General features: G+C 51.9%; 3 protein-coding genes and 1 long non-coding RNA gene across 6 annotated transcripts; 1 reads left to right on the top strand and 3 right to left on the bottom strand.

Annotated features, from left to right (window-relative positions):
- The first annotated feature begins 38841 nt into the window (after nt 1-38841).
- LOC113933292 (60S ribosomal protein L38-like) lies at nt 38842-83400 on the top strand. 2 transcript variants are annotated; one of them, XM_027613246.1, is made up of 5 exons: nt 38842-38970; nt 60960-61044; nt 71899-72136; nt 82631-82853; nt 83143-83400. In XM_027613246.1, exons 4-5 carry the CDS (start codon nt 82814-82816, stop codon nt 83355-83357), a joined length of 255 nt encoding a protein of 84 aa, XP_027469047.1. In that variant the 5' UTR covers nt 38842-38970; nt 60960-61044; nt 71899-72136; nt 82631-82813; the 3' UTR covers nt 83358-83400. The 2 variants fall into 2 exon arrangements, with proteins under 2 accessions (XP_027469047.1, XP_027469049.1); XM_027613248.1 differs by lacking the exon at nt 71899-72136.
- LOC113933293 lies at nt 47336-52336 on the bottom strand. The gene is made up of 5 exons (XR_003523315.1): nt 52209-52336; nt 50785-51099; nt 49856-49971; nt 49034-49687; nt 47336-48160 (listed from the first exon to the last, which is right to left on the bottom strand). It is a non-coding gene; the product is annotated as an uncharacterized LOC113933293 (long non-coding RNA).
- On the bottom strand, nt 61846-69635 carry OPTC (opticin). The gene is made up of 7 exons (XM_027613245.2): nt 69373-69635; nt 67958-68240; nt 67170-67305; nt 65444-65602; nt 64409-64611; nt 63076-63171; nt 61846-62581 (listed from the first exon to the last, which is right to left on the bottom strand). The coding sequence occupies exons 2-7, from the start codon at nt 68174-68176 to the stop codon at nt 62411-62413; spliced, it is 984 nt and encodes a 327-aa protein (XP_027469046.1). The 5' UTR covers nt 68177-68240; nt 69373-69635; the 3' UTR covers nt 61846-62410.
- LOC113933290 (proline and arginine rich end leucine rich repeat protein) lies at nt 72212-86246 on the bottom strand. 2 transcript variants are annotated; one of them, XM_027613244.2, is made up of 3 exons: nt 86097-86246; nt 77159-78132; nt 72212-74901 (listed from the first exon to the last, which is right to left on the bottom strand). In XM_027613244.2, exons 2-3 carry the CDS (start codon nt 78114-78116, stop codon nt 74726-74728), a joined length of 1134 nt encoding a protein of 377 aa, XP_027469045.1. In that variant the 5' UTR covers nt 78117-78132; nt 86097-86246; the 3' UTR covers nt 72212-74725. The 2 variants fall into 2 exon arrangements, with proteins under 2 accessions (XP_027469045.1, XP_027469044.1); XM_027613243.2 differs by having other exon boundaries at nt 86087-86240.
- Between the last annotated feature and the right edge of the window lie 53953 nt (nt 86247-140199).

Consider the following 140199-nt stretch of genomic DNA (forward strand, 5'->3'; position numbering starts at 1 on the left):
CACCCAACGTGGGGCTCAAACTTATAAGCCCTGAGATCAAAAGTCCCATGCTCGACCAACTGAGCCAGCCCGGCGCTCCCAGGGGGAAGCTTAAGTTACCACAAACAGGTGTTTTCCTTCAACCCCACAAAGGCTTTAGAGATGGCTGGGCTGCCGTGTGGAAAACCTCCTCTCTCAGAGACTCGGTGACCGTTGAGGAGTGACCACGGTTCCCTCACCCCCCTGCCCAGGTCATGCTGTGAAGTGCTTTAAAACTCTCGGATAGAAGTCCAAGGATCCTCGGGGCAGGAAGAGTTCCCCGTGGTCCTCTAGGTCATCCCTCTGCCGCAGGCCCCCTGGGTTTCTCCTAACTGGCAGGCTGGGAGGGAGATGGGTGCCCACCAGGGTTGTTCAGTCTTCCTGCTTATCTTGCCAGGAATTCCCCCTCTGGCTCCCACATCTCCCCTTTCCAGTCAGGTGGGGATCTGAGTGAGGCTAAAAGTCCATTCTACTGGGCGGAGCTAGCGTGCTCCTGGACTTCTGGTGGCCGCGGGTTCTTCTTTATTCAGAGGGAAAGCCTGGAGTCTGGGTTACTCTAGGTTTTGGCGTGGAGCAGCCTTTGGGGCTGGGGGCCAGCACCGTGGGCAGAGGTCAGAGTCTGGGCAGGGGCTTTCCTCTTCACTGATGGCAGGCTGGACTTTCCCCAACAGATCCAGAATGAGCCTTCTTAATAGACGGAAAGGAAACACCATCACTCTCCTGCATGGTCTTCTGGAATTGCTGCCTGAGAAGGAAAATCAATGTTGACTGACTTCTCCTTACATGGCACCCATTTCATCCCCAAATTCAGGGAACGAATTCTGGGTCCTGGAATTACCCTGTTTGTTAATAGACCCCTTCCCCCATAGTTTCCCAGGTCACGAAGCTAATCCAGCTCAGAAAAACTACAGGTTGGAAAGTTTTCCCCAGGAGCTGGGGGCACTGCATGCTTCCTTCATATTAGCCATCTGGTCTCTGGAGCAGCGCCCCCATGGGGGCCACAAGTTGGGCACTGATCTCTGCCCGTTTGGGATCTTTGCTTGGGTTGCAGAAGGACAATCATGTCACTTTCATCAGCTTTGGCTCATTGTTACCTGTTACTCTGTTCCTCCCGGGGATTCCCTCTCTTTCCTCCTCCTTGCACCCCTCTTCTGGGTGATTAGCAGAACCTGGAAGGGTATCCTGCCAAGAGACGGCCAAAAGACAGAGCAGGCTGCCACGGCAGTGGCACCGCCAGCAAAAGGACGGGCGATTAAAACAAAATGATTCATCTTGGGAATGAGTGCAAATCGCTTTCCATTTACAGGAATCGGGGCTGGGCTCCAAACAGCCTCTGTGGGCTCATGGGGGAGATGGGATTCAGGGCCATTGACCGTTAAGTAATGAGCTTTACTGAGTGCTCCCTGCTGACTCTGCGGAGAGGCGATCTGGCTGGCAATGTGGGCGGGCGAGCCAGGGAATGGGCAGGAGAGGCTTGAGGCTGTTCAGCTCAATTAGGACACAGGGGAGAGGGGGCAGGGCTCCTGCAGGCAGCGACCCTGAAAATCCAGAGCGGTCCCAGGTACCCTTATTTTTGGAGGCCTCCAGGAACATCGGGCTGGGGCCACCTACCTTGTTGGTGGGCCACAGAGATTCGGGCGTCCACAAGGCTACTTCAAGAGCATTTGCTGAATGTGCCAGGCATCGGAGAGTTGGAGATGAATAAGGCATGGAGCTTGTTCTCGAAGGGACTTGTAGTCCAGGGCCAGGCCATTGGCAGGTCAACAGAGAAGACCAAAGACTAAAAGCGCCATGAGAGAGACGAAGAGAGGGCATCATAGGGGCCCAGAGTGGGCAGAAGTCTGTCTTACCTGGAGGGGGTGAGGGTGTCCCAGAAAGGCACCCGGGTAACTCTTGAGCCGCACCGAAGATAAGTAAGTGTTCTCCAGGTGGACTGATGGTGGGTAGCCAGGTGGAGGGGGGCAGTTAATGTGGCGAAAGAGAGGAGTCTGAGGAAAGGGCCTATGAAATGCCTGTTTGGAAAGTGCTAGAATTGGAACACCCTACCATGGCTGAATTGGGGAGGAGAATGCAAGCTGAGCCGGGGGGCGGGGGGGTGCTGGGGTCCACGGGCTTGGGAAGGCCACGTGATGGAGCTTGGGCTGATCCTAGATGCAGTGGGGAGCCACTGGCAGCATGAAGGCACGGACGTGATGATGTCAGGCTTGCGTTTTTTGGCAACTTCCAGGCACCCTGGGTTTTTCAAACATATCCCATTCAAACAAACCTACTCTATTCTACAGAAAGAATCAGAAATATGTATGTCAAACGCTTAGCATTTATTTTAAAAAGGCAGTGGGTACATGGGTGTATGTTATTTTATTCTCTGTGCTTTTCTTTGAGTTTTTCAGTTTCAAAATTAATAATGAATTTTCGTATATTTATGCGACAATACTGTGCAGTGGTAAAGAATGCAGGTAAAATATGTACTCTGTCATAACTAAATGCCTACAATCTCTTTTAAAGTTGCAAAACAGGACGTATATAGGATGATTCTATTTTCGTGACAACAACAAATAAATAATAAAATGGATCCGAAAGGAAACCACCGACTAGTAACCATGGCACAGTTCCCAGTGAGGGTGGGATTTGGATGCAGACAGAGATAAGGCAGAATTTTCATTTTCTATTTTATGCCTTTTAGAATTGTTTCTTTACAATGTGCCTGTATTCTTTTGAAACAAAACACTTTTATTTGTTTGTTTTTGCTAACTTTTTGTTTCGATGCAATTTCAAACCCATAGACAAGTTGCAAGCAGAGTAAAGGAACTGGCCTATTAATCTTTCCCCAGGCTCACTCACCACTGTCTGACTTCTTGCCCCGCACCCTGACCCCACCCCCATTTAGAAAAAAAATCATCGGGGCACCTGGGTGGCTCAGTCTTTAAGCGTCTGCCTTCGGCTCAGGTCATGATCTCAGGGTCCTGGGATTGAGCCCCGCATCGGGCTCCCTGCCCCGCGGGAAGCCTGTTTCTCCCTCTCCCCCTCCCCCTGCTTGTGTTCCCTCCCTTGCTATGTCTCTCTGTGTCAAATAAAAAAAAAAAAAGTATTTTTTTAAAGATTTTATTTATTTATTTCACAGAGAGATAGACAGAAGAGCACAAGCAGAGGGAATGGCAGAGGGAGAGGGAGAAGCAGGCTCTGCACTGAGCAGGGAGCCCGACGCGGGACTCGATCCCAGGACCCTGGGATCATGACCCGAGCCGAAGGCAGACACTTATCCATCTGAGCCACCCAGGCGTCCCCCCCCCCAAAGTCTTTAAGAAACCGCATCGTCCATGACCTCCAGTTTGCAAATGCCAATGGCGGCTTTTCCGTCTTTACCTTCTGGACTCTCCTGCTTTGACCCCACTGTCCTCTCCTTCCTTCCCAGAAAGTCCTGTCCCCAGGCCTAGGGCCCTAACTCTCCGCTGGCGCTCCTTAAACACTGGCGTTTCCCCGGAGCTCCAGCCCAGGCCCACCGCTTGGCCGAGTGTGATCTTTCCTTGCCAGATCTCGTCCACTCCCACTGATTTCGGCTGTCCTCTCTGCTGATGAGGCCCCAGTTAGGTCTCCGGCCACCATCTCTTCCTTCAGTTTCGGATGCCCACGTTCAAATGCCTGTTGGATACGCACGCCCTTCGGTGATCTACAGATATGCTAATTCCCCTGGTCTCAAGCACGTGGTCATGACCCTGCCCTCCCTCTGGCCATTCTCGCCCTTCCGTGTCCGCCGCCTCAGGTAACGGCTCCAGCTTCCTTCAGCTGGACAACTGCCACCAACGCCTAACGGGTCTCCTGGACTACTGTCTTCCTCCACATGAATCCCTCTCTCACACTACAGTCAAGTCGACAACCTTAGAATGTGGATCTTACTGTGTCATGCCCCGAGAACACCTGCTCGGTGTCACCTGCAGGTCCCCCGCTCCTCAGCCGGGGACACGCGGCCCCTCCCTGTCTCTCCAGCTCATCCCGTGCCCCAGCCTGTCACAGAGGCCCACGTCCCCGTGTGTTTGCTCAAGTTGCTTCCCTGGCAGGAAGCCACTTTCTCCTTTCTTTCCTTGGCAAACTCATCCTTCAACTGGCGTCTCCAGTGGGCGTCCCCTCTGCCCCAGGCTAGGAGCCGGGCCCCATTAATGTGTCCTTGTATTCTTTTTCTTACAAGTATCTATACACCGACCAAACAATTTTGATAAAATCTCGGTTTGGTGTTTGTCTCCTTCACTTTCTGTGAACCTTGGACGGTAAGGGGTTTGCCCATTTTTATACACAGTTCTATACCTTTCTAGCCCTAGTGCCTGGCACAGAGTAGGTGCTGATCGGTGCTTGCTTGACTGAGGGAGGCATTGGCTGCTGACTTAGCCGCCTCTCTCTGCCTCCTTCTGCGGGCTGCCGCAAGCTCTACCACGGACCTCCTCTTTCTCGGCCAGTGCGCATGTTCCAGCCCTTGGCTGCAGCCCCTGCTGCCCCTCCCCCTCTCTGTCCCTGTCCCCGGCTTTGCTCCTTCCTCTTCTGCTTTCCGCTTTCATCTTCTCTTCTACTTCTTCCTTCTATTTTAAGCAGTTCTTGCTCCCTTTCCAGATGCTTCTCTCCCACTCTTCTCCCCCGTGGGGGCCATTCAGGGCAGTTTCAGCCCACTCCTGGCCCAGGTGTCTGCAACAGGACTTTACATAATTACCTTCACAATGGGGCCTAATGACTATAAAGCATTTTCATGTCAACCCACACGATTCCAGATTTACAGCAACTAAGACCTGGTGACAGTTGAATGCATTTCCCACCAGGCCCCTTTTGCAGTGTCTTTCGGAGGACAACTTCACAGCCTCCTGGGGAAGAAAGTCACTTGCTGACAGGCTTTTTTCTCTAATACCTGTGAGCATGAGTACCTAGCTTTGCTCCTGAGAGCTCCTCGGCACCCCGTCTCCATAGTAAGGACCCCCTTTTTTCATCACACTCAGCCAGGCATCTGAGGTGTTGTAAGCTGAACTTGTACCATGTGAGGAGTCTCAGGGATATACATATTCATTCAGTCATTCACTCATAAACTTGCTGAGCTCCCACGGATGCCACCCACCGGAGTGGGGACAGACAAGAGGTCACGGATGAGAGCACCCTGCTAGAAGATCCCAAGGAACTCACAGTCTGGAGAGGAAGACATGCCTGAAAACAAATTTTAATAAAATAAAATAAAATAAAATAAAATAAAATAAAATAAAATAAAATAAAATAAGAAGGTACCAGGTGCTATGGGAACAACAAAGGAGCACCTGAGCTTGCCTAGGCAGGAGGGAGGCTTTACGGAAGTGACATTTGAGGAATGAATGGGAATTGATGAGGAGACAAGAGGGCAGTGAAGTGGACATTTGTCATGTGTGTGATTGCCAGGTATCTGAACATCCTTCCTCTTTCAGAGGGATGCCCCATCACGTGAGTCTCAGGGGAGGTGGGACTCCATCCTTTTTTTTTTTTTAAGATTTTATTTATTTATTTATTTTAGAAAGTAAGCAGGGGGAGGGGGAGAGAGAATCTCAAGAAAGTAAGCAGGGGGAGGGGGAGAGAGAATCTCAAGAAAGTAAGCAGGGGGAGGGGGAGAGAGAATCTCGAGCAGACTCCATGCTGCGCAATGCACCCGACACAGGGTTCGATCCCATGACCCTAAGATCATGACCTGAGCCTCAACCAAGAGTCAGACGCTTAACCGACTGAGCCACCTAGGAGACCTGGGACTCCATCTTCTACCCCACACGCTGAGGAGGCAGATTTTTTGTCTCCTGGCACTTCTTGCAGCACAGGCATGGGCAGAGGGAGGGAGGAGGGATGTGGAAGGAGGGTGGAGGGAGGGTGGGCCCCTGGAACCTGAGTTCAACCAATCTGATGCCCCCCTTGGGGTCTCGAGAGAGGGACAAGAAGGGCCGGGACAGTTGGCAGCCATTCACAAAAAGGGTCTGTCATATCTTGGCCTGCAAACTTAGCAGCAAATATGTAGTCTGGGGGCAGAGGGATGTAGGCAGGGAAGGGGCAGAACCAGCAGCAGTGTCCCAACCAGATACCTCCTATCACTGACCTTCTCTGCCGTGCAGCCTCCCTTGGTTCCTGTCTGTGGAGGGAAGTGCTGCTCCAGCTTGCCCATCAACTCTTCAGCCACCAGAATTTTGCTTTTCTGAATATTCCTTATTTGCTTCAGCTAGTGCGAGCTGGTTTCTGTTGTTTGCCACCAGCTTCCCTGCCTCATCTATGCTGGGAACAGCGTTGAGGAAGCTGGGAATGGTAGAGTGCAGAGTCTGGGGAAAGGCAGGTGGGGTGATAGAGCTGGAGTGCAACCGGACGTAAAGAAAACAGGGTAACCAAACCTGAAGGACTGGTCTTGTTTGTGGTCTTGTCAGCCAGGCTAAGAAATTTGCCTTTCCCCCCCTGCCCAGAACAGCCATTGAAAAGTTTAAGTAGGGAGGGTCATGGTGAGACTTGTCCTGATCACAGGAGATCAATGTGGGACCGAGGTAGAGCGGGGCCACTACTACCCCTGGGAGAGATTTAGCAAAATGACCCCTCCTCCAGGCAGCCTCTATTCTGCAGGATGTACTGCTGGGCTGGCAGAGTGTGACTGGGTTTCAGCCCCATTTTGCTTGCTCTGTGGGGTACCCTTGTACAAAGCACAGGCACTACAACCATTCTCAGGAGCCTGGATTGTGGGACACAGCAGTATCCCTGATCCTAGGGGGCTTACAATAGTGCCTTGGCTTTGCTTTCTTCTCCTGACATTGACCCTCTGCTCTCCTGGCCAGAAATACTGCCTCTCTCAGTCCCTGATCTTGGAGAAAACAAAACCACTCTTCTTAGCTTGTTCTCAAGAGACACAATCCTTCATTTCAAGCAGAAATTGGCTTTCTAGACAGGGCCTCTACCCTAAGCTGGTTGTGTTATAGCCTCTCTGATTTCTCTCCCTGCTCTTATAACCACTGGGGTTTTCCTTAGGTGTCCACTCAAGCCCTCCAGGAAGAACAGGGCCAGGCCATGCGGCTGATCAGTGTGAAGGTTGGCTGCACCCGTGAATGCCGGAGTGTGGAAGGAAGGGTCAGCCCCTCTGCCCTCAGCCCCTAGGCCGTCGCGCACGAAGAAGACTAAACCGTGGACTTGGGAATCTGCTTGCCAGCAGAACCTCAGAGGTCATTTGGCCTAAGCTCTCACTCGGAGCAGGAGTCTCCTTTACTGCAGGCCTGTCAGTGAGCCCCCAGCCTCTGCCTGAATACCTCCAGCGATGGGGAACTCACCACTCAGGGTAGCAACTGGTGCCTTGGCTAGACAGCTCAAATCACTGGCAAGTTCCTTCATTTATGGTGAGCTTCGCCTTAGTTCTGGGATTTGAGAGGGAGAGAAAGTGACAGCATTGGTCAACTGTACAACCCGCTGCCCTTTACTGTGCTTTATTAGCTGGCCTCTCCCCCCTCAGGATCCCGGTCATGTTTAGAACATCTGGAGAGGCTGGTGCCTGGGTCCCCTGTCACAGAACGTGATGTTGAGCCAGTATTTGAATGACCTTCTCAAGGTCACACACTCCTCTGACACTGCTGTGGAGCTTCTGGGCCATTCCTGCACATCTTTTTGTCTGCTTGGTGCCTCTTCCTGCGCCCTAGGACTCACGCCCTTGGATAGCCTGACATCGGCCAAGCCCCAGGAAACAAGGTGCTGTTGGAGTGGGTGGGCTGCCGGGGGCACCCAAACCTCACCAGTGACACAGCGACCATTGGAGGCACGTGTGATTCTAGTGGGGGGCAGGCAGGGTGAATCCCCCCCTGTTCGTGTTTGCTCTTCTCTCCTCCTGCTAGGTTCTGCTGGCCCAGTGGTTGGAGCTGGGGTGTGTGTGGGCAGTCGGAGCCTGTGAGTGTGTGTGTGTGTGAGTGTGTGTGTGTGAGTGTGTGTGTGTGCGTGCGCGCGCGTGCATGTGTGCGTGCACAGCTGTGTGGGAGGGCATCCCTGCAGGAGGCTTCAAGGCGGAGCGGCCTCTCGTTGCCCACCAACTCAGGGCCTGGCGGAACTCCCACTGAGTTGGCCTTCCGAAGTTTCCTGGGTTGGACAGGAACAAAACCGAAGCTGCGGATAGGCTGTGTGGTTTCCTTGGCAACCTGGAAACATGGGTCGGGGAGGGAAGGGTGGGAACCGGAGAGAAGGCAGTGATCTGGCTCCCCCACCAGCTTCAGCCCCCCCTTCTCCCCTCAAAATAGCTCAGGAGAAAATGTTGAGCTGGTCCCAGCATCCTCTTGGGAAAGAGGGAGGGAGCACAGGCAGCGGGAGGGAACAGAGGGGTCCCTCAGATAAGGGAACCAGGAGCCGGACTCCAAAACCTGCCTTCTGGAGGAGTCCGGCACCCCCTGCATCCCCTTTCCTACAAAGGTGACTTACCTCTGCTACCATCCATTCCCCTCCTCTTCTTTTCCTGGCAGCTCTAAGGACCCCCAGCCTCACCCTCTCTCAAACTAATTGGAACCCCGGACTCCTAGGTTCTCCCCCTGACTGGCAGGGAAGCCAGGAGTGGGTGTCTCCCTGGCCCCCCACCCACTGAGCCTCGGGACTGCTCCATTCCTAGAAAGCAGGAGTCTGAACCAAGTCGGAGGCGGTAAGTTGAGTCGGTTCATGAAGAGCAAAAGACGTTTATTAGTAATTAGTAAAACTGTCTCCCCTCCTGCAACGTCCCCTCCCAAGTACGTGTGCTCCCAGAGCCTGCCCTCCTCCAGCCAGCTCCCCAGGGCTCCGGAAGACCACGCCCAGCCGTTCCCTGACAGCACTCTGGCTTTTCCTAAAGGGTAGGCCTCTGGACTTAATTAACCCAGTCCCTGATCCCTGGTCCCCGGCCTTGGGTGCTAGACTTCCTTTCCTTGAGAACTGTGGGAATTCTGAAGACATTTTTGCATGCATTTCCAAACCAAACCACCCTGATGTGGCCCTAGCCCTTCCATTAAACTTCAGTGGAGGCCGCCCAGCCTGCCCTTGGCACAGCCCAGACACCAGCGAAGGGGGATCCCCCTGCCCTCTGGGAGCAGCCCTTCCTTGTTGAGATGTTGGATGTGTGTGCAGGGCAGGTGGAAGGCAGGAGGAGAGCCGAGGGGCTGTGGGGCCCCATGCGCTCACCGTCTCTCCAGTGAGCCAGTCTGGGGTTTGCATGGAGGAAGGTCCTGTGCTGGGAGTGACGAGGGCAGGGATCTAGTCTGGCACAGACTCCGAGCAGCTGCGGGGGGGAGGAAGACAGCCACGTGTCTGGTGGCCACGGTCCTGAACCAAGCATGGGGACACACGGTCTGATGAACGCTTAGAGGTGGGCAGGGACGATGGAGCTGATTTGCAACGAAACAGATGGTTGCCACGACCTTGATCCCTTCGCTGAGTCTGGTCTTTCCCGTTTCCCTCCACGCCTGCCCGGCCCACACCGCCCAGGATGTGTTTGTCAAGATGTGCTTGGCCTTCTGCCTCCAGGACATCAAAGGTCCCAGGGGCACTGTCCCTCTGCCCTCCGCCCCGGCTGCCCCTTCACTCGCAGCTCCACCAAGGCCCAGACCCCCGAGCTCCCCGAGCCGGCCCAGGCCTGGGGGAAGGAGGAGTCCTGCCCGCCTCCTCCTTCTGGCCACCCCTGCAGGCAACAGAGCCGGAAGGCCACCCGGGAGAATAGGGAAGACTGAGTCGTGGGAGTTGCCAAGCCCCCACAGCTCTGAGGAGGGGCAAAGCCGCTCTGGGACTGTGATAAAACGTGAGATGTTCCAGAGCTGCTTTTGAAGAGGGCAAAGTGTCCAACAGGAAGGAACAGAGTTCGGGAGAGGGAGAGAGGGAGAGAGAATGATTCGGGGGACCCCTCATTCCTAGGTGGTAGTGTAATCGTGTGGGTTGCTATTAGGCCCTTTGTCTACTCGGGAATGTTCTTCCCAAACATTGCACGTGCACAGACGTCCCATTTAAAGGAAGACATCTTTCCCAGGAATCTATGGGAGGAACTGGGGATAATGGATAAAATGGTGCCTTCTCCACACGCCTGCCATGTTTTGGGGCTTCTCTGAGGTCCCTACTTTGAGTGCTGGGATCTTAGTTTCTACTGGTGTTGACCTCCCTTAACCTTCTACCTATGGGTTTCCTGCTTCCCCCAGGCCAGAGAGATCACTGGGTATTTTCTGTGACTGGCAGCCCTGACTGAGAATGACAGGTGGGCTCTGGAGGTCCAACAGGCGAGGGGTCTATGGTGGGCCGTCACCTCTCACACTGAGCCTCTGAGGGAGGGAGGGAGGGAGTCTGGGGAGGACCAAGCACACCGAGGCCAGAAGATATGAGCAGACGTGGCGGCGCAGAAGGGAGGCAGGCGATCTTCAGGCTTGGCCCGAGACCCACACTGAGTGGGTGCAGAGGACAGTTCAGGTTGGGGTTCGTATGTTCCTGGGGTGGCTGTGAGGGAGCAGGAATGGGGGGCTACATAATAGAAGCTCTTTTTTTTTTAAGATTTTATGTATTTATTTGACACACAGAGAGAGAGAGAGAGAGTACAAGCAGGGGGAGGGGCAGGCAGAGGGAGAAGCAGTCTCCCTGCTGAGCAAAGAGCCCGATGTGGGACTCGATCCCAGGACCATGGGATCCCAGGATCATGACTTGAGCTGAAGGCAGACGCTTAAACAACTGAGCCACCCCGGCATCCCTAAGAGCTCTTACTTCTGAAGATGCTCTACTGAGAGGCCCTACGGACACTAAAGTTGGGAACACTAAGCCAGGTGGTGCTCCGGGGCACTTTAGGGCACTTTGGGGCACGTCTCTGAACTCTTCTGCCCAACTCCCTTGTATTAGTTTCCTGGAGCTGAAGAAACAATTCACCACAAACTTGGAGCTTAAAACAGAAATTCATTCTCTCACAGTTCTGGAGGACAGAGTCAGAGATCGAGGTGTCGGCAGAGTTGGTTCCTTCTGGAGGCTCTGAGGGAGACTCTGTTCCATGCCTCTCTCCCAGCTTATGGTGGTTGCCGGCATTCTCTGGCATCCCTTAGTTTATACGTGTATCCTTCCAATCTCTGCTTCTGTCTTCCTATGGTTTTCTCCTCTGTGTGTCCTCTCCTTTTCTCAGATGGACGCCAGCCATTGGATATAGGGCCCACCCTAAATCCAGGAAGATTTCACCTTGAGATCTTTAACTAATTACATCTGCAAAGACCTTATTTCCAAATAAAGTCACCCATCCGGGGATCTGGGTGAACCCACGACTTCCCTTACTTCCACGCTTACCCCGGAGCTTGGGAAAGGGTGAGCAGACCTCCACTCGTTTGCTCACCACCCCGTTTGTTGAGCTGTCAGTCACAAGTCAGGGTGATCAGAGGATACATCAGACCCTAACCCCCACCCACCCAACCTCCCCCACCTCTTTGTTATCCTGAACTTCCTTGAAATTGGCAAAGCAAAACCTCCATCTTGGACAGGGATGTGTCGCCTTCCTCGAAAAGAGGGGCAGATGTCCAGATGTTTCCTTGGAAAATCACGTATACCCTGCCTTGCTTCCTGGTAGCTGGACAAGTATTTTTTTTTTTTAAGCCTCTCCTTGACTACCTCACAGCTTCTCAGCCATATTTCCTCTTGCTCTGTCCTTGAGGGTGATGCAGAACCAGCCGGGCCTGATCTCCCTCCCGCTCTGCTAAGGCTCAGACCACATTTAGTATCATGTCTTTCCCTGTTTTGTTGGGGGACATTTTTGCCCGGAGAGAATATGCCAGAGGCATTCAGATGAAACAACCCACCCAAATGCACAGAGTTTGAATTTTCTCTCTCAGCTAACTATTCTTTTGCGCCCCTCTCTGCCCTTGCACCCCATGGTTGGTAACAAGCTGAGCTGTGACTCTCATCTCAAAGCCCTTAGCCACCCCCACCTGCCACCACTCTGAGCGATTGCTCTCTCGTGAAAGAGAAAGCCTTAAAGACAAGCTCTAGGTGGCCCGGCCATCAGTCACCGTGATGCTCTAGAATCAGCAATCATTACTGTGACAAATGGCTTTGGAGTTCCCATCACAAATAGTGCCGCAGAAGGATGTCAGATTTGGACTCCAGCCCCCAGGGCGTTTGTCTCCCTTTGGCATTTTAAGGAGAAAAGGGGCCAGCATTGCAGTGCTGTGCTTTCTTCTTCAGCAAATGAGGGCGGCAGGCGGTCAAGGGGAGGGGGGAATCCTGCAACCTCAGGGTTGGGCATCTCTCGGCATGGTCTGACTTTATAGGATCCCCGAGGTTATAGTGCTTGGGGTCTGGATGTAAGAGCAGAGCCCAAGAGTGGATGAAAACAGAGGAGAGGGGAGCAGGGCCCCAGGGAGGGGGAGAAGTGAAGGGGGGGCCAGGTCTCTGTCACAGATCAGTGTCTAAACTAGAATGACGGTTCAGACCCCAGCTGCTCTGTGTCCCTGCCAGAGCCATGAATCTCACCAACAAACTACTACTGTGTGGTGCTTCATGCATTAACTAATTGAAGCCTTACAACACCACCGTGAGTATCATCGCACACACTTTATTGCTTGGAGAAAGGAAGCTCAGAGAGGTTAAGTAATTTGCCCAAGGTCACACAATTAGTTGCTGGAGTCTGGATTTGAACTCAAGTTTGTCTCATCTCAGAGTCAGCAGGTGCTCACAGGCACCGTGCTGTCATCCAGCCTCCTTTCCTCCTAGTTCACAGGCCCAGCCTCGGAAGTCTGGGACTGTGACTCTACAGGTGGGGAGCAGGGGCCACTGGGTCAGGGCGGTGGGCAGCGTCGCTGATGAAGAAGAAGAAGAGGCTTCCAGTGACTCGTCCCGGGCGCCCATGCAGCAGGGGAGGGGGTCTGGCTGAGTCCCCGGCCTCAGAAACTGGCAGACATTGGAAACGTGGGGTTGGCAAGCAAACATTGGGTGGTGATTGACTGATCCTGGGTCCATCTCCCACACGGAGCTCAACCTTCTCCCCAGACAGAAGGACCCCTGCTTCTCTCACACAACACGGAACTAATCGTATTCCTTAAGCCATTGGTCTGTGAGAGGCCCATGCTTCCTTCTATTTTATTATTTTCTCTTATTCCTACTAGCCTCATGCTGGAGACGCTCACCCCAGTGCATCAGATATTTATCTTTCCATCTGCCTTTCATAGGCTGATTGAAGTCTCTCTGTATTTTTGAAGAAAGATTCGTGATGGGAGTGCGAGCGTGTTAATGGACATCGTTGGGTTGGGTCCCCTTAGTGGCAGTTATTTGAGTTGTCGTGCGTGCGTCTGACAGCACGCGATCACACCATATGCACACATGCCACGTAGACTGACCACGTCTAGGATGCTCCCAGCTCCCGGGCGCCAGAAGCAGGGCCACAAAGAGTCCCTGGGAAAAACCTCCTTATCCACCTGTGGGCTGTTCCCCGGCAACGGGGAGGCCGGGCCACGGGCTATGTGGACACATCCCTGCCTTGGCTTCTCAGCCTCTCCCGGCTCTCACTCCCCACTGCTCGCTACGCTCCGGTTTTTCACTGCTACTTTATCTTCACATGCACCTGTCCTTTCTCTCTTGCTGGACCATAAGCTCTTGAGGTCAGAGACCACATTTCACTCATTTTCACATTCTTCACAGGTCTTAATATACGTCTTACACATAGTCGGTGCTTAATAAGACATTTTTTAATACACTGAATTAACATCCTCTCCCACCAGAACGTTAGTTTTTTGAGAGTAAGCTTAGCTGTGTTCTCTTCCTCTCAACCGAGGTCAGAGTCTGACCCTCTGTAAACTCTTTATCCCAAATACCCCATAGGCCTTCCTGCCATATGAGGCGTGACTCTGTCAGACATGGGAAGATGTCATAGTTATGAGTAAACCAGACTGGGCGTTAGGAGATCTAAGTGTCAGGTGACCAGTTTTCTGACCTTGGACAGGGTAACGGTCTCCTCTGAGCCCATTCCAGAAGACTGCTGGAGCAGAAGGTGGGCTAAGAGGAAGACAGGGTCTGGCCCACGGCTGGGGGGCCGTTGTTCTCACCCTCTCGGCTTTATCTTGTGCCGGTTGGCTTGACCCATTTCGACAATATTCACCGCTGAAGACATAGGGTCCCACAGAGGGATCAGGGCTCTGTCGGGAAAAGCCAGAATGTGGATCACCGGAGAGAGAGAAGCAAATGGCTGACAGAAGATGAAAGGCTTGCAGTAGTAATTGGGGAAGAACTGGAATTCACACCTGTGCAACCTGGTTAGGAGACTGAAGAGCTGGGGCCAACCTGCCGCTCATCGTCGCCTCTGTAATAGGCACCAGGACTGATCCAGGGGATCCTGCCACAGTCTGTCTGGAGATACCTGTTCAAGGAGGGGTTAAGGTGGTAGGGGATGAAAACAATGTGGATTCAGGCTACCCTGAGAAAATTCAAATGGGACACCTGTGGCAAGTGCAGGACTGGATGGGTTCCCAATCGGGATGCAAGAGAACTGCCCCCAGGAGGTGTTTTGGAAGTAAAACCTACCTTGGCAGAAAAGGTCAGAAGCTCTGGGAAGCCGGGGGGCAGGGGGATGGGAGGAGGACACCAATGCTGGAGTCTATGGTAACCTACTGGGACTCCACGGAGAGATGCTGGGATCTCAGTGGTGACAAGCTACAGGTGATCAGCGTTGAAGATAGACCTGCTCTGGGCTCCAGGAGACCAAGGAGGCAGTCCCCATTCTCCTTAAAGGTTGGGCCTGGAACAGACATAACCTCACTTCTGTTGTGTTCCACTGGCCAGTGTAGTCACAGACCAGCCCAGACGCAAGGGGAGTAGCAATAGCCCCCACTTCTTCATGGATAGAGTGTTCAAGAACTTCTGGTCATCTTTATTCTCCTGTATATGTTACAATAAAATTCTCCACTCAGCCCTTTCCCTTCCACTCCACGATTCCCTGTTCCTAACTTGCCACCATTTACCTGAAGCCCAACCCCCTCCTCTGATCTCCGTGTCTAAGCTCCCAGCAAGGTCATTACCACCCTCCAATGTACCCCCCTTCCCTGCCCCCCACCTCAGTCCCTACACTAGTCCCTTTCACAGGGCCATTTGGACGCCCTTCTATTGTTAACTTCATCTGGGATAATCCCCCCCTCCCCTCTCCCCAAATGAAATTTAACTTTTCCTCCAACAGAATCAGATCTTTCTTGGCACTTTCTGAGGCTGCTTCTCTCATGAAGAGGGCTCAGCTTCCTCCTTGCTTCCTATTACAACGTCCAGACTCTGCTCAAGACAATACATAATTGAAATGAAATTATTTCATTAAAGTCTCTCAAAGCAAGTGGAGGCTGAGGATAGAGATACAATTAATCAGTCAATAAACATTTATTGACTGGAATACCCAGTCCAGTGGGGAGCCAAGTACATAAGAGATAATCAGTATACAGTGTGCAACCAGCAAGTATGAACAAAGTAGCAGTTCGCACCACACAGCAAGTTCCTTGAGGTCAGGGACCGAGCCTCATTCATTTGTGTCCGTGGAGCCCAGAGCAATGCCCCACAAATGTTAAGTGTGTGAGTGAATGAGTGAATGAATGAATGGTTGCATACTTACCATGGATATAAAATTACTTCTAGAAAGCCAACTTCTCTTGGATTAACTAGAGTTTGCATGAGTCACGGAGAAGTCTCTGGAGGGTACTGGGGATCAAGAATTAAGATTCTTCTTTAAAAATCTTTGCCATCTGGCCATCTGCTTATCCTGGCTTTTCCCCATCCTGGCTGATGGTGCTCATAACTCCGGGACTTTCTAAATGACCTCAGCATCTGACTCACATCATGCATACCCTGCCCTCAATCTCAGTAATTCAATATCTATGTATAGCTGTTTCTTTTCTAGCCCCCTGATCTAATGATTCTTGAGCTTGGCCCACTTTTTTTTATGTGCTGTTGCCAGCTCAGCTTTCAGCCTTACCTCTCCAGATTACCTTTTCCCACACCCTGTATTCTCAAACTAGGTGGTCCCCTTCCCCAACACAATTATTCACAGCGAATGAGCACCATCCCCATGAGAAACCTTCCACCCATACCTCACAGTTCATCTCAGTTGCTACCCTCTTCATAAGACTTGTGCTGATTCATCCAACAAGATGTGATCTCTTCTTTCCTGAAAATTGTAGAGAATGTCAATTGTCCTTCTCTTAAACGGTATTCGCTATGACAATCTGTTAGGACATCTGCCATCGCCGTCCATTGGGTTGCTATAACAAGAATTCCATAGCCTAGGTGGCTTAAACAACAAACATTTATCTCTTACAGGCCTACAGAATGGGGAGTCCAAAATCAAGGCACCGGCAGATTTGGTGCCTGGCGAGAGCCTGCTTTCTGTGTTCCAGCTGTAACCTCACATGGCAGAAAGGGGCAAGGGAGCATTTTCCCACCTCTTCTATAAGCGAACAGTCCCATTCATGAGGGCGCCACCTCCCAAATTCTCCACCTCCTAGGATCATCACATTGCAGGTTAAGATTTCAACATATGGGTTTGGGGGGACACCAGCGCTCTGGCCATAACATCTGCCTTCTGGTGTTGTTACGTGTGTCTTTGCCTCGTCTTCCCCACTTTGCTGTAAGTTCTCATGGAGAGGAGGCTGTGCCTCACCCATCTTCTCATCACTCCCTTTCAACAGCACCCACAGCAAAACACCGCACATAGGTTATTTTGTCTTCACAGCAGCCATCTTTTAAGGATTCCTCCTTCTTCTCCTTCTAGAAGATCCAGGCGGGGCTGCTAATCATGGTGCCTCGAACGGTGCAAAGCCGGGCAGATGCAGGCTGGCCAATGAAAACACGCCATCGGATGGCACGTGACCTGGGCAGACCCAATCAGAGTCTGCTTGAGATTTGTTCCAGGTATACAAGCGTCTTCCTCCTCTGAGACTAGGAGCCCTGAGGATGATGTAAATTGGGGTTTCTGTGGCCATCTTTCTGGGTCACGTGGAGGAAGCTGTGTGCAACGGGACACAATGAGGCCTGCCTCGAAAGAAGCAGAGACAGAAATAATAATAGCTGGGTGGGGCGCCCAGGGGGCTCAGTTGGTTAAGTGTCAAGACTCTTGATTTTGGCGCCGGTCATGTCGGGCTCCACGTTTAGCATGGAACCTGCTTAAGATTCTCTCTCTCTCTCTCAAAAAAAAAAAAAAAAAATCAACAATAATAGCTGGCACGCTGGGAGCTGATTTTGTGCCAGGCCCTATCCAAGCACCTGTGTGGATAATCGCATTTCCTCCTCACAAGAATCTGTGAGGCAGACGCTATTATTTTACCTGTTTCACAGATGAGGACACAAGGGCACTGGGAAGCTCAGCAATTTGTTTAAAGTCACACAGCGAGTTAGGTGGTGGACCCAGGATCTGAATTCAGCCTGTGGGACCCCCAAACTATCATGCTGCCTTCTATATGAGCCAGGATGAACATCAATGGGAGAGAGATGGATTTATTCATTTATAAGCACGAACAACAGAGAGCTGGCAGCATCATTTGAGCTCCTGGATCTAGCTATGCCTGGAGCCCGCTGACTCATGTGCTTTTTAGTTAAAGAAGCCAGAGCTTTCTCTTTTTTTTTTTTGCTTAAAATAGTTTGTCTGTCAGTCACTTGCAAGCTTCTGGGTTCCCTGAGGAACAATGGGTCTCAGAGATGGAGCACGACTTCTGGATTTGCATCCTGCCCCCTCCCCCTTACTTACCACCTAAGCTTGGACAAATTACTTGACCTTTAGGGCCCTGCAGGTAAATGACCCTGCCTTGAAAGGCTGAGGGGGCTGTGATGGGAGATGAGATTACATGTAAATGCACTTAACACTCTGCTAAACACAGTTTAAGTACTCAGTAATTGTTAGTTCTCGTCTCTTCCCCGTTCCCTTATGAGGAGTAGCTGTTCAATAAGTATTTATTGAATTGAATTAAATCCTCAAGAGGGAGCAGGATGCTGCCTGAGCTTGAAAGCAGCTGGATTTACAGAGTCTCCAATCAGGGGAGGCTCCTCAGCCTGAGGGGTCGTCTAACAGCTCTATTTGGCCATTAAGAAAAAAAATCTGCCCTTCTCCCATCTCCCTGACAACATCATCCTCTCTGGCTTCCCGATCTCTCTCCAAGCAACCAGGAGAACAGAGTCTGTCTGGCCCCCTCCATGTTCCTTTTTCCTCCTCCTTGGTTTCCCTCCGTATCTACCCACTCACTAAGTGCTTCTGATTAACCTAGATCTTTCCCAGACCTGCTCTCTCCTCTTTACCCCTACTGACAGGGCCCTCACTCAGACCTTCATCGCTCTGCTGTATGTTTGCCTCGACCTCCTCACAGACCTTCCTCCCTACAGCTTGTCAGCCCCACGGCAGTGCTAGGAACACTCACGTTCAAGGTGATCAAACCACTCTTCACCTTAAAACCGCCGTTGCCGAGAGGATGGCGAGCAAGCCCTCAGCAGACACAAGGCCCTTTTTGGCTGGAGCCTGCCCGAACCCCCAGGTCTCTTGACCCGCTGTGTCACACCTCCAGGCCATCCTCATGCTGTTCCCTCCACCAGAACACCTGGGACCACACCCTCTCTCCTCATGACCCCCTCCCTCAACTCTTCCTCATCCGTTCAGACTCTGATCAGTTTTTTCATTTGTTTTTTCCGGAACCTTCCCTGCACTTCTACCTCACTCCTAGTGGGGTTCCCACAGTGGCTGTATGTAATTCTGTCTTCTCACCTTTTACTTTATAGGGGCGTGATCACTCGCTGCATCTGTTTTGAGAACTTTGAGGCCAAGGGTGAGTTACAAACTCATGTTTGTAACGCGGGCGCCCAGTAGGCCCTCACCTGCAGACCTCCCGAAAGCCAAGGCCAAGGGACAAGGAAGGACAAGGAGGAGTCATTACAGTTCTTGCCGGCAAATCCTGATTGGCCTTTGTTCCCCGGGTCGACTTCCTTGGTCCAAGATCGGAGCCTGTGCTTCTCCTAACAGCAGATACAACAGCACCAAGGTTTAATTGCTTGGGGGAGAGGGGGCAGTTTCTTTCCTTCTAAAGTGGGAAGGGGTACTCTCGCTCCTTGGCAAACACAAAAGAATCTTCTCTGCGCTCCCGTGTGGTTGTAGGATTGTTTGTGAAACTGTAATTCTCCATACAGCTTTGCATGTATGGTACACGAATAGGTAACCTTTGGCTACCTTAAAATAGCCCCCATCTCAGTTTTAAAAAGGAGAGAGTTATTTCATGACATCTAAATATAGGCAGAGTCTGTACTGATGCATAACTTAAGCAAATCCATGCAAATCCTTGCAGACTGGGGAAGGGGGTGCCTGCCATCGCCTCACTGGGGTTACATCTCAGCCCCAGGGCTCTCCTTCCCTCCCGCTGCTGACCTTGGGCCCCAGGGCTCCTCCCTTCTGGGGCTGACCTTGAGCAATCCCATAATCCGTCAGAGTCTTAGGAGACTCTGGGACGAGTGGGCTAGTGATTCCCGGCAGCCAGCTTTGCAGGGCCGGTGGGAGGATGGAACGAAAGGCAGCCAGTGACAGGGTTGTGCGCGTGGAGGTGTGACCCTGTGGCTGGCAGGAGGGGACCTGGGAGGGGCACTGCACAGGCCCGTCGTGGGAGGCCACACTGGGCAGGCCTCCAGGTGCTCTTCTGGGCTTTCTGGGCATTCATTCCTCTCTAATTCTCGTTTTTCCTCCTCTCAAATCTGGTTCCCATTAAAAAGAAATGTGTTCTCCCTCCCTCTCTCCCTGAGCTCTCAGAACAGGCCGCATCTGCTCTAGCTCAAGGCGCCCACTAATTCAAACCAAAGAAGGCGGGAGGCAGAGGGGCCACGGAGCTACCCCAGGCCCCTCCCTCTGCCCCGGGCTTGCCCTGACTCCCGCCTTTCTCCCCGATGGAAAATTCGGCCTCAGACTGCCCTTGTGACTGGAAAAAGCAGGGTCAGCTCATCAAAGCAGAACAGGGGTTGTGAGCTTTCCTCTTGCAGAGGGTCATTAGGAAGGTGGGCCTGGCCGGTCCTGCCAGAAAGGTGGGGGGAAGGCCTGCGAGGGGCAGGGGGAGCTTTATTAGGGGGTGCTGAGACACCAGGGAGGCTGGGCAGGGGAGTAGCTGTGGAAGGGAGCCGTGTGCTGGTGAAATGATCGCTGTCCCTTTTGGGCCAGCCGGAAGGAAAGTGACTCGTCCTATATGAGGCCAGTTGTCTCTTGGAAGATGCTGAGACCAAGCCTACTGCCCCCTCCTCCTGGGTTGTGGGAGGAAGAGGAAGGAAGTGTGTACAGCTGTGAGGCGGAGGGCTCTGTATTTGTGAGGAAGGCCCTGGGGCCAGCTGCTGGGGAATCCAGCATTCATGTCCCAGTAACTGCAGGAGACTGTCTCTTTCCAAGGGGCAGATATCACCATAGGAAAATCTGAGTTGCCATTTTGAGTTCCTGGATTCTCCAGCAGGACGATAGGGTTGAGGGTATGGGCTGGAAGGGAACACAGGGTGAGAATAGGAAGAGGGAGACTGGATAGGAGTCACCTGAATTGAGGGGGGGTGGGAGGGAAAGCAGGTGTATGTGAAAGCTCAGTGGGCAAAGGCTGAGGAAAGAAGAGCATGGTGGGAGGCGGTTTACAACCTCCCCGCACCCCCAGCACAGAGCTCTGTCCCCTCCCCTGTTCAACTGTCCCAAGCTCCCCCACATTTCTGTGTTGCTTCAAGAGATCCCAGGTTTTCAGGCTTGGACTCTGGCAAGTTCTGGCTCTGTGTGCAGGGAAACAACAGGAAGAGCACAGCAGGGCATGCTCAGGGCCCCTAAACATACGTGTATTTCTTCCTCCTTTATTTTTTATTTTTTTTATTTTATATTTCTCTTCCTCCTTTAGAGATAAAACTCAGAATTTCAGTGAGGCACCAAGACTGTATTTCCCAGCTTCCCTTGCAGAGAGCTTCAGCCTTGTGATGAAGTTCTAGCCAATGGGATGTGAATGGAAGGGATGCACATCACTTCTGGTAACACCCTAAAGGGATAGGCATGTGTTCCACTTCCCTTTTCTCTGCCAAGAATGTGGATGTGATGGCAGGAGCCTGGGCAATCATCTTAGACCTTGAGAAGGAAGCCACATGTTGAGGACAGCAGAGTGACAAGATAGGATGAGTCTGGGTCTTCTGCCCTGGGAAACTGCCAAATTTCGTCCCGGACTGCTTATACGAGGACCATTCCTGAGGGAGAAACATAGCTCTCTCCTGGTTAAGCCGCTATTGCTGTAACTTTTGTTACAGCAGCTGAACTTGTATCTTACTTATTCAAACAACACAACCAACGGTTACTGAACTCTCATAAGGCGTACTATGTGTTACTGTTCGCAGCGTTTTCTGAGTGGCATTGAATTTGATCACCACAAGCCAATGATTTGGTGAGCAGCACACTGTCCTGACTCTCTAAACACCCCAGCCCGTCTCCTCTCTCTCTGCCATCCTCAACCCAGGCAAGGTCAGGTTATTGGGAACAAGTCCAGGTACCTGTCCTCAAGACCCTCATTTGTCTCTGCCACATGCCAGGTGTTGGATGATGCACACGCAAAGGACCCACACCTATGAACCAACTCAGGTTGAGAGCCCCGCTCAGCCCAATTTCACGGGGAAGTGAAGCGCACACCCGTTCAGGCAGAGGAGGAGTGCCCATTGTTTCTTGATGGTAGCAGGTTGTTCGCAGTGGTCTGTACACTCCTTCTTAACCACCACCACACCACCACCCCCGGCTGAGCCCAGTGCCTCTTGCCACGCGGTGAGTCAGAGTGACATGATGGAGGATTTAATCTTGATTTTTGCTCTAATTTATTTTTTAAAAGGCAAATTCCTCTAAAAGTGTTTTGAGCACTAGTAGTACCAAATCCCTGTCTTCACCCCCCACCCCCCCACGACTCTGCTGGACCGGGTTGTCACGACGCTGCTGTGGAGAACAAGCCTGAGGGGCCGCTTCATGAGCAGCCCAGTCTGTAGTTGGCCAGCTTTCCCGCCCAGGGTCAGCAGCACCAGAGGGCAAGGATGATGGGGCGCAGCTCTTCATCACAGACAGAACACACAGACGCATCTGCTTGTTTTGCCTTCCCTGAGCATGCCTTCTCTCCGTTTCTGCTCACAGCATCTTGCTTTCCCCTCAGGGAAGTGCCTACTGCCTGTTCCATGTGATCCGGATCGGCTCTCTCCACGGATGAGGCATCAGATCAAACCCAACTAGAGTGTGTCTCTCCTCGGCCCCCAACATTGTGTCCCGGGCAACAGGACAGATGGCCGTTAGGACTGGGTTGTCTCGAGTCATGACTTCTTACTAATCTGAATATTGAATATCGAGTTTACATAACTAACTAATCAGAACCAATTCAAGGTGATCCTGAAGCGCTGTCAGTCTCTCACATTTGATACGCATTCTCGAAGAGGTGAGAGAAGAATTGCACTGGAGTGACCAAGTGGGAAACTGTGTAAGCGGAGCTGCCTGCTGGGTACAGCCCCAGGTCCTGTTCTTCTCAGGGGAGGTCGTCCAAACGCTCCTTTTGTTCTGGAAGTTCCCCTGCAATCAGCAGCCACATGCACAACTTCAAGGGCACCGTTCCCAGGCTGTCTCTGGAGTCGTTAAAGAGGTGGCCTTGCCTGACGGCCTGCCAGTACCTTCCCTGTTGTGGCTTAAGTTAGCCCAAGTCAATTTCTGAGGGCTACTGCCACAGAACCTAACTTGGAAATGTTAGCCGTTCTCCCACCACTGAGTAATACGGCTCTCAAACCATCCAGCAGCCAGAACTGCTTTCCTTTTCCTTGAAGAGCCTCAGGAATAGGGTTGGCAATACAAATTGTTGTAAGTACAACTATAACTAACTAAATACACACATACATACATAAAATATGCTATTTTCAGTATAAATATGTCCTTTGCAATATTTGGACACTCTACATTGTATCTGGCAACCCTACCCAGGGAAGAAAATGAAGGCACACCTTTTGGGGTTGGTCCAAAGACACTCACCACCCCCCTTTATTCTGCTGGGCCCCTTACCCTGACTGTAAATGGCTTCTTTGAGGGCGGGGGCATATTATTTACCAGGTAATTCACCGAAGAGTAGCCATCTGATACAAAACGGACCAGTCAAGGCAGTTCCCCAGGATTTTCTTATAGAAAGTAAGAAAGAATGAAGTGCTTTCAGGTGTTGGACTTTGGAAAACCTAAGCCCAGGACAGGAGGATTTCCTGCACGTGGCCGGTACTGGTGTTTATTGAGAATGAGTTGAACGATCAGGCAGAAGCTGAGAGAAGAAAGGTAGGCGGTTCTGACAGCGTTCCAATCTCAGGTTCCAGTTCTCCTTCTCCTTCTTTTTTTTTTTTTTTAAGATTTTATTTATCTTTAAAAAAAAAAGGGAGAGAGAGCAAGGGTGGGGGCTGGGCAGAGGAAGAAGAGAAGCAGGCTCCCTGCTGAGGGGGGAGCCCGATGCAGGGCTGGGCTCGATCCCAGGACCTGAATCATGACCTGAGCTGAAGGCAGACGCTTCACCGACTGAGCCACCCAGGTGTCCCCAGGTGCCACTTGCTCTTGGGGCCTCCCTACCTTTGCCATGTTTTAATTTTTGATGCCTTCTTAGATTCTATGTACTATTAGGTTCCTTTTCGCTCAACAGTTGAAACCAAATTAATACTTGGTTGTATTAGAGTAAGCTGGGAGTGTCTTATGTTCCCAAGATGTGAGTAGGAGCCATGTCTTACTCATCCTAGCCTCCCCGGCTTCTAACCCAGAACCTGGCATCGAGAAGGAGCTCAAACATGTTTAAATAAATGAATAAATGACTCCATGCACTTGGAGATCAGTAGCATAATGCGTAGTTGACAGATTTCATTTCTTAAAAGAAAGTCACTGACACCAGGTTACCTTTCTCAGCAGCTCACTGGAAGCCTTGAAATTTAGAGCATTGGGCGCCTGGGTGGCTCAGTTGGTTGGGCAACTGCCTTCGGCTCAGGTCATGATCCTGGAGTCCCGGGATGGAGTCCTGCATCACATCGGGCTCCCTGCTCCGCGGGGAGTCTGCTTCTCCCTCTGACCCTCCCCCCTCTCATGCTTTCTCTCTCAAATAAATAAATAAAATATTTTTTTTAGGATTTTATTTATTCATGAGAGAGAGAGAGAGAGAGAGGCAGAGGAAGAAGCAGGCTCCCCAAGGAGCAGAGAGTCCGATGTGGGGCTCGGTCCCAGGACCCCAGGATCATGACCTGAGCCGAAGGCTGATGCTTAACCATCTGAGCCACGCAGGCGCCCCAAATAAAATCTTAAAAAAAAAAAAAAGGAAGAAGTTTAGAGCATTGCTTCCCACCCCCCCAAGCAGGCCTGACCTGGGGAGAAGAGTGAGGAAGCCTCCGCGATAAAGACAGTGGTTGCTGAAACAGCCTGACTTCAAAAGCTAACTTCCTTGAATCTTTGGTTGTTTTGATTCCCTTCTAGATGGATGGGAATGGAAGAGGAGCAAGTCCTGTTGGGCCCCCTCCTAAAGAGGCCCTGGGAAGGTGGGCCTGACAAGGCTCATGCCCAGGACAGCTCCTGTCAGCAGGGAAGCAGAGGGAAAGGTCCCTGTGACGCACGCAAGCAGCATCATCAGCAACAGACTCAAGCGCTCAGGCACCCACGCTGTCACCGCATGTCCTGCCTGGGCTCTGGCCCTTTGAGGCCCGTTACCCAGGCTGGGAGCTCTCTAAAGCCTGGAATTTAGCAGTCTGGGGTTCAACGTTCTCAGGTTACCCCAGAGGCAGAGCACCTGGAGCATAACCTCTGCCCCCACCTTCCCAAGACTTGCAGGAATGAGAAGTCAGCATTTGGCCCCAGTGCCCAGCTCTCTGGAAGGGAGAGAGCGTCCCTAGATGTTGGTGGCCCCGGTCTCCCAAACTCTGCGGGGAGCCACCTCTTTCTGCCAATGGAAAAATGAACTCTGTTCCTTCCTGCACTCGAGGAATTCCATCCCCCTGGATTATTTGTGTCAACCATTTGAGTAGAAGGAGAATTTCAGAGCTGGGAGAATTTGTTTGTATTTTCACAATTTATAATGCTCTTTTTGTCAGCCCAATTTGCCGATAACAAAAGGATGGCCTAACATTCAATTATGGAGAGAAGAAACACAAAAAGCAAACTAAGGCTTTGCAGCATCAAAGTGAATATTATCTTTGGCAAAACGTAAAGAGATGTAGGAAAAAAAGCTGATCAGAAGGTTCTGTTAATAATGGGCTTGTCAGCTGATTCCGGAGGCCCCTTTTGGAGCTAAAGTTCTCAAGACTTAGATTCTTCCTTGTATTTGTTCTGTTTTCTCTGGTTTTGTGCTCTTATCCCATTTCTTTATCCACTGTCTTTGTTTCTCCCTTGCTCATCACATTTGCATGCTGCTTTTTGTAACAATAGTGAGAAAAGCCTCTCCCCGGTGGGATTGCTAGTGTGGAAATGCTTCCTCTTTGCTGTCTGGTCTCCCCGAGTGTATTCCTGCTGGGGGCTTCTAGATTGTTTGTCTTCTTGTCTTTATTCCTCAGAAGAATAACCTGGCCATTTATTGACCGATCGACCTACAGATTCAATAGTTATCCCTTCTTAATCATCAACTATGTATCAGTTTTCATGGCCAAGTACTTCAGATACTTGTTATCTCACTTAACATTCTTTGCAATCCTGTTAGGACACAGATGAAGAAACTGAGTCCTGGTGAGATGAAGTAACTTGACTGATGTCACACAGCTGGTGAGTGGGTGGCCAAGCCAGGGTTGGGACTAAAATCTTCCTGACTCCAGAATCTTAATGAGTTTGTGTAACTGTCTCCCTTCCCTGATCCACTTTCCTCCGTTTCTTTCTGTTCTCCTCCTCTTCCCTCAAGACATCCCAGGGTCTTTATCTTCTCCAGGGAAGTGGTCTTAATCTGGGTTTGAAGAAGAGCTTCAGGGAATCTGTGAAGCCCCTGAGACTGCAGGTACCTTTTCTGTGTAGGTATTTGTGTGCCTGTTTCTGGAAAGAGGTGCCATTGCTTTCATTACATTCCCAAATGAGTGTGAGACCCCGAGTGCACGAGGGAATTGGCTCATTCCAAGAAGCTCTAGCTTCAGGTTCTAGGACAGAGGTTCTCAAACTTCAGTGAACATTAGTCTCATGCAGGAAGTTTGTCAAAATGCAAATGCATCTGGTACATCTGGACACTACAGACCAGGATCTACATTTTCTCAAGCACCTTTTCTCTGGGATGAGTTACTCTGAGTACCCACTCAGTTTCCTGATGACCTTAGATCCTGTAGTTACCCCCACAACTTTATTATAATAATTCCTTTGAAAGGGATCCAGGCATTTTCCACTCCTCCCACCAAAAAATGTCCATGAATGCCAGGGTTGTACGCCATAGAAAAAGAAGGTCCAGAGAATCAGGACAAATCAAAGGAATTTCAACAAGTTCTCTCTAATGGAAATACTCAAATTATTGGACACCCCAAGACTGATGCCATCAAGACACTACCTACTCGATCTTAATCTTTACTCCGCCTTCAGCAGTGGGTTTCTAAGACTGTCATTGTCCCCTTTCCACGCTTCATGGACACAATTATGATGACTGGAGTTTAAAAAACTGAATGTAGCTCTTGGCCATTCTTGGGAGAGTCCCTTGGGCAGGCCAGTGCTTCTCTACCCAGAGGCTTCATAAAAGAGCCTTTGTGGTGAGTTCACAGGAGGGACCTCATGAGGGACCTCAACTTTGCAGATTCCTAAACTTTCCTGGCAGGTGGGTCAGTTTGTCTGCTCTGCCCACACCTGTCCTAACCATTTGTGTCTTCTTTCAATGCCCCAAGAGGAGCTGGGGGTGTATGAAACTCCATGACCCCCATCATTGCATTTTGGACCAGAATGGGCTAGAGTGGCCACCTGACTTGTGCTAGGTTAATTAAATTGTTGCCTTCAGGATTTTGAAATTGGGGGGGATGCTGCTCAGAGATGCTAAACTTTCTGGAAGTGGGAAGTTATATGAATTCAGGTCTGAGGCAGCTGTGTTTGGTTTAATAAGCAAATGGAACAGAAAAGTTCTATTAGGGAGTAGGATTGGGAGAAAGAGAGGAGTTGCCAGTTTCCATCCTCTCTGAGCCCTACTTGCGCTTCCTGTTGTGTTTCCTTGGTTTTATGAAACACCTCCATTGTATTTCAATAAATTCCTCTTTTTTTGCTAAGTTCTCAGTGAATTTTGCTTCTTCCAATCAAATGATTTTTCTACTACAGTGCTTCCAAAACTTTGCTGCAGATAGAAGACACAAATACCTGTATGGCATACTCTTAGACCATGGTATGAGCACACCTGTACCATTCATGGCACCACATTGGGGAACTTTGCTTTACTAAGACATCAGAGGGTATAAAGAAGAGGGCTTGTAATCAGTAGACTGGCAAAGGATATGTAGAGTGGCCATGGAGTTGAGGAGGGAGTTCATGCTGAAGGGCAATGGTGGTATGAACATCCCCTCCTCCCAGGACAGGTGACCAGTGGCCGTTAGTGCTGTCCACTCATCCTCTTGGGACCTAGACATGGTCTGGCTCCCTGAGCTCAAGGCTTTGGGGGACCTTATAACTGCAAACCCTGGACTAATGGATTGTGCTGGTTCTTTCTTGCAGTCATGCATAGAGTATAGCAGGAGAGGGACAAACTCCAGTCTGGGTTGTCCAGCTGAAAGCACAGGGCACAGTTATGTACCCCTTTGGGGGATGCTCTTTCTGTTGTGCCAGGATTGAGAGTTCTGAGCTGCTCGGGCCATATCAAGAAATTATTAATTTACTTTGCCAAATTGTGACAGTTGAATTCTCTACCATGACCTTTTTTATGGCTCAAGTCAGTGCCTTGATGAGAAAAGGAGAGGGATCCCGACAACTGGAAATGTGTATAACTGAAACATGAGGAACCTGAGTCCCTCCAGAGAGCTTTCACAAACAAAAGTTATGACGCATTCCACTGTAAAATGCATTCTTTTATTGGGACATCATAAACAAAATCAAAAGACAAGAAGCAGACTTGGAAAAAATACTTGTAGCATGTACAGCGGAAAATGGGTTACCATCCATTATACATAAAAGTTTCTGTAAATTAATAAGAAAAATCGTCCAATTATTTAAAAAGAATTTTTAAAAGAATACGAACTTAGAAACTCAGCTCACCAGCAAACTAAAAGAAGACTGATTTACTATTTTCTACTCATCACATTGACTAAAGTTAAAAAGCAAAGTGATTTATAATTAATGTTTTTGAAAAATGAGTGATTACATATGTCATTGGTGGGAATGGAAATGTAAATAAATACCAAGTTTTGGGAAGGCAATATGTAATATCTATTGTACTATAATTCAATTTCTAGGAATTCACCCTATAGAAATACTTACCCATGTACAATTGTTAAGTAATAGATGGGTACAAGGATGTTTCCCTTAGCAGTTTATAAGCATAAAAACCAAAACAAAACTAAGTCATTCCCTATTTCTGTCACACAGTCTTTCTTTGAACAGGGTACAATTGATTAAGTTTACCCTCAACAAATTACAATTTTATCTTTCTGAAATTGTGCCCAATTTATTTTGATTAGAGTCTAGGGTGTTTCCAAACTCTTGAGTCACACTTTCCAGAAAACATCTCAGTTTATTCCCACATTCACTGTGTATGAGTTTTACTGTTTTAATTCTCAGAGGGCAATCTTAGTTTCTAGCACCCGTGTAAGAGCAGTTAGAAAACTGGTAAAATGCCCCCATGAATCCAACATGTTATTAACTTTCTTTTCCCATTTTTGAGTCAAGGGGGCTGTCACTCTAACAGATTCATTGTCACATTGCTGAGGCAGAGGACTCCTCAGTGGAAGGTATGGAAGTGGGGATCCAGAAGAGAAGGGAACCAAAATAGAACCAGTGACTGCTAAGTGCCTGGCACCATAAAGAGCAGAGTCACACCCATGGGTGATTTTACTCTGCAAGAGACATTTGGCCACGTCTGCACACATTTTTAGTTGTCACAACTAGGAGGCTGTCACTGGCATCTAGTGGGTAGAGGCCAGGGATGCTGCTAAACATTCTACAAGACACAGGACAAACCCCCACAACAAAGGATTATCCAGCCTAGAGTGTCAGTTGCCCCGAGGTTGACTATTGACATTAGGTGATATGAAGCATCTCACAGGGATTATCTCACTAATATTCCCAACAACCCTATGAAGTAAGAACAGTAGAAAGTCTCTTAATAGACTTGCACTAAATTAATTCACTAACCTAATTAGTTGTTGATCTCTGTTTCCTCCATAAAACACAATGAGGGATGTGCATGGAACACAAAACGCTCAGGGCTGGCCACGGTCTACAACGCTTTATGCTTCCGCTTGATCAATAGAGCTGTGCTCACCAAATTGCTTTTGTTACTGATCCTGTAAGATTCTTACTGTAATTATGTAATTTAGTCACATATCACATAAATGAGAGTTTCTCAGTCTTGGCACTAACAAAGAAATCAGTGAACTATGAGTGCAAAGATAGAGGGAGTTGTTTCTCTGATAGTGGACCATAGCAGAGACTGCCTAGCCCTTGCAAACCTGTCTCCTTTAAGTCCTGGGCAACTGCTGGACTACATTTCCCAGACCCCTTTGCGTTGGATGGGGCCATATTTCTACTTCTCACCAGTGGACCGTGAGCAAGGTGGTACACATCACTTCCAGGCAGAAGTAGCTAAGGGGTAGGTGTGCCTTCATCACTCTTTCCCCTGCTTCCCACTTAATTCATCCCCAAATCAAGCCATGTGCTGAAGATTGCAGAGCCAAAAATGAAGGAGCTTGATTGTTAGAGCCAACAGTGTTTCCTTAACTAAGACAACTGGGTTGAAGACTTTGGAAATGCTTGTGAAAGTGAGTCCCTTGAAACTTGCCATTAAATTAGGTATAGGGGAGACAATGGTAAAATATTGGGAATAAAGTCATAAACATCTCAAAGAATTTTATAGCCATATTTCTTTTTAGGAATCTTCAAGTTGTTGCTCCACTTTGAAGTAATTGCTGATTACGCGTTGCTAGCAAGGTTCATGCAAGGAAATTATCTTGGAATCCAATCAGCAAACCCCAAAGCCCTGGCCTTACATCAAAAGATTGACCTATACGTCCTTGAAAATAAACATTTAAAGTAAATATATATTGTTTTTATGATTTCTTGCTTTTACTGACTACAATGCACAGGACAAGCCCCCACAGTAGATAACCTATTTACCCCTCGTCCCAATGCCATCGAAGGAGAGGACTTCTAGTGCTTTCTCGTTTTACAAATGAGGAAACTGGAGTTCAAGCAGGTAAGGCGACTTCCCTCGTCTTGTGGCTAGCAAGTGGCAGAGCCAGAATCCCCTTCCAGACTCCCAAACTGTCCACTGTTAGCCCATGTGGTGGCTTTCCTCCCTCTTGGCAGCTCTGAGACTGCTGAGCCAGACACAGGCGGTGAACTCTCTTTCTGATGGAGAAGCCAGCTCTGCCTTTCTGAGGCTTATGACAAACCAGGAGCAGCAAATGCTCCCACGGAGGCCTGTCATTCGGCAAACACTTTAGTTTATAGGGTATTTAATGGCATGACAAATGGAGCCAAGAAGCACAGGCCCTGGTTCCACGTCAGTTCTGCTCAGAGCCCTCAGCCTCAGCTCCCCCAGTGGAACTGGTACCCCTCTCCTCGCAGGGCTGTGGCTGCCGGTCCTCAGGAGATATGCTGAGTCTTGGGCTCCCTGTCACTGACACAAAACTTTCTTTTTTTCTTTTCTCTTTTTTTAAAGATTTTATTATTTGACAGAGAGAGACACAGCGAGAGTGGGAACACAAGCAGGGGGGAGTGGGAGAGGGAGAAGCAGGCTTCCCACGGAGCAGGGGAGCCCGATGCGGGGCTCGATCCTGGGATCATGACCTGGGATCATGACCTGAGCCGAAGGCAGATGCTGAGGAATGACTGGGCCACCCAGGTGCCCCAAAACACAAAACTTCCTTTACAGTTTACAAACAGATTTCTGACATGTTATCTTGGTTAAGCCGCTCAAACCACCCTCTCAACCAAGGTAGGCAGGGGCAGATTTAACTTCGTCTTAACAGAGGACTGAGCCTGAAGGGGGTTAAATAATTTCCTGAAGTCCCATGGCTCCTACTGCATGGCAGGGATAGAGTGAGATAGATGTAAAACCAGGCCTGTGCTTTCTAGTCCCACGTTCCTTCTGCCGCCACACCAAGTCCTGTCACCCCAAACCCTGTGCCTCCTCAGTGGAGGCAACTTGGGGCCCTGGTGAGAGTATGCCTTAGGAGGCGGCCAAACCCGGGTCAAGTCAGAGCCCTGACTCTTATCAGCCCGGGCGGCAGGGTTTTCATCTTCTGCACGGGAATGAATAACCTTATCAGCTCATCCGTGCGTGGTGAGGGTGGCGTGCACATTTGGTGAAGGCCACAGTGACAGTGCCTGGTTCATATTAGGTGTTCCATCGCTGCTCACCCCTCACCCACCATGCTCTACAGTTGTCCCGTGTTCGTCCATGACCGAGTGTTGATGTCTGCCCTCTGCACCTGTGCCCTGCATCCCACCCTCACAACTGGCTACCTGTGGGGCTTTCCATACCTGGCTGGAAGTTTCCCAAGAGCAGGTACTCTGTGCCCTCCATGAAAAATGCTTATGAAGTGGTTCATGTCCCTGACCAGGAGCCAGGAGATCCGGATTCCAGTCTTGGGTCATTTCCTCTGAGTTTCAATTTTCCCTTTTGTAAAATGAGGGGGTTTCACTAGATGATCTCTCAGGTCCTTTTGACTAAGGATGTTCTATGGTTTCTAGGTCTCTCACACAGAATGGGAGCTCCCTGAAGATAGAGGACTGTGGCTCCTTTTCCCCCTGGATACTTCCTATGTCCAGTTCATTCATAAATGTTTGGGTGAGCTGAGCATGGTGCTACCATCTTGAGAGAGACATAAGAAAGACAAAACAGTCCTACCCTCCAGGAGTCCTGTCTCCCTCAGGAGTCCCACACACCAGACTCGTTGAAGAGACCAAGCAAGTACACATGATAACACTCCGGACCCTTAGTTCAGGCCCTGGGCATCTCTCCCTTGGAGGAATACAAACAACCTTCTAACAGACCTCCTTGCTTCTAGTATCTCCCCTTGCTGACTCATCCCCCACATGGCTTCCAGGTATACAAAAGCCAAATCTGTTCACGTCACTGACCTGCTTCGAATCCTTCAATGCTTCCTCTTGCTTTGTAGAGAAACCTGAATTCATTAGCATGGTACCAGACCCTTTGCTGTCTGATCCCTGCCTCCTGGCAGGGCTCCAATTGCCTTCACTCCTCATTGGCACTCTTCACTCTGATCGTTTGGAACCACCTGCTCCCATCACCATCCCTAGCCCCTCCTGCAGCACGCTGGAAAGCCTCTGCAAGCACCATGACTTGCTTGACCAGCTTAGGTACAGTCCGATCACATTTTTTTCACTTATCTCAACATTTCAGCCTAAGGTGCCCTTATCACCAGGAATTCCAGAATGTTCCTCTTAGGGCTTCTCATACCCCACTACTCTGCACACAATTACCTAACAACCTAGCAGAGAGTCCAAAGAGATTAGTGCGTGAGAAAAGGCAAAATATAGGGAAGATCAGAGCCATGCAAGATAAACCAAGACAGGTTTCCCAGAGAAAGAGTTTTCATCAGGAGTTAGAAATGCATGACAACTTGGACAGGCAGGTAGATTGTGTCGGCAGTGGGGATGGGGGTACCTTTGAAGTATATAGGAGCAATAGCTGGGGTGCCTGGGTGGTTCAGTCAGTTAAGCATCCGACTTTTGATCTCAGCTCAGGTCTTGATCTCAGGGTCGTGAACTCAAGTCCTGCTCAGTGTAGAGCCCACTTGAAAAAAAAAATAAAAATAGGAGCACTATCTAAGAGGTAGGAAAAAGCAGCATCCCTGGCTCAGAATTCAGTGACTTGAAGTTGACAAATTCCATTCTGGTAAGGCTTTCAGGAAATGGGTGCACTCATTCAATGTTGATATTGTTCCAAATTGGAGCAGTCCTTAAGAGCCATAAACATGTTCATGTCTTTGACAAGTAACCCTGCTTCTAGAAAATTTATGCTTAAGGAAATAATTCAACAGAACACCAAAAGCTCTTTGAACAATAGTGTTCATAGAGGCATTCTTTATAGTAGAGAACAATTTGAAAGCAATCAAAAGTTCAACAATAAGAGCTGGTTAAATAAAATATGAAATGTCCATATAATGAAGTGTAAGGAAGACATTAAAAATGATACTTCAAATTTGTATTATTCAAAAACAATTCAGCAAATATTGATGGTGCAGGCGCATTCATTTGCTAGGGCAGCCCTAACAAAGGACCATAGATTGGGTGGTTTAGACAACCAGAATTTTACTTTTTTATTTTTTTTAAAGAAATTATTTATTTGACAGAGAGAGACACAGCAAGAGAGGGAACACAAGCAGGGGGAGTGGGAGAGGGAGAAGCAGACTCCCCGCGGAGCAGGGAGCCCAATGCGGGGCTGGATCCCAGGACCCTGGGATCATGACCTGAGCTGAAGGCAGACGCTTAACGACTGAGCCACCCAGGCGCCCCAACAACCAGAAATTTATTTCCCTGCAGTTCTGGAGGCTGGAAGTCTGGGATCAAGGTGTTGGCAGGGCTGGTCTCTCCTTGGCTTGCAGATGGCTGTCTTCTCTGTGACTTCACATGGTCTCCTCCCTGTATGTGCTTGGGTCCTGATTTCCTCTTTCTAGAAGAACACCAGCCTTATTGGGTTAGGGCCCACACTGATGACTTCATTTTAACTTAATTATCTGTTTAAAGATCTGATCTCCAAGTACAGTCCCATTCTGAGGTGTGGTAGAGTAGGAGGACTTCAACAGATGCATATGGGGGGGGGTACGTGATTCAGCCCATAACAGGCTTATTCTGTGTCTGAGACTGTGCTGTGGGCTTTAGGGAACTGATAGGAAAAAGACCCAGCCACTGGCTGCCAAACCTGTGGACAAGGAAAAGACTGGCTTTAATGGGCTGATAGAGAGCTGTCAGGGCAAGGGGGTGGGGTGGGCAGTCTCTGCAGGGAACGACTGAGGCAAAGGCCCAGAAGTAGAGCATAGATCACATTTGACCTCTGCGAAGTGGGACTTGGACATGGTACCCACAAGACACAAGGGCTATAATCGCCAAGTGACTTTGTCTCCCACTCCCCTTTCAAATGTATTCAGCTGGGAAGTTTCCTCCTCTGCTCCTGTACACCACACTCAGTCTCACAACTTTCTGATCACTCTCAGGTAGAAGTCCTCTGGGCCATGTTAAAGTCATCGAGCTCGGTCCCAATTTAGAAATTAATGTAGTAAGTCTTCCCATGTAAGTTGCAGCCCCTCTCTCCCTGGCTGGGCCTGCTACAGGTGGGCTATCTGGAGCAGAGGGCTGGGTACCGTTAACCTTTTCCTTCTACTCATCCTCCCTCTTTGCCTCTGTTTCTGGGCCCTCCTAGACTGGGGTTCAGGGAGGAGAAAAAAGATAGACCGCTCCTGTGCACCCATCACCTCCATGGCTAGAAAAGGATTCAAGACTCATCTAGAGAGCGGTAACACTTACTGGCCTGTGGAGAATAGAGCATCCTACGTGAGGGTTTCACCAGGTGTGGACGGTATGCCAAGAGCAGGAAGAGTAGGGAGTCATCCCCCAAGCAAGACCTCTTGGCTCCTAAAGAGGTGACACAGCCTGGTCTGTGGTTTCTTAAATGGCCATCTTAACTTCAGTCTGCTCCAATCACTAATTATCTTATGACCATAGCTAGCTCTCTGAGAACCTCTCAGGGCAAGAAGAAAAGTCAACTCCAACAGAAACCACAACGTAAATTGATTGGGTTTCTGGGACCATCTTGGTTTTCTGTTCTCCACGAAAGTGGTAGAGAAGGTCGGAGGTGGTGATCCTCGTGGAAGAGAAAGGTTCAGACCTTTGTCCTGAGGTCTCACGGTGGATAGCAACTGGATCTACAGACTTCTGACCCAAGAGATGTTGAGGTAGTTGCTCAAAGGAGGTAGCATGGTGTTTAGAGTGTAGGCTTTGGGGGGGCCTGGGTGGTTCAGTTTGTTAAAGTGACTGCCTTCGGCTCAGGTCTTGATCCTGGAGTCCCAGGATCGAGTCCCTCATCAGGCTCCCTGCTCAGCAGGGAGTCTGCTTCTCTCTCTGACCCTCCCACCCTCATGTGCTCTCTCTCTCTCTCTCTCTCTCTCTCATTCTCTCTCTCTCAAATAAATAAATAGAATCTTAAAAAAAAAAAGAGTGTAGGCTTTGGGGCCAGGTATCTAAATTCTTACCCCATCCCTATATTAATTAGCTCTGTGGCCTTGGACAAGTCACTTAGCTTCTCAGTTTTAGTTAATCTAGTAGATAATAAGTTCTCACTCACAGAATTGTCATGAGGATTGCAACATAAAAAATATACGGAAGCATCCACCCAGCACCGAGTACATGAAAGACCCAGAATTAACATTATTTTCTTCTCCCACTCTGATTAATGCTGACATGCAACCTTCTCCCTGGTCTAAATAAAAGACCACTGAGACATGGCTGGATTGATTCCCCAGGATGCCAGACCATATTTAGAGTTTCTAGGACCTGAGGACGCAGCTAATACCAGGGGGAAGGACATAAATAGGAGTTACCCAGGCAGTGATGATGCTCAAGGAAACTTGGGACCCACCAAGCCCTGGGTCACAGAAGGCTCACCCTCTGGGCAAATGGAATCCTAATAGCTATTGGCTGTGACATTGGAGTTGTGGTCCTAGGGACTTCACCAGGAAAGGTCCATTGCCTGTCTTCCTCCATTGGCCACCAGCCAAGTAGCTTCTCACTGGGCTGTGGCTGCTCATTACGCTGGGCCCCGTTAGGTAAGGACACATTCTCTACTCTTCCTGTTTCCACCAGAAAGGAATCCTGTAGAGTGACACTCCTGACATCTCATCCCAGCCCTCTCTTACCCTACCGGAGGAGCAAGGGTGTGACCTACCTGCTTCGCCATTTTTTTTTTTTAAGATTTTATTTATTTATTTGACAGAGAGAGACACAGCGAGAGAGGGAACACAAGCAGGGGGAGTGGGAGAGGGAGAAGCAGGCTTCCTGCGGAGCATGGAGCCCGATGCGGGGCTTGATCCCAGGACCCTGGGATCATGACCTGAGCCGAAGGCAGACGCTTAATGACTGAGCCACCCAGGTGCCCCCCTGCTTTGCCATTTTGAAGAAGGGACTGAATATAAGAGATATTTATTCAGAACAGACTCACTGTGTGGGGCTGGAAGTGGGTCAAAGTACACTTTTCAAAAAAGTTAAAACCATTACTTCCATACAAATATAGAATGAATATGTGTCAAAGATCTGTTCAACTCATTGATGAGGAAACATTAAAGCTCATTCTTTTTTTTTTATTTTTTATTCAAGTTCATTCTTAAGATGAAGAGATTTACATAGCTTGGAAAAGAATGCTGAAATAAGTTTATTAAATTAGATGCAAGACTGACTAGTATCCTATAGCGCAATAATTTTCCTTTCAATGGAAACATTTGCATTTCTATCAGACAAGAATCTGCAAATTAACATGTACTGGTTGGGTTTTTTGTTTTTGTTTTTTTGTTTGAAGAAGGCCCAGCGCGGAGCCCAACACCGGGCTTAAACTCATGACCCTGATATCAAGACTTGAGCTGAGATCAAGAGTCAGATGCTTAATCGACTGAGCCACCCCAGGTGCCTGGACATGTACAGTTAATGAATGTTAATGAATCTGGGCCCTAAAACGGAGTCAGTAGAAGTCAAGCGAAGACTAATTTCTCCTAGAGAACTAAATAAATAAACCGTCCACTATAACATTGAGGAGACAAGCTGTCATCTTTTTGCATTATTTCCAAGTTCTTTATAATTCAGGGTAATTTTTAACAAGGGATAAGTTCAGTACTGGCAGAGGGGATATTAACAAGCAGGTGCGAATATTTTGTTAAAATAGTTTTTTGCTGTCTCCATCTTTATAAGGTCTGGATCTGTCTCTGTTTTTTTTCCACTTGGGTGGAGAAAAGAGGGGTGTTAATTATTGAGACTCCCAAACCCCAGGGGCCATTGGCTGATGATGGCCCAGACCTCGCTCTCCCACCCTGCCAGGCACCACCCATTCACCTCTCAGACAAGGAAAGCTCAGGAGGAAAGAGACTCACTCATTTTCTGCTATAAATTTGCTGAGATGACAGTTTAATAAACAAAATAAATATCTCTTCCCAGCACTTTTTCCCCTTATGAATATGTATGAGCTCTTAGAACTTAGGGAAGAGGCGGGCTTCTGGGAACAGCTCCTGGATTTAGAGGCCCCTAGACAGAGAGTGGCAGAGGGCGTGGGGGCTTATTCCTCCACTCCTCACTCTTCCATCCACATACAAGGCCTCTGAAGATGCTGAGGAGGAAAGAAGAGGCAAATGGCCATATTATATAATCAACCGATAACCACGCAGTGAATACCTACTATGTGACAGTCACAGAGATAGGACCAAGATGCATGGTTGAAAATGACCAAGATGTATTGTCTCAGTCCTTTGCAAGTTCACGGTCTCCTAGGAGACAAACCCAGAGACAAGCAAATGACAGGTGGGTTGTGATAAATGCAGTAACAGAAAGAAGCCTGTGTGTGGTGTAGGGGTTTGCTTATAAGGTAGCTTGGGGCAGAGAAAAACACCCAGACTGTACCAGCAGACACACCTAGCTTCAAATTTCAGCTCCATCGCTTAGTGAAATGTTGTAGACAACTTATTTTTAAAATGGGGTCCATGCCTTCCTCACTGTCTTTGCGAGTATTGGAAGTCCTGTATTTAAAGCACTAAATATAGTAAAGCAGCACCTTGTTGGCACTCAGTGAGTGACAGCTATTAACGAGAAGCATTGGTCTTTTGTTTGTCCCTTAGCCACAACAAATAGCTCATCACAGAACTGCCCTTTGTAATGGATAAGGCACTTATCTCAACACTGGGAAGGAAGTATTTTGGACCCCCTTCCACCAATGAGGGATCAGAGCTCAGAGAGGTGAGGTATCTTGGTCAAGGCTCCAGAGCTAGTGTGGAAATGCTAAGAAAGAATAATTTTTAGGGGCGCCTGGGTGGCTCAGTGGGTTATGTGTCCAACTCTTGGTTTCACCTTAGGTCATGATCTCAGGGTCATGAGATTGGGCCCCATGTCGGGGCTCCACGCTCAGCGGGGAGTCTGCTTGAGATTCTCTCTCTCCCTCTTCCCCACCCCCACCCCGGCTGTCTCACTCAAGTAAATAAATCTTAAAAATTACGACAGAAAGCTACTGAGCTGGGTGTCACCCAGGGGAGGCAGGAACTGTTCTGCCTTAGCTGCCTTTTCAGGCCCAAGCATGAAGGGGCAAGACCACACGGGGCAGGGATCAAGGTGGCCTTGGCTAACGAAGGAAGGGTTAGATGGCGGTAGAGGTCATGTAGTCCACTTGGGGTAATATAGTCAGAGGACAGACGCAAGAGGGGCCCCCATTTTCTCTTACTACCTCAGAAAAGAGCCTTAGGCAGGAGAGGCCAAGGCTATCTAACTGCCCGCAGATTCTGGAAGCTTGTCACTTCCCCGTCGCTTGATAACTTCATCCCTGTTCTATTCCCCTGAGTGATGAGCAGTCAAATCCTAATAAGGAAAACCACTATCAGCATAATTTGAGGGCAGCGAGGAAACAGGAACCAAGGAGACATGGTTACCCCATGGGAAAAGGGGATGTGTGGGTGGTGGCAGCTTTTCTGGGGAAAAGGAGGCAGGCGGAGTCTCAGGCACATTCCAGAGGCTGGGAAGAAGAAGTGAGAAAAACACCAGAGGTAGGGACCAAAAGGAGTCCCCAGCCTCCGGATGGACCAGCTGCCTGGACGATCCCCTGTGGAGCCAGACCAGAGAGCAAGGTCTTCGGGTTCCAGACTTGCCACCACATCGTAAGCTCCTGTACAAATATGCTGCGTCTCCACCCTCCCCACAGGAGGGAGGGGCTCAGAGGCAGAAGTTTCCAGAGAAGTTCTGAGAAGGGCAGCGGAGGGGCTGAAAAATGTTCCCTTCTAGGTTCTTTGGCCTAATAGCTAAATTGATACAAGATTAACAGGAGGAAAACAAATCTAATTTCTGTATGCATGAGAGCCCCAAAGATATGAAAGCCAAGGACGGTTGGGGCTTGTATGCCAGCCTGAGCTAGGGAGGGGGGTGGGGGCCTGGGGCTTTGAGGGGGAGGAGGGACGATAAGAAGAGCAGATGTTTGGTAATTAGATGTTTGCCCTCACAGATACTCTTTCAGTTAAAAAAAAAAAAAGTGATCTCTGCTAATAGCTCTCTTTCTGGGCCAGGCCCCCTACCTCAATTCTTTTTTTTTTTTTTTTTAAGATTTTATTTATTTATTTGAGAGAAAGAGAGAAAGAGAGAGAGAGCACGGTGCGGGAGTGGGGGCGCGGGCGGGCAGAGAGAGAGAGAGAAAGAGAGAGAGATAGAAACTCCAAGCAGGCTCCGTGCTGTGCAGAGCTCAGAGCTGACTCTGGGCTCCATCTCGCGACCCTGAGATCGTGACCTGAGCCGAAACCAAGAGTCTGATGCTAAACTGACCTCACCATCCAGGTGCCCTCCTGTCTAAGTTCTTTAAGGCTGTTAAGGGGAAGGTAAAACCTCCTCCTGAGTCTTTTGGGCCTTGATTGACTTCAGAGCAAAGTAATCCACAGGCCAAAGTGGCACAATTCAGGGTGACATATTCTGCTCCCCTTCAGTAGAAGAATGGGCCATTGGCTGGATCTCCTGCTGGCCGAGCGAGGAGGCAAGCCACAGAAGATGGCCCAGAGGTTGGGGGGTCAGAGACTCCAGTGCCTCCCGGTGCCTCTCGGAGATGAGCCGCGGCGTGGGGAGCGGCCTGGGTCCTGGTCCCCTCCCTGCCACTGACTAATCTATGCTGCTCATTACACAATTTCCCCAGCCTCAGTGTCTTCGTCTGTAGAACGGGGACAAATAATTCCAGCCCTAACCATTTTGTAGTATTCCGAACAAGAACCAGCGGAGGTGATAGATCTAAAAGCACTGAAAACTGTCACAAATTCTGAAGGGCTAGGGGAGGCTGTGGGGTAGTGTAGATTTTAATTCATTATTTTTTTCTCCCTGTCTAACCCACTAGTGGGGCATATGCCATTCACTGCTGACTTGGGGCTCTCTGGTCCTGGGTAGTCCAGGTGTGTGTCTCCATCTAGACTGCGTGCGGGCAGAGAAGACCAAAGATCATACCTCTCCATTTTTCTCCCGTTCCTGTCCCCTCCCTCCCTGCCCCCGCCCCGGCAGCTCAGCAGGGCAGGTGTGCCACAGTGTGCGCCAAGGGGCTGACTGATGTGCGCCTGCGCTGACACAGAGCTATCTGGTCACTGCCTCCTTGTCTGTTTGTCTGTTTGGGGGCCCAGGTGGGGTGGGGGGCAGGTGACCAGCCAGTCTCTGTGTCAGCCGATGTGACAATAGAATGCCACCTGCCTCGCTTGTAAGGGAATGGATTCAGGCTAGACTTGACAAAGAGTAAGGTATCCAGAAGGGGTGAGGAATACGAAGGGAGAAACCATGTGAAGCTTTGAGGGTTCTCTTTGAAGATGTTTTGGTCTTTTGGTTTCTTTTTCCTGAAGTATTTTAGAGTAGATTACAGATATTATGATTTTTCATTCCTAGATATTTCAGTTTGCATGTGTAAAAAATTAGGGCATTTTTGGTGATGACAATGATGGTAGTGGTGGTGGTGGTGGTGGTGGTGGTGGTGGTGGTGGCGGTGGTGGTGGTGGCGGTGGTGGTGGTGGTGGTGGTGGTGTGTGTGTGTGTGTGTGTGTGTGTCCGGGCAGCTCTTTTAGGGAGGATTTGGATGCCATTCTATTCAGAGGCAGGAGGATGGACACAGACGTTCTCCTCACATGCCTCCTGGCTTTTTGAGGCTGCCATCTCATGCTCAGTCAGGGTGTCCCCAAGCCCTCAAGGGGGTGCCTAGGGGAGCAGATGGGGAAGCTGGCTCCAGGGTAAGGCCGCTGGTCCTCGGTCTTCCGTCATAGCCTCTCCCTGAGGCTCTTCATACCCATTGCCACCAACTCTACATCATCTCTCACTGAGAATCCTGAACAAAATCAAGTGCTGAGTGCGGGACGCAAACTGCAAATCAATGAAGTCTGAATTAAATATTGATTTTCCCCCTTTTCTTTCAGGGAAGCTTCTTTAGAGTAATTGGCTTGCTGGTTTTGTTTCTTACTTTTTAATTTTTCATCCTGATCTTTAAACACTGGAGTGCCGAAAGACTAATAATCCTGCAAGGCAGAGCTCGGTCCTCCTCACGCCCGCCTCACCCTCCTCCCGAACCCCTCCCTTCCCCTCTGGTAACTTTCCTCTGCGAAGATGGAATGTCGGGAGGTGGGAGAGGCGACTCCTAAAGTATGAGTGTGTGCCATCAGCCCACAACGCCGTGGCTGGGCAAAGGGCAGCCGCCCCCAGTGTCCCCTGGTGTGGATGTCTCATCCCAGAAGGGAGGGCAAGGCTCCATCGCAGGCCAAGTAAGAGATGCAGACAAAACCTCACAGGGGCTTGACTTCACTGGGATCCACGAGGCTGCTCTCTTCACGCTCCACTTCAGGAAGTCTTCCTTGATCTGCTCCTCCTAAAACCAAGGGCTCCCCTCCCCAGTTCTGGGCCTACGGGCGCCAGAGGAAGATATTTAGTAGGTACTAAGACTTAAAAAGATTCTGGCGATTTCTCAACTGTCCCTGCATCTCCATGTAGCAGAAAATGAAATATCAGATAAATTAAAAGCAAGGAACCAAAAGAGTTCTGATTTTCCCGTAACGATGACTAGGCTCTGGAGCAGGAAGTCACTTGGATATCAGTTTCGTGCCCCTGCTTTGCCGGGATTCCCGCAAGTGTCGGAGGGCTGGGTGTATGAGCAGGACAGACCCATGTCTGAGGGGAGGCTGGAACCCTGGCGCCCTTTGGTCCTGGGGGCTCCCCTGACAGCCCCTGGAGAACCTGTCAGTCCCAAGCTCCAAGCGACATGGAGAGCTTCCCCAAGCCCCGACTCTGCTGTCTTTCCCCACTGTGGGCCAGCAGCTTCCAGAGCTCCAGCACTTCCAGTCAGCCCCTGGCTCTGGCAGCCAAAAACGAAAACAGGTCCCTATTCCCAGAGGACCCGGCTGGAGGGGCGGCTGTTCCAGGATGAGCCTGTTAGCTGACAAATTTAATTACCGCCCTGCCTCCAGGCTGAAGGTTCTGCTTCTGTGGCACCTCCCTCCTGAGCACCCCAAAGTTCTTTTTGAGGGTGTCTGTGGGTTTCAAGGTGAAGGAGTGGAGAATGGAAACATGGTGACTGGGGCCCAAGGAGACTTCAGAGTCATCCCAGGGGGAGAATCCAGCCCTGTGTGCAGCCCCTTCTTTGCTAGAAATTCCTCAGCCTCAGGAATGGGCCAAATCTGGGTTTGAATGGCAGAGAACGCATTCATCCACTCAACACTTATTGAGACCTACTGTGTGCAGGAGCATTAACTAGGTGAAGGGACATGGAGATAAAAACAACACAGCCTGTGATCTTAAAGACACCCGTTGGGGAGACAGACACATAAACAATCACAATGCTGTGTGCTAAGCGCTTGGGCAAGTATGTCCACTAAAGCACGTAGGAGGGACACCTAAACCCAGTGTGGGGTGGGTGGGGTGGGGTGCTGGTGGTCAGGGCTGATTTTGAGCTGATGGCTGTAAATGGGTTAGCCAAGCCAAAAAAGGTTGGGGGTTTAAGGAAGGGTGTTTCAGGAAGAGGAAACAGCAAGGAGCAAAGGAAGGGGGGGCAGTGCATTGTCTGGAAAGGGGTACCGGGGGCCGTGAGAGACAATGGAGGCATGCCGTATCAGACCATGGAGGCAGGCTGCCCAAATATGCATCCATGTTCTGTAATCTTGAAAAGTCCATAAAACGGGGCCAAATGGGACCAGCTTCAGGAGATGCGGGGAGGTAAGGAGTAACGGAGATGATCTGTATACAGCGCCTAGCACACAGCTAGAGGTCTATGCATTTCCGTTGATGCTATTACCGATGCGTTGAAGGACCTTGCCAGTTACTTTAACAGCTCTTATCCTCAGTTTTCTCATCTGTAAAATGGATTTTGTTTTTAAAAGTCTATCCAGTTGTGAGCAGATGGAGGGACTGCCTTGCGGACTTGGACTCCTGGGCTCCTGCGGCAGAATACAAGTGTTGTTCTGTTCTCTTCCCTTGCTTTTCGTTCTTGCAGCCCCACTTTGGGCTGAAATACTTGAAAACCGGTAGCAGCTATTTGTTTTCCTTTCAGTTCAGGGTACATTTTGCTCTATACGCACCTTCCAAAAATAGATCTGACTCCAAGTTCAGCCTTCTTCCCACTAAAGCTCAGTTGCCACAACATATTTTTAGCCTAACAATGACGTATAGATTTTTGCCTAGCAAATTAGCAATGCGTTTAAAGAAAAATCCAGTGGTGGTAAGACTACAGAAAAATGGGCACATTTATACATTGCTGGTGCCATGTTTTGGATGTAATATATAAGCAGCAAAAATCCTTTAGGATAGATAACTGATCATATGTAAGAAAACCCTCAAAATGTCTAAGTTATTTTTTCCCCAGGAATTCTTGATTTTGATCATCAAACCCAAGGTAGTAAATCCTTAAAACACTTTAAAAAAAAGAAAGGCTGTTGCACAAATATGTTTGTTGCTGTGCGACTGACACTAAGAAAAAAAATTGGAAATAATCTATACGATCAATCCTAAGAGAACAGTGAACTAAATTTTGATAGAGCCATCTACTCAAACGTAGGCAACTGTGAGCTACCTAAAGTGGTCAGATTCGTAGGGACACAAGTTAGTGTGGTGGTTGCCCGGGGCTGTGGGGGAAAGTGGGAACTGGGGAGTTACTGTTGAATGGGGACAGGGTTTCAGTTTGGGAAGACGGAAAGTTCTGGAGACAGATGGTGGTGATGGTCGCTCAGCAACGTGGGTGTGCTTCATGCCACTGAACTGTACCCTTAAAAATGGTTCTCACAGTACACTTTATGTTATGTATAGTTTTCACAATAAAAAATATGCATTGGAGAAGACTAAAAAGACATTTAAAATTCTCTTTTGTAAAACCCAAATAGAACTTGTCTGGAGTCTGGAATATGAGCTAATGGATGAGACAAAGGAGAACATTCACTCATTCATTAGTTTGTTTGCATCACGGAACCCATACATATGCACCAGGCTCTGTGCTGGGCACAGAGTGTGGAGTGAGACAAGACAGAGCTGGACCCGCCCCATTTGTTCCTCAGTATTGATCCGAGTTGGGAGAGCTGCTGTTCTGGGGAACCAGTTAAGCTGAGATAAAATATCAACTATGTCTTATGGGCCCTGACTTTGCATGTTGAGGCTGGGTTTCTCTGCCTGCCAGGCGGCTAGGTCCCTGGTAGATCAGGTGGGCCAGGCCATTTCCAGTGAACCCCTCTGTATTGTCCCACCCCCCAAAAACTCCTCCTGTGGGAGATGGCAGCTTCCGGCTCACTTGGGTCTAGGCTTTTGAGAGCAGGTGAGACACATGGAATGGGCAGGCATGTAAATCATCAGGGAAACACTGTGGGGAACTGTGGGGAACTTCTGTGTTGTTGTCACGGCCCCACAGCCATGAGGAGGGCGCGATCAGTGTTTGTGACCTTGCCAGGGTGCGCGAGAAGGGACGGGAGGGAGTTCTCCCACGGGCCAGGGCCTCACGTTCACCAACGCTTGCTGGAAAAACATTTTAGAACATCCCCAGGCTCTGGGGTGGGGGGTTAAATGCAATAAAAGGGGGTGGGTAGTGCTGAATGTCATCGTTGGGAGGGACTGGGAGAGTGCGTGGAAACAGGAGCCCGGGGAGGCTTACTGCCTCAGCCAGCCAATGACACGTGCCAGGAACAGGGGCTGCAGAAGCCACACGGAAAAGGGGGTTAAGTGCACGGACAGTAAAATTAGGTCTAGTTCGAGTCCTTCATCTGCCACTTAAGGTTTGGTCACCTCGGGCAAATTATTTAACCAGCTCTGTGACTCAGTTTCCACATCTGCAAAGTGGGGCTAAGAATAACATCACCCTGTGGGTTGTTATGAGGATGAAACGAGTTTAGATGTGCAAAATGCGTAAAGCAATGCTTGGCATGTGGCAAGCACTATGCAAGTTTCTGTGACATGCGATTCAATAAGTTACTGGCTTCACAGAGCTCACAGAGAAAGAAATTCTTGAAGCCCAAACCCCAAACCCCAGACTCAGACCTGTCAGCAGTGAAAGAGGTGGGTGTTGGGGGCTGCAGAGCCTGCAGACGCGGGAGCAGGGTGAAGCCAGGCTGCCCATTTTGGCTGGCGGCCCCTGCCCTTCGTGGTGGGCTCCGGGGGGGGGGGGCACGCTAAGAGCAGAGGGATGCAGGTGGGGATGGAGGCAGATTAGTATAATCACTATATTAGCAGCCCCACTCACTCCCCCACTTTTTCCCTTAATGGTGATGATTAGACTTATTAGAGGCTCGGCTGCCAATGGTTATCGATTCTCCCCGAGGCAGCACTGTAAGCCGAGATTTGTAGCTATTGTTGGTACCATGAGCCTCCGAGGACCCCAGGACAGGTGTGGAGCTAAGTGATGGGACCTTTTCAGTCAGGCAGGCGAGGTCCCCAGGGTTCCGGAGTCACACAGAGCACCTAACTCAGAAACATCCGGCCTCAGTCTTCTGGCAGCAAAGTGGGGGAGGGAAAGGGCAGCAGCCCCACCCTGGGCTTCTCTCCACAGAGGCCGATCAGCAGTTTTTTTCCAGCTGGGGCATGGCTGGCACTGGCTCTACGGGATGGACGACCTCCCCTTCCCCTGGCCAAAGTGCCTGATCTTCCCTGCATCCCTCCTTGACCACACAGCTGGCTCACCCACATCCCTCCCCGTGGTGCAGAGGGCTGAGCAGGATGGAGCTTGGGACTGTGGAGCCAGGCAGGAGCAGTGGTCGTGGTGAGGTGGGCGTGACCACGACACAGTGCCGGGGTCTCTGGGGTCAGGGGCGAGGGTGAGTGAATGAACATTTGCTGAAGCCCAGCTACGTGTTAGGTGGCATGTTAGGAGCTCTGCTTGTGTTATTTTCTTCAATCTTCACATCAGCCTTTCCAACGGCAGGCGCATCACTAAACCCATTTTACAGAGGAAACGAAAGCTCTGAGAATCAAAGTCACTTGCCCAAGGTCACTCAGCTAGGAAGGGGCAGAGCTGGGCTTGGACTCAGGTCTGGTATTTTGTAGGTGAGGAAAGCCCCATTTCATAGATTGGTGGTGGCAGAAACTTCTAGATCTCTGTGGATGTCAGTCCTGCACGTCCCAACCTTGTTCTGTGCAGGCATTGAGAATCCTCGATGAGCTTTAGAGTCACCTTGCACTTGAGCCCAGGAGAACGGAACATGCCCTGGGTGAGGGCCACTGGCCTGGGCTCTGGGGTTGGGCAATAGCCCTGGGCCGCCGAGAAGAGCTCCTGGGCCCCCTGCCCTGGGCTTCAGCTCTGGCTCCTGGTGTGCCCTCCAGACCCCCTTCTGCACTGTTGTGCTGCGGCTGAAGCCCTTGTCTCCTACTGCCTGGCTGGGGGGCTCTCATGGTCCCAGGGTCCTGTTGCCGGCTGGTGCCTGGCACTCTCTCACCCCTCACGATGCCATCCTGTCTCCTGGCTGGGTTTGTGCAAACCAGGGCCATGAGAAGCTCTTGAAGCAAGTGCAGAAGGGGGGAGTGGCCAATAAAAGTCAAGTGAAAATTCAATAAATCAAAGATATTAAACATTATGAAAATGGATTTCATACACCCACAAACAAATGGATGTGTAATGTGAACAGTTTTCAGTTCAACTGAAAATATTAAGTGAATTAGGTGTAAACAGTTAAAAATGATTGCAGGCCTTTGTGGTTGGCGACTTCGAATTCTGGGTCCCTCTGGGGGCCTGCCCAACGGCTGGCTTATGCCCAAGGGTCAGGACAGGCAATGTCCCAGGCTCAGTGTTGCCGAATGCTTGTACTGGAAATGTCACAGAAATCCTGTAGGGGGGATTTGTCCCCGCAAAGAGCCATGCCTTAGTTCTCCTTTGACATGGGGCCCCTCTACTTTCTGAGAAGACCAGAAGGAGGAGGGAACATAAATGTCTCCAAGGCCTGCCCCCCAGCCCCATGAGAAGGGTCCCTTTCTCTCTTTTTTTTTAAAGATTTTATTTATTTATTTGAAGAGAAAGAGAGAGCACAAGCAGGGGGAGCGGCAGAGGGAGAGGGAGAAGGAGACTCTCCGCGGAGCAGGGAGCCCGATGCGGGGCTCAATCCCAGGACCCTGGGGGTCATGACCTGAGCTGAAGGCTTATCCGACTAAGCCACCCAGGCGCCCCCTGAGGAGTCCGTTTCTCACACTGTGCATAGAGCTCCTGCCCTCCCTCTCATCTCCCCAGCTTCCCTTTCCTTGCCCCCTTCCCCGTGTTCTCTGAGAACTGCCTCAGGGCCTGGTGCACTGGCAGGCCAGGCTGGCATCTCGGAGCTCATGCTGGGAGACCTGCAGGCGACTTCTGCACTTTGGACAGGATCGCCCATGTCCAGGGCAAGGCCAGAGCTGGGCGCCTCCTCCAGTGGGGGCGGCCATAGCCTTGGCCAGCCTTCTCGGCCCTCAGCCCCAAGGCCGGGGCTCTTTTGGCCCTGGAGCCAGTCCTGTTGTTATTGTTATTATTACTTTGATTGGTTTGTGCCTCTTTCTCTGCCACCCCTCCCCCATCTCTCAGAAAACTTCAGGCACCCTGGGCCCAGCTCCCCACTCAAGGGGAGTACCGGCTGTCCCCTGGTTTCCCCCCAGGGTGCTGCTCCAGGCCTCTGCGGTTCAGGCCCAAATACCACGGGCTTGGCCGGCCCACCAACCCTGCCCTTGCCCCCTGACCTCCAACACTCCCCCGCCCGAAGCTCCAGATACAGCGGGGGCAGCAGCCCCGCATGATTGCGGGGAGGGTACATTCCTCCCTGTGGGGACGAAGCCTGGGGACAGAACTGGGGCTGGAATCCTGCTGGTTAGCTGTGGGTCAGGTGGTAAAGCTCATCATCCTTCGGAGCCTTAGATTTTTCTCATCTGTAAAATGGACATAGCACCCGGTCAGAGGTCTGGATCGAATGCGAGAGTGAGTGTACGGCGCTTAGCCTGGCATCTGGCGCACAGTGGGCCCGCCTCCCTCCTGCTTCTCCATTTCCCTTTCCTCCTCCTAGCTAATTTATGCTCTTTGCATCTGTTTGGGGCCGGGATGTGACAGGCCTGCGAGTCGTCCGGCACCAGGGAGCCCTGATACTGGCCCAAGCTGCTGTCACCTTGGCCTCAGTTCCTGCTCCTAAGAAACAACGTTTCTGGATCTACATAGCTTCTGTGGCTCCGGATGCAGCCTGAGACTTGGCAAACGAGTCACAGCAAAGCTGATACCGCAGACAGGAGAGAAGCCAACACTGTGATCTTGGTACGATAATGAGCGTTAGGAGCTTCTCCCCTGAAACTTGGAAATGCATCAGACAGGCAGGCTGCTCTCAGTCCCTGCCCTCAACAGCTGGGATTCCAATACAAAGCGTCTTTGTTAATCTTCCCTCCCCTTCCACACACCTGCTGCTCCTATTTTTAAGTGGCATCAGGTGGAAGTCTCCTGGGAAAGGAGCCCTTCTGGGGAGGACGACCTGGCCTCACATTCCAGGTCTCTCAGAGGGCCCAGGGCAGCCCCCCGGGTCACCACGACTGCTGGCTGGGTTCCAAACGGGGGCTCCCGGAGGGAGAGGTTAGCACACCTCGTATTTCTCTCACAGCACAATTCAATATTGCTTCTGTTTGTCAAGCTCTACGTGTCAAACAATGGCAAGCACTGTGTGCGTACGTTATTTAACTTAATCCTCATAATAACCCTGAGAGGGAGTGCTATCCCCATTTTACAGACGACAAAAGTAAAACACAAGAAAGATAACCTACCTTGTGGCAGAACTAAGATTCAAGCCCAGGTTCCTCTCCATGTGTTACCCAGACTGGGCCTTGTCCCAGGACGATCGTCTAGGGGCAAGTTTTCTCCCTCTTTCCTCCTACTGGTGAGGAGAGTGGTGCCAAGTATGTGTGAGTTGGGGTCTGCTGGGGGGAGCGATGGCAGACACACCCCGGCAGGGCGAAGGGAAACCTGCAAGGAGGGTGTGAACTCCCCTGAAGGGACACGGAGAAGAGCTATCCCAGGGGCTGGGGAGAGCTGTGGCCTCCCTAGAGGGGTGTCACCAGAACCCTCAGGCCTGGCAGGAGGTGTGGAAACCAGAGTGAATGAGGACCAAGCGGTCTTTGCCCTCCCACAGCCCGTCTCCATCAGCTGACCCCGCAGAGGCTGCAGGTCCAGGGAGCCCAGTTCTGCTGCCTTAAAGGTGGTCAGTCTTTCAGGCACAGGGCACAGAGCAGGGGAGAGAGTCAGGGGGTGCGGAGGAGGGAGGGATGGCAACTAGTCCGTGCAGGGAGCTTCTGGAACTTTCTGAGAATCATACACGGCTTTACGTTCCAAGAAAGGGGTGGGCCGGGAAAAGCAGACGGTGCTGTTTGGCCTGTATTCAGGGCATCAGCTTTTTACCCGAAGTCCTGGATGCTCGAGCCCTAGGGGAGGAACGAAGGGAAGGAACTGAGGCCCAGCTGTATAGAGAGGGGGGCCAGGTAGAGAGGGGAGGAGTCGGAGAGAAGAGGATGGTCTGAAGGGAGGAGGAAGGGGAGAGAGGGAACGGCAAAGGCCAGCCCACCCAGGACGAGGGCCGGCATGCTTCTCACCTCCAGAAACGCTCGCCTTGCCAACATCTGCATTCTGTTCTGACTGCAAGGCCCATCCCTGCTGTCATCATGGGTGCTGCTGTCCATGGGCCGCCTGGCCCGTGAGAGCTGGCTTTCTAAGTGAGTGAGGAGGGGGCGATGCCACTTCGCGCACTGCCTCCTCCAGGTAGTCCTCCAGCTGAGCACAGCCCAGCCCTCCAGGGCCTCTGTGCTCACACTGCTGTAGCATTGCTAACGGGCCCCCCTCTGTGGCCCTCAGAGTGCAAACTCCCGAGGAGGGGGTACCTGTATGATTCGTCAGTATAACCGTCATACCTGGGAGTAAGGGAGCCAAAGGGCCGGGAGTGCTCAGTTGAGAGATGCTCTGTAATCCTCCCTGCCGGCCCCAGGCTCACCTTCAAAAAAGAGCTCAATGACCCGATCATGTGGTCCTTTTCTTTTCTTTGTTTAATATTTTATTTATTTGACAGAGAGAGAGAGAGAGAGAGAGCAAGAGAGGAGACACAAGCGGGGGGGGGGGAGTGGGAGAGGGAGAAGCAGGCCTTCCACGGAGCCGGGAGCCCGATGGGGGGCTCGATCCCAGGACCCTGGGATCATGACCTGAGCTGAAGGCCGATGCCCAACGACTGAGCCACCCAGGCGCCCATGAGGTCCTTTTCTGTCTGTTGGGCGGGCGAGCCCAGGAGGGGAGGCTGCCTCCAGCCCCAGGACCCCCACCCCAGGCCCTGCCTCTATCAGTGAGCCACTGGCAAAGGTGGCTCTCCTGACTGTTTCTTCGTTCCCACCCTCCCCCCAGCAGGTGACGGGGGGGGGGGGGGCGGTAACCTGCTATTGTCCTTGCTGGCCTGTGTGGCCTGGATAGGACACCTGCGGCCCGGAGGCCTGAAGCGGCCCTCGAGGGCTGGGGGAAGGGTGGGCTGCGGCCTTACCTGGCACACTATGGACAGCCCAGCCTGCCTGGCAGCTCACGTGGCAGCTTCCAGAGAGATCACGGCAGGTCCGTTCTACCTGGGGCCCTGGTATGGAGTCCCGATTGCACCTACTCCCAGGAGATGCGTCTCTCCCTCTGCTAGCTGCTGGCCCCCGTGTGTTTTATGCCTGAAGACGTGGGGTTGAATGGAGGCTGAATTCACGCCAGGAGAGTTGGGGGGCTGGGCCCAGTTCTGGGGCCCTGGCACCGGGAGCAGCCTCAGCTGCTGGGTGAGCCGCTCCTCAAGGTACCCCCGGCTTTCCAAATCCATGTCCTGGAAAAGAGGGAAGAGATGATCTTCTGGACATTGATCTCTCGCCTTCGTCTCTCAGCTGTCCCCAACCTCTCCATGTCATTTGTGTCACGGGACTTAGGACCTGGTTGGAGAGACAGAGAGGCAAGGGGAGATGGCGAGAGAGGGACCAGCTCCCCCGCTGCCCCCATCCAGCCCCTGGGGCCTCTCTCTTGCTTCCGAGTTGCTCTGCCATCATATTTCTCTCTCTACTCAGGCCCACTGGCCTTGGCTGCCCCGAGCAGCCCTTGCCCGCTCATCCATCATCCTGGCTGCAGGGCTCCGAGTCCATCTCGCAGAGAAACCTTCCTGCCCTAGGCCTCCAAGGAGACGGGCTCAGCTGTCAGAGAAGAGAGGGATTTCCGAAGGGGTCAGTCAGAGCACCAGCCCCTGCAGGATTGATTGGCTATGAATTATGGATGTCACATCCCACTTGGTCTCAGTGCTCCTGAGCCAGAGAGGGTGTCCCTACCTCCTTCCTTCCCCCATCCACCCCTTCTCCCTGGCATGGCTTTAGCATGCACTTCTTTGACAATAGGTGCCTTTCTTATTAATATTACTTGGTTGCTTTTTTAATGAGAGGGGATTTTGTGCCACCCCCGCCCCCTGCAGCAAGAGCTCTCTGAGCAGGAGGGTCGTGGGGTGTCCATCCACTGGAGCCCGCCAAGAAGCCTGGACGGCCAACTGGTGCTCAGCATGGAGCCGTCACTGTGACTGATGATGGGTGGCTGGAGGAAGACCCAGGCAATGAGGGGAGAGGCAGCGGCGAGCCCAGACTGCTGGCCGGCGGCCAGGGCACCGCCAAGCCCACCGCGGACTCTGCCCCACTGGCTCCCAGGGAGGCCGGCCGGTCTCCTTCAGTCTTCCCGTCTGCCCCCTTCCTGCCCTTCTGGGTCTCCTCTGCAGCCACTGCTGCTCGGCCACTCTGTTGTCCCTTCTGCACGCGCGCCCACGGGGCCGTCCCAGGCCGGTGCCGGGCCAGGGGCGCCGGGGAGTCGGTCCCACGGCCACTCCTGGATGCCGCTTAGCCCCTCGGCGCAGAGCCCCACCCGCGCGATCCATGGCAGGACCGTCCCGCTCACAACTCACACCTTCCTCCTAATTCCTGCCGCCTCCGCCTCCGCCCGTCTCTGGCCTCATCCCGGTCAAAACCCCCTTGCACAGGACTTTCCCAACCCCGGCCCGGCCCGCCGCGCCACGCCCCTAGCCCCGGTGTGAAGCCCCGGCCGCTCCGGGCCCCTCCTCCTGAAGCTGCTTAGCTCTGCGCACCGGCCCCCTGCCCCCCCAGCCTCGCCCAGCACTGAACGCCGAGGCCACTGGTTGTGCAGCCAAGCGGTGGGCCAGGAGGGCCTCTCTCCCGCCCGCCCTTCATCCCGCGAGCACCCTTCATCCCGCGAGCACCCTTCTCCGCCGCAGGTCTCTTTTCCAGCACCTTCCGTACCACCCCGCCTCCAGCGCGCCTTCCTGGGGCTCTGTCGCCACCGAGGAAAGGGGGGGGGGTGTGGTGGCTGTCCCACCTTGGCGCTGAGCGCCACCTCGGCAGCGGTTACACTTTGTATTTTAACGGCTTATCCCCGGACTCGCGCACCCCTGTGTCAGGCCTGGAGTCCTCGGCACCTGAAAGAGATGACTCCAAATGAGTGAATGCACGGAATGAAGGAGTGATGGGGCGTGGGTGGGCCCGGGGAGCAAAGGCTGCAGTGAGGGGCAGGAGGACGGGGGACTCCAGACAGGACAGAGGAGCAGTGGAGCAGGGACAGGAGCAAATAGAGCCAGATTCAGCCACGGAGGTAATAATGCTTTCACCCTTTCCCTAGCTGTCCCTGTCAGCACCTTCTCAAAGTGAGGAAAATAAGGCTGTTTTCCTTATGCCAAAGCCAAAGACTTGATAAACCTCAGCTTCCCGGGAGGTGGCAGTGGCTCTGTGGCGGGTGGGGAGGAGGCAGGAGGAGAAGATAAGCGGTGGGGGAGAGAAACAGAGAAGGGAGGAGAGAGACAGGAGCGGGGGAGGAGAGGAAGAGAAAGCTCTTGTTCTGTGCACTGATTACTAATGTGGTGGAAAGCGCAGCGGGTTCTGTGGGGGAGCATTTATTGTGCATGAGAAAGCAGGCAGTGTGTTCAAGAAGCTATCCCCAGGCTCCTGCAGGAGCTAGAGGGAAGGAGCCAGGAAGGAGAGGGCTGGCCAGGGTTTGGAGCCTGTTTGGCCCTGAAGCAACAAGGTGAAAAGGACAGAGGGCATGAAATCTTGGCTCTGACCCCCCGCCCCCACCCCAGGCCCTCTCACCAGGGGACAGGGCTCTGCTGCTCTCCGGGGGGGGGGGGGAGATAGTTCCCCCACTGAAGTCACAGACTCCTTCCTTGCAGGGACGGTGTTTACATGGTCACTGGGGCCCTTTCTCTGCCTTGCAAGGGGTGGGGGCTGCATCCAGCCCAGCCCTGGCATGGAAAGATGGCCACTTATGGAAGCTTCTGGGAGTTCCTGTCCCTGAGGGAGGGGCGGTTCCTTGGAGGTGGCTGGGTCTGAGCAGTGCGCAGACACCAGGAGTGAGTGGGCATGCCCCTGGAACGCTGCTCCCTCAGCACTAAGGGGAGCAGAGGGGCCCACCACAGTGGGGAGGCCGCTGTTCCCGGGGCGTCATGGGGGGGGGCGCTGCACACTGGTTGGCTCTGAGACTCCGTAGGTGGCCTCAACTCTAAGGTCCACCTTCTCAGGGCTCTGTCAAGTAAACCAAAGGCCATGTGGCATCTCAGAGTCCCAGACTGTTTATACCTTGGGGATCATTGAAACCAACTCTGTCATGGCCAGAGGAGGGGGACAGAGAAGCCACTTGCCTGAGGCCACACAGCAGGTGAAGGTTCCCGCAGGGACACTTCTCACCTGGGTTCCAGTCTCCATGGCACCCAGCGCAGGGGCCTCTGCCTCTCTGGAGCACACCTCAAGCTACAGACAGACCCAAAATGAACGGACGTCTGACTTGGACAGGTCTGAGACAGAGGGGAACTCTTGGTGCATAGTCTTGAGCGAAGGACCCAGGGGAGATTCCACTGCACAGGACTAGCCCGGCATCCTGATGACAGTGCGGCCCCGGGAGCTGCTCAGTCCCTGCTCTTTATGCTTCAGCGCGCCAGGCTCTCCTGCTGTCTCTCCTCCCTCAGCTCGGGGTGTCTCCCTTCTTACTCCACTTCTGTTCCCCGTTTCCACCCATTACCCTACCCAGGCCCCCGAGCCAAGCTGTGGCTTCTTCCTCCTTAAAAGGTCATACTGGCTCTGGTCATTGTCACCTTCCAGTTTGTGAATCATGCTTCCTTTCCCTCCTTCCCTGCTTCTAGCATCCTGAACAGGGACACAAAGGGGTAAAGGTGTTTGAGCTCCTTGGAGAAGGTCCCATGGCTCTTCTGATGACATCCCACAGAACCCTCATGCCTCCCACCCCACCTCCCACCCTTCTCTGGCCGCTCCGCCGGGGCCTCCTCCATCCTCACAGTTGCCCCGCTTGCTTCTGTCTGCCTAGGGCCTTGCTCCCCCTCTTCCCTCTCTGCCTGGAAAAAGGTCCCATCGCTTTTTGCACGGCTGCTGCCTGCTGGTCATGAAGGCCGGGACTCAATGGTCACCACCTCTGAGAGGCCTTCCCTGACTACCTTTTCTAATGTCACTGGCCTCTACCACCAGTCTCTGCCACATGACCTTAGTTCTGTTGTCTTCTAGTATCTGTCTCTGCCTGAATTATATTGTTTGTTTGTTATTGTTATTGTTTGTTTATGCCATTACTGCCTGTCTCCCCCACGGAGAATAGGGGACCTTGTCTGTCTTTATTGTGATGTCCCTGGTGCTTGGCATTTAATAAAGGGGTGTTGTTCAAAGAGTCAATGAAGGACGCTAGAGATAGTCAACATTGAGGCATGGCCTGGATCTGTGTAAATCTCTGTCGGTGGACCTTGAGGACTCAGGGGTTCCTCTCCCATCCTGCTCAGAAAACTGAGGCTCAGGATCCATGTGAGCCTGGATGGAGAGGTAGGGGATCCCCATCAGCCCCCGTGATGGAGGAGCTGTGGCGCGTTTCCTCTTTCTCTAGGGTTGAGGATTCTGCCTTCTTTATTACTGCTTCTTGCAGGCTGTCCTAGCCCGGACTTAGAAAGCCCACCCACCAGACCTCCCCCTGGGAGTGAAATGGTGTGAACTGGCTTGGCAGTGGCTCAAAACAAACAAATAAACACACACACACACACACACACACACACACACACACACACACACACACCCCACATGCACTTTCTCCTTCCCATTCCTCTTCCAGGATTCCAGGCACAAGAGTGAGCAGCTCCTGAGCTCCAAAAAGGAGCCCCTTGTCTCCCAAGCTATAGTGTGCAAGAATGTGGGAGGTGGCAGAGAGGTGGGGGGGCAGGCCTGGGGTTCCTATCTGCACTGGGAAGGAGCTCAAACCCCTCCTGGAACACACCCCTGGGGCTTGTTGGGATTCTGTTTACCAACAAGCAGGAAGGAGCCCATTGTGCTCAGGGTGGAAGGAACCGGAAAGAAATCGATGAATAGGAACTCAGGAGCCAAGAAGCTGGGCTCAGAGACAATAGGTAGGAAGGGAGGGGGTGTGGGAAGATCTGCATTAGGAAGGCTTGGAGGAGAAATCCAGGTGTGCCTGTGCCCCCATTTGGGGATATCAGGAGAGGGAGGGGGCAGAAGTGAGCCACCCAGTCTGATCTCTTCGGCAGGTCTGCCTCTCCACCCCCCACCCCCCGCGGAGCTGGCCCAGTGCTGTGTTTATTGGGTGTGTTCAGTGTGCAAGGCTCCTGGAGGAAGCGTGAGGTGCTAGTGATTTAGCCCCTGTGCAAGACACACCGCACTGATCCGAGTGGCTGAGTGAGGGCTTTGCAGTCTTTCCACTCCGCTTCTTACCTGTGTGACCTTGGACAAAGAACTTAACCCCTCTGAGCTCGTCTATAAAATGGGCAGTGCCCACCTGCTAGAGATACTCTGGGGATGGAATAAGGTCATCCACGCAGTGCAGAGGGCTGGCACAGGGCCTGCCACCGGGCCTGCAGATGGTGGCTGGTGGCTTTCCCAGGACCTCCGGCTCTGACTTAAAACCAGGGGAGCCAGCCTTCTGTGCTAGGTGAAATCCTGCCTGGACAGAGGGGTTTAGACCAAAGGACTCAGGAATATCAGGGCCATTGGAATATTGAATTTTTCCCAGCTTCCCATCTTTCTCTACCTCCCAGAATCTCTGCAGGGATGATATCTGGATGTACTGATTTTAAGAAAGACCCTATTTTCAGACCAACTTGTTCAAAGGAGTAGCATCTACATTGGCAAGGTGATTTTAACCCAAGTATATAGATGATCTGAGAGACTTGAATCCCTAAAGACATTTTTTTTCCCTTCCTCTGCAGGGTGCTTTAGCTTGAAACAACTGAGTAACTGCTTAATACCTTCCTACTGGGCAGAACGCTCCCAGCTTGGGGGCAGTTTGCATCTTTCCGGCCTGGTATTTTGCAGGATTACCCAGAGCCATGAACCTCAGGCACTGCCGGGTGCCACCTCTCCTACGCCCACCCCATTCCTCCCTGCCCCCCACCGCACCCCGTAGCATTCTTCTGAAGGCCAAAGTCTCCCCTGCCGTTGCTTGTCCCCAAGGTTCACACGTGCCATCATGCCTGTCTCCCAGGATACAGCTCCTTGGGGATTTCTTAGATTCCCCAACAGAATCACCAGGGTCCAGGAGCCTGTCCTGGGATGCAGGGGCCCCTCTGGGGGAGGGAGCATCCCTCCTGAGCTTGCATTTGGTAATCCTTTGGTGGGCATTTGTTGATTACATACCACATGCGGTTCAAGAGCTGTTGCTTCTTGTGTCAAGAAAGGTCAGCATAGGTGTCCCTGTCAAAGGTTCCTGGGCCCAGGTGGGAGAGTTTGGATTGTTCCCTTTTCTGCGGGACCCAAGAGGGGCTCAGGAAGGCTTGCAGCTAAGCCAGCTTTTAGGGTCAGAGTGCAATTGATTTGGGATCAGACACCTTGACTTGGGAGACGCGACACGTCCTGTGCTGTCCGTATTCTCTGTCCTTGCTTCCCTTAGTTCTCCTTTACCATCGGCATCTCTTTGTCACTGTTGGTCTCTGTCACCAGAAACAGGAGGAATGGGATGGGGATGGGGACAGAGACAACACCCTTCGGGCTTGGACGTGCTTTGCGCGAGGGAGCTGGGGCCCAGGGAGCTCCAAGGGGAAGGTGGACAGAGTAAGGTGCTGGTGTGACCTGCCATGTGTCACCCAGCAAGGCGGGGGCCTGGGGCTGCAGACTCTCATTCTAGTGCTCACTCCCTTGCACCGCAGTCCCTTTGCAGGTAGCCACAGCAGGAAACACTGCACCCCCTCCTGTGTATGAACCGTGGGTTAGACATACGCTAAAGACAAGGATTCTGGAAGATGGGGCTGGTTACTATGCTGCAGGAAAAGGCTAGAAGATGTTTGCTCTGGTGCCCAGGGCACAGAAGGGGACAAAGGGCAAGGAGACAGAGAACTTTCAGCCCGGGGGGTGGGGGGAGAAGGGGCCGAAGAAAGGGCAGTGTGTTCTGGGTGCATGCTCAGGGGGGTGTGCTCCGGAGGGGGTGCTCAGTCATGCCCAGGGCCACAGGCTTGGCCATGCCTGGGAGGGATGCACAGGGTGGTCTAAAGAGAAGGAGGCCTGAGTTTGGAGAGTTTATTGCAGTGAAGCAGGAAGAAGGTGGTCCCTCGGCTGCTTTGTCACCCCTGGAGGAGAAGGGAGACATGGGAAGGGTGGGGGAAAAAGCCACGTCCTCTCTCCATAAGGAGACCCTGGTTCAGGCCGGTAGCCGCTACAGGAAGGAGATGTGTGAGAAGAGATGGTGGAAGCTGGAGAAGGTGAAGCTGGCCCGGCCCGAGAGACAACCTTGAGAGAGAGGAGGGGCAAAACCGAGCTGGTGTGTAGTGTGGGGGGAGGGGAGGGGCCAGCGGGGGAAGGAGAGGAGAAAGCTCCAGACAGTGGAGGGGCGGGGCAGAGCCCTGTCCACCTCCGTCTGTCTGCCTCCCTCCTTGGGGCCCGAGCAACAAGGACGCAGACACAGGCATGTGGGTGCTGGGCCGCCCACGTGCCTGTGGGGTGGGGGCAGAGATGGGGGGCAGTATGTCCTTGAGCCCTAGGGCTTTCCTGAGCTCAGATCCTCCGAAGCCACAACCACCTCATTACCTCATGTGCTCCATCAGGATTCGGGGCCCTGACGGCCTTGAGGCAGGCTCAGGACTCAGGTCTGCGGGCAGCTCCCATTTTTTCAGCCCGGGAGATGCTCTCCCCACTCCTTGCTGGTCAAAAAGCTCTCCGGGGCTGGGGAGGGAGGGGACTCATCCTTTGCTCCAGCAGCTGGGGATGAGATTTCCCTTTTCTCTTGCAGGAGTTCCCAAGAAATGATGACTTATTTAAGTAATCTCTATACCCCTCGTGGGGCTCGAACTCACAACCAGAGATAAAGAGCCTCGTGCTCTTCCGACTGAGCCAACCAGGTGCCCCCAGTCTTGTTTTCCTATATGTTAAATCATCTCGCTCTTGAACAAATCACTCAGGCTCCCATAGTCTATCTGGAAAGTAGGGGTAATAACACCTTCCTCACAGAGTTTGGTGGGACTATACATTAAATCCCAGATGTAAAAGAGCTCTGTAGAGTGCAAATTCACAGCACAAACATAAGAGATTATTCCTCAGGGAAGAGACTAGGGAGGAAGAAAAGTCTAGGTGGGGTCACTCCCTGGCGCCCTCCATTCCCCACCCATCCCCTCTGGCCCTGGCCTTGCTGTGGAGCTGAGGACGGGCAGGTGGAGGGCAGTCCCTGCAAACTCCCGCTGCTGGTGTTCCCCCCCTCCCCCATGAGCCTCACAGAACAGGGCTGGGCAGAGATCCCAAGGCCATGGGGCGCTGAAGAGGGGAGAGGTGCTTCCTCCTACAGGGCTGGCAGGACGGCCCCCTAGGGAGCCATCCAAGAGCCAGGGCCGTCATCAAGATGGCCAAGGTTGAGCACAGGTGCTGATGGCCACTGATGACCCAGATGAGGGAGGCTTGGAGAGTCCCGCTCTTGGACGAGGTGGATTGTGAGCCAACCTCGGACTGTTCCCTGGTGGTGAGGCTGCTCTTGTGCCTGACTGCCCCTTTCTCCCCGCTGTGGTCTCCTCCTCTGGCTCCCATCCACCCACCCTCAGTGTTGGCCATTTGGCAGGACAGGAGGGCCTCGCGCTGGATAAAGAGGTGCTCTCTGCTCCCAGGCCGGGAGCCTGACCCTAACTGCTTTAGGTCCCCGAGAAGTCGGAGCCCCGGCTCCTTCTTGTCAGGATGGAACAGCTGCTGGGAGCTGCCTCGGATTTCTCGCCCCGCCCAGCCCCTCTCTGGATTCCGGAGGGGCCTGGGGACAGATGCGCTGTTTAGAATTTCTTCAGCAAGGCAGCCAACAAGGACATTCTTTCTATTCCTTGGGCTTCCCTAGCCCCAAATGGGAGATTAACGAGGAGACAGCTGCACAGGCAGCCGGTCCCCTGGGAGATCCTGTCCCAGCCTCAGGAAAGCAACAGTCAGGAGCTGCCTCCCTCCACTGGCCTTGAAAGGGGCGCCCACGCGGACGTGAGGCATGAGAGCAGGACTTGGGACCCCGTGCTGGGAGGGACCCTGTTTTGAATCCAGGCTCTGCCGCTTACTGCTGTGTTCCTCGGGCCCTGGCCCTTCTGTACGCCTGTTGCCTCACCTCCAGCGTGGGATAAACATCCCTACTTTCTACGGTTTTTGTTGGGATTGGATGAATTGATGTGCATAATGGCTTCTATTATGGTATCTGGCAAATTCCAGGAGTCCCGGAATTACTGGCACCCTTCTCTGCCCTAGAGAGGGGGTCAGATGATTTTCTGTACTCAGCACAGATTAACCTAGGGGCATGTGTGTATGATGTGGCTTCTAGCCCCCAGGAACCCCAGTTCTGGAAAATTCTCTGTTTTTTTTTTTTCAAGCCATGGTTTCTTGCAGTTGGGGATCTTGAGGCTTTCAGCTGTTGCATGCCTAGGCCTTGTCGTAATCCAATAAAGCAGGACATGGAAGGAGATAGGACTGGTGGATGAGAGAGAGACAGAGAGACAGAGAGACAGGGAGAGGCAGAGAGACGGAGAGCCCTCTTACTGTAACGAGCTCCTTGGAAGACAGGAAGAGGAAGGGGAAGAACTTCACTGTTCTGAAATTCTACTGTTCTCTACTGCTCTGAAAGGCAGGGAGCTATTGGCTCACAGTTTTCCCGGTCCCAGTGCCAGAATCCCTGGGTCTCTAGGAGAGAGGGGGCAGGCAGTGCAGGAACCATGAGGGCCCCTCTCACCTTTAAGACTTCCCACTCCGTTTGCAGCCTGTGTGTTGTGTCTCGGTCCAAGCCTCAGCTAGCCACGTGAGCTCCAGGAAGCGCTTTTATCTTCTGGAGTTCTTGATTTCTTCATCTCAAGAATGTGACTGAGAATCCCTGCCTTGTCTGCTTACAGGACTGTCCTGAGGATCCAAAGTACTTGGAGGGGTGCTAGACATGCAGGGGATGCAGATGAGTGCAATCGCTGTCATGTGGGCCCAGCCAGACTTGGGGACCCCCCACCATGTCCCGCACCTTGAGTGATTGCCTTGACAATGGAGTGCCTGGCTACCTCCTACTTCTCCCTCAGGTTTCAGCTTAGATGTTGTTTCTTACAGGTCTGCTGGCCTCCTAGACTGGGTCTCCCCCCGGAAGCTCCCGTAGCACATCTTACCGTCGGTGTGATGAGTTATATAGTGTGGTTGTGTGACTCTTGCCCATGTGTTTCTGTGCCAGACTCTAAGCTCCACGAGGAAAAGGAATACGTCTGTTACACGTCATCTCATCACCGGCATGGGACACGGTGCCAAGCGCATGGCAGGTAGGTGCTCAATAAAATTGCCTGCCTCAACCCTCTTCTATGCTTCAGTCAGTCTCCGATGCCAAGCACCCGTCTATTAGATCCCTCTTGCCCAACATCTCCTTATAAGGAGAAGGGTGACATCTCTCCTCTCTTTATAAATTCAAGGAACAAGTCAACTAGTTCATAGTTGGCCTTCTTCCCATCTCCCATCACAGCGGACCTCGCCCAGAAGCCAAGGTTGCAGGTGAGAAATGGCTGTATTTATTTATTTCTCTGCACGAGGCTGCCCTCTGGTGGTTAACTATGGAAGAGGGCAAGGCAAGGATGGAAACCCGCGGGCTGGTGGAGCCACGCTCAGAGGCTGTCCAGTAAGCCAGGAACAGGGGAGCGCTACAAAGAGAGCATCCAAGTGAAGATTCCTGTCAGTCTCCATCCTTATGAATGGCTCCCTCTAGAGCTAACAGGAAGTCCTTGGCCTAGGAAGAGCAAGAAAATAAAGTAAGTCCCATAGAAACCCCAACCTACCCCTAGTGGGTGAAATAGCTCTTCTTTCTCCTCAGTGGTGCGCTGGCAAATGCTTAACAACCATCTTTCTCTCTCAAAGGATCCAGGTGTGTAGCATTTACTGATTTCTGGGGTGTAAATATTCTCACCATGGCCAATTTCAAACGACCAATGTGATGTCACTGAGTGTCATTGGGAAGAGATGAGCTCGAGGGCTATGTCATTATATAGTATGTCATAGACACAAATAAGTTCAAGAACATGGTTACTAGTAAAATATAGTAAAATAATGGGAAAGGAATGAGTTGGAGTATTTATTACATTTTTTTCAACCTAATATATTTAAATGCGAGCTTATAATTTAATCTTTAATAAAAGCTGTGTTTAACGACTGGCTTACAAAATTCTGGAAAATGTAATAATTAGTTCTGCAAGCAAGCCTAGTAGTAAGAGCTGGCTAAAGCACGCCACTGCTTCTCCCGGTTCCTCCTTCTTTTTCTCCTCTTCCTCTTCCATGACTTCCCGGCATTCCGCGTGCGTAGGGGGATGGGGAATATGGCAATGAGCTTTGCTGTAGACGCTCCTCTTCTCTGAGTCAGGAGCCATAAGGTGTTAAGCAAAGAGGATGAGAAATGCAAATCTGGCTACTGAAGGACATTAACGCACGCATGTGTCTATGTGTCTCTGTGTCTGTGTGTGCATGCGTGTGTGCGTGCGTGTGTGTGTGTGCACGAGCGTGTAGAAGGTGGCGGAAGGGAGTGGGGGTGAGTTTTGCAACTGGATCCGGAGGCCGATTCCGGCCCGAGCGAAAGACCACTGTGCGGAGGCGGTGGGCGCCTGTGGAAGGTGGTGAGGGCCCTCCCCAGCGTGGGCAGCTGAGCTAGCAGCAGCGGCCGGTGGGGAGCCGCGGCAGGCAGAAGTAGGCGCTGGGGAAGAGGCCCAGGTTGATGGGATTGCCGTCCAGGCGGATGTCTTCCAGCTGCCTCCGGCTGTGTTTGTGCTCTTCGGAGTCACAGAAGGCATCGCTCTGCATGGTCTCTATCATGTTATTCTGGAAAGAACACACTGACAGCTGCCCAGCGTCTGCCTGGAGAGTGCCCTCAGGCAGCGCCGAAGGTGCATCCATGAGCCCTCCCCAGCAGCTCCCCTCTTGAGAGTGGAGAAACCGAGGCACGTAAGGCCAAGGCCATGCAGCAAGGTGGGAGGAGAGGCGGCGTGGGGAGGCTGGTTGGAGAGCCAGCGGAGAGAGTAAGAGGGATGAGGGAGGGGAGGAGACAGAGCGGAGGGGAGGCCAGGGGAGGAACAAGCAGTCAGCTGAGATGGGAGGAAGGACATGGAAGGACAGGAAGCACTTTCAGGAGAAGGAAAGGAAGGCCGTCACACCAAGGCTGTGGACAATGGCCTGGGCAAGACCTCCGATCCCTGTCTCCGGTGAGCTCTTGGCGAAGGAGACGCCCGCCCCTGCTGCCTAAGCAGCCTCCCGGTTATCTGACCTCCACCCCTTGGGCTCTATTCAATGCTCTTGCTCTTGGGGGGGCTGCTCACCTGCAAGTGCAGCGAGCGCAGGCTCGGGGGCAGAGGCCCGGGGATGGAGTCCAGAAGGTTGTCAGCCAGATAGAGGAACTGCAGCTTCTCTAGCGCCTAGGGAGGAGGCAAAGGGCACGGGAGGCTGGCAGGTGCTGCTGGACCCAGCAGGGATGGGCGCCTGAGGTGACCCCATTCGTTCCCTGAGGGTCTCTTGAGCCTCAGCCACGTGCCAGGCTTGGCACTGGGGGCTGCAGGGGACGCCTGGTCTCTCGGGAGCTCACAGGCACTAACTCCCACCGGATGCAGAAGGATCGATCCTGCCTGCCACTGGGGTCTGGCAGCTGGGCGGGGGGGGGTTGTGAAGGAGCTGGTCAGCTGCAATGAGGAGCGGGTGAGGGGCGGGCAAGGGGCAGGGATGGCGTGAAAGGGAGGACAAGGGGACAGTTCAATCCAGCCTCAACCTTTCTGCTATCAGAAAGGGATTTTCCCAAATGAAAAGTCTCCAAATGTTAAACCCGGGATGGCTGTGAAGACCATGTTCAGGAGACATCCAGAGCCACTGAATAAGAGCCACAGGCACCCAAGGCAAACTACGTCTGCGAGTGCGACGGAGCTGGGGGGCAGTCGTGACCATGCAGCTCTTCATCTCCGCACCGGAGCTACTCCTGGAGCTCATCCGAGCCCTGTCGAGTGGGCAGCTGCTCGGGCCCGATTTGTGCCCGGTTTTTAGCCCTTCCCATCAGAATCGGCCAGCCAGCCATCAGTCAGATTGTCTCCCTTAAGCACTTGCTCACAGAAAGACAATGATTAGTTAGTGATGGGTTTTGGAAATAAAGGTTTCTGTAGAGTTAGGCTTGGAGTCAGCACTATTGCAAGTCACATGCAAGCCAATGTTTTCGGGGAGCAGAAGCTGAGGGTGCAGACAGGTGAATGGAATGGATGGACGGAGAGAAGCCAAGAGGACGTGTGCCCAGTAGAGGGAGAGGGAGAGCTGCTGACCTTGGCTTCTGATGCCCCCCAACCCCCCCATTTCCAAGAACAGACCCATGAGGCCTGAATTTCCTTCTCCTGGCGGTTCTTGGGCTGGCATGTTGTTAAGCACTTTCCTGAGTCAGAACTGGTCTCTTGCAACAACAACAAAAAAGTTTAATAAAACAATGGGAACAGATGAAGAAAATGGGGTTTGATTTTCAGACCCAGAACAGGGTTGGAGCCGGGCTGTCCCAGGAGGGCATGGTGTGTGTGTGTGTGTGTGTGTGTGTGTGTGTGTGTGTGTGTGTGTGTGTGTGTGTGTGTGTGGCTGTGGGCATGGGTGGATGTGGGAGATGGTGGGCTACACGCCCTGGCTCACCCTGAATGCTTCAGGCTGTATCCCCGAGCTCTGGAGCCGGTTCAGGCGGACGTCCAGGACCTCAATGCTGGCGGGCAGCATGGGCAGAGCTGCCAGTTGGTTCTCTGGGAGGATCAGATCCTGCAGGGCAGGCAGCAGCCGGAGAGCATCATCATCAATGGAGAAGATGGAATTGCTGGAAAGGTCAATCCTCTTCAGTTTTGCTGTGGGGCATGGGGGAGAACACAGGGAGACACAGGACCTATCATCTTTCCTTGCCCCTGCTGGACCCCCCTGTACCCTGCTCCATCCCTTTTAAGATGGTGAAGGCCAGCCAGTTCTCCACCTGCATGAGGTCCCAGCAGGGAGAAATAACGTCATAAACCAGGACCCCCTGGGAAATCCCTCAGATTCTGCAATACACAACTCCTATACCTGGAGTTCTATCCTCTGTGGTGGCTGCCCACCTTGGATGGGTTTGGTAGAGGCAAGACCCAACAGGCCCACCGATGCCTGGACCCATTCCACCCCCACCTTTCACCGCTGGTTTACATAAAAGCATGCCGTGGCCCAGAAGGCTGTGGGAATTAGTGGCAGAGTCTGGATGAGAGCCCAGGTCTCCTAGCTGAGGCAGAGTTTAAGGCATAAAGGAGCAAAACACACAACAAACAACAAACAGGTAAACAGCATCAGGGCTATGGAGCCGATTTAGCCTGGCCTTGTCCAGAGGCCAGGAGGGTGCAGAGCTACAGTGGCTCAGAATCCTGAAAATGTAGGCTTGATCCTATCTTCCCCTTCCCAGCTTTCCAGAGCTTTGGGGAGAACAAATGAAAACAGGACATTTTTATTACCCAAAATCTTCAAGGGAAGGGATTAGAGAGACTTGGGGCTATTTCCATTTGGCACTGGGGAGACTGAAAGCTAACAGGGAAAGCCTAACTCAGGTGGGACACCGTGTCTGTGACTGTTCATGTGGCTGGCGGGGGGGGGGAGGCAGAGGGCCTGGGGGTTCCCTCTGCCAGGCCTGCCCTCGTCTTCTGCCAGGGCACCACATACTCAGCCCTTGGAAGTCTCTGGCGCGGATCCGGCGGATGCGGTTGAAGCGGGCGTACAGGTAAGCAGTTGTCTTGGGAAGAGGAGGGATGTTCTCCAGGTCAGTATCGTCACAGTACACGGAGGAACCAAGGCACACGCAGACCAGACATGTGGGCAGGCCTGGCCCGGGTGGAAGACAGAACAAAGGGAGACTCCTCTCAGACCTCCTTTAGCCTCTGGGACCAATGGTGCTCACTCAGGGAGCGGCTGAGCCATGGCCTGAACAGAAGGTCACAGTGCGCTAAGGCACAGCTGTTGGCGGCTCCCAGCCTGGCACTCAGCCCCCAACCTAAGAGAGGCAGATCCATTCCCAGTTATTGCCCAGTCCCGGCCCCCTGGTTCTTTTATCCGGCTCCAGTCCTCTGTAGGTTTTTCTGGGCCTAGGTGGGTGTTTCTAGGACATCCATCGGTCTCTTTTCTATAAGGCTCCTCTCTGGCCCCAAAAGGCACAATGACAATGAAATAAAGCCAGAATTAAGTGGACTGGCCAAGAGTTGCTCGCTCTGCCAGCTGCCTTGTGGGTGAGGAGTGAGTCATGTTCTGTATGGCTCCGAGAAGTGCAAGAAAGCCAAGGTGGAGTGGACACTGCTTGCCCGGAATTCATTTCCCCTTCTTAGGGGGTCAGCATCCCAGTTTTCTGTTGGGCAACAGCTCTCTCCTGTTCTCATTCCATGACCAGTGGTCATCAGACATGGGCCAGGCCATCCAACCCAAACTGGCTTTAGAAAGTTGGGAGGCTCTACGGGCTCATAGGCCTGAAGAGTGCAGGTGGTTTCCATCACTCGCCATTACAAGGGACAGAGATGATGGGAGACCAGCAGTCGTCCAACTCAAGGGGGAGGTCGGCTAGCAGTGACACAGCCCCACAGTGAAGAGGCAGCTCTTCTTTGCAGGCAGTGACCAGGGTAGGTGGAGCAGAGATGATCTCAGCGTCTTTCCTAGCCCAAGGCCTTGAATGACACATCCAGCTGAAGCCCTTTATGGTCTCTTTAAGCCCGAGATCCTGTAGCTCTGAGCGGTCACAGCTTCCTATTGATGCCCCAATACCCTAGATCCACCCAAGGCAAATATCTCAAGAGAATAGGAGCCAGGGACAAGCAAGTCAGGAATTAACTGCATCCCTCCTCTGCTCCAGTCCTGATGCCCAGCAGAGCGCCAACCCTTCCCTGCCGGATATGCCAGCATCCCAGTCTCCAGGAGGTCATCAGGGAGGGGGAAAGAGCTGCTAAGGGGGGAATTTAGAGCCGAAAAGCAGTATGACTGCGTCATTTGCCCCCATGCCAAGTGACAGCCACGAAGTTATTTATTCTTCTCGACAGGCTTTTAATTGTCTCTAATCTAATTACCACTCAACCTGGTCCCCTAGTGATGCTGTTAATTAAGGTAGGGTGGCTCTGCTAGGCATAGCAGAGTGCTGACTTTTTCTTTTTTTTTTCTCCCTCCTATCCAATGTGTGCATTCGGCCAAAAGCATTAGGGATAGCCAGCCTCCCCTTTTGGGTTTTCTTTCTTTCTTTTTTTCTTTCTGTTCGTCCTGTGGCTATTTCTCCTCCTCTCCCTTACAGTGAGGGCTAGCCCCAACTTTCACTCCCTACCCTGACCACACTTCACCATGGTAGGCCCGGTGCCGGGTCATGGCTGCATGGCCTGTGACCCATGTGCATCGGGACCTGTGACCGTGAACTCACCGTGGTTGCTTGGCGAGTCCAGGACGCCCAGCGTCGTAGGCCGGCTCATCGCGGGCTTTGAAGAGCGTGTCCTCGGGGTCGCTGTGCTCTGTGTGGAACCAGTCCTGGTTGGAGGAACCAGGCTGGTCACTATGACCTGGAGACAGAGCACACAGCACACAGTAGGCGAGTTTTTGCCTGAGAAGGACCTTATTTTGAACTCTGGGGGCCTCAGTGACCAGTTTCAAACTTGTGAAGAGTCGAGGAGAAAGGGGGCCGGAGGAAGAGAACTCCCCAAAGAGCAGCATCTTCCTTATATGGAGAAGGAAATGGGCCCAGAGAGGGGTACTGACCGCCCTCACACAGCTAATGGGTGCAGGCTTTGGATCAGCCCCTGCAAAGGCCAGGAAGGGCCAAGAAAGGACTTCAGACTAGAAGACAGCCTAAGAGCAGACGGGCTCGTGGGGCTTCTTTTTCTCTCGAGAGTATGAAGACATGGCTGCCGCCCGCCCCTCCCAGTGATATATGGCTTATGGGCTGACTTAAAGGCAGGGGGACAGATACAGGACTTCTAAGCGGGGGAGGATCCCATCAAGTTTACTACAAACCAGCTAAGAAACGGAACTTTGGTTATCCTCTCTCTTAGTGTCATCTAAGTGACAAGTTCCTACGGAGCCACAAGTGTCTCCTCTTCCTGGAGAAAGAATGGAGCCTTGGAAGGCCTGCACGGTGGACAGCTGCAGAGGGGCCGGGCCCCAGATGCCCAGTGTCTTGCAGGGAATGCTGCCGGTCTGCTGTGTGCCCCTTACCTCGGGGAGCTGGTCCCCATAGTCCATGAGCCCCTCATAGTCGCTCAGGTCAATGACCTCATCGTAGTTGTCTGGGCCCAGGTCATAGTTGCCCAGGACTGCGTAAGAATCGCCTTCCCCGAGCGTCTGATCTCTCCGCTTCCTCTCCTTGGGGAGAGAAGCTGTCCCTGCCCCCAGCAGCACCAGACCCAGCAGTCTCAGGAAAGCCGGGAGTTTCATGGGGGCCCTGGGAGGAGGTGGCAGCAGAAGTGAAGATGGGGCTGAATCACCTCAGCGTCCAGTCCTGGGGAGTGGGCAGGAGGAAGGGCAGCCGTCTAAGAGACAGGGCTCTCTCGAGCTTCGGCTTCATGGGAACCGCTCACAAACTTACCCCGCTTCCCGCCCCCACACTTGCAGACCCCCGCCATTCATGATACACTCAGTGCAGTGCGTTCATTGCATGTGCAAGCCCCCTAAAGGCTGGGGCTATCTTGGGGCGAGCATCTCCGGCCAGGCCCTCCCACTGCCAACCCCACTTTAGTGCCTACGTGCTCACACACACACTTCTATTCACTCACACAGTCGAGTGTAGACACCTGGCAAAGGCTCGTTTACTCCCCGCATGCACACCCCCTCCTACTTGGGCACACTCTCGTGCATTTATACGGATGTCCTCTCTTGTACAACCACACACACAGAGGACAACCATTAGTCACTAAGCTAGGTTTAGAGAAACTTCATCATCAAGGAGTCTTGTGGCTTTTTAAAAGATTATTCATTCACTCACCCCTTTGCTCAACAAACATTTATGGGGTGTCTATTATGTTCCGGGCACTGGACTTTTCTCTGGGGGTGCAGAAATAAATAGGGCACACCTAGTGCATTCAGAGGACATGGGTTTAAAAGCTGACATATAGCCTAAAAAAGAATGTTGGTTTATAAAATATACTTTCTAAATGCAGCTTTTTGGAAACAAATGATGACAGAAACAAAAGTGTTCTTTGTATGTGATTGTGGGAGTATGTCCACATCTAGAGCATTCCCTAGGTGTCTGCGTGTGTGCACAGGTGATTGTGTACGTGCGCAATGAGCATGTGAGTGCGTGATGAGCGTGTGTCCATTTACGCACATATGCACGGAGAGGGGAAGGAATGTGTGTGGTGTGGGTGTGAGGGTGTGTTTGTGATAGTGCACAAAGCCAGCTGCGTAAGTGTCTAGCAGATTCTCCCCCTCTGTTAACTTTAGCTGGGCTAGGGGTAAGCCCTCTGCAGTAGCAAGAGTGAGCTCTTCATCAGAGCCTTCCCCCACTCCCACCCTCCAACTTCCCTTGCTTAGAGCCCTAAACTCCTTCCATCCCCCCCATTCCTGCCCACCTGCACCCCGGCCCCTCATGTGCATCCCAAAGGGGCCCAAGGGCCTCAAACCTTGAACCTTACCCCGTGGGTGCACTCTTGTTTCAGAACCAAGCCTCGCAGCTTCCAGAGAAGTGGGGACGCTGGTGGAAAGGCCGTCTGTGGGCCAGGGTACAGGCAGGGGAGCTGGCTGAGACCGGCATGTGGCCAATCAGACTTCTCTTCTTCCTGGTGTCCAGCTGTTTCCCCTCCTCTCTGCTCAGCGGGTCCCCCATCCCAGTCTTTTGTTTGGTGAGAGGGCGTTCTCTCTCTCTCTCCCTCTACCCCCTCCACTCCCATGCTCATATGTACCCCTCCCCACCTCCCACCCTGACCTCTCCTTCTCCTTCTCTGTCTGCTGCTTTTCTCTTTTCCAAGCCGCTGTTGAGAGGCCTGGCAGTTTCTTCTCTCTAAGGGAGCAGGCAGCAGGTGATGGAGCACTCAGAGGGATGGGGCTTGCCTCTCTAACTTTTTTCAGATGGAATCCAAAGATTCAAAGAGGCTGAGTTAAGGCACTCTGACCACACTGCCACCCACGACCTGGAGCCCCAACATGGGACCATGACTGAACCAAAATCACCAGAGGGAGGCTCTGGTCCAAGAGAAGGGGAATGGGGGATGAGGTAGGATTTGAAGACCAATTTCAAGTTCCCAAATGATGGTGATGATGATGATGGCGGCAAGGAGGATACAAGAACTCTCCATCTGCCGAGGTTGGGCCCCAATCATGAACACCAGAAGCCACTGTGTGGGGGGGGGGCCTAGATTTCCTGACGCCCAGGCCAGAGAGTTGTCCTTTGTTCATATGACCCTGCCCCTTTTCACCTTATCCCCCCTACCCTGCACACCCCAGTTCCGAGACCATGTGCCTTGATGTCCTCGGAACAGATGGCCTTGGCAGGACTCATCTCTGCCCTGGGCCTGCCAGGTGAAGGGGCAGATCGCACAGCCTGGCCCAAGGTGCAGTGCTTGGCCTGTGGTGTTCCTGGGCGCCAGCCGGTGAGGAGGCGGCATCCCCAGCCCAAGGACCTGGTCACCAAAGAGACGCCTGTTCCCGTGCCCCTGGCAGCCCACCATCTGGGGAGAGGCACCAACAGGGGCTCTGCTGGGTGGAGGGGGAGGCAGCCCAGGAGCCAGCAGGGTGCCCAGGAAGCAGATGGTACATTTGGCGCGCTGTCCTCCCCGACTTTCTCTGCACAGCCTGGGCTTTGCAGGCGGAGACTAACCATCCCCCAGGCAGGCTGGGCTCGGCTCCCCCTCCCCCTCCCATCCCACGCCCTTTATTCCCTGCGAGGAAAGCAAATGCGACTGTTCATTCATTCCCCCTGCCGCCTGCCCCCACTCTCCCTCCCCACTTTCTCAGAGACACGCACCCGCAATTGGTCCTCCCCCATGCGCTTTTTAAGCTCTTCGGCCCCGCAGGCACAGCTAGTCTCCTAGGGCGCATGCGCAGGCTCCCCCCCCGCCCCCCTGCACCCCAGGAAAGAGCCCCTTCGGCGCAGTAGTCTCATCTCAGACCCTCTCCCAGCCTCTACTCTCGCTTTTACAAGCTCGCCCGTCACACGCTCTAGTTCCCGCGGAGTTCAGGACTGTCCATGGCATGCGTGTGTGACCTGCGTGGGAACGCGCTAACCTTTATGCTGTTGTGGAATGTGGCTCCGCTCCGTGGGGGCCTGCGCGAGGGGTCCAGAGGTGCGGGACCCTTCTAATCCCCGTGTCTCATTAGGAGAAGCACAAAGCATGCTGACGGAAAGGAGGTGGCAGGCTGTGGGGACAGGAGTCTGGCCAGCTGACCCTGTTGCTGCCCCTTTCATGGGCGGGCATGGAAATTTCAGGAACCCTCCTGCTTTTTGGACAACAGGGATATGTTCCCTGCTGAGGACCTGTAGCCACATAACTCTGTGACCTAAACGCATTCCTCTCCCTTCCTCAGGCACTACTCCATGCCTTCCTAACTTTTGGCTCATGCTGTTTCCTCTCCTGGTTATGTTCCCCCCGCTTCCCCCACCAGGCAAAATCTGATTCATCCCTGAAGATCCAGCTCAAATGACAGGAGCCATTTTGCTGTCCCTCCACAGGGGTAGAGGCCCTCTCCACCGTGCTCTTTGTATGCTGCATCACTACAAACACTTAGGACATGGGATTACTCCATGGACTTTCCCCTTTCCCAAGCTAAGAATTCCTCACGGGCATGGACCCAGATATTACCTAGCCTTGAATTCTTGGCTGGGAACCTCAAACACAGGCGAGGTCCACTGAAAGCCTGCTGAGTTGAACTGAGCAGGTGTTAAGGAGGCAGAGTGGGAGGGGTGGGGCAGCATCTGGCAGTTTTCATTCTAAAGAAAACGGGGGAGGGGGCAGGGGGGATCACAAAATCACTTCTGAGTCAACCTTCTGTCTGAAGACAGACTTCCGGGCCCCGGTTCACGCCCTTTGGCACGGCCTGGAGAACCTTTGTTCTTCACCCCCTGATACAGCTCTGCGGCTACTTTGTCTTCCCTATGCCGCAGCTCTGCAACTAGCCTGTAAATTGCCCTTGGTGGGAAATCGTGACTGTTTTGTGTCTTTCAGCATCTGGCTCTGGACTGAGCATTTGGGAGACGCTCAACAGTTTGATATCTGTGGTTTGAAAGAATCTGAGCCTCTGGGCTTCAAATGTAGCTATCAGATTTCTGATCTGACTTCCGGAATAATTTTTCATGACGGTTGTGAAGTTTGGCGGAAATTTGCCAAGAAAAGGCTTTGGAATTGTTTTCTTAAGAGTTTCTTAGGAATGGGATCCTTTCTCCACCCATCTCCTTGGAGCCAGGTAAGAGGTGGGAGGTGGGGGAAGAAGGGTGGCAAGAGAACTTCAAAGTATTCTTGACTTGTTCACGCTGTCAGGTTGAAGCAGGATGTTTTTCATATTCCTTTATTTCCTCTGCTGTGAAGCGTGTTGGAGTGTAAAAGTTTGTTTCACAAAGTTAACAGGGTTTTGAAGAAGGAACAGATATATGTAGAGTAACCTACACATCTACTCACACACCTGTCTACGTAGGTGCCAATGGCACTGAAAGAATGAACTTGTGGATGGAGGAGGGGCTTCCTAAAATCCCCGGGAAGTCAGCACATTGTATGCGTGTGTGTGTGTGTGTGTGTGTGTGTGTGTGTGTGTGTGTGTTGGGAGGATGTTGCTTAAAGGCAATTTCACCTGAATCCCCTCTGGCTTACAGCTGCAGGGAGCAAGGGAGGAAGCAGACTTCATCTAGATGGGGGGATGGGATGATGGTGATTGTTTTGCTGCTGAAACAAAACAGTTTAGGTTTGGGGAGCTGAAATGCCCCCTGCCCCCAGGGAGACCCCGGGCGCTATGCTCCCCTGAGGGGCAGAGGTTGCAAGGTGTGAGGACGGTGCAGAAGCGGGGCTTATCCAGGCCTTAGCACCAGGTTGCTTATAGCCACAATAAGATATTGACTTTAAGCAGGAGCCTCGGAGAAACCAGCAGCAGCTAGGAAGGATGGGGCATTATATGGGAGCATGAGGGAAGGAGGCTAAGAGGAAATGGGCCCCGTTTTCTGTAAATGAGCAAAAGAGAAAGATGAGACAGACTGTAATGGGAATTTCTTGAAGTTAGGGACCTAGCTTAATCCAATTTCTTAAAAATCTCTGGAACTTTTCTTAGCCTAATGAGGCTGGGCATGTGTCCTACTTACTTCTGGAACATCCACTCCCCCCCCCCCCCCCGCCAACATATACAGTAGGGAGCTATAGAGGGGCAGCATCTCCTGGAGGAGTGAAGGAGAAGGGGAAGGTGAGTGAGCCCTGTGGGGCCCAGGCTCTGCTTGGAGGCCAGCCAAGCCACTCACCTGGCCCAGGCAGGGAGGGGAGAGGATTTCAAGGGGAGGGACAGTCCATACAGGGAATAAATTACTTACTGCAAGGGGCAGGGGTAATAGATATTCAGAGCACGGTTTAAAGAGCATAGCTGCAGACTAGACCGTGGATGCTGGAGAGACCTGGGCGGGGCGTCTTAGCCCACCCACTTGGTTTCCAGATGTGGGGGCTGAGGGCAGAAGGGACCTGCAAGGTCAGACAGCAAATGGGAACAAACTACCTCCTCACCTGGGTTCCTGAGGGTTCCCACTTGTGCTCACTCATGATAGGGATCAGCCCCCCGCCTCGAGGCCTCTGTACCTTTACACCCTTTACATCCCAGAGGAGCGACTGTGCACATTGCCCAGGCCTCTTCAAGTTGGAGCCTGAGGCCAGCTCCTTGGCCTTGTAAAACCATCCCAAAGAGGGGCGAGGAGGAAGACAGGAGCCAGCTGTGACCTGCACCAGCCACCAGGTGTCACTGATGTGTCTGCCTTAGAGGGGGAAAGCCCATCTGTGCTTGTGGAACAGGCTTCTGGGAGATTTCCGGAAGCTCCGCCCCTTCCAGAGCACTTTCTCATGAACTGCTTCCGGGCTTTGGACAGGATTGGGCCATCCACACTGATAGGGAACAGATGGTGGGGCGGGGCTGGTGGCTCTGTACCCTTCACTGTGGACACCGTGTGGCCAGGGCATCAGGTCTCTTGTCCAGACTGGCAGGGGGGCTGCGGGACCCATCTGTACCCACAGGGGCCCAACCCTGGGGGCCTCTGATTCCCACCCCTCTCCTGCTGGCTGATTCCTGGTTCCCGGAGCTATTCTTCTCCTTGACTGTTCCTCCCTGCTCTTACTCTTGAGATAGAGAGGCCCGGCCAGAAGGGCGTGTGCGGAGGAGGGCCCCGGCTAGCCCAGTCAAGAGACTGCCAGATGCAGGCCCCTGCGGGAACCCTGACCCTTCACCCTCCTTCAGCCATTCCCTTGCACTTCCTTGCTGGAGAACGCGGGCTGGGAAAGAGCCAGCACAATGTCTGGTGCCAACGAACAGGGCGGTGGAGTAGCAGTTTTGGAAGGCGGGATCCGTGTCTAAGGGGCCTGTTGGGGCCAGAGCCGCCCATGACAGTGGAGTCTCCAGCAGGACTTTCCAAACCTCACCTCTGGGCTGCTCCTGACCGCCTTCTGCTTGCTTCGGCCAGGACCAAGTTCCAGACGTCAGCCCATGGCCCCGACTTACCCAGGAGTGACAGGGTAGAGGAGGAGGAGAGAAGAGGATGTCTTTAGACACACCTCTGTGCTTCTGGGCCCAGAAGCGTGGGTGTGCAGTGGGTGTCTTTGAGCTGGGTGAACCAAATCAAGCCCTTAGAAGTCTTGCTCTAGAAGCGTCGGGTGCGGCAGAGTTATGTGGCTAGTCCCTGCCTCGGGAAGGCGGGGTAGGAAAGGCAAAGCTGGGAGCGAGAAAGGAAGATAGAGGACATGAATGGCGGGCACAGGCACCTGGGCCACCAGTGTTCAAGTGCAGTCAGAGGAGATCCGGGGGGCAGAGTAAGGCCTAAATGACCACGGACTGCAGCAGACGGAAGCACATCATGAGGTCCAGTGGGATGGGTGGCTTCAGGTGGTTCCCATCCAGCCGCAGGTAGCGGAGGTGTGGCACGTCCTCCAGATCCGAGGAGAAGTCATGGAAGGCAACTAGATTGTTGGGGCAAATCTGGGTCCCATTGATCTCTGTGGAGAAAGAAGGGAGAAGTCAGCAGGCGAGGTGGGTGGGGGGTCGGGACAGATGGGGCTGGAGGCAAAGATGAGGAAGGAGAAGGGGGGTGGACAACTGAGGGTAAGAACTCGAGTCCTCTTCTCTGGAACCGACTGACCTTGGGAATGTGTGACAAAGGGTGGGTCAACCCTATCCCCCCCACCTCCCAGGCTCACTTTACTCGTCTGTAGAATGAATTGAGTCAGAACCAATCAACCATTGTTATTGGAAATTCACTCGGCGGAGTCGTGGAGGAAGTCAACTGTGAGCTGGACCTTCAGGGATGGGTGGGACCAGAGCAGGTGGAGATGTGGGGGGTGGTGTTCTGCTAGAGTGACCTCCGGTTTGAAGGAAGTTGTAGAGGCCGCTCAAGGCAGAATCTGGGAGTAGTAGATAGTACAGTGGGATGTCCTCGGGGAGAAAAGCTGGACAGCTAAGTGCTAGCCACGCGCGTGGTAGGCTTTCAAATGGAAAACGAGATTCCACTGTGTCCTTTGCCTCTGGTGCGATGACACCAGGTTTGTCATGTTCGGAATGAGCTCCGTATTCCCCCTAAATCTTGCCTCTTTCATCATCTGTGGGGTCAGCGTTGTTGTTAGTGATCTTCTTCTTCTTCTTCGTCTTCATCTTCATCTTCTTCATCACTGGAGAACCCTGACATCAGTGGATTTTCTTCTCATGACCACTGCGACTTTGGACTGTCACCTTACCGCTCTGACATTTAGTTCCCAAATCTGTGAAATGGTGAGAATGGTGCCTTCCCCCCACCCCAGATGAGAGGATGTTGGCGAAGGCATTGTGCAGATTGTCAAGGATGGGGCAGGTGGCAGCATTAAGATCATTGCTGCGATCATGGCCATCACACTGACCTAGGGCTGGCTCTGCCCACTCTGTCCATTCTTGACACAGGACACAGGCTGGGCGCAAAGGATATCGGTGGATGGGGTGTGATTTTTCTGACTTCAGCCTCAAAAGGCAGGATATCCCCTTGGAGCCTGCCCTTCCCCACCCTGATAGAGACCTGCCGGCCATTAAGTAAGGTATTCTTTCTGCCTGGATTTTTGGCCTATCTAGCTTTTGGGGTAATGCGTTCCATCAGTTCGCTACCTGCAGGATAAAATTAAACAGTTTCCCCTTTTTCTGAATTTGTTTTTTTGCAAGCTTTATAAAAAGCCCTCCAACTTCCTGTAATTATCCCAGATGAATGAACGAACCTGTTCTCCCATCCATTTGTTTCAAGATTGTAGGAATTCAACAATCTCCCTCTCATTCTTTGGCTTGGAAACTAAGGACGCCTAATATTATCTCAGGGGTGCTACCCTTTCCCCTTGGTCCCCTTCAACACTATCGCTGCTACATTCCTGGTGTGGGTGGAGCCTCGTTTTGTTCAAGGACCAGATAATATTCTCTCTTGTTTTTGAAGCTTTCTGTCGATGTTCTGCTCAGAGCTGACATTGTTGATCGAAGCAAAAGTGGGACTTCCAGCTTCTTCTTCTGGGCTGCAATCTTTACCCCAAGCCCAGGACCCTATAAATATAGCTTAGGCAAATTCTACCTTAAATGTGCTCTTACGTGATGAAATACTCCAGCCTTCCAGCTAGACTCAGAAAGTGCCTGCGCACTGGCATATTCCTCTAGCTGCCGGGTCTTTACCGGCTGCCTACCCTGAGTACGTAGCTGCTTTGCTGTGAACATCTTTTAGAGATTCCTCAAAATCTAGGCTCAGCTTTCCTCTCATAACTGGCAGCTTGTTCAGGGGACAGGCCCAGGACGTTTCAGAGTAGTGACATTCAGAACACGTCACTGTTCTGCTTTTACGAGAATGTCTGGGACTGCATTCGTGTCTACCCAACTGTAGATTTGGAGGGCAGAGAACCTGGGGCTAGCGAGAAGGGGCAGAGGAGGAAAAGCTCTTACCCTCCAAGCATGGTATTCTGGGCACTTTATCCATATTAGCCTATTAAATCCTCATATCAACTTTGTGACCGAAGGTATTGTTCCCATTCTTATCTTACAGATGAGAAAACTTCCCAGAGAGGTGAGATATCTGTCCAAGGTCACACAGATAGTAAGTGACAAGGTCAAGATTTGAAGTCCAGTGCCAAACTGGGTGCTTTTTTGCTCTACCCCCCACCCCCTTCGCCCCAAGCTCCTAGAAAGGGTTGAGGCAATAAGAGCCTCCACTTCCCTGGCCGTGGCCATGGCCGTGGCCGTGGCCCTGCCCCCACTCACTCTCTATGCTGTTGTTGTTGAGGTACAGGTGCTCCAGCTTGTTGCTGATGGCAGGCACACTGCTGATCTTGTTGTGCGACAGGTGAAGCACGAGCAGGTTGGAGATGTTGAAGGAGTTCTTGGGGAGCCCCCTGTCTGACAGCCTGTTGTAGTTAAGGCGAATGAAGGCAAGGTTGGGGAAACCCTTGAAGTAGCCATTAGGGATGGTCTCGATCCTGTTGCTGTCCAGGTAGAGCTGGTGAATGGCCGTGGGCACCTTGGGTGGCATCTTTCTCAGGATGTTGTGGGCCAGGTTGAGCTGCATGAGGTTCTTGAGGCCCTGGAAGGTGTCAGGCTTGAAGACGCCATCACTCAGCTTGTTGTGTTGGAGATCCAGGAGCAGCAGGCTGTCCAGCTTGCTGAAGACGCCGGGCGGGATTCTGGAGATCTGGTTCTGGCTCAGCCTCAGCTGCTCCAGGTTCCGGGGCAGGGCTGAGGGCACCTCTTCGAGCTGGTTCTTCTCCATGTAGAGGAATATCAGACTGGGCAGTTTCTCCAGTACCTTCTGGTCTATCTTTCGAATTCGGTTGTTATCCAGGTTGATCCACCTCAGGCCTGTGGCATTCTGGAAGGACTCCACTGGGAGCTCAGTTATGAAGTTGTTCTGCAGATAGAGGTAATGGATGCGGGGCGGGATGACAGGGACCTTCCGGAGGTTGCGGCTGTCACAGTAGAGGGCAGACGGGAAATCCGGCGGGCAGTAGCATTCCCGGGGGCAGTCAGGGAAGATTGAGGGTGGGCCTGGTGGGAGGGGAGGGGGCAGGTCTGTAGGCTCCAGTGGCTCATGGGGCTGAGAAAAGCTGGGGGTGGGCCTGGGTCTGGGCCTGAGCCTGGGTCTTGGTCGTCTTGTCAGCTGGCCTTGGGCCACTGAGGCCAAGATGAGGAGAAGTGGGAGGAGCCAGCAGAGGGATGACCTCATGATCCAGGTGACGCACCTGCAGGGAGGAGACACAGGAAGTCATTAGCCTTCTGGGCCCCGTAATTAGAGGCCCTGTCTTGGCACGAGAGTTGGCCAGGGGAGCCGTGGGAGAGACCTGTCGAAGCATCTCGTCGTCTGCCTGTATCCAGCAGGTAAGAAAATAACAAGGACTTGAGGGTCTGGACCCCCGGCTCACAGGCCTTGCCTGCTCTGGTGAGGATGAGCCATCCTGGCAGAAAGCACATTGGCTGTGAATCAGGAGCACTGGCGCTTGCTGGAGAAGACCCTTAACCTCTCTAGCGCTTGGTCTCCCCACTTGCAGCATGGGCAAATCATCCCTGTTCCTAGAAGAGGGATGTTAGGAGACATGAACCATAGAGTCCTAAGTGGTCCATCTGGATGGGTCCTTAGAGATCCCATAATTCAGTGGTTTTCAGACTGTGCCTCTGTTTCTGTAGAGTCCCCCAAGGGAGGGAGACCGAATAGGTGGCCCCAGGGCACCCCCAACTCACCCCTGTGCCAAGCTGAGCAGCTCTGTGCTTTTAAATCTGTTATATAAAGAGGTTTGGCCAAAGCATGTATTTGAAAGAAATGTCACATTGCTAAAAATGGTTTGAAATCCACCAATCGAGCCCAGATTCTACTGTTTACAGAAATTGGGTCCTGGAGGGATGAAGTGGTTTGCCCAGGCCAGAAAGCTATTGAACAGCAAGCCCAGGACAAAAACCCAGGTCTCCTGCCTTCCAGAGCAGGGCTTGCAGAGGTCCTGGAAAGGAAGGCAAGTGCTGTAGACACACTCGTGTCTTGTGTCTGCCCCTGCTTGCTCCTCACCCCTGCGCTCAGCTCAGGGAACGCTGCTCTTTGCCAGCCAGAGGCACACCAAGAATTTCTCCCCAGATGTGGAGGCTCCTGTGAAAATAAACAGGGCAGGGATCAAAAGCTGTGGGGAAATCACTTTCCTTTCTTCTGACATGTTCTCGCCGCCCCCATATCCACTGGAGCTGGCGGTGTTGAGACTGGATATGAAGAAGAATTTCCTGCTGGCCCCCTGTCATAGTGGAATAGGTCACTGAAGGCTATTTTGGGGCCGTGCTCCCCAGTGGCTCTGATCAGCCTTCAGATAGGATCATGGGGGTTGAGTTTAATTAAGCTGGAGAAATAGCAAGAGGACCAGGGCTGCCGACAGAGTGGCAGCTCCCCCCAGCTTCCTCCCCTCACTGGCCAGCCAGCCAGGAGGGGTGCAGGCAGGGGTGGCCCACACCCTCTCCTCCACAGGGCCATCAGCCCAATGACGCTCCCCTCTGGGCTACAGCCAGCGTCTCTGTCCCCACACTGCTTCCGCTGGTCCTCCTTGCTGCTTTCTTTCGAGGTGGTCTGCCCCTCCACTTCCTGGGGCTCAGGGCGGGGGATACAGGTTTCCTGGGGTTCTCTGACCTAGGGTGGGCCGCCCTGTGTCCCCAGGTGCATCTGGACGCTGGGATCATGCCCCTGTGCCAGGCCTCTCGCTAGCTTTCCTTTGAGCCCCCATCAGCTTGCACTCCTTCCTTGGATGCTTCTTGCTGGCCTTGCTCAAAGGAAGATGAGGTGGTCTTCCTCACCAGCTGCTTAGTTCTGGGCCAGATGCTCAAAAGGCACCGAATGTGACAAGAAACAGCAGAGAGGGCAGACCTCAACCCGAGGGGTAGAGGGTGTGTCCCTGCACCTTTCACACGCACACCCTCCACACCTAACCTGCTCTCTCTCTCATACACACACACACACACACACACCTCCCCACACCACACACATGAGCAAGCCCATGTTCACATGTCCACTGTGTGTATGTGTGTGAATCCTTACACAGTACTCTGAGAATGGGAGGGAGGGAGGGAAAGAGGGAGAGAGGGAGGGAAGAAGGGAGGGAGGGAGGGAAGGATGGAGGGAAGACTGATGAGGAGAAAGGAGGGAAGAGATTGCCCTGCAGTCTCTGTGGTTCTCCATCTCCTTCTAAGAGAGACCTCGCCTGGGTCTCTCCCCAGGCAGGCCTCTCCAAGGGGGTCCACAAGGGCCATTTCCCTGGGCCTCCTATCACGAGGAAGAACCATGCAGTTAGATTCTCAGCTTTACCTCCAGCTGAGGATCCAACAGTCCCACAAGGACTGAAAAGAGCAGACATTCATTGTAAACTTGAGTCTTGTTGCCAGGCCCTACACCACTGAGGACTGGTGAACTATGAATTAATATTTCATAAGTCCTGTAATTTTCTTGAAAATAGCACAGTCAAAAACGTTTTAAGGGGGTGGTTAAAGCATTAGTATGCTGAACACAAACATTTTTAAAAGCCCCAATTTTTGTGACCCTATTTGTTCTGGCATTTCTTTATTTTCCGATTACCTGGGAGCCAGAAATAAGCCAGAAATCCCTCAGGATGTGAAGCTCTGCTTCAGGGAGGCTCCCCATTTCCCTCCCTTGCCTTTGTCACCAAAAGCATCTACCAGGTATTGCGTCTTGAGTTAAGCAAGTAAAACTTGTCCAGAACTTCCAGCAAAGGCCGCTCTGTGGGGCTCCGTGACTGGGCAGCTGGCCTTTGCTCATGGGTGTTTCCAGGGGGCTCAGGGCCTGGGCAGCCCTGGTGCTCACTGTCAGGACGGACAGTGCTCCTTCCATCCACAGTGAGCACAAGTCTTTCCCATCCCCAAATCCTGTGCCAGACCCTTTGGGAACTTCTCTATCTTCCCCCACCCCCACCCCCCACTACCCCCAAGCCCCAAGCCCCAAGCCACCTTCTGACCCTCTTACATTCCAGACCTCTGAGGCTGGCCAAGCTCCTCGAAGAGCCACAAGGAGGTTTCAGAGGAAAAGTTCTCTGTGCCTGATCCATGGAGAAACACTGCATCTGTTCAGTTCCCCTTCTCTAAGCCCCAGGGCTCAACGACTCTCCAGTGTGTGTGTGTGTGTGTGTGTGTGTGTGTGTGTGTGTGTGCGCGCGCGCGCACGTGTGCACATCCATTCTGCTTTCTTGAGAAAATAGAGTTCATTTCTAAGCCTTTTTTCACTAGGCAACGCCTCTTCCTGCTGGAGCCTGAGTGTCCAGAGGGGAGGTCCTGACCACAGCCGTTGCTCCTGGCGGTCCTCAGCGAGGTCCTAAGTTCCGAAAGCAGAATCTGTGTGACAGGGTGGAGGTCCCTGGACTCCCAGGGGAGTCATAATCCGCCCCCCCCAACAAAGCCCAAAGTCACACTTTCTTCTGCTCCTGCCTTCCAGAGCTTTCCATCCAATCATAAATTCCCTTACTTAGGGTGGGTCATGAGTGTGTGCAGATTTTTCAATTTCGTATGCCTTTGCAGGCACACCTCCCCACCCCCAGCTTTCTGCTGGGCAGTGCTCCCTGCTCCGTCAGCGGACTCCTGTGGACCAGCAACCACGGTTCTGGGCACCAGCATCTGCTCAAGAGAGCTGCTGATTCACGGGGGCAAAGCCCAACCCAACATTCACTCTCTCACTTCAGAACATTTCCTGCAAGAGTTCTCCGTGAATTTCAGTTCAAGTATTGGAGATCTGGGCTTGCATCCTGGCTCTGACCCTCCTCCTCAGGCTCTTCATTTGTGTGAGGATGGAATAAGATCACACACATGAAGGCATGTTGTAGAGCAGAAAATCTCTACCAATGGCAAGGGGTTCGTTTATTCACCTATTTATTTATAAAAGAGCCAATTCTCCCGGGAGACTGATTTTTAAAGTGAGATAACCCTCATCCCTACGTGGCTCGTGAACTCATTCATTGAAGGCTCGAACATCCAGGACTAGTGCAATGTTGAGGCTCAGGGCAGGGCTGGGTTGAAGTTCACGTGGGTTTGTCAAGTCAGTACGAGCAAGTTTAAGGGTAATTGGCTTCGCATGAAGAGTCTGGCATCGGGGTTGGGCTGGGAGTAAGGTTGGGTGTGTCTCCCCGGGTTGAAGAAGGATTACTCCACACTACAGTTGACCCTTGAACAACACAGGTTTGAACATCGCGGGTCCACTTACACAGATATTTTTCGATAAATATATGTACAGTCTTATAAATGTGTTTCCTCTTCCTTAGGATTTCTAAATCACATTTCTTTTCTCTAGCTTACCTTATTTTAAGACTGCAGTGTATAATACGTATAACTACAAAATATGTGTTAATCCACTGTTGATGTTATTGGTGAAGCTTCTGGTCAATTGTAGGCTGTTAGTAGTTAAGTTTGGGGGGAAGCAACAGTTAGAGGAGATTTTTGACTGTGTTGGGCTTGGCAACCCTAACCCCTGTGCTTTTCCAAGGGTCAGCTGTGCTCACTGGCAGTCTTGTTCTTGTCAGATTTCCTGCCTAGTTGGTCACCTCTAAGCCTCCATGGCTTAACTCAGCCAGTGGCCCTACCATGGATAATGGGGCTGCTCCCCGCCCCAGAGCCACAGCCATGGACATTGGGGTGACCCTCTTTCTTTGTCCCCTTCTTTCTGTTCTACACCCAGACTTCTGAAAGCTGTCCTGTTCCCTTTGTCTCTTCCAGAAGCCCAGAAGGAGGTTGGAAGCCAGGAGAATCAGATGGTCATTTGTCAGCAAAGGAGTTGAGACAGCCCCCCTCCCCATCCAGGCTGCCTGAGCCCCTTTCAAGACCTCCAAGTAGGGCTCATGTGGTCCTCAGGAAACAAAAGGGCTGATATGGAGGCATGATGAATTCCACACACTATTGATGCAGCTGCCCCTTTCCTGGGGGGTCAATCCGTATAAGGGTGAGCCTGACTGGGGCAGTGGGGGCACTAAACAGGGGGTGAGGGTTTTCAGCGCATCTTCCACTACCTAGTTACGTGACCCTGTCTTCAGCCTCAGTTTCCTTACCTGTAAAACGGAGTTAATAAATCTTTCCTATCCCTATATTCCTCACCCAGTTGTTGTCACAAACAAGTGTGAGAAGCGACTTTAAAATGAACCTCAGATCAAAAAAATACTAAAAATACTTTTCCGTCCTCCTTTCTTGCTGCTTGCTGTGCCGGCCGCGCGCTCCCGTGCGCCCCCCCGTAGCCATGCCTCGCAAAATCGAGGAAATCAAGGAGTTTTTGCTCATGGCCAGGCGAAAGGACGCCAAATCCGTCAAGATCAAGAAAAATAAGGATAATGTGAAGTTTAAAGTTCGGTGCAGCAGATACCTTTACACCTTGGTCATCACGGACAAGGAGAAGGCAGAGAAACTGAAGCAGTCCTTGCCCCCAGGTTTGGCAGTGAAGGAGCTGAAGTGAACCTGGCCCACTGATTTGAACTGTATTAAAGTTTTAAAAATTCTTAAAAAAAATACTAAAAATAAATATAACACTATTATGGAGAGACCATCTGTCTCCCCAGCGTCTACCACAAGGCAAAATGTAAACAGAATGAAGTATTTTTGGCCTGAGGCCACTAGTCCAGAAGAGCACATTTTCCATTCCAAGGGACTAGGGACAAAATGGGGTGAGATGGCCGTCCTCCTCTGGCAGCCTGGCACCTCACCATATCCTTCGTTCTGCCTCCAGCCCCTACTATCTCCAACCCCTGAAGAAAGCCTAGAAGAATCTGTCTGATGCCTCGAGCACTCGTAGATCTGGGTCCCAACCCTGCAAGTCTCCAGCTGCTTAGCTGGATATGCTTGGGCAAACCTCCTACCTCTACTGGGCTCTAGTGTCCTCATCTGTAAAATGGGCATATTAACCCCTTCTTACCAGACTGTTTTGAGGGTTAAATGAGTGAATGTGTTTAAAGTGAGTGCTCAGTGAACATTAAGCTGTTGTTGACATATTTTCAAAGTAATTGGATCTCTTTCCCTCTAGCTCGGCCAGCCAGATGCAGGGATTCTTGTAAGTGGGTACTGGCTTCTGGATTTTCCCCAGCTTTTCCACACAGAGCAACCTCCTCCCTTTGGGGCCTGTGAGACCACCATTTAGAACCAACGAGTCGGAGAGACTATAGGAGCCCCCAGCCACCTGGTAGAAGGCTCACTTTGTCTTTTCAATTCACTAACCCCACCTGGAAGACTTTCTGTAGCGGGTGAGGGGACGCTGGCCAGGGAAGGCACAGTCTCACCGCCTCAGCTGGCTCTGGAGCCCCCTGTGATCCATGACTTCCCCTCCCCAGCCTTTTGCACTTGGCTTTTTTGCCCCTTCCAGCCTTGACATGCTTCCCTCACCTGCCCAGTAAAAGGGGCTGCCCACCGGGGAAGGGAGGAGGATTGCAGAGCTTGGTGTTTCAGCCTGTCCTCTCTCTGACCACAAGAGGACGGGTAGCTGTGGGGCAAGGGGAGAGGAGATCTAGAAGGGATGGGGAAGGGCCCAGTCCAGGGCCCAGGGCAGGCGGATTAGCAAGTGAGAGGAAACATAAGCGCTTTGGAGTTATCTTGGGGGAACTTTCTGGGATGTTCCCTATGATGTGGTTGCCGGTGCTTGCGGGGAAGAAGGGGGTGGGAATGAGCACCTGAAGGAACAGGCTGGCCCGTCGGGGACACTCTGGAGCTCCTCCACCAGACGATTCTTGTCCAGGAAACCACACAGCCCTTCTGCCCAGCTAACACTGCCCTGAGTCCTGGGCTCTTCAGTCCCAGCATGGGTGACTCTCAGGCCCCTGATTCAGGTTCTCAAACCCTGGCTGACTGTCAGGAACCCCTCAAGTATTAAACAATAGATTCCTGGGCTCCATCTGGAAGGTCTGGAGTGAGGGGTCCGGGCATCTATATTTTTAGTAAGCTCCCCTACCCCCCGAATCAGTCAGAACGGGGGAGATTTTGAAGATCAACCACATTCGGGGACCCTGATCTGCCCACGCTACCTGCCCTGGGAGAACACTCTCTCTGCTGTTGCAGAGTTGAGTAAGTTGGGGAGAGGGAGGGGCTACTTGGAAAGGAGCCCCATTCACTGACCCACTTTAGCTCCCCTGTCCTGACTGATTCAGGGATTACTCTTTTTGCCCTCTGCCATAAGGATCCCTTGCCAACCTGGGATGATTTTGAAATTGCTTTAAAGAGAAATCTTTTCTGGCTGCCTGCAGAAAAAATAAACGAGTTGCCCTCCAGAGCTGGGAATTAGGACCTCCAAGTCTTGGAAGCTGGGTTGCTTTCTTCCCTTTCTTTCCAAAAGCCAAGTGCTTTGGACCAGAGAAGGAAATTCAGAACTACTGGGAAGATACTGTGCAGGTTGGAAAGGCACTTTTTTCTCCCTCCTACCCAATTAAGTTCGGAAGAATGAAAAAAAACCCTCAGTGCTTGCTCTGGTTCATCTCCTCCCTCTCAGCCTCAACTCAGGGCACATGATTTTCCGCTCTGCCATCTCAGTGGGAAGACGCACTTTCTCTTTGCTCTTCCAGCTGGGAAGCTTGTGAGAATGTGAGAGACAAGATGGAGAGAGAGAGAGAGAGAGGAGAGAGAGAGAGAGAGAGAGAGTGTGTGTGTGTGTGTGTGTGTGTGTGTGTGTGTGCGCGCTGGCGGCCAGTCTCTGTGCTCTCGCTCTGCATGTGGGACGCAGAGTGGAGCTGAACGGACAGGACACCTTCCTATCATGTGTGTGTTTATGTGTGTGGGCAGTGAACACGCAGCCTCCCTGTGACGTGTGTGTGCCCCTGTGGCGGGGTGTGACAATATGGGAAAAGTGCAAAGAAATGGGTTCTAGAGTCGGGTTTCCATAGAAACACCTGCTGTGTAGGAATACTGCGCGCAGCCCAACTCCCTGTGCTACAGCAAACCTCTGAACCGAGAAAGTTGAACTTTTGCATCAAGCAAATACATGCGCACAGAATGAGGGAGAGAAGGTAGAGGAGGAGCGTGCAGAAGAAGTGTGGAAGACCCGCTGGAGCTCATTTGAAAGACGTCTTTCCTACATCAAAAGGAGAAAAGGTGGGAGGAAGGAAGGAAGGAAGAGAAATGGATCAGTAAGGTCAGTTGGACAGAGTAGGAGGAAACCTGCTGGAGGAAGGGGTCTTCCCCCCCCATCTCCCCCTCTGGGCTTACCTGCACACACCTGCCTCTCCTCTCAGCTGTGGGTTTAGTCCCCCGGCAAGGCTCCCCCTCTTCCTCCCCCACCCTTCGGTGGAGCTGTGGCAGCAGAGAGCCTGCTAGAAGTTCTGATCTCCCAGTGGTGCCTGCGTGCTTGTGTTTGCCTGACTTTTCCTCTACCAGATCCTAGTGGGGTGGGGAGGTTAGGTTAGGGGGAGGGACAGGCAGATTGTAGGCAGGGAGGGGAAGGAGGAGGGAAGGGAGGGAGGGAGGAGGGGGGGAGGGAGGGAGGGAGGGAGCTTGGGAAAGGAGGAATGACAACAATAAAGTCTTTATTTGGCAGCCAAAACTCCCAAAGACTTCATCCACACACCATGCCCACTAACGGACTCGTTTTTAATAATATTTCCTTCTGCTGCTGCTTCTGGGGGGGTATTGTTTGACCCGTGTTTGGAAAACAAGCCAAATTAACAGAGGAAAAAGTCATGAAAAGCAAGCTCTGTACAGGCCAGAGCTTCGTAGCTGGGTCCAGTCCCAGCCTGTTCCAGTCGTCCCCATCATTGCCCTGCTTCTGACGCCTGTCACTTTCCTGGTGTGAAATTCCCAAACCAGCAAGGGGCGTGGGATGTTTCCTCCGAACAGTGACCATCCTGCCCTTTCTCACCTTCTCTAGGAGGGTTACAACGGAGTGGACTCTTGCTGGGCAGTAAGCTGGCAGGGAGATGGCCTTGGTTTGGCTGCTGGAGGGATGCTCTGAGGACCAGAGAGGGAAGAGTCTGGCCTGGGGGTCACACAGTAAAGGCAGACAGAATTAAGATGTGATGGAAGACCTGGAGTCTCTGTCCCTAGCTCACGTGGACAATATCAGTGTCTTATTTCAACTTCTCTGTGCATCTCATGCTCAGGAGAGATCTGGGGGCTGTATGGTCCTCACACAAAATACATGAGGAAATCCAAGAGCCCCCTCTCCATGTCACCGCAGAAGACCCATTCAAGTAAGACCATCACTCTCCAACAATTCCCCTTAATTAAAAAGCCACAACACATTTACAGCTAAGTAGTGCCCAGCAAAACTTCCTGCCGCCCCAGGCAACTACTTAGAAAACGCAGTGTTTACTTTTTCTATCATCCCAGATAGAGCCACAGAGGCAAGTGACAGTGAACTGCCTCCACCCGCCTCCAATCTGGGGTAGAGAAAGGAACCCTGATGTTAGGGTCAGCGGCCCTGGGCTCCACCACTTACAAGCTGTGCTATGTTGGGCAAGTCACTGGATCACATGGAGCCTCTGTGTCCTCATCTACACAGTGAGGATGATACCTGCCTCACAGGGTTGGGAGGGTTCAATGATATCATAAATGGGGGGGGCACTTTAGAAACCGGGAAGATGTTCGGGTTTAGGAGAGAGATGATGGTGCCTGGGAGTCAGCCTAAGCAATGGAGAAGGAAAAATAAAATCCACTCCTTCTCTCCCCAGCCCCTTTCCACCCTAAAGCTCGTGCCTTCCACACCCTGCTGGGCAGGTCTTGCTGGAAGCCAGCACAACTCTAGATTCATATTAGCCCTGGAGGTGCCAGGCCACTCGTGAATTTTGTTTTTCATCCAGATGGGCTATGTCCCCTCCTGCAGACTGAGCCCATCAGCCCCTAGACTTGCTTGTTTCCCTTGGTTTGCCCGGTGGTAAGGAGAGTTCAAGAAAGATGAGCAAGATACATGAAGCACAGGGAGAGCAGGCCCGGGGCGGGAGAGCAGAGAGGGCAGGAGCTAGACAGTGCGTGGGGGCGGGTGGGTGTGTGACTTCTATCCATTTTCGTGGGGTTCCATCCACATCCCAGAGTCTGTGCTCCTTGATGATGACCAACTCCAAGCCCTGTCAAGCCAATGTTTCCCCCTGCTCCCCCCCGACTCCGTCCCTGCCTCCCTCCTCTGCCCTATCCTAGGTTCTGCAGAGAGAATCAGAACGAAGTATACAGATGGCCAGGGGGATATTCTGGAATGTCAAGAGAAAAGTTTGCTAATTGGTGGCCTGTGGATCTAAAATGGCTTGAGGACCCGACATATGTTTTGATAGCTCATTAACAGAAAACCCTTTTTATTATGGCTAATTTAAAACATATACACATTTACACATTACACAAAAGTATTAATACACAGTACACATTACAGAAGAGTATTAATAACCCAATACACTCAACAACCTGCGTCCACAATCACTAACTCATGGCCCATTGTGTTCCATCCGTGCCCCCCACTGCCACAAAACCCACTGGAATATTTTTAAGCATTGACTTTTTTCAAAGATTTTATTTATTTATTCTAGAGAGATAGCATGAGCGAGAGTGGGGTGGGAGGAGCAAAGGGGAGGGAGAAGGAGGGGGAAGGAATCCCAAGCAGGGCTTGATCCCACGACCCGGAGATCCCACGACCCTGAGATCATGACCTGAGCTGAAACCAAGAGTCTGACATTCAACAGACTAAGCCACCCAGGCACCCCAAAGCATTGACATTTTCAAAAGTTGGATTTGAAGCTCTTAGGCGGAGAGAGCACTTCCCAGTTGAACACAGTCATCCTTCAGTGCTATCTTATCTTCGAGTCCACAGCCTAGATGACCTCGCTCAACTACTCTCCTGCCTGTTCCCTGAGATGCTTGAGGTCACAAGCACTGGTCTAGGGGCAGCAACTGAGAAATGAAGTGAGTCGGGACAAATCAGGGATGCTATAAGGGAGAAAGTGGCAGGTTATCTCAACCAACCTGCCTTTCTCATCCCTTCAACAGAGGACAAAATCACCTCTAGCCTGGGAGACAGGGGGCTGGGTTCTTGAGACCTGGCTTTGCTTTTCACACGCTGTGTGACCTTGCAGATGCCCCTCTCCCTCCCTGGCCTCAGTTCATCATCTGAAAATGTGAGGTTGTACTAAGTGACCTCTGAGATCTCTTCCAGGCATAGTGCGAAGAGAGCCTGAGATTTGGGGTCAGGACCCGGGGTTAACATCTCAGTTCTGCTACTCTAGCTAGTCGGTGAGCAGGTCTTGGCCAATTACTCTTGTCCTGTCCAGGGAGCCTCCCGGGATAACTCAAGGGTCATTGGAAACATCAGCTGGGAGAGCATTTTGTGGTTCACTGGTTTCATAGAGCCAGACGCTGACCTGAGACTCCTCCAGAAGAGCTTCCTCTCCTCGAGTCTTGGGGACCCCAACTGGCATAGCTTTACCCCAAGGGAGGCATTTATCTCTTCCCGGATCTCAAGGACAACATGAGGACAACCCTGGGGCAACTGGGTGAAAAGTCAGGATATGCTGGCTGTTGATGCTTCCTCCTCGGAGGGGCTGGGGCAGCCTGGTCAGGGGAAGACGTGGGGCAGAAAATTTGGGGAAAGAGGCAGGGGAGACAGGCAGTGCTCCAATGGGGTGGATTGCAGCTACATTTACAGAGAACCTGGACTCACTCACTCTTCCCGCCCAGGTTGAAACTATCTCAGAGCTCACTGCTTATTTGACCCTCACGGTAACTGCCGTCTTGTTACAAGCAGTGAATACTCGCAGCCCAAGAAGAAAGGGCACGACTGTGTCCGATCCTTTCCATCGAAACACAGAAGGGAGGCTGCTCAGGCTCCCCACCTCCCCACCGTCCCGCCCCAGCCTCTGCCAGGAAGGAGCAGTGTGGCCCGGAGGGGTTTTGGCTCAGACTGCCCCGTGGTCATCAGGCACACAGAGGCTGGCCCTGCGATGGACCCTCGGCCCTCACCTTACTGAGGCTCACAGCGTAGGGCGGCTGGGGGTCCTGGCAAGTGCGGAACAGCGAGAAGCTGTGGGAGTTCTGTGGTTGCTTATCCCCCCAACCCCACCTGGGGGGCCAGGGTTGCCTGGGGTAAGTGGGCTCCTGGTGGTTGGAGGCAGTATCCTGCCCATCATGGCATAACCCACAGCCCCCACCAGGGCCTTGGCACACCCTGGGTGCTCAGTGGGAGTCTGTTTCATCACATTTAAGAGGGTTGAATGAGGAGATTCTCTGTCACTCACTTTATAAAAAATGTTGTTTTTTGAATATGAATAGGTAATACATTCTCTTGATTCAAAATCCAAAAGATACAAAAGGTTGTACAAGGAACAGTCTTCTTCCCCTGTCTCCCCATCCCCTAGTCTCCTCCAGAAGACAATCAGCATAGCAGTTCCTTGGGTCTTGCTAGATTTATTTAATGCACATACCAGCGATCTGTACAAGCAACTGTGCACTTTTATTCTTACTTAGTGGAATATCTTGACCATCATTCCATCTTGGTATACAGGCTCTCTCTCTTTCTCTCTCTCTGCCCAGTATTTATTTGACCAGTCCTTCTTGGGTGTCTGGTCTTCCTGCTGTATTTTTTTTTTAATTTTTTTTTTATTACATTTTTAAGGTAGGCAATGCCGAGCTTGGAGTCTCACGAGCTTGGGTCTGGTTCTGACTCTGCCTCACCTCCATGTGAACTAGGTGGCCTTGAGCTTCTGGCTTGTCCTCTCTGAGCTTCCATTTTCTCAGCTGTAGGTGATGGGTAACCACTGCAGGCCATCAGCTCAGTAGTTCAGTCATTCTATAGTTTAACTTTCTTCAACCGTTTAACTTAATTTCCGAATCTGAGCACTCATTTCACGCATGGTGGAAAACTTCCTCTCAGTCCTTCTTGGTATCCCTCCCCCTGGGGTTGGACAGCAGTTGGGGTGAGTTTATGGGGCGCCAGGGCCTGGGTGGGAGGGTGTGAGGGTGCAGGTGGGCACAAGGTTCCCTGCGAATGTCCCACCTGGCTGGCCACGCTCTTCATCCGGGGAGGCCCCTCGGCGATCAGCCTTCTGGCACTTTCTAAGACTGTGTACAGAGGACAGAAACCTTCTGCAGAACTGTCATTTCCTCCTGGAGATATGCTGGCTGCCTGGCTCTCTGCCCGGGGCTCAGTTCCCACAGAACCCCACATCCTCCCCTGACCTGGCCCCAAGCATGGGCCATTTCTTCTCTGCGTGGAGGAAGCTTCCTTGTCCCCCTTACTTCTAGCCAAGACACTGTATCTATGCTCAGAAACCCCCAAGGGCTGAGGCTTGTGGAGCATGAAGCCAAAGCCACTTGTAGGCTGCTTCCATCTCTGTGTCCCCTGAGGCAGGGAACACAGAGCTGGTCCGCTTGTCCCAACCAGAGGGAAGGAGGTGCAAAGACAGGGGAGGAAGAAATGGAATATGTGTTGGCCACATGGTGAACACACGAGCACAGAAGGACCTGAGATCCCTTTCCACTCATCGTCCACGATCCTGTTTAGGGGTTGACAACTCGTGGGCCACCAGCTGAGCAGTCCCACTACACTGTCAGCTGGTGTAAGCCGATCACACTGGCCTGGGGATGCTTCGTCAGCATGGCTTCTGGAACTCCTCGGGGGCTGGAGGAGCCAGGCTCAGGGGAGTGGTGATGGCATTCTGCCTTCCAAGGGGACATCTCCCAGGTTCCGGGATGCCTCTGCTGCCCCGAAATCATCCCGTCCTAGAACTCTGGTCAAACTTAATTTTATGTTGTGAAAATCGCTTTTCACGAGTCACAACAGCTGGCTCTAACTTTCAGGTCCCAGGCGTCACCTGAAGAGCTACCGGTGCCACCCTGCTCCAATGCAGGAGAGTGCTGAGTCATGACGCTCACAGAGGGCGCACTCCCTGTGGCCAGGTGACAGCGACCAGTGTGCGGACGTGTGTGGTCAGTTACGCCCCATATCGCAAGGTCTAGGAGGACAGGAGCTAGGCAGCCACCACATATGGCCTCGGGGGTCCTCACCTCCACATGGGCACCTAGCATCCTCGTTAAACTGGCTAATAGTGACAGCAAGAGCTAAAGCCTGGTGAGGCTTACAGATGCCAGGCTTTCCTCTACGCGTACAACTCTGGTCCTCACTCAACTCCACGAGGCAGGTGCTGCTGTGATGCCCATGGCGCAGGTAGACCACGGAGGCACAGACAGCTTTAGTGCCCAAGGTCATGCATCTAGTAATGGCGGCGGTAGGACTCGAACCCCGGTTGTTCTGCCTCCCACGCTCTTGTTTGCGTACCTCTGTGCGCGTGTGATGAATAAAACGCAAATCCTTTCAGATCATCTCTAGATCCATGCAGCTGGGTATCAGCTATTTTCAACTCATGCAGGTTTACTGATCATCAAAAAAAAAAGTTTTTTTTTTTTTTTGATGTGGAAAAGAAATCCTCACACAGGAAACTGTTGAGAACCACTGATCCAGGACTCAGTTTCTCATTTCTGAAATAGAGAGTTAGTCTCAATTCTTCCTTACCCCTGCACATGCTCCTCGAGATCTGTGAGGTCTATTGCCTTAATGGCTTTTGTGCCCACCGTCCCTTTCCTGCCATGGCCCTGGACCACTACTGGAGCTGCCTTCCTGGCCCCCCTGCCCTACCTCCCCCACTGCTCTTCACTTCCCCGGCTCCTGCTAAGGCACGGATCTGCCCAGGTCCCCCCTTGGTGGCTCCCTGTCCCCACAATGGTTCTTACCCCGTAGTGCATGTCAGAGTCATCTGAGAGCACTGAAAAATGCTGAAAGGCCCCAGCCTCTGAGATACCAATTCAGGCAGATCTGGATTCTTAAAGGCTGTCATGATGAGTGATTTGGGCCCACACCCTTGGCTGACAACCACCGTGCACAGAACGCAGCCTAACTCCATGCTCTGACCACTGCGTACTTCCCCAACCCCATTTCTTGACCTTGAAGACGGTCTCGCAGCAACCAGAATACCCCAAGCTATTTCACATCTACACATCTTTGCTCAGGGCTCCTTCTGTTGACAAGGTCCTCCTTCCCCTAGGTGTTCTGTCTTCTAGAATGCTCTGCTGACAGTGCTCTCCTCTTCAACCGGAGGGAGAGATGACCACTCTGTCCACGTGCTGCGGCTGTCCCCTGGTGTGTGGTCAGCCCAGGACCTGCGCCACATCCCTGCCCTCCTCTCTTCTCCTCTCGGCCTGGCTCACCAGCTCCCCAGGGACCTGTGAAGAAGCAGATTCCTCCTTGGAGCCCGGGACCTGGCAGGGTTCTGACACACAGTAGGTGCTTTGTGTCCTGCATCCTGGCCCCAGTGTGACCCGGCGGCTACGAGCCTAGAAGCACTAAAATAGTCTCTCCTCCTTTGTGTTTGCCAAGTGGTTGCAAAATGCTCCCGTGTGTGTGTTTCTGCAACCTGCTCACTTTCTGATCTCTTTTCCAGGACCCATGAAGTGTGTTCTTTCCCAAGACACACACCTGATCATGCAATTCCCTTGCTTAGGATTTGGCAGTGTTTCTCAGCTGTTTGCAGAAAAGAATCAAACGTTTTAGCGAGACACCCATGGCTCCCACAGCCTGACTGCCCTCTCTCTCTGTTCGCATTTCCTTCCATAGCTCTTCCAGAACCCGAGAACCAGATTCGTGAGATCAGGTTTTCCTGGGTTTCGTGTCTCTAGGTCTTTGCCCAACCTGGGTTCAGATGTCCTCCTTCCCTTAGTCTCCATTTGGGGAGCTCCTCTTCACCCTGCGAGGCTTAAATCTTATATTACCTTCTGTACGACGCTCTCCCTGATTGCTCCGGGCAGAGTGCTCCTGCCTGTGCTACCGAGTCACAGCTGTGTCACTGCACCCACTGCAAGTGACTGCTCATTTCCCCTCTACCCCCTTGTGTGACTGAGGGTCTCCAAGGCAGAACACCAGATCCTAGCAAAGGACCTGGTTGATCAGTCATGAGCAGAATAGCTAACAGGTACCCAGAGCTTACCCTATGCTGTGCGTGCACTTTGCAACAGCTCGTGTCGCCCTCATAACAACCCCCGGGGGCGGGTATTACTATCATTACGTCATTACCATTTTACAGGGTATTGTACAGTCCCCAAATGTTGAAGCCAGATTTGAACCCAGGCAGCCTGGCTCCAAGGTCCATGCGGCCTATACCAGACTGCTAGTGCTCACAGAATGAATGGTAATCCACAGGGTGTGTGTGTGTGTGTGTGTGTGTGTGTGTGTGTGTAGGTGGGATGTTAGTTAATAAAGCATGACATGACTTAGTGTCTGCTCATGCCATTCCTGGTGTCAAGCTAGGTTGGAGCCCTGGTCTCCAGAGGCCTGGTCTGTGGCTTTTACTAAAATAGCAGAGCTGTCATCTCTTCTAGCAGGTGACATGGATGCTCGCCCAACCCTCCCATTACCTCATAGGCTTTGCCTCCTTTCTTCTTATTTCTCCTTTCTTCTTTTCTGTGAGGTCTGAAAAAATGGTTGGCCTGCAGCTCAAGGAGTAGTGCTCCCTCTCCCTCTTGGCTCTGTGGGCCCCCTCCTTCCACCTGTCATGCAGAGCCCTGACTTTACAAAGGGCCGGACGACAGGGCTCAGGGGCTGCCCACCCCCGACTCCCTTCTGAGTCTGTGAGCCTCCGGACTCCGGCCCCTGCAAAGGGAAAGGACCCAGCCAGAGGCAAAGACAGAAGCCAGAATGTTCTCAGCTCCCACTTTCCTGCTTTCTCGGCCTGCTGGGTCAGAAGTGCTCCCGTAAGGTGTCTCAAGCAATGTGTGTATTTAATCCCGCCTGCTGCCTGAGGCTTCCTTCAACTCCTGGGGCTGGTGACACAGGGCAGTAGACCGAAGCAAGAAGGACTAGGGAGAGCAGGCACGTCCGTGGGTAGCTGTCTGGACGGCCCCATCCTCCCAGGCTTGGTTCTGCAGACGGTGGAGCCCCCATCCGGCTTGTGTGCAAACACCCCTCCTCCAGGGAAGGTGGCCTGCTGAGCAGATCCCTGGAGCCCCTCTGCTCCTACACTCAGCCTGCCTTCTGCTCACATTCACTTGTCTATGGTTTGTACTTGGGTCTCCTACTTCTGCTCTTCATATGCTGTTGCTCTGCCCTTAGACCGTCAGGTTGAGTGTGTCCCCAGGCAGACGCCGTGTCTCCCCCATCAGACTGGCATTTCCCAAAAGCAGCGTGAGAAGGGTTTCTCCCAGGGCATGGTGTGGGAAAGAGCCGCCATGCTCGGCTTCGTCCCTGCTCTCCCTCCCTACTCAGGGCTCTGTGAGGAGGGCAGGGGCTTGGGGCCCAGAGTGCTCTGTGGAGCGAGCAAGGAGACTTGCTTTCTCCTCCTCCAACTGCTGGCTCACAGACTAAAATGGGCAATACATACATAGACAGGACAATCGGGACACCGAGACCCATAACGACTGTCTGACCCCAAAGATACACAGTAAAAGATAAATAACTTTTTATGGCTGCGGCTCATGAAACAGTATTATGGAAGGATCCAGAGCATTGTTATGAAGTGTCTTCGCCAAGAGACACTGTGTTTCCTTCGTGGTGTTTACACTGGCCTTGGCGTCCATCGACAGAAGATTTAGCCAAGGGAGCTCCAGCCTGAAGGCTGTGAGCAGGGAAGTAATTTACTGGGCACAGATGCTGCCCCTTCAATCCAGTCACCCCTGCAGTGAGCTAATGTGGCTACCCCAGCCAGGTCGTAGACAACCATCCTGGATGCCCTATCTGGGGATGGGACCAGGGGCTGTGCAGCGAGACCCCCGAGGCTCCAAGTCACAGCCTCCTGACGCTCCTCCCCCCACTGTGGCCCGGGAAGCTGCCCCTCGTTAATCTAAGGGCCCCAGGCCTGCTGTCCCATCCCAGAAATCCGTTCTGAGGACAGAGCAGGGCTTTCAGGCTGGAAACAGTGATGTTAGCGATGCAGCGGCCCATCTTGGCCCACCTCAGGTGTGGGGAATTTTCAGGCCCCGTTGAGCCAAGCCACAGAATGAAGGCAAAAAGGCAAAACATGTTTTGGAAGGTGGTTGGCAGTCCCTTCTGTCTGCTCCATGGGCCAGGGCTCAACGAGAGGCTGTGGGGTTGGCAAAGTGGTGTGGGGTGGGGGTGGGGGAGACAGCTGGGACGCTGGTGGCTCTACTTTCCCTAGAGACCCCCAGAAATGAAGGCTGTCCCCCCAGCACGCTTCCTTCCCCCAGTGTTCTGTAGCCTGAAATGATCTTGCTGGGAAGTTCTTCCTTCCCTCCACCTTGCCTCTCTCATGCTGGAATTCAGCCTCCTCTCTTGCATTTAGAACCTTATTGGAGAAGAGGGAAGCCCCCTCCCGCCTTCAGTGGAACTTGGATTTGAGGGAGCTCTGGGCTCCTTGGAGACAGGTGCTGGGTAACCAGTGGGTGTTCTCCGTTGGCGGCGCTGTTAGATCATTAGCATTACTCATCTGTCGGCCTTTCTGAAGGCAGTAGCTCTCGGCAGGAAGCCTTGCTCCCGTCTCTTCTGGAGATGGGGGGTGCGGTGTAGGGGCCTGGGGACAAGGCAGCAGGCTGGGGCGGATGGGAGCCTGACCTCTGGTGGCACTGAGGCGGGGCTGAGGCAGGGCGGGTGCCGCGTGGGTGATCCGGGCTGTGAGGCTGTCACACTCAGACTCGGTGGCCAGGAGACCGGTTCCTCCTCCGTGGCCTTCCTCCCCTACTTTGTCCTGCCTTCTCTGCCCCCCCTCTGCCCCCTTCACCTGTCCTTCTGCTGCCTCTCCTCCTCCTGGGCCAGGGTGGCTGCTCGCTCCTGGCTTCCCCCTCCCTCCTGCCTCGGGCTTCCTCCTGCGGCCCAGCTCGGGAGGGGATATGAAATTCATTAGCAGCCACATTGCTGCGGGATTAAGTCATGGGCCGAGGCTCTCCAGCAAGCTCTCCTCCCCTCCCGTCGGGGCCCAACAGCCTCCGCGCCCTGCAGGCCCGCCAGGACTGCCCGGCTTCAGCTTAGTGTGGGCCGCCCACTGCCCCCAGGCCCTGGGACCCGGCTCCCATCCCCTCCCCATCCGAGCACCCCCTCCCTCCCCCACCGCGGTGGGCACAGGTGGCTCCAAGCTGCTGGCTTTCCGGCCTCCCTCCTGGGGTCTTCCCCCACCCTCCTGATCCCACTCCGCTTCCTAAGCTCAGCGCTGGGCCCTTTCTCGGGTCCCCCACCCCGCCGTCTGATTTTCCCATCTTCTGATTCCCCTCTGCCTCCCCAGCAGGACTCCTGGGCCCGTCCCCGTCATCTGCCTCCTTGGCCTTGGCCTTCTCTCTTCACTTGAGGCCCCTCGCCTGATACCTTCTGCTCGCCTCTTGAGGCTGCCTTTGGAGGAATTATTGAACTGAAATCACATGAGCTTCCCCTTTAGATCACAGCTCGAGGTGTCTCCCAGCACCCTGCACAGGCTTGGCACCGTTTACAGATGTTTATTGGGGCCTACTTTGTGGCTGGGCCCGTGCAAGGCTCTGAAGATGTCAAAAGAGACATGGTCTCTGTCCTCTGGGAGAGCTCGTCTAGTAGGAGAAACAGAAAAGAAAACACCTTTAAAAAGATCACAGTGTAAAACCTAAATAGATACAATTTTTATTTGTCAGTCATACCTCAATAGAGGTGGCAAAAAAAGAAAATAAACCTATAAATATAATATCACAAATGACCAGGTCATAGGTAGTGCTTTGAAGGGCCAGGAAAGAATGCATAGGAGGTGCCTAATGCATTTATGTAATACATGAATGATGAATTAACTCCAATTTTTTAATAATTAACTACTATTTCTTGCCCCTACTTGTTTCCAAGTACTGAAGGCTGTCTGGTCTACGCCACCTAAAAATATCTTTAATTATACCTGTCCTAAATTAGCCTCTCATTTGTTTGCCTTGTATTAGTCTTGTCTCATTAATCATAATAATCATAATTTCCATACATTAAATGGCTTCTATGTGCCAGGCAATATGTTAAGAACCTTAACAGACTGCCTTAGTTTAATTTTTATCCCCATTTTCAATATAAGGAAACTGAGACTCAGGGGCGCCTGGGTGGCTCAGTCAGTTGAACAGTTGCCTTCAGTTCAGGTCATGATCCCAGGGTCCTGAGATCGAGTCCCACATGGGTTCCCTGCTCAGCGGGGAGTCTTCTCCCTCTGTCTCCCCACCGCCTGGCTTGTGCTCGCTCTCTCTCTTTCTCTTTCTCTCTCAAATGAATAAATAAAATTTTAAAAAGAAAAGAAAACTGAGACTCAGATTAAATGACTTGTCAAAATCCACACAGGCAGCTCCTGTAGAAGATCTGTGTCCTACATTTCTTCATCACCCCATGGGCAGGGCCCCCAGGATTCCACACAAGTTGCTGGGGAACCAAGCTGATGGGGACAGACAGACGTGGAAGGACAGCTCTGCTCCAGGCTCCTGTTGGACCCAGCAAGAGTGGGTTGGTAGGCTTCCTACCCCTTGGAGGGCTCTGCCTCGGGTGCATTCATGCACCTCTCTGCACCTGAGGAAGCACGGGAAGATCCATCCTGTTCTCCAGGCCTTGCCACCCACCTCCCAGAATGCTCCACCATCTTCACTTCTATGTCTCTCTACTGACTCTCCCTTCCATCAAGATCTGCCCATAAGCAGTAGGGATAAGGCCTTCTAGGCCCTTCTCTTCCTATAAGACATGTCTGCCTCCTTCAAGAGGCATTTCTGGGTTTATCCCACTCATCTCTAGCTCCTCAGGTGCTCCAGACCCATTTCCACTTAGCTCTGGATTTATTCTGGTAAACAGCTCAACCCCATGTGCTACCTACTGACCCATCTTAACAACTATACAAACTCATTAACGCTGCATTTATAAATGGGGGAATTTCACTCCCCCTCCTCCCCAAGCCAGACTTTAAGTTCACAGATGACTGGGATGGTGAACAGTACCTAGTCTTTACTGTCTCATAAGGATCCTGTACAGGGCCTCTTGCTCCTCTATAATCCATTCTTCATCAGGAACAAGAGATATTTATTCTTACTTTTTAAATCAATTTTCTTTTTTAAGCTATAATTTGCATAGAGTAAAATGTACCCATTTTCAGCATACAGTTTGATGAACTTTCGCAAATGTACATACTCATTGCCGTAACCATCACCCAATCAGTATAAAATGTTTTCCAATAGCCTGAAAAATTCCACGTCATGTCACCACTACCCCCAAATCATTCGGTGAGATTTCTAATCTCCAGTAATGGTGGGCTAAGTTATCTGAACCAACCTTATCATTGAAAAAAAGAAAAAGTAAAACCGAGGGATGCCTGGGTGGCGCAGTCAGTTAAGCATCTGTCTTCGGCTCAGGTCGTGATCCTGGGGTCCTGGAATTGAGTCTGGCATAGGGCTCCTTGCTCAGCGGGGAGCCTGCTTCTCCCTCTGCTTGCCACTCCCCCTGCTTGTGCTCTCTCTCTCTTTCTGACAAATAAATAAATAGAATCCTAAAAAAAAAAAAGGGAAAACAGATAAACAAGATATTAAATTTTTTTTCCTCTAAAGAAACAAGAGCTGACAATAGAGTTAGTAATAGAGAATGAGCAACCAGGCCAAACTGAAGAGGAAATATGGAATCCCCAGAGACAGAAACTGAAGGTTTGCCCTGGGGGCATTCCTGATCCCAGTATATTTGAACCTTTGTCTCGGTTCCTGCATGGGTCAGGGGGATGCAAATCAAAGCTTGGGTCTTGAAGAAGATGGGAGGATCTTCTCCTCTATAAGCAAGGAACCCACAGGACTACACCCGGAGGGTAAAGGCAAACCAAAGTTAAACCAGCTTGGTAACAATCTCACAGAGTTCTCATCACAGTTTGGTTCGGGGAACCTCAGTAACTTGAACTTGACTTAAGGTGGTTCCAGATCAGTGCCCACAAATGCATGCGAAAAGCAAAAAACCAAAATGAAATAATAACACTTCTCTGGAGGAAGGCACTCTCATTCCCCTCCATGTCAAACTATTTCACCAGATTATTTTTCAAGTATAATGAGCAACAAACTCACAATAATCAAATACACCAGAGAATGGGCGCCATGAGTAGAAAAGTACAGGTACAAAAGACAGGAGACCCCAAACTGCAGAAATGTCGGATTTTATATTTATCAGGCACAGATTACAAAACAAGTATGATTACTATGTTTAGAAAAACAAAAGACATGCTTGAAAATACTTGCAGTTAATAAGAAACTATAACAATTTATATCAGGAAAAAGACCAAATCAAACTTCCAGAAATAATAAATTCAATTATTGAAAATAAAAGCTCAAAAGATACAGTTGGAGAGAACTAATAAACTACAAGATAGAAAACATTACCCAAAATTTAGCCCAGAGGAACAAAAAGACAGAGACTATTAAAGAAAAGTTAAGAGCTAGAGCGACAGAGGGAGAAGAACCAACACATGTCCAATTGGAGTCCTAGGAACACAAGAGAGCTACACTGTCTCAGAGGCAGCACGGTAAACAGATCACAACTGATAATGCTCCAGAACTGATGAACAACAACAAATCACAAATTCAAGAAGACAAATGCATCTCAAGCACGACAAACAGATATCCACAACCAGACACATCATTGTGAAACTTTAGTATACCAACACACAAAGAAAAATATGAAAGACACACACTCTTAAAAAATTTTTTTCAGGGATGCGTGGGTGGCTCAGTCGGTTAAGCATCTGTCTTCGGCTCGGGTCATGATCCCGGAGTCCTGGGATCAAGTCCCTCATGGGGCTCCTTGCTCAGCGGGCAGCCTGCTTCTCCCTCTGCCTGCCACTTCCCCTGCTTGTGCTCTCTCTCTCTGACAAGTAAATAGATAAAAAATCTTAAAAAAATTTTTTTCAGTATGCTGAAAAACAATAGCTGCCCAACTAAAATTCTTTTTTTCAGTGAAAATACATTTCCAGAACAAAGATGAAACGCAGATCTTGCAGATGATAAAGTTAAAAAAAAGGGGGAGCCTGGGTGGCTCAGTTGGTTAAGTGTCTGCCTTCAGCTCAGGTCATGATTCTGGAGTTCTGGCATTGAGTCCTACATGGGTTCCCTGCCCAGGGTGGGGAGTCTGCTTCTCCCTCTGCCCCTCACCCAGCTTGTGTTCTCTCTCTCACCCTCCCTCCCTCTCTCTCTCTCAAAGCAATAAATAAAATCTTAAAAAAAATAAAACAAAACAAAAAACAGGGCGTTTGCTACCAGCTGATTGTCACTAAGGGAAATCCTGACCTTTAGGCAGAAGGAAAATGAGCCCAAATGGAAAGTCTGAGAGGCGAGAAAGAATGAAGAGCAAATAAAGTGGCAAATATGTGGGTAAATCTAAATGAACATTGACTATATGAAACAGTAATCATAATGTCTTGTGAGGTTTAAAAATAAAACATATAATGGGTTTCTCAAACTTGCAATGTCCAAACAGAGATCTCTGATATTTCCCCCAAACCTGATCCCATCATATTCCTCCCCATCTAAACAAATGGCAACTCCATTTTATCAGTTGCCCAAATCTCGGAATTCTCTGTGTCTCTTTCTTTTACTTCAATGTTCAACCCATCAGCACGTGCTATTAGTTCTACCTGGCAATGTGCGGATGCTGGCCTGTGTTGGCTCACAAGAGCCAATTGTCTAATTGTTGGGAATCCTGCGAGCCAGTTGACATCCTGTTGGTGGCTTGAAATCAGCCATGTCAGGGATATTTACACTACGGAGACCAAATCCCCGCGCCCCCCCCCCCCCGCCCCCGCCGAGCCGGTTGTTGAGCCTTTACCAGCATACCACTGGGTTCTACTGTGGTATACTGGACCTACCAAGTATGTCCAGAGTTGGATCACTTCTCACTACCTTCACATCACCACCCTCGCCCCAGACATGGGATTATTGCAATAGCCTCGGAAAGCCTCTTTTTGCTTCATTGTTCTCTTCTCTTCATTCTAGTGTCAACAGAGCAGCAAGAATGATCCTGTCACTCCAATGGCTTCCAATCTCATTCAGAGTAAAACCCAAGGCCCCAGGCACTTTGGCTCCCCACCCCCATTCTTCTTACCTCTCTGACCTCTAATACTACTACTCACCCCTCTTCCAGCCACTCTTGCTCCCTTTCTGTCTCTCAACCACTCCAGAACTCTCCTTGGGCCTCAGGACCTTTGTACTTGCTATCCCCTCTTTCTGGACATTCCTCGTGCAGATAGGCGCATGACTCCCTCCTCTCCTCTTATTCAGGTCTTTACCACATTGCCTCTCCTCAGTGAGGCTATCTCTGGTCACCCTGTCTGCAATTGAAATACCGGCGCAAAACTTCTTAAGTGCCTTTCCTGCTCTTTCTCCTTAGCAGTTATTATTAACACACTAAAAATTTTACACATTTATCTTCATGGTATGTCTCTCCACTTAGAATAGCATAAGCTTCATGAGAGTGCTTTTGTCAAGTTGTATCCCATACCCCCCAAAATGAAATCTGACATTCCCGTGTGACCCACCCCAGGGACCCTTGAATGTTTGAATTCAGCTGAAGAAGGTGGGGGCTAATCCCAGCTTTACTGGCATCTTGGAGGCAAATGCGTGGGCCCGAGTCTGCAAACTGGCAGCCTGCAGTCAAGTCCAGCCCAAGAATGTGTTTTGTTTAGCCCACTAGATTTTTAAGCGAAATTAAATCAGCTTCCAACACTTAAAAATGGGAAATTTCACATTTAAAAAAAAATCCAGATTTTCAGCTTCTCTGGAAAAATCCAAAGATCCGCAATCCTGAGGCTGCATTCCCACCTGGCAACAATCAGCGGGCACTGAGCAGTGCCCACTAGCCTGTCCCCACCCCGGCCCGGCCTGCTTCAGGCACTCATGAGTCTGGACCTCCTGGCCTCCCGACTTAGGTCTGTGGCCATCCAACAGCAAGGTTAGTAGCAAGACCTCTGAATTGGAGGCAGAAGCTCTGAGTCTCAGAACCTCATTGTAAATGGAGGTAGTAGCAATACCAACTCAGAAGGCGGTTGTGAGACGACATCTGTGAATGGACGGTGTGGGTGGCAAAGCCTAGAAGACTCTGAAGGGACCATCATGGCAATTCACATAAGCACTTCATAACAGGCTGCCCTCAAGTCTCTGTCCAGGCTGGTCCTGTCTGAGGATCCCACTCAGATAGTCTGTGCAACAGCCTCTACCTCTCAGATGACATCTGGCTCCCAAGCGGAGCCAGTCCTTGGTCTGTCCACAGACTCTTACTCAGTCCCCTTCCGGGCACATCTGGTCTACCAGGCTGTCTCAGTGGCCAAGTCCGAGGGTCTGTGGCATCCCCAGCAGACAAGGCTCCCAGGCTCCCGCTCTGGGCAGCGGGCCCTACAAAGCCTGACAGGTTGATATGAGGAGATAATGTATAGGATTCTGTACAGCCCAGGCCCTGGGAGAGCCTGCTGAGAGCCGTGGCTCCTGCCCGCCCACAGTGCCCACCAGCACTGCCACGGGAGCCCAGTATGGCTGCTGCCTGGCTCCCTGCCCGAGACCAGAAAGGCAGGAGTGTGGTGAGGAGGACACCATTCCCTGGGCCCACGGTGGCTTTGGGGTGGGAGTGCCGACTGTTAACTGGAAGACTTGAAGAACGTGTAGGGAAGCCACAGGAATGCCAGGGGAGGGGAGACGGAGGGATGGTAGGGCTGCCAGAGCTCAGGGCGTCCATATGCCACGTCTGTGGGTCTCAGAATCCTGGCTTTGAGTAACCCCGTGCTCACTTAGGAGCCATGCTGCCTGAGGCAAGTCATCTAACTTCTTTGAGCCTGGTTTCCTCCTCTGCGAAGAGGAGGTATCTTTTCAGTTGTGACAATCACAGGAAACTAGGTGAGAACAACAGCTATTGAATTAAGGAGAGGATCGCAGGAGGAACCTCTGCTGTGTGGCGGACCCTGTTCTGCGCACTCTGGACACGCTAACTCACCCGCTCCTCACACGAGCACTGTGAGGTAGGCGCTCTTTCCACTTCAGAGAGGGACAAACCGAGACACAGCATGGCTAATGAACTCGCTTATGAATTTATATTTAGTAGGTGGCAGAGTGGGATTTGAACCCAAGAAGCCTGGGTCTAGAGTTCAGGACCCTTTTAAGATCTTGCTCTATCTCTTTTCTGGAAAATGGTGCTGCTGAAACCACCCTAAAATCTACACTGAAATGTAAGGGCAAATTGTTCAGTCTGAGAGCCGGGCCTTCTTTTACGGGGAGGGGGGCATTTCTAAGGGGAACAGACAGGCTGTCTAATCAATCCCTCGAGCCCCGTGGGGGGCCAACTCCTGCCAGGAGGTTCGGACGCAGGAGGCCCACAGCTCCCTGGGGAAACTAGGATTAAGCGACTGGGGAGAGAGAAGCATCAGCATGAGGAACAGCCCCAGTGTTGAGTTGTGTGTGGATGCCCAAGAGAGGAGACCCGTATGCAGTTTCCAGGAAGGCTCCTGAAAGAGGTGGTTGCCCAAAGGATAGGGCCTCGAAACATGGGAGGAGACTGAGGGTGGTAGCCACCCAGGTGCCACAGTAGTGGTGTGATTTGGGGACCTGCTGGCTGACTCTCCTGCATTTTTTTTTTCCTGAATCCTTCTGGCCCTTCCAAACACACCTGGGGCTTCATTCTGTGGTAAGGGGCAGGATTCTGGGGTCTCAAAGGCTTTGTTCAGCTTGCGGGTAACCGTGAATGGGCACAGTGGCCTGCCCCCTCTGCAGGCAGGGGCCTTGTCATTACTTTATGATATAAACTATTCTCCTGGTTGCTTTCCACCCAAGAGAGCCAGCAGCAGCCAGAGGCTGGGTCTTGGGGTCAGTGGCCACGAGAAGAAGGAGATGGGAAACAAGAATGCATCCTCCCTGCCATGGTGTCACTCCTGTACCGCGCCCTCTCATCTTTGGGAGGAGCCTGGCTGAGCCTGGACTGTCCTGGGGCTTCATGAGTGGGTTTCTGGAAGCCCTGCTCTGCTTCTGCCACCACATGAATAGCTCTCTTTTCCAGAAAGCAATCACATCTGTTCCTGGAGTCTCCCCTCTCCTCCCTAGACATGATCAGAACAGGGTGAGACACTTCTCGCCCCTGACAAAGCCATGTTTATGAAATGACTCACATTCAGATTTCTCGAAACCAATCAGCTCTCTAGAAAGTATGATTCACTCATTCATTCATTCATTGAGTATTTCCTCATCTAGCAATGGGATTAATGGTGTATTTTATGGGGGAAATTATGAGGTGCTAAATGGGCCAGGACATGTAAAGCCCCAAAACAGTGCTGGGCACACAGTGAAGGACACATCCGGGTTCACTCGTGCTGTTAGGTCCTGGCACTGCTCTGTGTGCCCTGGGGACTGAACTGACCGAGACACGATGCCTGCTCTCAAGGAGTTCACGCAGCATGATGGGCAGCCTACGGAGGTGGACCGGCGCTAGGGAAGGGCTGACCAGTTCTGCCGGGGTCAGGCAGGGGGTGCTTCCCAGAGAAGCTGCTGCCTGGAGGTTGCAGGCAAAGACACTAGGCAGCTCCCTTCAGGTAAAAGGACCAGACGCATTACACTGATGGCATTTTAGGGGAACTGTAAGAGTCTGCCGGAGCCTGTGGAGCACAGGTTTGGGAGGTGTGCGGTTGGGATCAGGGAGGAACTGCTGGGGGATGAAGACAGGGAAACAGGCAAGGGCTAACCTCTGTAGCTCAGTGGTTATTTTCTTCTTCAGTCAGAGTCTGAAAAAGCAGAAAGAAAACGTGGATCCACACAAAATCCTGCCTGCAATTTCCAGAGGTTCGCAGGCACTCTCCCCTACCCCGAGCTCATCACAGCTGAAAACCATGGTCAAATACGACACACCGAGGTACGGAATACAAGGGAGGATTGGGTTTACAAGGGGAGTTAATGAGCTCACTTTTGGACAAGTTGATTGAGGTGTTGCAGATTTGACCTCTGCGTGGAAATGTCCAGCAGGCAGGTGGGTGTGGGGCTATGGGGTTTAGGTGAGATGGACGGGGTGGGCTAGAGACAGAGATTTGGGTCGTCTGCAGCCTGGTGGTAGCTGAAGTCATGGGAGTCGCTGGGGGGACCTAGAGGCGGTGAGTGGAGGGAGCAAAGCAGGGGCAACAGGGCGCATGTGGGACTTACACACATGACACTCGCCTTTGCTGCCTTCAGAACACCACACTAGGCGAAGCAAACCCTGACCATAAATGATTTGCATACAAGAAAAGTCAGGGATGCTACCACTGGGGCTAAGGGACAAGAACAAGGACAAAGCGAGTGGGGAGCGAGAGATGTCGCTGTCACTAGTCCAAGTTAGGGCACGATTGACTCGCGAGGTCATTTTGTTAGAGTCCTTGCAACAGATAGGATTCCAGAGCTCTCTGGATGAAGGGGGAGCTGCCCTGGCAGGCTCTGGGAACCAGGGGGACCCACGGTTCCTCAAGAGCTGCAAGTAGTCAGGGACACCCCCCTCCTTTCCCCGGAGGGCTTTCTGAGAAATGCCTTATTCTCATGCAGTTGGCACACAGGGGCTTGCTGGCGACACCCACTTTGCCGTGAAGCATCCCACACGCGTGAACTGAGGCTGACCTCAGGGTCCTCCCCCCCTCTCCCCACCTGCACCCTGCAATATAGATATAGGAAAAGTCCTGCCAAAGGAGGCAACTCTACGCAAATTTAGCTGCAGACTTAACAAAGGATCTCCTTTTAAAGAATAAAATTAACCGAGGGTGCCTGGGTGGCTCAGTTGTTAAGTGTCTGCCTTTGGCTCAGGTCATGATCCCAGGGTCCTGGGATCGAGCCCCGCATCGGGCTCCCCGCTCTGCAGGAGGCCTGCTTCTCCCTCTCCCACTCCCCCTGCTTGTGTTCCCTCTCTCACTGTGTCTCTCTCTGTCAAATAAATAAAATCTTTAAAAAAAAATTTTTTTTTGAAAAAAAAAAAGAATAAAATTAACCGAAATGGCGACTGGCATAGACAACAGTGGATACGTGGTCACCATATTTAGGCTGGGCAGGAAAACTTTGGGAAATATTAGCTTACGTTCCCACATTGTTTCCTTCTCTTTTGCCCCTCCCTCCAACGTCAGACCCTTCTCCATTCATCACCTCGGGGCAGAGTTGTATCTGCGGAGCAAAATCACTCTCTGCCTGGCTTTCGTCCCCTGGACGAGATGACAGAGACTAGATAAAAAATTCGGGAGAGAAATATCCCCCTCCCCCTGTCCAGAATGACGCTTGCTAAAATTCAGAAGTATGGCACTGGGGGGAGAGGGGGCAGAGAGCAGACATCGATGAGTTTTGGAGAAGCTGACCCTACACCCATTTCTTCACTCAGTGACCAGGCTGAGCCCCAGAGAGGGGCAAACACCAGGGAGTTAAGCGGGATCTCCCAACAGGGGGTCTAGACCTTATATAATGGGACAGCTCCAGGCAGCGAGGAGCTCAGGGAGGAGACAGGCTACGCGGGATATGTAGGCAGGTGAAGGCCTTATGGAATTTTCTCTATGTTCCACACGGGGTGGGGCTCCAGAGGCATCGCTGAGTGCAGTGAGCTAACATAGAGAGCCGTCAATCTGAAGGGATCACGGGGCAGGAACAAAGGACATCTACCCACAATCTCAAAGGTCCACTGACCAAGACCAGGTGGGGGTGGTGGAGGTCCCAGAGGAGGCTTCGGCAAACAGGGGACATGGGTCTACTCTTCTCTGTCTGTTAGATACCACTCGGGGAAAGGGTTTGGTTCTTGAAGATTCTGCCATTCCAACTGAATGAAAAGGCAAAATAGAAATTAAAGAAAATAAGGCAGTCACACTTCTCGTACACATGACTTTGTGAACAACTCATAAAATTTAAATCACATCTATGTGGCGATTTAACAAATTGCCTTTTAAAAAAACTGAGACTTTCTGGAAAGATGTAAGGCAGGTGACAAATGTACTATAAATCTGAAACTTTAGGTGCCTCTAAAAAAATTTTTTTTATCTGAGTATGGTTGACACACAATGTTACATTAATTTCAGGTGTACAACATAGTGATTCAACTTCTTTCTACGTTATGCATGCTCACCACAAGTGCAGCTATTTAGGTGCTTTTTAAAAGAAGAAGGAAAAATTATTCCAACTCCTCTCTCTTAAAAAAAAAAAAGGAGAAAGAGGGTCATTGTAGTGCTAGCAGCCACTCTCCAAACATTTCACTGAAAAAAAAAATCTCTTGAATCTAGTCATTCATTCATCTTAGGCAAATAGGGAAAAACAGGAAGAATTAGCAATGAACAGTGAAGTTACCAGAACAGGGGCTGGAGATGGAAAGGTTTTGCAATTTCATAGCCGTCGCCACCCCGGGTGGTGTCATGGGTCATGAACACAGTGTGTTTGGGTCCCTGCTGGTAAGGGCAGGCCGGAGGAGAGTCCAGACACAGGCTCCTTTGACCTTTATGTCTTCAATGTCCCCGCGGCCTTGATGTCTGGAACAGCTGCTAACGGCTCCTGTGGAAGGCATCGCGGCCAGCCCTGCGCTCCCCGCCCACCCCCGCCGGTTTGGGAGGGGGAGCCATGGAACCTTCTGCTTCAGTGGCTGCCTGCTGGGATGGGCTGCAAACATGCACTTGGAAGATTCTTGCTGAAGAAGAGGGGGACCCCTAAGAAGGGAGAGAAGGGCTTTGGAGGGCAGCAGGGGGAGAGGGATTTATGTTAGACATCAGGGAGTGTTTCCAGATCATCTGGACCAGAAAGCATGGGTTCATGTCCCCCCCGGGGAAACTGGGGTGGTGGGAGTCGGGTCAGATTGCCTGGAAGCAGGGGGTGACTCTGTCACTTAATGCCATCATTCAGTTTTGTGTTTTTTAAAGGGTCTTCCACTTCTATTTTTTATTTTTATTTGAGAGAGAGAGCGCCACTGAGCAAGCATGGGGGAGAGTGGGGGAGGGGCAGAAAGAGAGGGAGAGAGAGAATCCTAAGGAGGCTCCACGATCAGCACGGAGCCCAAAGTGGGGCTCGATCTCACGACCCTGAGATCATGACCTGAGCCAAAACCAAGAGTCGGATGCTTAACCAACTGAGCCACCCAGGCGCCCCTAGAAACTTCCACTTTTAAATATTCCCACAAACACACAAGCAACAGTTTTACTTCCCAGTTCTCTCAATGGTGCCTCAGTCCTTCAACTGGGCTTTTCTCCCTCAACCTTGCCTTGAAGAATTTTCTCTTACCCTGTGGCTTAGGAGACCGAAGCTTGAAGGATATCACTAGACCAGAGACGATAACAACCCACTCCCCAGTCCCAGAGTCTCTTGTCGAATTCAGGCGTATTCCTGAATTAAGTAGCCTACCCCTCTGACCTTGCCCATAGTGGGAATGGAGAACAGAAAGGCCTTGGGTCAAGGCGGTCACCCCTGTCTCCCCACCTCCCAGCATCTAGTCTTCTAGATAAAGACCAAGGGATGAAGTCGGCTGTGTAATGACTTACTCAGAGCTAACCCAGCAGTGAGAGTCTAAACATTTTTTCAGCACTTATTCTATGCCAGGCCCTTGATGTGGTCTGTCATATTTAATTCCTCCAAAAGCCCTAGGAAGTAGAGACATTTATCAGCTTCATTTCTCAGAAAAGAAAGCCAAGGGGCACCTGGATGGCTCAGTCGGTAGAGTGTCTGACTCTTGGTTTTGGCTCAGGTCATGATCTCAGGATCATGGGCTCGAGTCCTGCATCAGGCTCCATGCTTAGCACAGAGTCGGCTTGAGATTCTCTTTCTCCTTCTCCCTCTGCCCCTCCCCCTGCTCATGTCCTCCCTCTCTCTCTGAAATAAATGAATACATCTTTAAAAAAGAAGAAAGGAAAGAAAGAAAGAAAAAAAGAAAGAAAGAAAGAAAGAAAGAGAAAAAGGAAGGAAGGAAGAAGAAAGAAGAAAGAAAAAGAAAGAAAGAAAGAAAAAGAAAGGAAAGAAAAAGAAAGGAAGAAAGAAAAAGAAAGGAAGGAAGGAAGGAAGAAGAAAGAAGAAAGAAGAAAGAAAGAAAAAAGAAAGAAAGAAGAAAGAAAAAGAAAGAAAAAAGAAAAAAGAAAGAAAAGAAAGAAGAAAGAGAAAGAAATAAAGAAAGAAAGAAAGGAAAAAGAACAAAGAAAGAAAGAAGAAAGAAAGAAAGAAAGAAAGAAAGAAAGAAAGAAGAAAGAAAGAAGAAAGAAAGAAAGAAAGAAAGAAAGAAAGAAAGAAAGAAAGAAAGAAAGAAAGAGGAAGGGAGGGAGGAAGGAAGGAAGCCAAGGCTTACAGAGGCTAAGTAACTCACCTAAGCCTTCGTGGACATTAAGAGGCAGGTTGGGGTTTGAACCCAGGTTCCTCTGACTCCAGAGCCCAGGATCTTAACTCCTAGACTCTACCATTTCCTACAAGGGATGTGGAGGGATTCATGACATACAGAAAGCTGGGCAATAAATAGACGATTTTATGAAAAGAGAGGAGGTAGAAAATCTGTTTTAAAACGATAGATGGTGTCTTTGGGGCAAGGTTGAAAATTCCATTGTTGAAAATAGTAACCCTGTTCCTATGTTTGGCAAATACAGACGCGGAGGCCACGGCTGCAAAAAGGTTGTAGATAACGGAAGTTGGAGTAAATGAATTGGAAGTTTTGGGATGCACCAACTTCTTCCAAATACAGGTTTCCTGCACTATTGGGACATAGGGCCTTTCTCTGAAAACGTTTGCAAGAAGAAATGACATAAAGCAAAGAAGCACTTCCCATTAATTTACATGGAAAAAAATTTGAGTGTTCCCAGACCCCAAAATAACCTCTCTTAGGCTTTTCTGATACCTCAGGACACATCTTGCTAACAGATGCACAGAATAACTGGAGATAAAGCACAGATGCTCCCAGACACAGTTCAGGGATCTGGGGGCTGGGCGCTGAGGTGCTAAGTGTCATTCTGGGGCAGGAGCTTGGGGGGGGGCTCGCTGCTGCTCGGGGTGCGCGCTGCCTCTCTGGGGGCTCCCTACAAAACCAACACTGCATCCCATTTTTGCTTGTCACCTTTGTTCGCGAAAGTGAAATCCTCTTCGGATTGCCCTCAGTTATGGAAAACAGGTACTAATGTAGGCCTTTCACCAATGAAGCCGCAACCCCTGAACTTTGGAGAAAAGGGAAACCTGTCAAGGCAGGTTACTCCTTCTCCCTGTCCTAGCTCAACTCCAGGCCCCAGCTCTCTAACCCCCAGGCCTTCTGTTGAGCCACGCTCCCCACCCTGTCCAACCCCACCAAACTTCAGGCCTCACTGGCGTCCAAGGAAGTGGCAGGGTGGGACGGCCAGAGATGACAACTCCAAGGGAAACTGCCAAGTCTGCCCTGCCTCCAGAAGCCAATGGAAGGCATGATACAGAGAGGAGGAGAGCCAAGCTATTATTACTGGGTGGGAAGCGGAATTCTCTGTCCAGACCGTCTGTGGGCACCTGTCCAAAGTTTTATTCCTGCGACCTCCCTGAAGACTCTGAAGGGACTGGGGTGGGGTGTGGGGGGGTGGTCAGTAGCTCTCTGAGGGGTAAAAATTTTGGGTGAAAGATTGAGCAAGGGTAACCAGCTGCCTAGGAAACAGGCCTGGCTTAAGATAGGGACTGGTTGCTGGGCTACCAAAGAGTGTTGAGAGATCTGGCAGGAAGCTGCAAGTTTTCTTATTACAAGCTTTGAAAATTTCAGAACATCACTTCTGCCACATTCTATTGGTCAAGCAAGCCACGAAGGCCAACCCAGATCTCAAAAGGGGGAGTAACCATTTTTGATGTACCACACATCCCCATTTGCCAGAAGGAATAAGTAAGACCCATAGTGGTACCTGAGTGCTTCTAGGTCATACCGTTGGTAGACACTACATTCGTTTTGTGTTGCTGCTATAACAAATTATCATAAACTTAGTGGCTTATAACAACACATTTATTCTCTTACAGTTCTGGAAATCAGAAGTCTGTAATGTGTCTTACAGGTAAAAATCCAGGTTTCAACAGAGGGTGTTTCTTCTGAAGGCTCTAGAGGAGAATTTGTTTTCTTGCCTTTGGCAGCTTCTAGGGTCTGCCTGCATTCCTTGGCCCTGCCCTTCGTCCTCGAACCTCTGCTCTGCCCTCACACCTCCCTTCAGACTTTCACCCTTGTGATTAGACTGGGCCCACCTGGATAATGCTGGATAGTTACTCCATCTCAAGATCGTTTTTTTTTTATGGTGAAAAAAATATATATTTAGATTTAGCCAGCTGGACTTAGTTTATTTTATTTATTTATTTTTAAAGATTTTATTTATTTATTTGACAGAGAGAGAGTGAGAGAGCACGAGCTGGGTGAGGGGCAGAGGGAGAAGCAGGCTCCCTGCTGAGCAGGGAGCCCGATGCGGGGCTCCATCTCAGGACCCTGGGATCGTGACCTGAATCGAAAGCAGACGCTTAACTCACTGAGCCAACCAGGTGCCCCAGTTTAGATGATCCCTTTTCCTTCCTTTTTTTTTTTTTTTTTTTTTTTAGAGAGAGGGAGACAGGAGGGGGAGGGGCAGAGGGAGAAAGAGAATCTTAAGCAGGCTCCATGCCCAGCACTGAGCCCTAGGTGGGGCTTGGTTTCACAACCCTGAGATTATGACCTGAGCTGAAATCAAGAGTTGCATCCTTAACCAACTGAGCCATCCAGATGCCCCAAGATGATCCCAATTTTGTTGGCAACAGCCACAGCATCATAGTCAAGAGCCAGGCAAACATATGCCTTCTTCTCTCCATTGGGCCTGACCAGGGTGTTGACCTTGCCCATGTCAATGTCATAGAGCTTTTTCACAGCCTGTTTGATCTGGTGCTTGTTGGTCAATCTCAAGATCCTTAATCCCATCTGTAAGGTCCCTTTTGCCACATAAGGTCACATGTCCACAGGCTCTGGGAATTAGGATGTGCACATCGAGAGCCTGTTACTCCGTCTGCTATAGATACCAAGCCTGACCTAGAACAGAGGCTCCCAGCTCACGAGGTGTTTTCCATGAGAATTAAGAGGAGAGTGCTATATGAATTACGTATTGCTTCAAAGATGCAGCTTAAAGATCAACTCACAAACTTGAGGCCTTAAAACTATACATGCTCATTTAGCTCACAAGCCCGTGGGGTATTGGGTGGCTCTTCTCATCTTCCCTGGTCTTGCCCACATATTTTTGTGTTGGTGCTCTTCAGCTGGGGCGACTGAGGCAAATCGGCTCCTTTCTGCATGTCTCATAATCTCCAACGGGCCTTATTTTCCTGTCAAAGGCCTAAGTGCGGGAAGCCCAGGAGAAACGTGCGAGTGCATTTAAAGCCTGACCTGCATGTGCTAACAACCTCTCTGTCAAGCAAGTCGTATGGTTGGGGCCGGAGTCAGGGTAGGGAAGACATGCTAAGATTTCATGGCAAGGGTGTGGATCCCAGGAGGGGCGAAGAATTAGGACTCCGAATGTATTTTCCTCTTTATCTCAGGCTCCCTGTGATAGCTATTTCAGTTCCCGGTGCCAGTGGGTGCTAAGTTCACCAGTGAGCGTTTGTTATGGGCTCGCAAGGGCTGGAGATGTTGTGGTGTTCTGTCTTCTCCAAAGGTGGCCATGCCTGTGTATTTATGCCATCCCTTGAGCTCTTCTTACACTGTGGGTGGAGCTCCTCCCATTGAGAAGCAGGGTTTAACAGTCCCCTTGCGACAGTGGGAGCCTGGGATTGCCTTGGTCACCAATTGAGCACAGCAGAAACGATACTATGTGACTTCCAAAGTTTAGGTTATAAAACGGGATTCAGCTTCTGCCTACCTCTCTCTGTTTCAAGATGGTTTTCCTGTGGAGCCCAACAACCGCATTGTAGGGGAGCCCAGGCCACATGGAGGGTTTAGTGGGAGAGGACCCGAGACCTTCTGCCCACAATCAGCACCTACTTGGCAACCACGGGAATAGGTAACCTTTGGAAGTGGATCCTTCAGTCCCAATCAGACCTTCAGATACTGTAGCCTTCTGACCACAGCGGCATGAGAGCTGAGCCGAACTCCCCAGCCAAGCCACTCCCCAGATTCCCGATCCACAGAAACAATGAAAGATAATACATGATGACTGTTTTTAGTCACAAGTAGTTGAGATGCTTTGTTATGTAGCATTAGCTAGCTAGTACACGCCTGTTCATGAGGCTTAACACAGAATGAGAATAAATACAGTCTGGGACCTTAAGGAACCTACAGTCCCCAGGTGACCAAGCAGACATTAATGGACTCAACAGCAGTATATGTGTGAGTCTGTTTGGGCTTCTCCGACAGAATACGACAGACGAGGTGGCTTATGAACAACAGAAATTTATTTCTCAGAGTTCTGGAGGCTGGGAAGTCCAACATCGAGTTACCAGCAGCTTGGGTGTCAGGAGCCACTTCCTGACTCTTCTTGCTGAGTCCTCACATGGCAGGAGGGGCAAGGGAGCTCCCTGGGGTCCCTTTCATAACACCCCTAATCCATTCATGAGGACAGAAAGGAGTGTTACTTCACCCACCAGAGGCCCCACTTCCAAACACCATCACGTTGGGGGTGAGGATTTCAACATATGACTTTTCGGGGGACGCAAACAGTCAGTCCATAGCAATATTGGAAGTATTTAATCAGGGTACACAAGGGTTGCTAAGAGGAAGGGTGGGTCAGAGATCTGGTGACCATATTTTTCCCAGTTCAAAACTGGGACAATTGACTAGTGGTGGCTCACGGTAGCGTGGGGTGGGGACAAAGTATTTAGATCAGGGCTGACTGGAATAGTCAGGCTGGTAGGGTCGTTTTCTCCGGAAACGGTCCTGCCCTGCTGGGACTTGGCATGAACTAGAAGGGCTATCTGTGAGGACAGCTCCTGTGAGGGGGGAATAAGTGATCGCTGCATGAATGTTTCCAGACTTTGCCTTCTCTCCTGCCTAGGAAAGAGGGCCTTTACTGCGTCACCTGCTTCCCGACCCTCTCTCCAGCGTCTCTGGCTTTGCCAGACTGTGTCGTGTGGGCTCCTGTGTTGCAGGATCAGAAGGAGAGGAGAGAGAAGGAGGAGAAGGGGCGTGTGGCTACGGCTGGAAGAGGAGTTTGGGAAGCAGGAATGTGGAAGACAAGAGGTACAGGATCTGATGTGGTATGTAGAGAAATACGTGGGGAAGGGAAAACAGGACTCTGGGAAGGATTGTTCTGACCTGCTGCGTCCTCCTCATAGTATTTGAGAATTTGCACAAACAGCTCGAGTTATTTTGAAACATGTGTTGGTTGCCAGACGGCGTTTATTTGATGGCAACGGCCGCGAGAATGGACCATGTGGGTGATGGTGAAGGGCTGCACGGTGATTTCAGAGCAGAGAGAGGAATGGGGTGTGGTGAGTGGTTCTACGCGGAGGAGACCGTTGGGTCCGTGGCTGTGAGGGGAAGAGGCTGGAAGCCAAGGAAATGTTCATTTGTTCCAGTGTGACTTATGACCTGGAGAATGTGGGCTGCCCCGGGCCCAGCTGTGTCCAGATGTGTGAGCGGAGCTCAGAGGCCCAGGCTTTTACAGGCCTGTTCGTGGCGTCACTGACCACTCTGGCGGTGGCCCCTGGAGCAGCTCTGGCAGGGAGGGCCTTGGCCAGAGCGGCCCGACCTCTCCAAAAGGGCAGGAGGGAGATGTGGGAGGTTTGCTGGGCCCCCATGAGGAACTCAGAAGTAAAGACAGGGAGGAAGAAAACCCTCCCGGGGGGGGGGGGGGGGGGGGGGGGGGTATGTAAAGAGCTGCTTTGGTTTTCTGGAATTTCCCAAGGGATTGTGAGTTTTCCAGGGGCAAGGGTAGCTTCTTATACGTGTTTGTTCCTCAGCACTAGCAGGTTGTAATTGCCCAGACTGACAGGTTGTAATTGCCCAGTAAACAATGTTAGAGGAAGAGAAGGAAGGAGGAAGGGAGGTAAGGGGGGGAAAGGGGAAGGAGGGGGGAAGGGAAGAGGGGTCAGGGAGGGAAGCACGGAGATCAGAGATGGGAGATGGGTTGGTTCCTTGAGGCAGATTTTAGTGCTAAGTTTCTTGAATCCTGGAGTTTAAGCCCTCTGGTTCTCTCTGATCCAGCCACGCCCCCTCTCGCAGGTGAACACTCAGATGTTAGGAACCCATCTGGGATCTGATAGACCTGGATTCAAATCTGCATTCGACCCCTTTAGCCATGGGACCACAAGCAAGGCACTTGGATGACTTATGTAAGTTTCAGGTTCCTGTAAGAGAAGGCAGGGCTTTGCAGCAACGTGGCGCCAAGGAAATAAGGGTGTGCAAGCGCCTGGCCCTGCCCCTAGCACCTGGGTCTCAGGGGTGCTGAGCTCTCCCTTTCCTCTGCTGGGTAAGCTCAGTCCCTGCCCCCGTCTGGCAGTCGATCTGACCATTCCTTACACTTTGACCTCTTCAAACTGCCCTGCTGCTCTTTCTCCTTAACCTCTCGCCCCGTTTCCTCTTGACATCGTCCAGGCTTGGTTACTGCTCCATGGCCCCTTTTCCTGTAGCGCTTCTCTCACGAGCTCTGCTTAGCTCCCTTGATAGAACTATGGCAATGACCCTCCCGGAGGCTCACACCCTGGCATATGAGGGGCCACACAGCACCCAGAGATGAGCCCTAAGAATAGGACTGTTCCCACGGTGCCTTCTGGAGGGTTAACACCCATCTTCTTCCAGCAACTGAACACAGCTTATTATTGCGGGGGGAGAGGATAAAATTAAAATTAAAAAAAAAAACCAACAACAACAACAACCGGATGCTCCTACATTCCAGAGCATTCCAGGGCTCTGTCTCAGCCCTAGGTCAACTCCATCCTCCATCAGCCTTCCACTGCACCCCAAACCCCCAGGCTCAATGGCTTCTCCATTGCCATCCCCTCTGACTTCTGCCTAGGGAGACTGTGCCCTAGGCTGACCCCCTGCAAGGGCAGGAACAGCATGCAGTGGGTCTGAACCCTCTCTGTCAGCGTCAGCGGGACACGAAGCCTCAGGAGGGAGTGAGATCAGGGCCTGCTCTCTGTCCACCGTGGGGCACCAGTGCACCGTGAGGAGGGCCCAGGAGGAGCTGCTGGTGTGGCTCTGTCCAGGGCGAGGAGTGAGCGGCTTGGAGAGGAGCCGCTCCAAGATGCCCTGGCAAGCCCTTGTCACATTCCAAAACTCAGAGGACCGAGAACCCCCGCTTGGCCTGAGGCCTCCAGGGCTGGCAGCCAGCCCAGGCGCTTCCTCCCTCCCGGGCCCTCCTTTCTCTGCTTTCTTTCTGAATCCTGGGGCCAAAGGTTCAACTGGAGCTTCCATCTTTCTTCCTTGCGGAGGAGCTGTGCTGGATCTGGGGAGACTAGGGAAAGAGGTGGGTGTCAGCTGGAACTTTCTGTTTCATTTAACGTGGCTGGAAAGCCAGACGTGTCTAAAATATAGACTGAGCACCCCCGAGTGCCCACCTCTGGGCCCACAAGCCCCAGAATAAAGACATGAAGAGGCCTGGTCTCTGCCCTGAGGAGCTGTCTGGAGGGAGGAAATTGTGCTTCTGGAAGGGTCTTTGGAAGCCTCACTGGCTGGGCACCTCAAGGAGATGGAAACAGGAACTGTCATTGAGGCTTCCAAACCACTGTACTCCCTAGGCGGCCCGAGGGTGGGAACCATAGCTGCTCGTTCTCGGCCAGCGCCCAGCACAGTGCCCACCCCGCTAGAGGAGCTCAATTATGCACATTTCAGCGTGGAATGAATGAACGAACAAATGAATGAACGAACAAATGAAATGAGGTGGTCTAAGAAGGCTTCCTGGAGGAAAGGAAATCTAAATAGTGCCTGAGAGGGTGGGCAGGATTGGACCAGGCCAAGCAGAAGGGCATTTATCCTAGGCAGCCTTGTACAGAAAGGCAGGGAAGGGGACAGTCCACAGAAGGGAGGTTCTGGACAAGGGCAGGAGGAGGAGCTCCTCTGTTCTCTCAGGATACAGGGCAGTGTCCTCCCAAGCCCCTTTGCTAGCTTTTCGAGCCACTTCAGTACTGTCTCTGACCTCTGTCTCTGACCCGTGTTTTTGTCTCTCCCTCCCAGCTGACTCAAGTATTTATTTGTAGCCCGTGGAGCAAGCCTCTTGCTCTCTCTCCTCCAGGCCTGTCATCATTCTCATGGCCCCTGGCAGGAAGACTCTCACCCTCCACCTCCATATCAGTGGTCTCCCCCTCCCAGGGAACTCCCTTCCCAGCCAGGCCAGCCAGCCTTCCTAGTGTGGCCTCACGGCTCCATGCTCGCCCCATGCTCACACTTGTCATGGCTCCCTGGCCATGAGCGAGTTGCCATATTCCCCCAGAGACTGCCAGCCAAAGTCAGAGACAACTGACTAGGACTCCAGCAACACAGCCTTCAATGTCAGAGGCAGCTGCGACCCGGGGACCCCACGTGCAGCTGTCCTCACAGAGACTGTGCGTCCCAGATACTCCTGACCTCGGCTCATGTGGATCTTTCCTTCTCATCTCCAAGTGACAGAGGCTGGGCTCAAGTGGCCTTGGCTTACAAAGCTTTTCCATAAAGCAGTAACGATTTCTGATCCCACTTGGCAAACAGTCTTTGTGGAGGTGGATTTCCTGTTAGCCTGTAAGCTCCTCGGTGCTGGAGGTCAAGGCTCACTCTCCCTTTAAGTGCCACGCCAGCACACAGTAGGCTTACTAGATAACTGGTTGTGTATGTGGCCAATTAACTGATCATACCCTCTTAAAGAAGCTGTCGTCATAATTTCCAAGCTCGGCCCTCAGTCTTGAATGGGCTGCAGGCAGGGTACCCGCACCTAGAGTGCGTATGCAGAATAGAACATACTACCGGAAGTAGGACTGAGAAAGCTATGGCAGGCGCCCCTGGGTGGCTCAGTCAGTTGAGCGTCCGACTCTTGGTTTCAGCTCAGGTCATGATCTCAGGGTCGTGGGATCGAGCCCCACATCAGGCTCCATGATGAGCTCCGAGTCTGCGTGAGATTCTCTCTCTCCTTCTCCCTCTGCCCCTCCCCCCCCCCACTCTCTGTCTTTCTAAAAATAAATAAATAAATCTTTAAAAAAAAATTAAAGGAAGACTATGGCAGTCCATGGGCAGCAAGTCCCCAGCAGGATACGTTTAGCTTTGGAAAAGGCTTCAGAGAGCACCCAGCCCAAGCCCTCACCTTATAAGATTGGAAACTGAAATTAGAATATGGAAATTATTTGTCCAAGGTCACAAGACATCTTACATCCTTTGCATGTCAGACCTGCATGTTTGACCTTGGTCCTCGAGGGCCAGTGGTCTCCCTGCTACAGCAGGCTGTCTAGCCCAACCACCACTAAGCCCCCTCCTGCTGCCTTTCCCAAGAAGTAGCCTGGTGGAAGGATCCTGGGCATTGGTGTATCGGCTACTTAATTGCTGTTTGGCCTTGTGCAGCTCCCTAATCGTGCTCTTCTGAAAGAGAGGCCTGGCACCTAGACGGAGGCCGGCGTGTGAGTGCTCGGTGAGATAATGCTGGCCGACCCCGGGGCCCTCAGGAAATGTCAGCTCTGTGTCCTTCCTCCCACTTCTCGGGAATTGTTCTTGCTTCTCTGTCCTTTCCCTGGCTCCTAGAAAATCATAAAGTCTACTCAGAAGGGCTTCTGGGAGTCTTGTGGCCCACTCTCCAAGACGGTCCATCCTCCCCCGAGCTCCTGAGGAAGGCATCTCGCCAGCAGATGCGAGCAGGCAGGACCCGCCTGTGCCTGGGACCTAACCCCACGCTTCCGGCTGCAGTTTAGGGGTGAAGCCATCTTCCTCCTGTTGCTCTCCAGAAGGAAGCAAAAAGCTCCTTTTCCCCTCCTCCTTCCTTTTCCCGTTCTGTGTGTTTATTCTTTCTTCGATATCCTAATTTATCCTCCCTTGCCCCTTTCCCAGGGCTTCAAGACCCAGCCCACCGCCCTCTCTGGCCTTCCTATCCCTGTCCTTCGTCTCTCGATGGCCCCGCACGACCTGTCCCGCGCACAGCCCCCTCCCACAGCATCCCACGGGGACCCGGGCGTCTTGGCCACGCTCGGTGCCCACTGCAGGCACACAGCTTATCTCTGTCCCCAACCCACAGCTCCTGCGGCAGGCAGTGTGGGCAGAGGGACGCCGAACGACTCACGTGAGTCTGCAGACGGGGTCCCGCCAGCTCTCTCACCCAGCCGCCCGCTCGGGGAGAAGGGGGATCGAGGCCACCCTCTTGGCTCTCCTGACAAAACGCCAGAGACCCCAAGCGCCCCCGTGCGCTCTGCAAGATGGGTGCTACTCCCTCTCCCAGCCCCAGCCCCTTCTCCCTGGGCTGCCCGGGGGCCCCTTGGCCAGAAGATTCCAGCGCAGGCTGAAAGCAATCTGCCTGGAAAACAAACCGTGTGCCGAGCCACCACAGGATGGGCCAGAGGGTTTTGGTTTAATCCCAAAGCTCTGAGCACCGACTAAACCTCATCAATCGGTGGCGCGGTGGCGGGGGGTGGGTGGGGTGGGTGGTGGTGGATTTCTGGTTGTTTTTTTAGAGCAGCCTGTCTTTTCTAGAGCTGACTGCCTCCCTGCTCCCCCTCCCGGAGGTGGGGAAGGTCAGGAACAGAGGGCAGGCAGAAGGGCCTGGAGGGAAGCAAGGGGTTGGTTTAGCAGGAGCCAGGTCCCCGCCAGGCTGTGCCCCTCGACTTTCAGTCTGACTAGAAGGCCTCATTGCTATTCCAGGCCTGGCCAGCATGGGGAATGGCCCGACCTTGGACTCTGGGACCTCGTTCCACCTTTGCCAAAGTACCTTCCTCTCTACGAATCCACCTTCTCCCCCTTGCAGCCCTGGGTAGGGCGTTAAGTGAGAGACTGGCGTCAGAGGTCACAGAGGTCAGCCGTGTCCAGGCTTGACGCCCTCCCAGCACTCAGGCTCAGGAGGCCTCTGGCCTCCGCCCTTTGCCTCTGGGACCACCTCCTTGAAGAGCGTGCCTTCTGTTGATAGATAGGGGACTTCCAGAAACTTCTACACCCTGGCCCCATATTGAGGTGCTTGAGAGCATGGGCTCTGGTTCAAAATCTGTCTGACAAAGGGGCCAGATGACTGGCCCCCTGATGACTGTGGCAACTTTGGCAAGTTATTTGGCCTCTCCGGGTCTCAGTTTCCCTGTGTGTGAAACAGTGGTAGTGCTAGCAGCCACCCCACAGGGCTGTGAGGAGGACAAATTGATCACCACGTAGACGGTGCCAGGAGCGGTGGGCGGTGCCTAGTAAGCGCCATGTCTGTCAGCACTTGCCAAACAAGCAAATCACAATTCTGAAATACAGGATCACACGAATGACGGTCCCCTCTCAGCTCTCCAGGCCTGAAACGCTTCTTCGCCAGGCCCTTCATCTGCTCAACAAATATTTATTGCACGCTCACCATGTGCCTCTGGGTTTGGCCTTGCGTGTGCTGCGTGAACAAAACAAAATGGCCCCATGCTCATGGACTTGACAGTAAAGGCACAGATGAGTAAATCACCGTGGACTGTGCCGCGGACTGTGCCGGGAGCTGGGGCGAGTGTGCTGGGCCAGAGAACACATGGTGAACCCCTGTGGGGGCCGGCGAGTGTGAGCCGCCCTACCAGGGCCCGGCATCGAGCCTGGACCTGAAGGATGGGCAGGAGCAGCTGCCAGAGCTGGGCGGTAGGGAAGAGTGTTCTGGGCAGAGGGAACAGCATGTGTGAGGGCCCTGGAAGAGAAGAGCTGTAGAGTTAGCAGGACTGGGGCTGTATTCCACGTACAGCGTGAAGTTGCGGGGGGGGGGGGGCGGTCTGCCGCGATTGCTGGAGTGAGACATGCTGGTGCCTTTGGCCGAGAAGTGGCTGTGGGTGGGCGAAGGGGCCAAGGGGTGGTGTGTTTTGGAGGTAGAAGGCGGGGCTGAGAAGTGGCATGGGTGGAAAGCCTTCAGGATTTCTGGGGCTGCTAAGCTTGCTGAGACTTGGGGCTGGTGCAGGAGGCTGTGGGGGATGGCTCTGAGAGTGGTATTGAGGATGAGCCCCCACATTGCAGCTGGAGCACTGGGTGGATGAAGAGGGGGAATGTAATGTCCCCTTTTTTGCAACATTCCCAAACACCCTTTTCTGAACATGCTCCGTTTTGCCTCTAAGGAAGACTTGGAGTGTTGGTCTTAGAACAAAATAGAAGACTCTGGAAAATGGGTTCTTTTCAGCACAGAGCAAAAAATGACTTCGCTTCCCTGTCCTAAATTCCAGGCTTCCATCCCAGAGCATTCAGGGTCTGGATCCAGAGGACTCCTGGCTCTACCACTTAGTAGCTATGAGTTCTTGGGTAAACTACTACAATCTCCCTGCGCCTCTACTTCCTCTTCTGCAAAATGGGGATAATGGAGTAGTGCCCGCCCCACCGGGTATTTCGAGGCTGGCAAGAGATTGTGCTGAGCACACTGGAAACACTGCCATCTTACATCCAAGGGGCGAATGCTTGTTTTCACCGGCAACTTGAGTCACAACAAGCTCATCATCCCCTAAAACCTAAAAGCTTTCCTACACATTCCACTCCTAAGCCCTGCCTCCACCATTCCTGCGCTCATGCACTTGGATTTTGAAATGCAAGTTCAGGGCCTGACATTTATCCCTGTTAAATTTCATTTTGTTAGATGCAGCCCGTGGCGCCAGCCTGTCAGCTTCCTTTTTATTTTGATGAAGGAGAGGCCCCACGGTGTGTGCTAAATTCATTTTTATGGCCACAGAGGCATCTAGGGATACTGCTTTTGCCATTCTCTTGCCTCCTGGGGAGTGGCCCCTGGCCTTGGAAGGTGGAGGCAGGGGCAGGTTGGGGCCGAGATGGAGCTGGGGATATAACCAAACACTGCCTAGGCTTGAGGATGATCCGGCACAACGGTCCTGGTTCCTTCTCCCAAGTCAAGTGCTGGCTTTGAGTTTTGAGGTGTCTGGCCAGAGGGACAAAGTCGTTTAGTGGGTTGGCCAGTGACGTGGATCTAGGGCTTGGGCCATAGCTCGCCTCTCTCTCCAAAGGCCGTACTCCCTTACAGTCCTACCTCTGTCCAAACCACTCTGCCACATTCTCTGACCTTGGATCAGAGAAGAATGTGGGCGAGAGGGAAAGAGATGTCCAGCCCTACATAGCCCTCTTTTCTCTCCTATTTGCATAGTGTGGGGATGTGCTCAGGTGTCCTTGAGTTAGCCGCACACTCGCCCCCTACACGCATGTACTGTTTCTGTACTGGTCAGAACAACCTCTTCCATATTGGTTGAGGTAATCATGCTCTGCCCAGCTCATATCTCTCCTCTGAACATTTCCAAAGCCCCCGTCCCCACCTTGGAGCCGAGATCTCATAGCAGAGGTGGGTAGCTTTGAGGTTCATGCTTGGCTGTATGCGTGATGGAGCCTTCTTCTGGGGGAGTCTCTCTTCCTTAACTTTCTGAGGGCAGGAGGCTCTCCCATCAGGCTGAGAGCTCCCAGGGCAGAGCTGCGTATCTCAAGAGTTCTCTTCCTGCTCTCCAAACACCTACTGGGCTCTGCTCACCGAGGGAGCTGAACTTGAAGGTGACCCTGGTGCTTAGCAAAGGCCTTGCCAAGAGAGCCAACCCTAGAAGCCCAGTGAGGCAATGGCCCATTGATTCCATGGTCCTCTCAGACTCCGGAGGAACGAGGAGTGAGGAACGCATTCGGACACCAGGCATGTGTGGCTGCTCTCTGGCCAGACACAATATGCCTTTGGTACAACTGGAAGACTTAACCAGATTCCAGAACTGATGGGCACCTTGGTCCAGGGCCCACCAGAGGTTTCCTTCCCCCGGTAATGCACTCTTTGTTCACCATGTGTGCGGTGAGGTATTTTTCCAGGTGGTAGGTTCTAGGGAGAACTGAATTTCCCTAACAAGCAGGCTTGCCAATAACTAGGAGGGCAGGGAGAGAGGGGGAGGTAGCTTCTATTAGATTCTAACACTGGTAACTACATTTTAACCCTTGCTGGAGCAACCAGCCCACACCAGAGATTGGGGAAAAAAGTTCTAGAAGGTATCCTCGTTTTCAAGTTTCCCATTCCTCAGATAAACCTTGGTTAATTTTCTCTGCCAGTCTGCTGGTCTGGCTTGGAGACGACCTTCGGAGAGGGGCTGAGATGGAGGACAGAGAAAAAAAATATACCCCCCACATACTGTACAACACTTCCTGTCTTTTCAAAGCACTTTCACCTCCATAAGCCCAATGTCTGCGTGCTAGTGTTACACCCCATCCCCCTGTATGGCTTCCAGTGCGAGCCTACTGTGTGCATGAGAGATGTGATCACTTTGCAAAGGAAGTGATGACTCATCTGGGCTGCTCCTGATAACGGAGTCAAGGAGGAGAAGGAAGGGAAAAAATTCTTCATTTTGTTAAACCAAGTGTCCTTACAGCTGATGCTCAGCAGCAGAGAGCGGCCAGCATGGAGAAAGGCCTAGAAGCCACAGCGTATCGGGAAAAGAAGGAGCTCTGGAGTCTGACCTGGAGAAGAGTCTTGGAGATAGGAAGCACCTCATCGTTATTTGGACTGATGGGTGATATAAAGACAAAGTGGATGCTCCGTGTGACTCCAGCGGGGAGACTCAGGCTAATGGGGGCAAGGGAAATAGTTGAGCTCAGTGGAGAGACAGCAGGTGATGTGGTGCGGACAGATCAACCAGGAGCGACGCCCCTTCCCCCCAAGAGAACGTTTGGCCATGCCTGGAGGTGATTGCACTTGTCATGACTGGAGGAGGAGGTGTTCATTGGCATCCACTGGGCAGAGGCCAGGGATGCTGCGACGTAGCCTACAGTGCTCAGGAAGGTCCCTCAACAAAGAATTCTCCAGCCCCAGATGCCAAAAGTACCTTATCGATGTGGTGGAAAGAACACAGGCTTGGGTTTTAATCTCAAAGGCCGGCCTGGAAACCTCGGGCAAGGGACTCAAGCTGTCTTGTTGGCAGTACCCTCATCTGTGAAATGGGATAATAGAGCCGAATTTGCTGGTCAGAATGCCATTCAGTGGGGTCTTTCCATACAGGGCCCACTGTAGAGAAGGTGGCTTGGGGTGCCTGCGATTATAACATGAGGGCGATGCTTCCTTTAACCAGTAGGACTGCCCACGACTAGATCAGAGCACCAGGGAGGCCTGAGTTATAAGGAATTTTCTGTCTCTGGGAATGCCCAACTTCCAGCATGGATGTTGTAGAGGGCTTTCTCAAGTAGGTAGGGAGTTAGGACTACGTGATGTGGTGGTGACTTGGTCCTTCCATTCTGGCGTTTCTGTGGAGGGGACTCCTGACATCTGCACTGTAGTCCAACACCTCCACAGATCAGAGCGATGGACTGTTCTGGAAACCAAAGAACTGAGGAATGAGTCAGATCAAAGTCTTACCAGAGCCTCAGTCCCCACATCTTCAACAGTGCCCCTCCCCCACCCTATCCCACCCCTGGGTTTTGGCCTTTAATGGAAGGTGGGAAGCTGAAGACGTTCCCAAAAGGGAACGCAAAGGCTGCAAAGGTCAGAAGATGATCCAGGAAGACGGGGAAGGGCTCTGCTTGGGAAGGGGGAGGCTGAGGGGAGCACCCTGTGACAGTTGAGGCATCAAGTGGGACATTAGCTACTCTTTTCGGCCTCCTGAGAGGCCTGAAGGAGGAAAGAGCTTCATCTGTAACAAGAAGGTGAGACTGAAGTGCCTCCTTGTCAAAAAAGCCCAGATCTATGACCCAAGTACAGCAAAGGATGGTTGTGTCCACCACCACCCCCCCTCCCCTGCCAGGCTGTGTGTAGAGACGCTGTCTGGAACCTCTGGGGAGAGTCCAGCGAATGGCCGAACCACCTCCTAGGGCTGGAGTCAGCATCCCCCATGCTGCTCCGTCCATGCAGCCTGGGAGGGTCCCACCAGGAGGAGAGATGAGGGAGAGGAAGAGTGGCAGTAATCCACAGACCTCAGGCAGCAGGCATGTATTTAATCATATGGCTTATTCAGGGAGCAATGAGGGGCTCCCTGCAGGGTCTGCTTCGGCTTGAGGGCATCCCTCCGCCCCTGGCTGTCCCTGCCAGGCTCTCAGGAGATTTGTCATCATTCGTCTACCTGTGAACTTCAATCACTGTCGCCTGTTGCAGCTGAACTTGATTTTCCCAGATGTTGCTCATTGTCCGCTGCTGCCTCCCCCCTCCCCCCGCCCCAGCCTGGCCCACAGCACTGCAGAGTGTGTGTCTGGGTGGGAGGGCCATCTCACAAACACGGGCAATGCAAACTGCCCCCATCTGCTCTCGCCACTTTTCCCACCCTAAGCTCCAGCTGAGGCAGACTGTTTGCTATTCTCGAACACTCCCGGCACCCTCCCAGCCCGACACTTTGCTCCTGCTACTTCCCTGCCCAGATGTCCTTCACACTCCATCCAACGCTGATTCTACTCATCCTTCCTGACTCTGGCGAGCACAGCTTGTTGCTGGACCTCTACCCATTCTCCCCTTCTGCCTCATTAGCAATACATTGATTTAGCTTGGGGAAGGGAAATCAATGTGCCCTCCTAAAAATACTGATTTTTCAAGGCTCCCTTGTTTTTAGGAGTGATGATGTGACACAGTTCTGGCCAACAAGATGTAAATGATATAAATTCTTTTTGCCCGAAAAGGTGAAGACAGAGCTGGTACATATCTGGCTTGTGTCTTTTGCTTTTCTCTGTCTTGCTCCCTGGAAAGTCTACGATGTGATGCTGGAGGGTGGAGTACCCAACTTGCATCCCATAAAGGCCATATGTGAAGGATGCTGGCTTGGGAGTAGGAAGGGCTTGGTTTCTTGGGACGCCTGGGTGGCTTAGTCAGTTAAGCGTCTGCCTTCGGCTCAGGTTGTGATCCCAGGGTCCTGGGATGGAGCCCCTTGTTGGGGTCGCTGCTCAGCAAGGAGTCTGCTTGTCCCTCTCCCTCTGCCCCTTCCGTGCCCCTGGCTCATCTCTCTCTCTCACTATCTCTCTCTCTCAAATAAATAAATAAAATCTTAAAGAAAAAAAAAAAGGCTTGGGTTCTTGAAGATGTCCCTGAGACCTGCCACTGGCTTCCCTCCACACTTTTTGTTACAAGAGAAGAATAAACCCCGTTTTGTTAACCCTCAGTAGTCAGGTTTCTGTTACATGCAGCCAAAGGCAGTCCTTACTGATGCAAAGACTCATCTCAAAAGCTGTTCCCTGCATTTTTATTTACTTATTTGTTTGCCTGTTTGTTTGTTTGTTTGACAAAGAGAGACACTGAGAGAGAGGGAACACAGCAGGGGGAGTGGGAGAGGGAGAAGCAGGCTTCCCGCGGAGCAGGGAGCCCGATGCGGGGCTCGATCCCAGGACTCTGGGACCATGACCTGAGCCGGAGGCAGCCGCTTAACGACTGAGCCACCCAGGCGCCCCTGTTCCCTGCATTTTTTACCCCTCTGACTAGGTAGGCTCTTTCTTACCTCTGAGCCCCCTTGGCTCTGTGTACCTCTCCCAGGGAAGCTAGCTTACTCTACTGAACATACTGCATATTTGTCCCAGCAACTTCAGTGGGAGCACTTTGAGGGGCAAGGAGTGAGTCTTCTTCTCCCCAGGACTCCCCAACAGTAGCACCGTCTTAGGAGACGCCTGGTAAAGATTGTTGAGCAGAATCAATTGGTGCTGGACTCTGTTCCAGACCTACCAGACCTGTAGCACCACCGAGGGTTATTTTTTGATATATTTTACCCCACCATGGGCCTCTCCACTAACTGCCCCATGCGCCCCGGATGTATCCCTCAGCCTATCTCCGGGCCAGGACTTCTCCAGGGTAGTGAGGCACGGGGGTGGGGGGGAGGAGGAGGAAAGGTTCCACCCCTCCCACCCCCGCACACACCCCTTCTAAGGAGCAGGATTAGAGAGCAGATGGCCTCCTGAGAGTCTCCTCCCTGTGCACCCCCACAAGACTGCTGTGTGAGGGAAGGGTGGGTTCAGAGGTTTCCTTAGATCTTCTGTAGACTCTAGACTCAAGGAGCACAAGTGGTCATCTGGTCCAGTCTCTGGCCTTCAGGTCAGAAAATTCTATATCTTGGGCGCCTGGGTGGCTCAGTTGGTTAAGCGACTGCCTTCGGCTCAGGTCACGATCCTGGAGTCCCGGGATCGAGTCCCGCATCGGGCTCCCTGCTCGGCAGGGAGTCTGCTTCTCCCTCTGACCCTCTTCCCTCTCATGCTCTCTCTCATGCTCTCTCTCTCAAATAAATAAATAAAATCTTAAAAAAAAAAAAAAAGAAAATTCTATATCTTTCAGAGCAGAGAAGACGCAAGGTATGTCTTCAACCAAGAGAGGCAGACACCAGCCTGTAAGAGGGTCCTGGGGTTAAGACTGGATGAGGTGGCTCTGAGGTTGGGCACATGTTGCCCCATGTCATGAGGGATCAAGTCAGATTCTGGTCTGGGGTCTAGGGGATGTTTCGTTGAAGGGACGTCCCCTCCTGCAGGACCAAGAGCTAGAACAAGTTCTACATGTTGTGTCCCTACTAATCTGCAAGACATGCCCTTCAAGATAGGGCATGTCTTAGTCATATTTGTTTCTACCATGTAACAGGGTACTTGGCACAAGAAAAAGGTGCTCAATAGATACTGGTGGGGAGGAAGGGAGGGACGGAGGGAGGGAAGGATCCCTTAGATGAAGTTGTCGGGCAAATGGGTTGCTGACCAGCACGCTAGCCCTACCCTTCCCCATGTCAGCCCAGCCTTCCTCTGTGGCACTTGTCTTCAACCGTTGCCCTGACTCTTCCTTGATTCCTCAGGCCCTGGCTCACGTAGTACCTCCTCTCCCTGAGCTGCCCCCTGTCCATCCAGTGCTCCAACAGCACGTTGGATACTCCCCGAGGGCATTTAACCGATCGGATTGGGAGCCTCCACTCTTCTCTCCAGCGGTGGATGGAGCTACCTGAGGCTGAGGAGCAAGGGCCTGTCCCTCAGGCTGTCTGGTCAGAAGGTGCACAGCAGAGTAGCCGAGATGAAGGTTTAGGTGAGACAGCTCCCTCCTGGGATAAGGAGGGAGCTGTGACGGGGTGGAAGAATGCTGCCTTGGTGGACGACTGGCAGCAGTGGGGTAAATGAAATGCCCTTAGGCCAACAGGACCGTGCCATTTGGATAGGCTTGTGTTTCGTAAAGGAAATTAGGGAGTTCCTGAAATTAGGTAGAACCTGGCCTGGGAGCAGGATGGAAAACGCAGCTCCACTGGCTGCTAAGGGGCATCATGGAAGACAGGATTGGACCTCGGTGATCTCCTAGCCAGTGGCTCTTACAAGGAATTCCTGGATCACTCTGTGTCCTCGAAGACCATGTCAGTCTCTTCCTTTCTTCAAATCTTCCCAAGGCGGCCACCCCAGAGAAGCCTTGTGAGTGTTTCTGCCGTGGTCTCCATCTGTAGGGAGGTGGTGGGGAGCAGGGGTGGTCATGACGAGTGGCCAGAGGACCCTGGACTGAATGATTCACCAAAAGCAGGAGCACCCTCTGGAAGTTTACAGAAAGCTTGAGATGGTCATTAGGCTTTGCAAAATCCCAGGGATTGTAATGGTTCATGTGACGCTTGCCTTGATCTTCAGGGTCAGTGTGACTCTCTGGTCTCGAAGAACAAGTTCTTGTGTGTTTCTTTCGCAGGGCGTGTGTAAGACGTGTGAGCTTGCGTTGTAGAGTTGATGGTTGTGGTTGCAACTCTACTGAAGGCGTGCATGTTTATGCACTTCTTTTGGATTTATGTATGGATATGACTGCACATTGTATCTTCGATGGAGATGCTGCTAAATTTCATGGAACCATACTCGTTAAAAAAATTTGAGTATATCTGAAACTCAATGCTACATTAATTTCAGGTGTACAACATAGTGATTTGACAAGTTTATAGGTTATGCTATGCTCGCCACAAGTGTAGCTACCATCTCATGAGATCATACTTTTCTTCCTCATTGAATCTTCACATAGGGGAACTGAGTCCCCTCCCACCCCATGAGGAGCAGAAGCCTTCCCAAGATCGATCCAGTTGTCTCTCCCTGAGCCCAGCCAAGTAACGTATACCCCCTGCCCCCATCGTCCCTTCTCCTGCCCCTGCCCCATTTCCCTGACTTCTTTCTCCAGCCCTAAGCACAGCCAAGGCCCTTAACCGAGAACAGGAAAACGAAAATCAGGTCACCAGATGTGTTCCATTCCATCCTCTCCCTCCCCATCCCTTCTTACCAGAGGGCAATAAATTCTGACTATATATACAGCAAGCACCTGGCATCTCCCAAGCCCAGTTGTGCCTGCCTGGTGACAGACCCAACTGAGGCGGAGCCTGGGGGGTGACCACACGAGCCTACCACACGGCCCACCCATGTCTTTAGCACCATGGTGCAGCTCATCTGCTTTGTCTAGACAGCCCAAGCAGACCCCAGAATGATTTTTTCCTGTCTGACCGAAGGGTGATGTACATTTGTGCCATCTGTCGTGCCAGGTCTCCCTCTCCTGTGTAGACACTGCCCATCTGGGTGCAGAAGGAGACTGAGGTCTCCCAGGCAAGATTCTGTCTGGATACTGGAGGAACGAGAGCCGGACGGCCCAGGGGAGCTTGTGCACAGGGCTCCTGGAGCTGGTCCCCACCTGGAGGCCAGAAGGAGTGTCTGCGTCTCTGGAATGAACGGGCATCTGGGATTCTCATTGGAGACTGTTTACTTGTCTATTTGCATGGCAGGTTAACAGCCCACAGCAGCCACTTCCTGCCAGGGACTTTCAGGAACAATGTCTCCAAGCCAGCGTGGCCAGCCTGGGCATGAGCCCTCCCCATCTCTCCCTCCCTCCTCCCCACATTAGCCACGTGGATGTGACTAACGCAGGCTCTCCGAGCCTCTGCCAAGAACAGCCAGAGGACTGCTCGGGTAAAGTTGGTGGGTTACTTCAGGAGCAGAGAATAGTCCAGAGTGCCTTTGGAATCCTGCGGGCCTCCATATCCTCTCCCATTCTGGTTCCTCAAGAGCCCACCACCCAGACCCGATGAGGCAGGTGGGGTATTGCCTTACCGCTCTGGAGTAAGACCTCCCCACCCACCTGTTTCTCTCTTTCCTCCAACAGCACGCAAGACAAGCAGGGACCGCTGTGGGAGGGCTCTTGGCTTTTCATTGGAATTTACATAAATAACCCACACCTAAAGCAACACTCATGTATTTTATTCATTTTATCCTCATGATCTCCCCATGAGACAGTGATTTCTCCCATTTCAAAGAAGAGAGAATTGAGGATAAGAGATTAAGTGAAGGCAGAAGGCAGAGCACAGAGGATTTTTATTATTTTTTAAAATATTTATTTGAGAGAGAGTGGGGCGGGGAGGGGCAGAGGGAGAGGGAGAAGCAGACTCCACGTTGAGTGCAGAGCCCGATGCGGGGCTCGATCCACAAACTCTGAGATCAAAATCCTGGGATCATGACCTGAGATCACAGCTGAGCAGAAACCAAGAGTCAGATGCTTAACCGACTGCACCCCAGGCGCCCCCAGAGGATTTTTAGAGCAGTGGAACTATTCTGAATGATACTGTACTGAGAGATACAGGTCATTAACTATTTGACAAAACCCATGGAGTGTCCGACACCAGGAGGGAACCTGAAGGTAAACTGTGGACTTTGGGCAGCAGGGCTGGTGTGGCCCTGGGGACTACAGCAAATGCACCCTGCTGGTGCAGGATGTGGGTAGGGGTAGCGGGGGGAGGCTGTGCATGTTGGGGCGGGGAGCGATGGGGGAGCTCTTTATATTTTCTGTTCAATTTTGCTGTGAACCTAAAATGCTCTTCAAAAAAGTCTGTCTTATAAGTAAACCGGTAATAATAAAACAATTAATTACTTGTTACGATCACACAAAGGGGTAGACCTGGGATCTGACTAGGGGCAACCTGCTCACACGTGGTCTGCATTCTCTCCCACGGAGACGCCCCCTCGGATGGGACAGGAGAGGTTAATGAGTCAGGCTGCCCTGGTGGGTCTCTCAGGCTAATGTCCTCGGTCCAGAGTTTCCCACGTTCTAGACGTGCCGCCTGAGCCTCTGAAGGTACTTGGAGACTTACAGTTAACTCTCTCTGCCAATTGTCACTCCTTACCCCTGTCTGTCATCTGTGCGCCCACGTCCACAAGCCCTAGGCTCTAAGAGCTGGGCCCCTGACTGTGGCTCTGTATTCTTAGCCCGCAGCACAGTCTGACACATGGCAGCTGCTGAGAAAATGCGTTGAGTGCAGGAGGGAAGAGGGAGAGGAGACAAAAGGCAGGAAAGAGAGGGAAGGAGTAGGGGGCAGGCTGGGGTAGGGAGGAGAAAAGGCTTGGCCTCCTGGTGTGACCTCACCCCTTCCGTCCTCCTGGGGGCTGGAGAGCACCCTCCTGTTGCCCCCGCCCCCGCCCCCCCCCCCCCCCCCCCCCCCCCCCCCCCCCCCCCCCCCCCCCCCCCCCCCCCCCTCCCCCGCTCCAGACTCGAGAAGGCCTTTGGCCTGAGCCCTGTCCATCCCCTCCTGGGGTTCCTCATAAGGTCTTTAACCCTCGGAGGGAGGACGGCCCCATCCCCTTTCCACAGAATGAACGTGTTATTTGGGCAAAAGAGAAAAGGAGAAAAATTGAAGTGGAAAAATCTTTAATTTGGAAATTCCGCTGACTGACCTGAGGAATAAAAGCTCCTTCAGGCTCTGGCTGCATGGCAGGCGGGCTGAGCCAACCGTAACACCGGATGCAGGGATGCTGAGAAGAGGCCTGCGGACGCGGCAGAGGGGCTGCCAGAGTGGTATGAATCTGGAGTCCAGGAAGACCGTGAGGGGGCTCATCTCTGGAGGCTGAATCCCAACCCCCTGCCTCATCAAGACAGTGGTCCGTCATCCTGTGGATCGGACCGAGCACTGTGCTGGGGGCAGGAAAAGGAACAGAAGAGGCAGATCCTGAGGGAGGCCAGGGACTGCGTCTGCCTTCTCTCCTCAGCACCTACCTCAGTGCCTGACACATGGAAGTTGCCCAAAACACACCAACTGGAAAAAAAAAAAAAGAGTAACCTTTGTCCAGAGGTTGGCAGAGACCCAGCCCATACCCTCAGCTTGCTCCCAGCCTAATGGTGGAGAAAGAACTGATATAAAGAAAACATGGGGTCCAAAGGTTGAGTACCATGTCGAACATGAAGAATATAAACCAGGGGCTTATCTTCAGAGTAGCACCTGGACTGCCCGGCTTGGAGCCAGGCAAGGTTAACTGAGAGCCTCCTCAGAGTCCGTCTTAAGTGGACTTCAAAAGAGCAGATGGAAATTACTTGGCTGAAACAAATAAGGTAGGTATCAAAGTGGAGAGGGACAATCCAGTGGAAACCTGGGAGCTGGAGAGCAGGAGGCTGAGGGGGACGGGCCGGGCAGCACTCACTGGCCGGGGCAGGTGTCTGACAGGTGTCTGCAGGCTTGCTTGTGTGTAAGCAGGGCTGGTGTTTACACTGACTTGCTCATAACCTGAGTAGCAGGGGACACAGCAAAAGATGATTTACAAACCTGAACATCATCTTCCATATTCTTTGTTTTCAGCCTTGGTTGTGCTTAGAGGGGAGATAGATGGAGGCCCAGATGCAGAAAAGCCCTGGCGCCAAATGGATTTCCACAAGAAGGGCACACAGACGAATGGGGGAAAACACGGAAACACACAAGAGGAGGTCGGAGGGGCGATGCCAACAACTTCTTTGTTGTGCAAGAAGAGAGCGGGAGATCGGGGCCGCTGTTGAGAGGAGGCAGAGGAAAGTATAAAGAGACTGCTCAAAAGGTTGGCTGGGCGGTGTGTGCTGTGATCCACTTACCCATGTATGCAAGTGCTTCAGTAAAGACCTGAACTTGCCCTTCAGGCGCCTGGAGCTGGGCCAGTGGTCCCGTCACTTGGGAACCTGCTGAATGAGGCTTTGGAGCAGAGGGGAAGCAAAAAGCCTCGAGTCTATTCTGGTTACACCTCTCTGGCAAACAATGGTTTCTACCCAATATCCATTCTCTTCTTCCTTATTAATGAAACCACAGTTTGTCGCCCAGACACAAGATGACATCTCCCAGCCTCCCTTGCAGCTAGGAGTGGTCATGTGACACAGCTCTGACCTATGAGGCATCTGCAGAAGCTGCTGGAGGGTTTGTGGGAAAGTTTGGGTTTCCTCACAGAGACCACCCCCTCCACCTTTTGGGCTCCCACCTGGAGCATGTGACCAGCAAGGAGTGGTGAGGCTGAAAGTCACGTGTGAAGGGCGGCGGGGCAGATGGGGTGGAGGAACCTGCCTCGGGGAGCTGATTCCCGTGAAATCAATAAGCAGCCACAGTAACGTGGGTCTGTTGGCGGCTGCGGAGTGCCATCCCACCTGATCCAGCGGCCTTTGCCCAGGTGGTGTCTGTGTAGGAAGTGGGGAGCAGCCCCCAGGCCATGGCAGCAAAAGAAACGCGTCAGGGTTGGGGCATTCATTATTCCAGCCCTGGCACCCCCTGCCAACTGGTGATGGGGAGGGCAGGTCCTCCACCCAACAGATTCTGATCCCTCCACCCAACAGATTCTGCCCCCTCCACCCAACAGATTCTGCCACCCCATCCCCCAGGTGGCCCAGCCCCCAGGTAGGGAGGAGGCAGAACGGGGAGTCGGTGGGCATCTTCTGGCTGGACCAAAGGCAGGAGGAAGGGGTGCAGAGTGCGTTGCTACTCCCCCATTCCCTTCCAACGCTGGGGACTCCCGGGCCTGTCCCCATCCCCAGGCTGTAACCTACTCATTTTCATCTTCTCCCAGGTTGAAGGACAGAGAAAGGAGAGCCTTGGTGGCCAGATTCCCTGGTTGTTGGTGGCCCCCAACCTGGTCATCATGCCCTGTTACAGCGTGGGTTCCTGCCCCCACCAGACCTGCACGCTTGCCCACAGCTTCCCACCCCATCCCCAGCCACTGGCCACGTTCACGGTTCCCTCGCAACCTCAGAGGTCTATCAGACGTGGTTAGAAGACTGAGGTTCTCCTCTTGTCCTGCTCACTCACAGACCTTAGCTGGACGCGTCGTGCCTGCTCCAGACTTCAGTCCCCACCCCCCACCCCCCGAAGAGAAAAGCATTGCCCCATCGGTGGCTCCCAGGGACCAGTTTATGAAGGCGTCACCAGTCCCTGTACTGTAATAACAATGGCTATCATTTACTGGCTGGTTCCTGTGTGCTAAGCGTTTTTCACGGATCAACTCACTGAACCCTCACAACTACTTAGGGAAAGAATGTCCTCCTATTATGACCTTCACTTCATAGACAATAAAACCAAGGCTCAGAGAAGTTAAGGAAATTATCTGAGGTTCTTCAGATCACAAGGGGCAGAGCTGGGATTTGAACTCAGATATTGTGGCCCAGGGCACCTGGGTGGCTCAGTTGGTTAAGGGTCTGCCTTTGGCCAAGGTCATGATACCAGGGCCTTGGGATTGAGCCCCACATTGGGCTCCCTATTCAGTGGGGAGCCTGCTTCTCCCTCTCCCTCTGCCACTCCCCCTGCTTGTGCTCTCTCTCTCTTTCTCTCTCGTCAAATAAATAAAATCTTAAAAAAAAAATACTATGCAGGGGTGCCTGAGTGGCTCAGTTGTTAAGCGTCTGCCTTTGGCTCAGGTCATGATCCCAGGGTCCTGGGATTTAGCCCCGCATCAGGCTCCCTGCTTGGTGGGAAGCCTGCTTCTCCCTCTCCCACTCCCCCTGCTTGTGTTCCCTCTCTCGTTGTGTCTCTCTCTGTCAAATAAATAAATTAAATCTTTAAAAAAAAAAAGAAATATTAAAGGCAGGGCGCCTGGGTGGCTCAGTCGTTAAGCGTCTGCCTTAGGCTCAGGTCATGATACCAGGGTCCGGGGATGGAGCCCCACATCGGGCTCCCTGCTCGGTGGGAAGCCTGCTTCTCCCTCTCCCACTCCCCCTGCTTGTGTTCCCTCTCTCGCTGTGTCTCTCTCTGTCAAAAAAATAAATAAAATCTTAAAAAAAAAAAAATGAGAGAATAAGTCTTTCATATGGTCTATGTTAAAGTGGCCTTCTCTGAAATGACAGAAGATGAGTATTTTATTTGCTCAACTGGCAAAATAATAACTAACAGCCTGCTATTTTTTTATGTTATCCGCCCCCTGACCCCGCAGCGAGTTGTGACAGACCATGAAATTAAAAGTCTGGGAGTTTCTGGACTATAGGAACTCAAAATCCTTGCGGGGTTAAATAGTCTAAGGTCTTCGGCCTCCAGATGAGGTGATTTAGGCCACATGTCCACTCCCCCTGCAATGCGACCCTGGTGCCCTGGTTAGCCTAGCAGGAGGGCAGTCACCCAGAGGGGCCTGTCAGAACATGCCTGCTTGAGGCCCAGCAAATATTTTGATCTATAAAAGTTTCCTTTTCTGTCCTGGCCTCAACTTTAGCTCCAGCTCCTCTGTTCTTGTCCACCTCTTGGGAGAGATGCCACAGAGAGTGTTAAATTAGTCTTTAACTGGGTGGAAAGATTTTCTTTGAGGTCAGGCCCCAGACATAACCTCCCTGCACCAGATCCTGAATACCACGTAGCGCAGAAGGCCTCGCGCTAGCCTGAGCACTACGGGAGAGGAAGCAAAAGGCAAAGCTATGGATTATCTTGACACTATCTGTTCAAACTAACTGTTCTCCACCTATATGGATTCTGTCAAAGCCGGAAACAGAACCAGCAGTATTGGGGGCAGTCTATGGTGCTTTCTGGAAAAGAAAGCTGGCAAATGGGGCGCTGGCGTGGCTCAGTTGGTTAAGTATCTGCCTTCGGCTCAGGTGATGATCTCAGGTCCTGGGATGGAGCCCCACGTCGGGCTCCCTGCTCAGTGGGGAGCCTGCTTCTCCCTCTCCCTCTGCCACTCCGCTTGCTTGTGCTCTCTGGCTCTATCTCTCTGTCAAATAAATAAATAAAATCTTTAATGAAAAAAAAAGACAGTTGGCAAACACTTGCAGGTTTTTAAAATTTTTATTTATTTTTTAAACATTTTGGGGCACCTGGGTGGGTGGCTCAGTCGTTAAGTGTCTGCCTTCGGCTCTGGTCACGATCCCTGGCTCCTGGGATCGAGCCCTGCATTGGGCTCCCTGCTCCACGGGAAGCCTGCTTCTCCCTCTCCCACTCCCCCTGCTTGTGTTCCCTCTCTGGCTGTGTCTCTCTCTGTCAAATAAATAAATAAAATCTTTTTAAAAAATAAAAATTTTATTTATTTGAGAGAGAGAGAGAGAGCATGAGCTGGCGGGGGGCAGGGGAGGGCAAGGGCAAACTCCCTCACTGAGCAGGGAGCCGGACACAGGGCTCAATCCCAGGACTCTGAGATCATGACCTGAGCCAAAGGCAGACACTTAACCAAATGAGCAAACACTTGTTTCAAAGCTAATATAGAACAAGCAATTCGGGGGAAAGGGAGTTTGTCAGCCCTATGTTGTCATTTGTTTTTCTTACTAAAAGTTTCATAGTCCCCCATGAAGGAGGGAAGACATTTGCTAACATCCCCACAGCAGCCAGAGACCTTCTTAGGAGGGGCAGCAGAAGCCACAGAGCTTCTCCTGCTGTGGGGTCTACGTGCCTCTAACCCAGCAAAGCATTAGACGTGGTGGGTTGGACTCTGCCACAAACAAACTAAAACAAAACAGATTTAGGGTATTTGTGGAAAGTGGAGAGGATCTTTTTCTTTCTGTCTGTCGCACAAACACAGCAACAGAAGACAGAAAGGCTACCAGTCTGGCAGAAATCTAAGGAGTTAGAGGAATAGGAATTGGACATCAGTGTTCCAGTTTTTAAACCAGATGTGAGCTGGAACCGGATGTAATGAGGAGGAGAAACAGTTGTTGACTATGTCATGTGGTGACCCCAAGGAGAGCATTCTTTCATCATCAAATGAGCTTTGTCGGCTTCACCACTCACGGGGAGACTAAAATACAGAAAGAAGAAAGAGGGGCTTGATCACACCACTCATCTGATTCATTTGCCTTGAAAGACCCAGGCTGAGGGCCTGAACTGGTCAAGGAGTCTAGCTATTAAAAGTGGTTCTCGGGGTGCCTGGGTGGCTCAGTCGTTGAGCATCTGCCTTCGGCTCAGGTCATGGTCCCAGGGTCCTGGGATCGAGCCCCGCATCGGGCTCCCTGCTCAGCGGGAAGCCTGCTTCTCCCTCTCCCACTCCCCCCTGCTTGTGTTCCCTCTCTCGCTGTGTCTCTCTCTGTCAAATAAATAAATAAAATCTTAAAAAAAAATAAAATAAATAGAAGTGGTTCTCTCTGGCGATGGGATTTTAAGAAATGTTGACGTTGGCAAAGTGGATTGCTCCGTTTAGAAAAATGTTTGCAGCTATGGTGGTCCATTAGAACACCAAGAAAAAGAACAAAAGAAAAAAATTTACTGGCGAGAGCTCTTATTAAATCCACAATCCCACAGTGTCAAAGTACCAGCAATCAACTTGCAAATTAAAATTGGCTATTTGTATTTTCTGAGCTTTTTGCAGCAAGGTCGGGGAGAGACTGTCTGCTTTTTATGGGCGGGTCCCAGGAAATGATTTCTGGTCTGGCTAGAGGCCCAGAGTTTAAATCACCAATTACTCCCCCACCGTGTCTTAGCCTCTGCCACTATAGGCTTTTCCCTTCAGCCTACACCCAGGGGACAGACAGCTTTGCAGGCTGCTCTACATGCTCGGATGATCCCATCCTAGACACAACTTTCCACCGACCTGGGTGCCCTTCCAGCGATGGCCCTGAGCACTCATCTTTTTTTCCCGGCCGTGCTGCTTGAGCAAGAAGTCCACACGCCATTCTGTTAGGCTGGCCCATAAAATACAGGACACCGAGTTAAATTTGAATTGCAGACAAACAATGAATACACGGGACACACTTATTTAAAAATTGTTTATCAAGGGGCACCTGGCTGGCTCAGTCGGTTAAGCATCTGACTCTTGATTTTGGCTCAGGTCATGGTCTCAGGGTCGTGGGATCGAGCCCCAAGTTGGGCTTCGCGCTGAGCATGGAGCCTGCTTCAGATTCCCCGTCTCCCTCTGCCCCTACCCCCTCCTGCTCTTGCACTCTGGCTCAAAAATAAATAAATAAATAAATAAATAAATAAATAAATAAATAAATAAATAAGGTTTATCTAAAATTTCTAAGGAATTCTGGTTGAACAGGGCATTCTGTATTTTCATCTACTAAATCTGGCAATCCCACTGACCTCGGATCCCCTTCCTTACTTTTCCTTTGGCGGCCCAGCCCACTGAAACCTGGTTTCTGCCTCCTCCTCTCTGCTGACACTGCTCTCCCCAGCTTCCCCAGGGACCCCCTGATGACCAAAGCCAAAGGAGGTGTCCCCAGGCATTACAGCAGGGACCTCTCTGCAGCATTCAGCCATCACTCTGGTGACCCCTCTTACGGTGAAGCTGTCTTCTCTCTTGGCTCCTTGTTTCTCCATCTTTCGCTGACAACCCTTCACTGCTTTCTTCATGCATCCTTGTTAAGCCATCTCTTACGTGCTTGGTGTTCCACAGGGTTCTGTCCTTTGGCCTTCAGCATTCTACACACAGAGCCGTGTTTGCTGCCATATTTCTCTCTCTGCTCAGACTGCCTCGAACAGCCCTTGCCCGCTCATCCATCATCCTGGCTGCAGGGCTCCCGAGTACATCTCGGAGAGAAATCTTCCTGCCCTAGGCCTCCAAGGAGACCAGCTCAGCTGTCAGAGAAGAGGGGGGTTTCCAAAAGGGTCAGAGCTCCAGGCCCTGCAGGATTCATCGGCTATGAATTATGGATGTCACATCCCACTTGGTCCCAGTGCTCCTGAGCCAGAGAGGGTGTCCCTGCCTCCTTCCTTCCCTGACAGGCCCCTTCTCCCTGGCATGGCTTTAGCATGCACTTTTTTGCCAGTAGGTGCATTCCTGCTTTGTTTTTTTATTTTGTTGTTTTTAAATAATCATTATTTCTACACTCCCCCCCCCCCGCTCCATCTGACTGGGAGCTCCTCGAGCTGAGCCCTCCTCCATCAGGCTGTGCCCTGCTGCAGAGCAAGGCCTGACAATGCCCCATGGGGAATGGTTAGAAAATAGGTATGACTGTGTGATTATAAAGATTGAAAGGTGGGAAGGGTGACAAAGAGTTTTTTGAGGGAAGAACCAGGAGACTGTGAGGGAGAGGATACACTCAACCCACTGCAATCTGGCATCTCCGCCCAACAACCTGAAAAGCTGCTCTCCAGGTTGCTGGGCCTCTCAATTGCCCGCTCCAATAGACATTTTTCAGTACTTACTAGTTTGGACATCTCTAATGCATTGGATTCTATGGGTCCCTCTCTTCTGCTACCTTTTTTTTCTTTAAAAAATAATGTTATTATATAAGCTACGGCGGAAGTCCTCAGTCATGCTGCCATGGCACATTCTAGTGGGGGTGGGAGGTGGATGTGGATGAAGTAATGAATCAATAGCATGGTGAGTGGTTATAAATGTTTAAAAAGAACAATGAATAGAACAAGAA

The sequence above is a fragment of the Zalophus californianus genome, chromosome 10 (assembly GCF_009762305.2).
Source record: "Zalophus californianus isolate mZalCal1 chromosome 10, mZalCal1.pri.v2, whole genome shotgun sequence".
NCBI lineage: Eukaryota > Metazoa > Chordata > Mammalia > Carnivora > Otariidae > Zalophus > Zalophus californianus.

What these genes read in the sequence shown, in the direction of transcription:
- OPTC (XM_027613245.2), bottom strand. Translation starts at nt 68,176, where the DNA reads ATGAAACTCCCGGCTTTCCTGAGACTGCTGGGTCTGGTGCTGCTGGGG. An exon ending in GGACTCGCCAAGCAACCACG is followed by an intron (nt 65,603 to 67,169) that starts GTGAGTTCACGG and finishes CACCCGGGCCAG; the next exon opens with GCCTGCCCACATGTCTGGTC. An exon ending in CAGAGACTTCCAAGGGCTGA is followed by an intron (nt 64,612 to 65,443) that starts GTATGTGGTGCC and finishes CATGCCCCACAG; the next exon opens with CAAAACTGAAGAGGATTGAC.
- LOC113933290 (XM_027613244.2), bottom strand. Translation starts at nt 78,116, where the DNA reads ATGAGGTCATCCCTCTGCTGGCTCCTCCCACTTCTCCTCATCTTGGCC. An exon ending in CAACAACAACAGCATAGAGA is followed by an intron (nt 74,902 to 77,158) that starts GTGAGTGGGGGC and finishes CTTTCTCCACAG; the next exon opens with AGATCAATGGGACCCAGATT.
- LOC113933292 (XM_027613246.1), top strand. Translation starts at nt 82,814, where the DNA reads ATGCAGCTGCCCCTTTCCTGGGGGGTCAATCCGTATAAGG. An exon ending in GGGGGTCAATCCGTATAAGG is followed by an intron (nt 82,854 to 83,142) that starts GTGAGCCTGACT and finishes GCCCCCCCGTAG; the next exon opens with CCATGCCTCGCAAAATCGAG.